Raw genomic sequence first — 135,060 nt, 5'->3', positions numbered from 1 at the left:
TGTTTAGTTGAAACATCTGACAAAATTATAAAATTCTCTTTAAACTAGAGGTCGTCCAGTGGTCGAAAACTCTACCAAAATAATGTAATCTACCACAACTTCTTTATTTTTACCCCACGCTTTAAATAAAACATTATACATCGATGAATAAAACATGTGACTGGAATTTGTTCAATTTGTTTTGATTTTCTTTATATCGTTTTAATTTCGTCACCAGCATGATGGCAACCAATAAGGCCCAAGTAATCTTTTTTTATTTAAAATTAATTTTTGTGCTTATTTTTTAGCCTATTTTAATTTATAAAGGGATTCTGCACATCTACAGGAAAATATCTTTCTAACAGGATGCGTAGATTTTACCTGCGATGCACACGAGCTGAGAAAAAAGTTTTTCAAGAAACATTGCCTATTAACTTATAGGATACTCAGGTCAACATGGGGAACTACAGAGCCACTGGGGCGGAGCCCGAAATGATTTTTGAGATAAGGATAGGCCAATCCGTCCAGTAGTAAATGCGCGATTGAACCCCAAACAAACATAAAAACTTTCACATTTATAATAAAAGTACGATTGTAAAAAAGTGGCATGTTTTACTAAAATTTAAACATCATATGAGTGTCAGATATGAAATCTGACCATTGACTTTGGAGTCTTACCATTGACTTAAGCCATTGACTTTGGATACCGTATAGATAGTACGGTATCCAAAGTCAATGTTTTAATTTAGGATACTAGTGAGCTAACTACGTTATTTCGCAAGGTCTACGCGTCATTCAGGTGTCATTTATCAAACTAGTCAAAGGTAGATCGCCATTGATTGCCTCTAACTCTCTTTGACCTCTGACAACTGATTGATTACAACTTTATCTGATAAAGCACAGCTCTCTCTAGTAAACAAGTGTTGGACTAACGACTATATGAATGTAGTGTATCTACATTCTACCATTGACGTGTATAGTCAATGATTCTACACTCAACAGTAGTGACCTTCAAAGGTTTAATAAAGTGAAAGTCAAAAGACACCATCCTACTGGGAATACTGTAGGCCCTACCCTAGGTAACCCCTCTGTGCTATACACGCTATACGTCCATTACGTATAGCGCTATACGTACAATGAATACAATGAATACAATGAATACAATGAATACAATGAATTTATTTGGCCAATCAACAACAACATTGTTACAGGCTATGTCAATGTACAAGCATAATGTACAAGCATAAATAAAATAAATATCATGAGTTAAAAATCAAACCAACCAAAAATCGATCAAAACCAACCATGTGAAAAAAATATGTTCAAGACCATGCACAAAAAGATACAAAGCAAAACAAATGCAGTTCATCAATATATACGTATATTGCTATACGTCCAATCTTCTTATTTGTTGACAATTTCAACTGTATTTTTTACCCGTAATCGAAATGTCCTTACGAGAAAAAAAACTATTAAACAACATAGTTCAGCTTTTGTTCCAAATCTGCAGATTAATTCGCTACAGAACTATTTACGTTTTCAGTTCTAGCTTTGTTTAACATGTATATTGGGTTAGTTGAAAATCGAACAACAGGTTTTGAAATATCAACTGACATTGGTTGTTATTTGATTTGTTGTTTGACTCGTTTATCTCAAACAAAAATTACAATTGAAACATAAATCACAAGAGTTCGTTCCATAATAAATACCACCAATGTAACTATAGCGTATCACGCCAAAGTGTTAATCAGCTATTAGGCCTACTGATGTTTTTTTATTCAAGGCTCCTGTTAAAATTATAAAACATTACTACAAATGAATATTTATAAATACCTAATGCCATATTTGTTCCATAAACAGTTAACATTTAATTTAGCCTAAACATAATAAAACGAATACAATACAATTTACTGAATATAGTTTTGTCTTTGACGAGTAGATTATTGAGAACACGACTACAATAGCACAAGTTTGTAATAGTTGTAATACTAACCTGTGAAAAGTAAACATTTAACAAATTTCTTGCACAGTAACCCACACCCACATAATGCCACGGTCGGGCATCCAAGCGGGGTTTTATAAAACTGCTGACGGCTCGAGCTAATTTATTGCACTCTTTTTGCCAAATCATACCATCCAAACCTTGGAGTTTTACCAAAATTAAGAAAAATTGGCTTTAAATTGCTACACTATCGCTGGTTGGACAATTGGATGTCGACCAGAATTTTATCAAATTTAAATTTTATTATTTGGATGAGATTGGAAATATCAATTAATGTAAAATCTTATTGAAAGAACAGGTTTATTGTTTTAAATGATTAATGGTAATTGTAAATCGTAAAGTATGATAAACTAATGATTATTTAATGCTTTGCGGTCTTATAGTGGGATTACTTTCATTACTGATGTATTATAGATACTTCGTCACCTTATAAATACTGAACAAGCAGGTTTATATATGTTTATCGTATTGCAATTTCCATATCAGTCCAGGAAATACATTAGATCCGCTCAAATAGCTTCGGTGTCACTTTCAACACAGAAACGTCGACATTGAACACGTGACACAAACGTAAAACTATGTGCACCTGATCACAATAAGTTTTTATGATAAACTTTTCTTAAATCGTATTATAAACTAATATGGTCGTAGAATGGTCGTGGTATTCCGCCAATAACGGGACTTAATTTTTCATAAAACAAAACGCAAAATTCATTACTTAATTATTCCTTATCGTTAATTATTTTTAATTAATTACTTAGTTATGCTACTTATAGTTGTAAGTATTTGTTAAGAATATCTACTTTTGTTAATAATGAATAGTCTTATACAGGGTGTTGAAAATGTCTGGAACCAACATTATATCTGGTGAGTGGTTAAAGAAAAACAACTGATATTTTGTGTACGGATATACTATGGTTTTACCTATCTTTTGGTGCCTTATGAAATTTTTTACCACTTATAGGGAACGTCCTGTGGAGGAAGCAGTAAAAAGTTATAATAGAAGCCTATGGTAAATGATACATCATTTTAAAGGCCATTTTTTCTGAGTAAAGAGCCACAAGTTTCATATCAAAAGGACCACCCTAGCAAAAATGGCGTCTGTTTTAAATTTAAAAACATTGCTATTTAAATGGTCCGTATTTGTTTCCTTTAAATGCTTAAACAAGCCAGTTACGAAGTACAGTAGTTTATCACGTGGTGAACTGAAAAATGACTGAAAAAAACATTTAACTAAATTGTTTGTGTTGCTTTACTAAACTTATTTTTAACAGAAATACCAATTAAGCTTTCAATTATTTTCAAAAACTTCAAACAGTCGCCATTTTCGCTAGGGTGGTTCTTTTGAGATGAAACTTGTGGCTCCTTACTCAGAAAAAAATAGCCTTTAAAATGATGTATCATTTACCATAGGCTTCCATTAAAACTTTTTACTGCATCCTCCACAGGACGTTCCCTATAAGTGGGTTTTTAAATTTCAAACAGTCGCCATTTTTGCTAGGGTGGTCCTTTTGAGATAAAACTTGTGGCCCCTTACTCAGAAAAAAATAGCCTTTAAAATGATGTATCATTTACCATAGGCTTCCATTAAAACTTTTTACTGCTTCCTCCACAGGACGTTCCCTATAAGAGGTAAGAAAATTTCATAAGGCACCAAAAGATAGGTAAAACCATAGTATATCCGTACACAAAATATCAGTTGTTTTTCTTTAACCACTCACCAGATATAATGTTGGTTCCAGACATTTTCAACACCCTGTATATAACGGGTGTCCGAAAAATAACTCCCTAGTTTTGATAAACGATTGTTTATTGTAGAGAATACATATTCTTATATCTAATACATGAAATTAAAGAGGGTTTACTCAAGTTTATTTTGACATTAGTACACCTCGATATGTGACCCATTTGTAGCGCTACAGATATCTAACCGGTAATCGATCTTTCTCCAAGTGTTAGTTAACATATCAGGTGTCACTGATTCTACTGCAGCTACGATTCTTTGACGAAGATGGTCAATGTCACGTATCTTTTCTGAATAAACCAAGTTCTTAACGTAACCCCACAGGAAAAAATCCAGTGGTGTTATGTCTGGGCTTCTTGGAGGCCCTTTCGGTTTCCCGGCAAGATGGATGGGAAGAGCTGGCCCGATAGCGTGGCCTCCAAGAAGCCCAGACATAACACCACTGGATTTTTTCCTGTGGGGTTACGTTAAGAACTTAGTTTATTCAGAAAAGATACGTGAAATTGACCATCTTCGTCAAAGAATCGTAGCTACAGTAGAATCAGTGACACCTGATATGCTAACTAACACTTGGAGAGAGATCGAATACCGGTTAGATATCTGCAGAGCTACAAATGGGTCACATATCGAGGTGTACTAATGTCAAAATAAACTTGAGTAAACCCTCTTTAATTTCATGTATTAGATATAAGAATATGTATTCTCTACAGTAAACAATCGTGCAAAGTATTTGATACACAATAACAATACACGATAACAATTCGAATTTCTTTTCAAGTATTTAGATGAAATAGTTTCCGAAGACATTAACGTATTGAAGTTGAAAATTAATCAAGTAATGAAATTATCGCAGCTTGAAATTGATCGAGTTTATGAAAAGCGTGGCATGAATCCAAAAACTATTTAAGAATTCATCTTAAGATTAATATAAGCTCAGGACAGTAATGAGGAGTAATATAATTTGTGCAAGCATTTTGTCGTGTGCTTTAAATTTATTTGATTTTTTACGTTGTCTCACGGACATTTTCACTTCCAACCGGCAAATATTGGAGCAATTCAAAAATAATGTTATATACATTTGAATAGTTATTTTACTTAGTTTTTGTTGTTGTTGTGGTTATTATTGAAGTAAATCTTTTTCAAGACGTCAATTATATGTTATTTAATAAAGATTTGTGATTATAATTGGCTTAATGTAATATAAAATATATTTTTAAAGAAAACCAGTTTTTCCCCTTAAAAGACCGCTAGGTACATATTTTTATTTTGTTTATCACAATTGTATTTACAATCTGTCCAGCTATTTGAACATTTAGCAAATATGAGAACAAATAATAAAACGTCAGTTAGTCTCTATCTATAAAAACATAAAAATAATGTAACTGTATCTAAACAAAGCGTGAGCTGAGGTATTAAAGCCATGTGATTAGGCTGATTTTAATCTTTTTTTTAGGTATTTTACACTAAATTTTGTTATTTCTCTTCTTCAATCATAGGAATTCCACTGTCCTAGTGAAAAAACTTAAAATAGCAAATTAAATATCAGATTTTTTCATAACGTCAAGACATAATTTTGTTACAGTATATTCCAACAGTTTTTTTTTATCCAAAACGACAGAAATATAAGGCTATATTAATAAAATTAAGAAATAATATCTCACACTAATAAGAAGTAATATAAAATACCCCCACCCTAGCAAACCTGCAGACTAAGTGCATTTGCATTTGCCTGAATTTGCGGAAATTTAGCTGAATCAAATATTTCCTATTTGGCATATTACTTTTACTTTTGCAAAGTGCAAGCCAATATGCTTCAAATTGAGGATAAGTAATGTATTTAGAATTTGTGATATCGATATTGACGAATCAGAAGGTGTTTAATTACTGAAAATCAAGCTTTGTTAAAGCATGTATATCATGTAACTTCGACTGTGTTTGGGATATAATTTAGCGTTTGCAGATTCCTTAACTTTAGTTAAATCTGTTCAAAGTAAAGAGAATATTAGATCAAAGGGTTTGGGTAAATTAACAAACTTGTTAAATTGTTCACGAACATAATTTAACCTCTCTGTCTTCCCGTATTGAGGATAGATATAGTAAGTTTTCTACACTATTCCAAGTAACGATGATTGTAGTTTATTATTAACGTCTTAACAGGTTTAACTAGTTGACAAGGCAAATTACTCGTTTGTATGTGATTGCTAAATTGATTACATTGAATATTAACTTTTTCAATAGAAGGATGGTCAAGTTGTGATTAGCAGTGATAAAGTTGTGGTCATTAATAATTCTTTTTAATTGGTTGATGTATCATTTAATCCATGTGCTATACATCAATATTATGTATATAGCACATTGATGAAAAATATATTCTACATACGTAGTACTAAAATACGTCCTTTAAGTCTGATTCTTGAAGTCAATTTCATGAACGTAAACTTTCTTTTGCTCTAAAATAAAGCTATTGAGTTATCAATGACTAGTATTTTTTTTAAATACCTGTAAAGGAATGGCAGTAAAAGACTTACGGAATGCTACCAGTAAATAGCAGAACTTAGTTAATCTATAATCTAGACCGATTCCAAAAGGTAAAGTTCAAATACAAATTATTAATTTAGAGGCATATATAAACATATATTTAGGCATATAATACTGTATTTACACACACTTTACATACTCCTGTAGTATAAAAAAATATTTACTGAACTATTTATGTACTTAAACAAATTTTCATAGACATGAGTATTAATTGACTGTGTTACTCACAATAACAGAATGGCTTGATCAAATTAAAACCACAGTAGCTGAACTGGCGTAATGAAAAAGCCTTTTCCCATTTTGCAATGCATATATATTACAGTTATTACCGATCCAATTTCTGTGTTTATACATTCAACATTTCCATTTATATTGCATCTATATAATATATTATAGTTGGCTGACTTTATTGTGGCTATTAAATAATGTAATCATATGATATTTTAGGATATCCAAATTAGAGTGTTGTTTTCAAACAAGGTATTATTTTCACTTATCTGGTCACGAAGTAAACGTGAGCCACGTAAGTTAGCCTTATCTCAGAGTCTCTAAACTTTACTTACATTGTTATCAAGGAGGGGAAAAGAACGGACCTAAAAATAGTATCCGTATGGGGTTTAAAAATAACTGGCGTCCCTGTTGCTTGAATTCGAGCAATTGCTAAGTATAACAGGTGTTATTTTAAAACTAATAACAGTCCTAATTTCAGATGACTTTAAAAGATTCGACTCAAAGATTATGGAAATACTCAATATGTACCTGACATATTGATATAATCAACATTTCTTATAAATATCTTATAATTTTTCAAAAGCTGGTCTTGTTTTTTAGTGTTTTCTACAAATAGCCTTACTCATAGCCGCATTAGGTTGTCCATAATAACGATTATAAATTCTAAAAAAACATGATTTATACTTCTTCTTCTTGGTGGAGTTTTATGACTTTCCTATGTTACCATAGTTTGCAAATTGACTCTTTCAATGATTACTAAGAAATACAGCACAGTGTTAATTGAGTTTTCGTTTTAGTATATCAATTTATCCAGGCCACAAATTCAAATAGTAAATATTTTATTTTATACTGATTCTTGTATTGTTTGTTAAAAAAAAATCCAGCAAATTTAGTTATAGTATGTAAGAAGCATAATTGATTTATTTTAATTGTTTGTAGTGGTAACATTGTTTCTTTTTTCATTTCCCTCACAAAGTTTGATTTCATTCATAATTCTGTATCTAATGGCAGGCAAATCTCGTAGACATTGTAAGTACAAAATATTATTATCCATTAAAACCTAGGAAAGTTAAATCTGAAATTAAAATTTGTATTAAAAATACTATTGAACATGGATATGGGAAAGTAATATTCACTGTTGGTTAACCTCAAATACTAAAATGTGATTAATTAGGTTATAAGTATGTTAACTTGCAAAAAGCACATTGTACGAAAGAAAATGGTAATTGAAATTTATATTTAGAATAGTTATATTAGTAATATTTATGCATTTGTATATTTTTTTTACAGACGAGTTCCTGTATTAAAATATAGCTCTACGGAAGGTCATCATAAAGTAAGATTGTTTCAATTAAATAATTATTTAGGACTGAGATACAGAGGTATAATTTAACTAAATGAAAAGTATATCCTTGTTATGATTTCATTAATTTTATTAATAAAATGTCAGTGGTGTATACGGGAAAAAATATATATATAAATTTATACTCGTAAGGTCCAATAAACAAGTATAAATATATATATGGTAGCAGAGCGTGGTTATATATTTATACTTGTTTATTGGACCTTACGAGTATAATTTCTACCAAGTCAGTAAATGTTTGTAGCGAACTGTTAAATTAGCAAACTAATTGACTTTTTACAATTAACATATGCTCTTCTTCTCACTTTTAATTTCTGACAACAGCTGGAGTTTAATAATAATCTTTGTTCCCATGTTAATCTTATGGAGAAATACGAAACTTTAAAGGGCCCTAGGGCCTCATTCTCTAATTATTTCCCTAAAAAGAAAGTTTCGTGCACAACTTTACGTTACACTCTTTCCAATAACACCAAAAACATGTCAATCGGTTCAGTAGTTTCGGAGCAATAATTGTCACAAAAAACCTGCTTGCGTATTAAATAAGTATAGATAAATATAAATGGATGGGAATTTTGAAACTGTATCTTTACTAGATAATCTAAACCCTAACAGTGAATAAACTTGTATTATAAAAGAAATATAAAGTCATTAAAATGATCATCAAAACTTGAATCATATATTATACCTAAAATGTCCTATACAAAATTGGCGATTTAGTTAGCCTTATTATTGTAAATATTGAATTTTGATAAATAAAAACAAACTATTATGAGGAAGACAATTGTTTTTGTTTTTCTGCTATTGAACGAGATTATTACACAAAATTATTCAGTTTACAAACTGTCTTTCCTATATATTATGGTTATACTGTTATTGTATCTAACAAATATTTGAACAAGTTTTAACAAGACAAATAAAAAAATCAAATACTGTAGTCACATTAGTGTCATACGTTACACATGAGGAAAACGTAATAATACAATCACTTATTAAATGATTTTCTCACAACTGAATTTGGTTCTATAATTTAAAATATAAATTATAAAAAATACATTATAGTGGGGTCGTATAGCTGCATATAGTGGCAGAATATTTCAGTTCTGGCAGACAGGCTGCAATTTTAGGTGGTTATAATATACAAGTTTCTGAACCTAAAACCGCCCAGACCCCAATTTTTAAGGACCTCGGTCGTCCGTAATGACGTCATCAAAATGGCGGCCGTAAGAGGATGCTGGGTCCCCATGAATTGGCTATAACGACCGAATGCCTGAACCGATTTTCATGAAATTTGGCACACAAGTGCTTGAATACATTATCTCGGCCTGGGTTGAAAATGGTCAAATTTCATCAAGTCATTTCAAAATGGTGGCTGATCAAAACTATAAAAAATTATGAGGAAAATAATTGTGAATTGTTTTATACTGGGAGAGTTTTAAAAGAGTCCCCCCCCTACTTTTTTATACATTTCTTAAGATATCAACTTTGAACCATGTCAGATCATTGTAGAGTAGCAAGAACTTCATTTTGACTGGGTTTACATTTTTGGCCGCCATCTTGGATCCGCCATTTTGGAAACAAAGTTATTTTTTCAAATGTAAAGATAGGGTTGTGACCCACCGTTTAAAACAAAACCTTTACGCTGAATACGATGCTGCAATCCATTTAAAAAAATGTTGATCCATGCTAAAGTTATGAGAACTTTTTATAACTTTATTTTTAGTCCATTATAACATTGTGCATTTACAAACTAAGGCCATAATCTCAAAATAGTGCTAGATAAAGATAAGTGGGCACCACCATTCATTGTTGACCTATTTTAACTCGGTTATGACGGATGTATTTTTTTCAGCCGCCATCTTGGATCCGCCATTTTGAAATGTGATCAATTATTTTAAATATGAAGATGGTGTTGTGACCCATAATTTTGAACTACTTTTTTATGTTGAATTCAATGCCGCAATCCGTTTTTCATTGTCATGTTTGGTTTTTGAAATATTGACATTTTAAATAAAAATAATTGTTATATTTTATCAAGAAAGCTTGATAACAAAAACGGATACAATAAAAAACTAGTCGAAATGAAGTAATCGCTACTCTACAATTATCTGACGTGGTTCGGAGTTGATATCTTAAGAAAAGTATAAAAAAGTAGGGGGGGAACTCACTCAAAACTCACCCTGTATAAAACAATTCACAATTATTTTCCTCATATTTTTTTTAGTTTTAAATGGCCGCCATTTTGAAATGACTTGATGAAACTTGACCATTTTCAACCCAGGCCGACATAATGTATTCAAGCACTTGTGTGCCAAATTTCATGAAAATCGGTTCAGGCATTCGGTCGTTATAGCCAATTCATGGGGACCCAGCATCCTCTTACGGCCGCCATTTTGATGACGTCATTACGGACGACCGAGGTCCTTAAAAATTGGGGTCTGGGCGGTTTTAGGTTCAGAAACTTGTATACTATAACCACCTAAAATTGCAGCCTGTCTGTCAGAACTGAAATATTTTCCTGCTACCCAACTTGACTATTAAGTTTCATTCTACAATTTACATTGTATCTTTTTTATCTACGTAGAAATACAGGAGATCAAAGTTGTAAGGAATTTGTCAAGGTTGTTAATTTTTCCTCACCCATTGATATAATATGCTCTTTACATTGTATGGCAAGTAAATACTGTAGAGAACACTGAAGAAGAATATGTGACACGATTTATATGTTTTGGCCAATTGAAATAGATAAAAATAAAAATTTTATTTAAGAGGTGCTAAAAATTATGGTATCAAAAAATAAACTAGTCTTATTTTATGAACTACCAACAAGCTAATCATTATTTATAAGCGTATCCTTACACCGCTGGAGTTTATATTTGAATTGTTTTTGTCCCTGATACTGAAAAGCACGTAAGGTATTTAATTTATTTACGACATAATTTCATAAACTGGAATGTTTATGCGAAACGAGTTTGCTTTAACATTTTAAAATTAAATGTTTAAGATAAATTTATTCTCGAACTTGGGAAATAATGAAGAAATCACATCTATACGTTTTTTTTTTATTTCATTGAATTTACATATCATCTTTGGATGATTGAATTTCATACCGATGTTTGTGGTTATAATTACTAATCACGTGCCACAATTTAAGTCAATAGTTTCCATGTCTACAATTCGGGTTTGGATAGTAGTCGTAAATTCTACTATTATTAATTATATTTAGTTATTTTTAATTAAACCTCAGGGTAAAAATTATCATATACACCTGAAAAATAATCAAGAAAATATCGAATTTAAAATGTCATAGATTCCGATAATGTTTAAAGTCTTTTGTAGGCTATATTACCGCAGAAGAGTTAGCTATGACTACTCTTTATTCTCTGATATTACTATCAATAAGATAAAATTAATAACAAATAAGAATGGAAGGTTTCAAATAAATTATTTTAAAATATGACAAAGTAATAGTAAGTTCTGACACATTCTGTGATATCTGAGGCAAGTCACGTGAGTCAGCCTTATCATCTAAACTCTGAACTTGGTTGGGTTTATCACAAAGAGAAGATACATTATGGAGCAGTAACTCTTTGGAACCCTTCTCGTGATGACTGGTGCTACAGAACCTTGGTGGGTTGTGAACAGTATGCAAACGTGATTGATGAAACTACTCACATCCTGTTTTTGACTCAATTTATCTTAGTGGAGGGATAAAATTAAAATATTTGATATATCAGTATTTTATCGCAACTTTTTTCCCCTATATCGAACAATCTTCAGTGTAATCTTTACTCAATAGTTACAACTGATATTTTCCCTTTATACTGTATTTTTTATTTGCAAGTATACTGTGGATGGCTTGTTATTAAGACAAGTCTTTATGTGACAAGTCTTTTGTTTACTTTTTTATTGTTATTTGGTTTAACCAACTTGGCAACCCATAAGGCCAATGTTAGGATTTTACATTTTCAAATGAGTTGTGTGGCAATATACAAATTTTCTTGAGGTAGTGGCTGTGACCAATCACGTTTTTAGAGCTATAAGTCCCTAGTTCAAAAATTTAGTCAAAATCCTTCCACTGAATTTTGAGATATATATTACAGACAGACTTACATATAGACAAACAGACATAGGTTGAATTAGAGTATAGGATTGCGTTTTTGTATTATTCTAACCATAAACCTAATCTACATTCCCTAATTGAACATTTTAACCTTCTAACTGTAATCCTATCAAATTTGGCAACGAATCAAAGCTCTGAATGAAGAGGTAGTAGTTCGTTTGGGACCACAAACAAATTGACCTTAATCGTTTTGCTTCCTTTGTTTTTAAGCTCTTACGCAAATTATGAAGCGGTTTCATTTAATTATATTTTAAACCTTCAGAGAAAAATGGTTCCTGTTGAAGGAAATTTAACATATACCCATTCAATGCAAAGGTAAAAACACACTGCCAATCTCGAACTAGTAAGTAATTTTTTAAACATATTTCATCCAGTGCTCGACGATACAGTATTATGTTATACCTTGTTAGGTTTTGTATCTGATCTCAGTTTCCCTGTATGCTATGACTTTATACAGTAGCTCCATTGACAATTAGTTAAATAACTACCTTATTCTGTACAAAAAAGACAATATTTCAGCTTATAGATGTTTGACAATAAAAACGATTATTTAACAAAATACCGTCTCCTTAACAGTATTTACTAAATCCCATTATACCCAAGTGATATATATTACTAAGGGTTTCTGTAAGTGATACACACTACACATTCATTACAGCTGTTGTCCGATAATACTACAGGACCCTAGAGGGAAGTTTTATCTAATAAAGCCTTTTCATTCTGGATTATGTCCAAATTGTCCAGCTTATACACTTGTTATATGGATTTTCTAACAATACTGCGTGTTTAACTGATGACACCTGTTTAGTGGAATTAAAAATATAAATAAAATACAAAGTGTACAATTTTGTTGTTTTTAAATCATAGATTTTTCTCGGCTTGATTTTTAAGTTTGAAATTATACTAATTGGAATTCACTTCATACTACTAGAAAGTCAAATATTAATAAACATTAATTTTACCTTCTGGAGTTCCAATTCGCAGTGGTTTACTATGCGTTTCGTCAACATAGTGGCATCATTAGGTCATCACTGTTGCTCAACTTGAATATTAAAATAAAACAGTCATACCACACAATAATTTACACACAAAATGATGAAACTGTGATAAGAACGCAAGAAGGTAACATTAATACTTATTTAGGATTTAGAACAATTCATCCTCTAAAGTTACATTAAAAACAGAACCATATAGTTACACAGCAAGTATATTATCAATGTTACGTATGTATTTTATTACATCCGAAAATAAAACATTACACTGCAAAATGCATATACGTTTTCATTTATAGACATATATATTTTATTAGTACTAAACGGTAAATTAAAATGCCAAAAGGGTAGTATTAGATAAAACTTGGTTTTGAACTTTGCTTTGACAATACCTTTCTGAAGATTAATAAAAAGTGTAATAGAGCTACTGGTTAAAGTATTTTTTTATAAACTTTATAGCCTGCAATTAAAATATATTACGACAGAAGACATTAAAGATCGTGTATGACTAATGAACACATTTACTAATTACTACTGGTTATCAAATACCCCATTCAATAAACAGAATTTGTTTGATTGATCAATTTAGTTACAGTAGAGCTAAATACCACTGGCCACATTAAATTTTGTTGTTCAAAGTGGTTAACAATGCCGATGCAAATGCAATGACTCCCAGCGTTAAAATATAAACAAACGACATTCGATTGCCACTACCGTGTGCTGCTCTACACATTTATCACACTCGCGGGGTCGAAATTTTGGATTTATTGGCGAGGGTTTGGCGCTAGTAAAACATACTGTAGGTCCTTTCATCGAAGGGTCATTCAAACAAAATATGACCGTGCGACTAACTTTTACATTAAACACTTGCAAAGACGAAACATGTTTGTGCTTCTATTGAAATTCAGATACAGAACACCGTTCGTAATCACACTGGATTACAGATTGAATGTTTTACACAACTTAGAGATTTTAAAGTTAAAACGTTTCGTTTTAGAATTCCGTTCTAGAGATCCCAATACAAATCCTACAAATCACCTACGAGACTTTTGACTGTATAATAATACCGTTAGCAACCTTAAGCTGTTGAGCCATCTATCTGAAAACAAAGATAGTATACGTTTCTCCTTCTATCCATTGAAAAACTCTCTTTTCAATTTAAGATACCTTTTTAAAATGTTTATTTCACAAGGCGGTGAAACATAAGGTACATTAAATATATTTTGTTGTTTTAGCCTATCTAATAGTTTGCCTGTGGTGGCTTTTAAATACTTATAATTTATTTTTCAAGGGAAACATTATGAAACGCAACGAGGAAAAGATTTTACTGTAAGATAACAATTTTAGGGTGAAATAGTGAAGAGTAGGATAAAAGGTATTTATTCATTTTGAAACCTTTTAAACGCCACTTTGAACTGGTAACGTTTGACTGTTTCCTTTTTTAAGTTTTTTCTTTTATATTGGGGGTGGGGCTCTGTAGAAAAAGAAGATCATAAGACGTTTGTAAGAACCAGCTTTGTCCGTCTCTTGAAGATTTGAATAACTATTATTTAAAAATTATAAAACTCTCCTGGAATATCATTTCTAATAATCCTGGTCATAAGTAAAGCCAAAATCAGAATAATATAATGTAGCCTGATTGTTACTTTCACCTGATCTCTGATACAGAGCTATTCCCGTTTGGTTGGCTCCGAAGGAACGAATCACAGCTTTACCTCACAGGTAAGAGACATGATTTGGAATGCATCTTGAACAGAATCGTAAACTTTATACACCAGACTAGCTGTGCTTATTAGAATATGACTGTATAAATACTACATTTGATAAGAATTGTTATAGCAAAATGTGTTTATTTTTCTAAAAAAAAATCATGAAAAGAAAACTGTTTTTTTGTTATGACAAAATAAATACTGAGGGAATAGAGGTAAAAATGCTTTACGAATACCAAGCATGGAGGTAATAAGCTTAACCTGCCGACTCCTCACTGAGCGTCTTGTTTATTATAATTCTATTTAACATCGCTTGGTTAGATTTTATGTGAATAGAATTACATTTAGTGAATCGTTTATCTAACAAAAACCAAAGAAAAATAGGTTTTAGCGAATTTCCCTATAGGCAAGTAGCTATCAACGTAGGTGGCACGGTAAGACCTAGGCCTGGGACTGATTTACTGTGTACAGGGTGTCCCTTAACTCTCTGGACACATGTATATAGCGTTATTGCTTAGGTCAAGACAAAAACATTTCACCGTTGGAACATGGATCTGTGGGGCTTTTCTGCCTGTCTGTATTTATGTGTAAAATTGTTTAAAATTATAGTGAATAATCATTAACCGTGTCAAAATGGCAGCTATTTAAAATATTTGATGCCAAATTTCACGAAAACTATTAACATTACAAAAGGATTGCAAGAGTCAAAAAAGTTATTAAATTGTATGTAGTTTTCAATGATACCTTATTTGTTCATAATGGTTAAAAATAACAGATAAATGTCTTCTTTCCAAATGCATGACCACTTTTCTCCATTTAATCAATGCTAATACTCTTTTAACATTGTCTAAATATCTTTACAATCATCTCAACAATCATGAATCAATTAGAGCTGCTGCAAATAAAATTAAATAATAAAACGTTTCTATATTCAGGCAGTATACTTTTACTGTAGTTACTCTTGTATTAAACTTAGAGTTAGTTAGGAATACTAACAGAAATTTGTAATATTTCGATTTTAACTTCAGATGACCATAAAACCAACAAAGGCAAGTGATCTTTCCTATAAAGTAAGTCACAAAGATACATTTACATGACTGTTATGAAAATTTGGCAAGTAAAAAAATCTAGTATCACAAATTTTAACATGGGCAAGATAATGAAACTAATTAAGGCCTGACAAAAGAGCCTGCGTATGAGTGTTTAGCAGCAAAAATATCTTTTCCTACAGTCACCCGACAAAGTTGGCTTCCTTGTACTGTTTATAGTACAGAAAGCTGCTAATTGCTGCATATTTATACTTTGCCGTACGGTTTATACTTTGTCGTACGGTTTATACTTTGCCGCACATCAGGATTCCAACGAAACAACACAAAACAGCGTGGTTCTATTATGCACGTAATCCGTGTACGCTTGGAAATAGGTTGGCAACACTTAAAGATAATAATACTATGAGCAGCTGATTGACTATTATAACTACGATTTAACCTGTCATTTCGTGTTTATAGTTTCGGTATTTCTGAACTTTCTGGACTTTTCTTTTAAACGTTTTTAAAACATTCCTACGATCTTAATAAACAAGAAAATACCTTTAAAGCATATTTTTTAGGCACGGAAACCACTTCAAATTACAAAAACATACGGAACTATATTCTCAAAACGCGGAGCACATTTCTTGCCGAGGAAAAATAGCGGAGTGATACGGACCGCGAGTACTACTTTCTCTAGGGCACCTATTTGTGTTGCCAGCTGAACCTAAAAGCGTGTTGTATAGTGTTTGAAAGACTAATTATTTATATGCTTTATAGTGACTGTAGGAAAAATATAATGTGTAACACGAGTGAAAAAGGCCTTTACTGCACTCGAGATCATTCCGCACTCACCTGCGGCTCGTGCGTAAACATCGCTCTCGTGTGCAGCAAAGTGCCACTTTCACCACTAGTTACACAAATAACTATTATCCGTGCAAGTGTTCATCGTAAAAGTTAGTCGCACGGTCATATTTTGTTAGAATGGCTATTCGATGAAAGGACCTACAGTATGTTTTACTAGCGCCAAACCCTCGCCAATAAATCCAAAATTTCGACCCCGCGAGTGTGATAAATGTGTAGAGCAGCACACGGTAGTGGCAATCGAATGTCGTTTGTTTATATTTTAACGCTGGGAGTCATTGCATTTGCATCGGCATTGTTAACCACTTTGCAAAACACAGCGTAACGGGGTGAGAGGTATTAAGCTCCACCTCAACTCAATTTATTAAACAACGTTTTTTATTCTAAATACTTCTAATTATTTTAGGCCCTTATATCTAGAAAAATATTGACTACTCCAAATTCGACCTAACTTACCAATAGCTGAATAGTGTTTACGATAAGTATTTTAGATATATGTAAAGTAAATTAAGCGATTTGAGACGGCGATTTAAGATTTAAAGATAAAAGTAGATAAACGCAAGTTTCCAGTTTCCATTAATAAAATCTTTAATGGTACCTATCATCAAAGGTAGATAAAAATTACTTTTGAAAGAGAGCTTTTATGGAAATCTTAAAACCCGAAATCTTCATCTTAAATCTTCAAATCTCCATCACAAACCATTTAATTTACTTTTAATATATCAAAAATACTTATCATAAATACTATGCGGCAGTTGGTAAATTCAGAGTGGGGTCAAATTTGGAGTAGTCAATATTTTCCTAAATATAAAGGACATAAAAATAAGGCCATTAGAATAAACAACTTTGTTTATTAAATTGAGTTTAGGTAGAACACTTTTTTTAAAGTAGCCCTTGTAAACACATTTCGATGAGAAACAAATTATTATATCACGTTTTTGGCTACTCCTATAATTTTAAAGTAATTTTAAATACGTCACTTCCTTTTGAGAGTCATTTATTGGTTTATGGTAAACTAAAAAGGGTAAATTATATGAGCAACCTAAATATCAAAGTTCAAGAACATTTATATAGCTATACAACGAAGAAATATTATAATCAATTTGTAAATGATAAATTCCTATCTTGTAATATAGATTGTGCTGATAATCAATATTAAGTTTACTAGTATCTTGACGAATTACAAGTGTTAACCATTCAGTAATATACGGTTTGTAAATGAGAATGTTAAGCTTAATAACACTGGAAAAGCCATGAAACGAATGTATAAGCTGGACAATTTGGACGTAATCCAGAATGAAAAGGTTCATTATATAAGACCGTCCTCTAGGGTCCTGTAGATTCATCGGACACCAGCTGTAATGGGTTTGTATCATGTACAAAACTAAGCAATAATAAACAGCTCGGGCTTAAAAATAAATAAATATAATAAAAAATATAAATATTTTTAAGAGTAAGTTTTTTAACGTCTTTTAAATTTCCCATGTTTTTAATGTTCTCATATTTTGAACAGAAGCTTGAAGTACTATAGTTCTGTATTCAAATTACATTTATAGCATGAATGTTGTTATAATATGTTAGAAATACGTATATAGCAATAAGGAGGCAATTGCAATGGAGCAGTTAACGAACAAACCGTATAAAGTACGATACAACTCTCTGGTACTGATATACTGAAGAAGCGATTTTATATTAGTTAAACATTTGTATCATAAACTGTTTTGCATAGAAGTTTAATAGGAAATAAAAACGCCATATTTTGTTCAAAAGATCATATTAGCTTTGTATTAATCAAAATAAGTGGTTGGCTGTGTTGTTATAGTGTTCACTTGGTAATTAAAAAGTTGCCAGATAGACCCGGAGAAAAGTCAGCATCACTTTGATAGTTCGAAACTGAACACAGCGGTCTTTGATAATTGGGCTTTCAATAGATTGTTGTGGCCAAGAAACATGTGATTTAAGATAGTGGAAAAGAACGTAGATGATCTAACTCCACTTTGAATTCACTCTTTATTCATATTGAGCTTAAAATACGCACAGTGAATGAAAAAAATCATTGATGAATCAAAAAATGAAGCAAAATTGAAAAATATGTAAAGCATTGATATTTAATATATGATTGAATTTAATATATGCAAAATTATAAAAATAAACATTCTGCTACACCCAAACTATTTACTTTCTAATAACTCAATTGCATTTCCTGTATTCAATTTCTGAGACGTTTTTCATTCCCTAGAGACAGTATCTTAATTACTTTTAGGCCTACCTTAGAACAAGAGTATTAGCATTTATATTGCCTCCACATGGATATATGTGGAACTCCGCGAACATTGATAGCAGGAAAACTTGTCTTGATTTTTGTCTTTGTTTTAATTTCAAAAGATACAAATCATACAATATTAAATGTTTTAATCAAAATGTAAGGTTAAGATCTTTTAGCTCACGTATTTGGTATGTTAAAACAACATTATCACTGCAAATTTAAAAGTATAATGGGCCTGAAAGTTATATGAAAAGCAGATAGGTAAAATCTTTGGCTCCGGCAAAAAAACATAACGGCTTTACATTTAAACATTATTGTGTTATTAGTGGTAAAATCATTGACCATCGGAAACCCAATATGGAAATGAGTGAAACTCTAGTTTTAGAATATCCTTGCAAAAGGCTAGAGGTTAAGTAATCCAATAGACCTTTTACTTTATGCAATTTGAAAATGATGGATTGATATGAAACACTACTAAAAAAAGGAAAAAAAAAGATTGTGTACTAGTATTGTGTCATATATTCCCTTCTATTGCTTATTAGAATAAGATTGATTTATAATTGTCTGGGTAGCCGAGTGGTTATAGTGCTCACCTTCAATTGTGAAGGTCGCTGGTTCGAATCCAAGCGAGATCTCTTCTAGACCCAGATGACATTTGTCATTGGGCTGTAAATTAATGATGCTATCTAACAATAAGGATGACGTTAGATAATAACAGGCCAGGGTTTGGACCGTTCCCTTTCAAAAACTTAAAACTGCCACTGGCGTAAAACACATAAAATAAAATAAAAAGTGTCACAATTTATCTTTAATTACTTTAATAGATAATGGCTATACAATTTATTAGACCGATTAACTTATTAGGATGTAAATTAACTTGTGCTAGCTAGTGAAACTACGTGTTCCATTTTTAATATGTTTAGCCATTACATGCTCACTTAATAATACACAATTGTGTCGATAAAATAAAATATTATTAGTGGGTACTGTAATATTGTTTTATTTTATCGTGACATCATTTGTTCATATGTTAACCCTAATAAATAAAAGACATTTTTTGGTTGGAAATTTTGATCAGCTCTAAAACCTTGCAATCTGCTTGTTCAATACAAGAAGACTCCATCAAATTAAGATAAGTACTTAGAAAAAGTAAAAATCCTTGTTGGTGATGTTCTAGTAGTTCGGTAAAAGAAATCTACAGAGTATGAGATTTACTTTGAGACCAGGAATGTTTATAAATAACATGTAAAAGGGTCAGAAAGCCAGTGTACAATTCAAAAGCTCATTTTTATTTAAAATGTTCTTTGAATTTGTATTGATACTAAAATGTATTAAATAAGTGTACGAGTGCTTTTATCAATTTTGTGTTTATTGAACTCATATTGAAGAAAATCATGTAAAATTAGTAATCAGCTTGAAGTGTTCCATAAGTAACTTGTTCCATAATGTATCTTCTCGTGTGATAAAACCAAAGGAAAGTTCGGAGGGAGGGCAATAACGCTAACTTACGTGCCAGGACTCTCACATCACAGATTGTGTAAGAATTATTCTTGTAGCTTTGTCATATTTTAAGATAATTGGAAATTATAATTAAATTGTAGTTTTATTTTGCATGAAAATATAAATATAAAGTGATTAATTGGTTACATTAGCTTAAAAACTTTTATCACATAATTGCCTGCATTTTACGATTAACTTATCTGTTTAAGTTATGACTTAAATTTGGGACCAAGTATGGCAATTAAAGAAACGTGTAGGCCTAAGGCATTTTTAATACTCTGTGAATAACTAGTAGATTTTTCCGACAGTTACCCGACAAAGTGGGTTTCCTTGCACTGATTATAGCACACAAAGTAGCTAATTGCTGCATTTACTTACTTTTGCCGCACTCCAGTATTCCAACCAAACAACACAAAACAGTGTACTTTTATAAGGCTCATAATACGCGTACGCTTGAAATAAATAGTTGATGGAATGAGAGTTAATTTAGTGCATAATGGGATTTAATTAATATTTATTTTTAAAACATGTAAAAGCATGTTTCTTAAGCATATAATATATCAGATTGTGCTGTATAGAACTGAAATAGCGTTTGCAATGATTTTATCCTTAGTTAAATCTATACAATATAAAGAGAATATTAGATCAAACGGATCAAGATTCTGATCAAACGTTGGCTAAATTAACATTTTCTTAAATTGTTCGTGAACACAATTCATCCTACTGTGTTTGCGCGTAGGAACTAGACTTGTTAAATCAATTGTAATTCTTGAATGAACCTGGCTGTAGTTTAATTATAGATATAGATTTGGGATTTGGGTCTTAAATTTAATCACTGTGCTGTTGGGAGTATTTTTGTTAATTTTTTGTTTTAGGTTTGCCACGATTACTGGATAATGTGGCAACGTAGTTCCAAGTGATTGTATTATTTTTGTATTTATTTGTTTTGAAGGAATAAACTCATTATTTAATTATTTCAGTAATATCATGTATTCACCAAGAATACTAAGATAGGCCTTTAATTTTCAATGAATCTTGATGAATATATTTCTGATAGTTATTTGATTAAAACTGTATTAGTAACATTACTTTAATAGTAAGAAAAAATGAGATCCAGTTATTTTGTGCAGTCAACAATCTCTCTCAATTATAGTAGTTTCAATAGTACATATATTATATATTTATGTATTATATATTCAATGTATTATATATTTTGTGTTAAGTGTAAATATTCTAGATCATTAAAACCAATATATCATTCCTTAAAACTCGTTCAAAAGAATCCCTAAATAACAAATCAATTTTTATGATTCTAAATACCATTTTTAAATCAATGAGACATTTGAAATAAAGTCAATACTGATTCAATGCGTAGTATCATTCCGAAATACAAATTTTAAAATTAAAATATAGTAATTAGTTAGAGGACACTCAGACATATAAATATTATATTTACTTGCAAAGAGGATGTTTTACTTTATGGTTTACTAAGGACTTATACGAGTATTTTAAATACATTAAATGGGAATAAAAATATGCCGGGACAATTTGATAATAATTATTTTGTTTGTAACCGCTAGGTTTGTTTGTAGATATTTTAACAGTTATAATGTTTATTTATATCTCTAAACAGCCACTTTTTTAAAAGAACCTGCCTCCTTCCCCCCTCTTGATAACAATGTAAGTAAAGTTTAGAGCCTCTGAGATAAGGCTAACTTACGTGGCTCGCGTTTACTTCGTGACCAGATAAGTATTAGTTCATCTTAAAAAAAAAAAAAAAAAAAAAAAAAACTATAAATATTACACATTAAATGAGTTACATTTGCTTAACTTTGTGTCAGTATTAATACGGGTTTTTATTAGTGTATACTATGATATGATTTAAGGTTGAATATTTATAATTTACTATTTCCTTGGTGAGTAAAATCATTAAAATACGTTTACTTTTGAAACGGCCTTATAAAGCCATATAGAGGATATCATTAGGCCAACTTTAATATTTAAGTTGTATTCTCATTACTATATCCTGAAGTGATTTTTTCGATACTAAGTTTAACGACAGATTAGAAGCTGAGGTTAGAAAACGATCGAGGGTCGAAACGACAATTAAGTCCATACCTATATTTTTCTACACACCGCACAACTCTTAACCTAGTTGACGATGTGTAAATATATGGAAATATGATAATAGACAGGCTGATTAGTAGAACTTTTGAACACTACGACCATACTTATCTTTTGTGTATGTCTTTGATTTTGACTACTTTTGTTTAAAAAACAAATTAATAAAAAAAAAATAAAAAATATTAAATATTTATTGTCTGTTTTAAAACTCAGCTCTTGTAGTATTAGACAATTTTCCCAGAGCCTAATTTCCCAGTAACAAAATATTAGAATGTCTCCGTCGCAATTTGAAGGTGAGTGCGCTAGGTTCTGACCACTGTTGTTTTATTCAAGTACACACTTAGCCCCAACAAAGTGGACACTTGGCCTGTATCCCTGAAAGTTACATGAGGGAGGTACCCCACACTTCTGGAACTGACTGTACCCAAACCTAAATTATATTACGCCTACTTCATTTGCCCAACAACTTTACTCTAGTTCATTGCTTTTGCGATCGTGTTTTTAAGTTAACTTATTTAGAAACTTAATGTAATGAAAGATTCTCAAAAGAGACATTTTATATAGTTACAATAACTTTCACAAGCTACAAGGATTTTTCACACTTACGTTAACTTAATCGACTTTAAGGTTTGATAATTTATAGTAATAATGTACAAACCTACCATGTTTGAAGTACATGTTTTTGACAAACCAGACACAAAAAAGATGTAAAAGAATGATCTTTCTCAGTGTTGGCAACAACCATAAACAACATGAAAATATGTTGGGTCATGAGAAAAAAAAAAAACATTTCAGTTGTGCCAATCACGGCTTTTGTTTACAGGTGATGCAACAGTAATATTACTGAAGTATAAAAAACTGTTTGATAGAGACGGACTTAATATTTTATAATTATGTATTATTAGTTCACGTAAATTAAAGAATTAAATAAAGGCAGAATTAGAAAACGGTCATATCTGTACAAAATGTGTTTATGCAATGTATAATGTTTCGTAGTTTTTCTTTTTTTAAGTGCTCGACGACTGTGTTTGGGTATTTTAGTGTAATTTTTTTACACAATTGGTCCTTTTTGTTTGGCACGTAGGTTGTACTGTAAAATAGTTAGATCTCGAGTTATATTTTCCAAAACCAGAATCGGTTTTCATTTACAACACAAAATTAATATTATTTACAGATTATATAATTTATATGTGTATAAATGGTCACAATAAAACTCCGGCAACGGCACTAAATATAAATGGGAATTTTAAATGCCCAAATATAGAAGTTAGTACAGTAAAAACTGTAATATATTCATTGTAGAATGGGATAAATCGCTCTTTCACCACGCCAACAGAGTTACAACGGTTAATTTAACTAAGCCTCCAAGTTTTTATCGGTAAACGGCAGCAATTAAAATCTACAAAATATGTAATATTTAACTACACAAACAGCTGAGCTAATATTTGTTCAGTGAGAATATTTAAATTGAATATGCTGTAAATGTATTAAATATTGCTTATATGATACCAAGTGGTAACTGTACTTTTATGGAACGGTAAAAATGACTTTTCTTTTGTTGTGTCTCTGTTAAAACAAATAGTCAGGTTGTTAGGAGAATTCTAAATCAATTGTTATATACACATAATGCAAACCATCAGATCACACCTAATAAATTGTATTTAATCGGGATTTTTAACTAGTTTATCCTTTTCACATGGTTAAAATTATAAACCACAAACAAAAATAATTGGATTTGTGTATTACCATCACTGAATCTGTCTCAAACACGCAAAGACTGGTAAGTTAAATTATGTTTGTTAACAGTTTAACAAGTTTGTTAATTTAACCAAACCCTTTGATCTAATAATAGCAATACATTGCAAATATTAGAGCTAAGTCAAGGAATCCTTAAACTTTAGATCTCAAATGAAGCCCATGTTACATACATGATTTCACAAAGTTAAATTTGCAGTAATGAAACATTTCTTATTCGTCAGTTGTATTGAGTTAACTGTTTCTACAAAAATTTTACACCTTAGATTTTTCATTTTGATTTTATTCTACAAACTGGATTTCGTTCTATACATTTTACTAAATAATAATAATACAAATATTAAATACAATAAATAAATATTATTTTAAATTAAATTTTTATAACAATGTGACATCACTTAATAACTTGATTACAAATTGATCTATTATTAGTTTTACGCAAATTTTCAAAGTCAACGCAATTGAAATGGTAATATATGCAATTAATAGCTGATAATTCAGATAAAATGTAATTAAGAAATTCTCGTAGTAATAAAAAGCTTAGAGATAAATAATTCTCGTACAACTAAGGTAATGTATAGAAGCATTTTAGTATAGTTTTTTATTATATATAATATGGATGGACACATTATAACAATAGCTATAAATTTAATGGACACGATAAAGTGTAGGAGGTATTAGTACTATCAAATAGTATTAGTAGCCTATTTCTCAAACAGTAATACGACATATTTAACGGGAAAAAATTATATTGCAATACTTGTTTAAAATGTTATTTATGAAAAATGAATGAATATTCGAAGAAAAATGCAATTGGTATTGGCCAAAGGTTTAACAAAAAGCCGTTCGTTGAACTGTAGACCGTTTAAAATATTCATCTTATGATAAATTTATCATCAGGATGGATCAGAAATGTTAACTGTATTTTAAATATTGAGGGGATTTATGAGATTTTCACGTTGAGACACAGATGTTTTACTTCAATATACAGTCCTTAGATATTATAAACAATAAAAAAGTATCTTATATATTAATGTAACAATATATTTCTTGCTTGTATTTAATCAAATTTTTTTAAAGAATTTGGATATTAAATGTCATTTGAACCATTCAAGAAAGTTGGTTTTGCTCAAATGTGTTCAATATTGCCTCGATATATTTGTCATTTCATTAGATTAGTATGAATTTGTCCTCTAAGTAAATGTCATTTATGAAAAACTTAAAAAATACCTTTTAAGACCGTACCAGTAATTATTTAACTTGGATATACCTACAATGAATTTTTATTAACAACAAACAACAAATTGGGTGTTTTTTTATTTTAATTTGAATTGGCATTTTTAAAAATTTAGGCCTAAACACTTAGAATGTTTATACTAAAATGATATACTGCAATTCATAATGAACTACTTAAATAAAATGTAATTCAAAGTAATATATTACTATTCTATCGTAAATACCACATAAGATTATAGACTAAACCATTATAACCATTTTCTTTACGTTATGTTGTACAGAATAACAAGTGATTCACTCGTTTTCTGTGATTATGTTTACATGTTGATAGCCCCTAATCTCCCTTAATACCTTTTCTGATTTCAAAGAGTTAAAAGTCGAATCACAAATAGATAAAAAAATAAATATAACTTACTTGCCATTGGTTAACATATGCATTACTCTAATGTTGGGCCATTTGTCTATACTGCAGTAAGGAATCTGATAATCTAACCCAACCTTCGGTTTACTTATCGTAGCATTTCATAAAACCGATGATAACCATGAACGAGCATGTACAGTCTGAACAAAGGTACTTTGAATGTAAAAGTCACTGGTCCAGTCAAAATATTAGATTATATTAAAACATGTAAAGGCTCGTCTAATAAGATTTCTTATGAGAATGATCGTGAATGACTATTACCGTTGAAAGTCAATGCTATAACTTTACCTGACGAAAAGATATGTTTTTCTAAAGTAATAGCGTTGACTATTAATACCTATAGTCAATGGTTATAGGTGTTTAGTCAGTAGATGCTTTTACAGTTAACCAACTTTTTTTAGGGATTTGCGATAAGCAAACTTTACATATTTGTATGTGTCTGCTAATTTAGACATGAGTGTATGTATTTTACTGATGAAAATGAAATGAAAATGCTTCTTTATTGAGACGAACTTAGGACCTCATGGTCCTTTCTTACAGTTAACCTCTAAAAAACTAATAATAACAACAAAATAATAACAAAAAATACAATAAAGTTTGTAACTGATGAAGGTGACCTGGTAAACATATTTTAAAGGCATGTTTGTAAAGGTCTACTTTAGGTTTAGGCTCTTCGTTAAATCTCTCCTTTGATAAAAACGTCGCATCAAAAGCCTTGGAGATAAGACTCTCATACGTGTCTCAACTTAATGTTTCGTTTGATAAACAGTTTTGAATATTTTTTTAGTCTTTTCTGTAACTATTTTCCTTTGCCGCAGTAGATTGGTTCTTCAATACGTACTTAACTATGTGTTATTGAATTAAAATATATAATTTTTTATTTCTTTAAATATTTCTTATAAAAATACTTACTAAAATACTTAATAAAACAGTGCAATACGGTTGCACTTTGTACCTAACTTAGTTTTATTCACCACATGTCTGTAAAGTGTAAATCTAAAGGTGTTTTTCAAATGAGACATTATGAATGAAAAGATGTACACTGTGCGTACTCTATTTGGTAGCAAAACTAATACGTTTTTTTATTATTTAATGTACACAACGATAATACAAGCAATTATAGATAAACTTATCGCTAATTGCTTGTATTAAAGCATTGACTATTAGATACTGAAGTATCTAAAGGTGAATAATTACAGTTGTATTAATAGTGAAAGATTATAGTCAACCTAGGAAACAACGGTCTAAAAAATAAGGTAAAATATGTTGTTTTTTTTATAGAAATTAATTAAAAAAAAAACTAAACTGAATATAAAATGAATGGAGTTTGGCGGATGAAATAAAAATTTTCCTAATATGGTCTTGGTAAACCATCTAACCTTTGCAAAACCTTGTACAGTTATTTCAAAATATAATATTCCCCCTATTGTTAAACTAGTAAAGCCACGATGATTTTAATTAAACTACTCCGTTATTACAGGCAGAGCTGTAATTGAAAATCTATGTTTGTGAAAACTGCATTTGACGATGTGAAAAGAATTACTTGGTGTAAAATTCCGGGGAGAAATTTCCACTTAATAAAAAACTATAGTGGAACAGGAGTTACAGTTGTGTTTTCATTAGATAAAAGCTCCACTACATCCAACTCCAGTTACTGAGAATGTAATCATGCAATGTTAGATCCTAATTATGCTCGTAGTAAATATACTCATAAAAACAAGTCACTCAGTAAGGAAGTCGGCAAGTAAAGCTTACTACCTCCGTGCTAAGTAATCGTTAAACACGTTTCCCTCTATTCCGCATGATGTGTTGGTTTTTACAACAGTGCATCTCTTGCCTTTTATTTTTGTTAGGAATCAACAATGCTGTCCCAATAACAGTTAAAACTTGTTTTCTTATTACTGTATATACCATTTGATTTTATATTTGTTTATTTGCTCCTCTTTATTGTTTATTTAACTGAGCCTCAAACTCCTGTGTGTGGAACGTATGAGGCAAAGGAAGCTTGTTAAATACCATCATGAACAGTACTAATATCGTGTGGCTACACAGGGTTGGTAGCCGAAGACGCAGCTTTTGTTTTACAGCCCCATGGCGTTTAAAATCTAATGGCATTATCATTAACAGTACAGTACCGGATTTAAATGCTAAGTTTAATCCAACTTAGTAGTTGTAAAAACGACACAGTAGATCAAAACCTCTGTCCTAGGGGACCGGTTTTCAAATCACACAACTAGTAGATTTTGGTTTTAACCGTGCAGTATACTTAACTGTCTAGGAGCAAGACAAAAGATGAGTTTGTCAGACATGGGAATCTTTCTATGTGTTGGATATCTCACAAAAATCCTATGATGAAAGTTGCACTTGTACACAGAATATAATACAAATTTAATGAGTATGAGTAGTAGTACGTTATTATATTCTCTTATAGTTTACAAAATGTAATCTCAAGTAGATATATTTCGAATACGATCTATTGTTGTAAATAATACTACCTAGTAATAGAAGAGTGTGAAAATGAGTAAGCATTCATCTTTAAACAGTTACAGCTAACATTTTAAAGTCTTTAATGAAATGTTGTTGTATCAGTCTGTCGTAGAAGAGGATACACTCTAGGGATTTAGGAAGATTGAATTACGTCTTCAAAGGACTAATCTGTCTTCCTGTCGCCTTAACAGAGAGCTAATGAAAGTATTGTTCAAAAGAAATTTAATTTTGAATAATAATCCAACGAGACGGGTTTCAATTACTTAAAATCAGCAGTGAGTTTTTCATTCGACATAAACAGCTAATTGTAATAACAAATTTTCGAGATAAGAAACCGCTTGAATGAGTAATGTTTCCGTATTTACAGGGAATTTTGAAATTAATCACCTTTATTATTTTGAGTGTTTTAATTTCGTGTGTGTTCTTACGCCATTGGCCTTTTAAGTTCTGTTTTACTAGAAGTTCATTGTTACTTTTTTGCAATGAACTTACTTCTTACAACTTACTTACTTCTTACAATGAATTACCTTCTTGCATAAGTTTTTTGAAAGGGAACGAAAACAAGGATTGTAACCGACTTATGTCAACCTTCTGTTTGAGAGCATCATTGGTTGATTGTATCATTAATATGCATCTTACATAAAAATTACAACCAACCCATACAATCGAGTAAGGAGTACTGCGTGATCTACTCCTTTAACCTAGCCCATGCCAGTGGTTAGAGCGCGGGACTTCGGTTCCAGAGGTCCCAGGTTCAAATCCCACCAAATCACCAATAGATTCTGTCCCTCATCCCCTATGTCTAGCCTGAAGTAATGTGAAAATCAATTTAGGGCTCGTGCCTAGTGTCCTAGGAAAAAAAGAGAAAAAACCCACGCCCATACATAGAATTCCACAGACCACCTACTAGAATTCCACTAGGGGATACTACAGCGAAAGACAGCAACAGCAAAGTGTTGAGTTTTCCAAGGTCTCGTGGTTCAACGGTTGTAGTGTTGTGATGTCTGACTCGAGGTGTGCGCAATGTCGAGGGTCTCCTAGCAACATGGTCATCACAAGACAACCGGGGACTCAGTGAGTTAGTGAGTTACACACCGCGAGTAGTGACCGAACATGTGGACCATCTGTGAGCCGGGCTAGCAAACGCTAGAGTATGGGAATCTGTCTAGACACAGGTAAGTCACCACTCACTCAGTACCTTAGATTGCCTTGAACATGATTTGAAGCTAGTAAATGAATTAGTAGGCAATTCGATGATGTAAAGCTATTCGAACTAAAGGAAAATCTATAGCATATTCCAAGTTATATTGTAAATACCTCGGCTTTATATAACCTTGAAAATTATTTGAAGCTAGTAAATACGTTTTTAGACGTTGTGATGCTGTATAGCTAAAGGAAAAACAATGGCATGATGAAGGCACATTGTTAATACCTTGGTTTTATTGCACCATCCTGCTAAGAACTAAATGTATCGTACTGCGTTAAAAATAATAATGAAACAGCATTTTGCCTTTGGAATGATGTAGACTTAGCTGTCGTTACTAAAAAAATTGACAGTCTATTCAAATCATTTTGTAAATACCTAGATCAAGAGTGTTTGTAAAGATAATTCTTTATGTTTTATGTAAAGATCATTATAAATTACAATATTAATCTAGACCCAAGAAGTATTGCGCCATAATGTTCAGTTGATCCGATTAATTTATAAATGATTAAACGCTAGTAAATGCAATGACTGCTGCAATGGTGACATATCCATCGGAACTGTAAAAAATCTACAGTATCTTCAAACTATTTCGTAAATATATTGAGCAAGAGGATTTTAAAGCTCATTTTATCTATTGGAAGATCATTATAAGTCACAGACTAACCTATTAATTAGTCTTGCATCATTGTGCTAGCATTCCATTTACTTAACCATACTAAACAATGATTAGAAGCTAATAAAACAGCTGCTGTTGCCATGAAGTAGGTATATCGATAGTACATTACCGTTATTCTGAATAACTTGACTAAGGATTTTTGAAAATGAATGTTCTGTATTTATCCGAATTCATTATTGTACGATTACATAATCCATTAGAAAATAAATAGACACTGCGTTTTTAATATAAGGAGAAATAATGGTAAACATTAAGGTATAAATTTTATAGTTTTCAAACGTTATTGGTTGGTACTGAATTATTATACAGTATAAGTAGATTGTTTAAGAATTATACTGTAAAGGTTCTTAACGGACTTCATAAGTAGGTATTGTTGGTGTTGACAGGTAACAAAACGTTATAACAAATAATTTTTCAAAATAAACTTATCGTCGGATCTCATAATAAAATTAATTTTACATAGTTTCCCTAGAAAAAGCTTTTTGTCAGTGGTTAGATTTTTAAAGGGATGGACGTTATTGATTCCAGGATACATTTGTTGCTTATCGACCCAGTAGTGGTTGTTTAACGCCCACTTATGTTATCGTGATTGAATGTTATATTCAACAGGAACACAGATTATAACAAAAACACTAACAAAAGATTTGAATTTATCATCAAAACCTTACTATCATTAACTATAATTCATTATATTAAAACTTGTAGAAACAATAAAAGCTGGAACTAACGAAACAGTAAAAATGCTTATGTGTATAACACCACACAAGCTTTGTGAGGTATAAAACCAAGTGACTTTGAAATCTTTATTCTATACATACCGTAATACAGTTTTAGAAACATAATGTGATATTTTATTGAATGCAATAACTAGCTTTTGAATTCCATAATACAATGTTCACACAATTGATTGATTGAGTTGTTGGAGATTAGAGTACAAGTAATTTATAGTTAAAAATATAGTGATATTGTATATTTGATTCCTAAATAAATTAATTGCAGTATATCTCATAACACTTCCTCTTAGGTAAGTTTTCAATATTTGTAATCCTACGAAAGATATGTTCTTGACGAATGTGGATTATTTATAAAGAAAATAGGACTAAAGCAAAAGCACCGTGGTATTTTTCAATACTACTGGTGTTTGAGTTAGGACAGGTTTTATACTGGAAGATAAAAATATAGATATATAATTTGGAATTCACCACGTAAGTATTTTAACATATACACACACATTATATTAATTATTAGTTCAAGGGCAACACCAAATGTATTAACCTTGTCCTATTATGATGTATTGATTAGGTTTTCTTACCTAGTACTCAGAGAACTAATGCATTATGTAAATGGAAAAAATATTTATCTGTGCAGTCAAATGTATAGCCCGTGGCCCTTACACGTAAACTGTCACGTAGAAAGTTTCGAAAATATTAATTGCTAATTGGTGGTTTAAAATGAGATTAGCCTATGTTTCTGGGCGAATTACGGAAGGTGACATTATTGTTGCGACATTTTTCATTGATTTTTGAGAGTAACTCTGCAATACTCGTTGTGAAATCCCACCTTCCATCTTTCACCTTATTAAATCACCTTTAGCCTTTGATATGTTACCGGGACATTATTACGCCTCCAAACCAAATAAGTATATAACGTAAGATTTTGAATTATAAATATTCATGGAAGCAAATTATAACGATATTGCTATTCTAGAAACCTCCTTATTTACGAGAGTTTACAATACAAAATATAATGTATTTGCCTATACGTGTTATTTCAGAATAAATTTGTTCTTGTAAATATTTTCAAGCCGTTGCATTTTTCCGCACTGGTCAGTTTGAACATTCACTGTTAAGTTGGTACCTCAATTACAAGTTGAGAACAAATATTCCAACAACGTTTACAAAAACCATTGTATTAAAAAAATACACTCTAAACTAAAGGGTTTTATAACCATTGAGTTGCCAAAAATTGAACCATTACCTTTCTTAATTTTTTTTACAATGATCTCAAAATTCATCAATAATAAGTTTCAGAATGGAGCTAATTATACACAACGTGATTTGGATTTTCCTCTTGCCTGTTAGCACTTGAAATTTAATTGGTCGGGTTGGTGCAACTGGTTGGGCGCGGACCTTCTATAATGCCATGAGGTTCACACCCCTCCAATGACCAATGACAGTCAGCTGTACGATAAGGCCATACACTTTTGCTACCAAGCCGATCTTATTCTAGAAGTGTAACAATAAAACATTCAGTTGCGGTGAACTTTATACACTTGAAGAGAGTTTACTAATTTGTACACATTCATAACTTTTTTCATTCAATCTGCACACCACTATAAGTTGTGTCAAGGACATCAATGGAATAAAAGGGAAATACATTTTATTTAACATAATAGCTATATAGCGGTCGAGTTTGAAAAAAAATTCGGCAGTAAACAAAAAATATTGTTTTCACTAAGTTTTGTCCAATCTCTTTATTAGGATGTACAAATATTTTATGATAAACATTCTATAATCCACTAAGGATAACTTTGAACTTTAGCTAGATCAGAAACTAAGGATTGAGATGCACTATACATATTGGTGGGATTTGCTAGTGATGCAATATCCGTCCCATTTCCTGCGTATCTATACTGACTTCCATGCGGAATGTTAAGTAAGATGATTATACAAACAACGCACTTAAAAATATTATAGGGTATTATTTAATATTGGATAAGATTTAACATGTTTTAATTGTAGTATGAATACGTACAATTGAACAACCTTATCCAAAAAGTGTATTAATTGCACATTTTTCCAAACAAAGAATATTACTGAAATATTAAAAAACTTAAAAGATATACAAGCAATTTCCGATATTAAACAGTATAAGATTTTTTTACTGCAAACTTAAAAATTGCTCAAAGAGTCATGTGCATCTACAAGTAAAATTTATTTACTTTCTTAACCCAAATATTTCAATTGTTCAGTTTTTTAAATTAGTAATTGATGCCAGTTGGTGATTTTCCTATCTCTTAAATGGATTGCAATACTAAATGTACAGCTTTTTATTATAACATCGTGTAATACATTAACCAAATTATAACAATTTATTGCAGTTGGCAATTCTTGTTTCCAACCTGTCTCCAGCTCATACCGTAACAATACTGTTAATCGTTTGAAAATAATCAGGCGTAAATATTTGAGCTTTCCTCTTAGTTTGAAATTAATCAGATAAAATAAAGTAATCAAGTCAACACTCTAAAACGTATTTATTAATTACTGTCAATTAGGTTTCGAGAATAGAAGGTAACAGGAATTCAACAAGCCTGAAACATATTGGAAATGTATGTTGTATAGTTTAATACACTTTTATTTCTACAATCAAAAACTGTTGTTTTTTTTTCAAACAAACTAAAACCAGAATATAGAATATTTTGTAACATAGCTAGTTTGTTTTTGCTTATCCGTGTTTGCAACTTCGTAACAAACGACCGTCTGGTTCAGACACAGTGATAGATGCGACATGCGGGGAACACAGTGCATGGATGGGGAATGCCATTGAATTGAGGAAAAACACGTCCTGGCTAATAGCAGAAATATTGCTATCATCCTACACGCCGAGTTATATTGCGAAGTGCGATACACATTCTCTGCCACTCAACCTAGGCATATTAGCTATTTCACAAGTCCTTTTGATTTACGTAGATTGTTCTCTAGAAAACTTTATTCTCCAAATAGGTTTGGAAACTCTCTAAATTGAAGTGGTGTCCAAAATTCAACTCTTTAAAATGATTTTTTAAAAGGAAAACCCATTGTGAAAATATAGTAGATTTTAACACATTGTTAATCTTTATCGTATTCCTAAATTATATTGCACTTTGCTAAATGCATTGAAGCTCAACATTTAACACACTTTTCAAATATAGTTTAAAAATAGGCTAACTAACCTTAGCTGACTGAGGTGTGCTTTGCTTGAACAAAGCCGCTTATCTAGTGTAATAAATCGTTAAGGTGTTTAAAACATTAGAAACGATATCTCCAAGTATTTAAAAATTGAAAATAACACTTTTTTGTTTTGTCATTGACTCTGTGGTCCAGTACTCATGCAGTTCTGTTTAGGCTGAATTATTTATTTTGTAAATCGTTAGCCATTTCAACAGAGAATACCATAAGTTCATAAAACTTCATCTTTAGCACAAAGTGCAATCTCCAGAAGTTAAAAATAACTCAATTCAGCTTATTCAAAATAAGCATCAAAGGTAAGATTGGACGGTAATAAAATTTGTTTAAAAGAGTGTTATTAAATATATTATGATGTACGTTCAGTATCACTATAGCTTTACTCACGTTAGTTGGTAAAATGTCAATGTTCAATGCACTGTATGAATATCGTTCCAAATATTTATGTGTCGCACCACCTGGGATTATTGAATCAATTTCCTAAGACATCCTCTTGAATCACATACGGGGAAATTGCTGGGTTCAAGCTCGGAAATGACTTAACACTCGTCCTGCTCTGTAGACGATATTTGCTTCCGTCGCTTTATTAAATCTCGAGTACATGTTTATATACAGGTTTCTTTTCATTCAAATATAATTAATATAATATGTTTGTACTCTGGCGTATTTACTTTAACATTTTACCACAATTAAATAACTTAAGTTTTATAAACTTGTCCTCTAACTGGGCTTGCATAATCTTTTTAGATTTTTTTGTAACTCATATTTTATAAAAGGTTATACAGAAATAAAGTAAGTGTTATAATTTATTGCCTGCCTTGGTCTTTCTGAATAATTGATACCTACAACATAATGTTCTTTATTTACGATTTTGTAAATATTGTTATTGTATATTTTGTAAAATATATATCAAGTCTGGTAATCAATAAGTGTGCCTTTTTATGTCTTGTCTGTCTTGATATTTTTAACAGTAAGTGTTTGATGTATCAGCTAAAACTTCCTTTATAAAAGATTGATTAAATTTTCCATAGTTGCAGCATAGATGAAGTAACTTCATCTATGGTTGCAGGACTGTATGAGCATAAAAAACCATTGTGAATGATTGCAAAATAATAACGAAGTGCTGAACAATGATGTATTTCAGTGGTGATGGGAATTGTTGTATACTATCAAATAATATTGATTTACAATATTTTATACAGGTCTGATAAATAGTGCAAAGAATATAGAATTTAGTGCTATCTCGATTAATCCTGTTTTAATTCAAACAATGACAGTATTTAAGCGTATCAGAATAAGGAATGTTTCAAGAAATATAGTTTACATTTTGGATAGGTTTTTGTTTGCTTGAAGCCAAGTAACCAAAAGGCAGCTGAACGCAAATGTTATTGTTCCAAATTATTATCAAAACCTTTCATTATTTGATTTGAATATAAAAGATAAATCTAAGTTTTGTGTGGAAGATAAGACCATTCTAGCAATTAGCAAGATGATTAAAATAAATACAAGGATATACTGTAAGGTCGTAATACCAAGTAAATTTTACTAAATTTGTTATTTATTTTATGAAACGAAAGACGAATTCGTAGTGAATGTAGTGCAGATTTGATATGACACATATTGCTGTAAAGTATTTCCCAATTTTACTGCTACACGAAGTCGCACTCTAAAACCCGTAACGTAATTCATACTAAAACGAATTTATGATGAAATCAATTAAACATTTTAAAAATTAGTTTATAAAAATTTTTCATTCAAATGAATAATAATATTGACTGGTCCTATTTCTAGAAAAAGTAATAAAACCACAAGCAAGAGTTGTAAGTGAAAAGAATTTATTTGATTTGTTGTGGATGAAAGGAAAGAAATAATTAAAATGTCACAACCCCACTCCCTCGAGCATTGTTCAATTTCCTGTGAATGTTTTTACTGGATATTGGAGTTTCCAATTTATTTCCCATGCCTATTGACGAATAGAGGAATTTCTAAGCAGAACTTTGGTCACTTTATTGTTATGAGGAGACTAAAGAATATGACGAATCATATTGCATAGGGAAAATGCTGATAAGGACTGTTAAAACCAAAGATATTAACAAATATAATTACTTATTAATCACAGAAGGCATAAAAATTTATAGCTAAATTGTTAAAAATTGTACTGGTTACTTTTGACACTCGGCAGTTTAAGGACACAAGAATAGTTGAGACATTTGCCTGTTAAACCAGTAATCACCAAAATTCAGTTCCAAAGGAACTACATAATGTAATTTGTCCAAGAAAAATTTGATTACAGATGAAATGATTGTAAGCCAGATTGGATTGCAGCAGATGTTTTCAAATTTGATTAACCAAGTTATTACATCTCCCTAGCACTTCGCAGCTTATTTCAGTAATGCAGATGTTCTTAAGCCAAAACACAGATATATTCACAGATTTATACTATTGCCACTGGTTAAAATGATTATAAACATAGCAATACTAGAGTTTAAACGATTTTTATAATAAAATAATTGAAAAACCGAAAGATTATTTCACACAAATAAGTTTTATTAAGTAATATACTTTGTACAAGTTAAAATACCAAAATATCATTCTAATACTTATATATTTTAATAGTGATTATTGTTTTTAAAAGTATAGGCTATTTAAAATTAGGCCCAAAGAATGTGTTATGCCTATTTTACAAATTGTCCTCTGCAAAAACCGTTTTTATTCAACTTTAAGTCTCTTCTTGAGGTAGCAACATTTTTTTTACTTTTCACAATGACATTCTTATTTGTTTAAATATTCTTGTTTTAATGAGAACATCCTAAAAGGAACAATCCTTTCCTTATCTTATATCCTAAAAAAAAACTCCTTATGCTGCTACGTGTATATACAGGGCACCTAAAGTAAATCAATAGCTAATTTTTTTGAGATATAGAGTTAACACTAAGTCGCTAAGTTACTCTTATGGGTCACCCCCATATTTATATATATTTTAAAAATATGTCCGCCATTTTTAATATGGCCTACAAGTTTGTTATTTCTTATAGAACACCCTGTATTTTATGATTGATTTAGAATGTGAATGTGATTTTAAAATGTTATTATTCTTGACATCGTTTCTCTAAAGCTACTGGTTTAGAAAGGATAGTACAGAAACAGTTTTTGATAGGGTCGATAAAAAGGCTCAATTACTTGTATAAATAAAACAACCTTATATATAATATATTAAAAAATAAAATAAAAAAAAACGAGATGTTAGTGCGTTACTACAAATGCACAGTTTTGTACTGTCGTATTGACCGATGCTAACGACCCAAGTGCGTATGAAAGTTCATTGAACCTAAACATTGCTGGCGTCACGATCTAGCCCATAGTTGCTATTTTAGTGTTGAAAATAATACAAAGGCTAGATTCGTAACAATGGAAATTAATGTGATGGTTATTCGAATTAAAGACCTTATACAAAAATAACTTAAGAAAATAGTTTGTCTGTCTAGCTTAGCTTTTCTCTCATTAAACTTAGGTAAATATAAAATTAACAGGTTTTACCGTGGTAGCTAAAACTAACTATTTTGGGAGCTAAAATACAGTTTAAACCACTGTTTTCTTTTAGTATTTGAATGTTAGCATTTATTTATTTACCTATCAAATAAACAAGGTTATTAGGACCTGAATGTTGTATATTTACTTAATCTTTTCTTGGAAATATTCGCTTGAAACCCCCCAAAACAAAATTTTTAATAATATCCGTATACCTGATTAAAGATTACTTGCCTGGAAATTCAAAGGTTGACGAAAGGATTGATCCAAAGAAAAGTAATAGATTGACAGTTCTCACTGTGCTCAGTGAAAATATAACGCTGTTTTAGAATCTATACAACATTTTGAAATGTGTTTAATAGTTTTAATCACACAATAGATAATTAATTATTTAATACGATCTCAAAGTCAAAAATGCAATATAAGTTATTTTGGTATGAAGAGCTGGTAAGAACACCCTTTTGGTCTTATGGGTGATACAATACTGAACATCAATGTCAATGTGGTATATTCAATTTATTGAATGTCTATAAAATATGTTCTAGTCCAATTTTTCACTTAATAAACTTGGCCACCGCATTTACTTTACATAAATGGCATATAAAGGGACAGATGCGATTCAAAACTGTTTTGACCTTAAATAGTAACCACTACTTCTAATTTACTGATGAAATTTGCAAGTAGCCAGCAAACATTTAATCGGGTTTCAAGGCATTTATGTTACTTATGGCTATGCTTAATACGTTGCTTGAGATTAATATAGGGAAACCAAACCCCTCCATCCGAGTTTTAGGGAATTAATATATTGGGTCATCGGTTTGTGTGTAAAACAGCCATATTTGACTAGTAAACAATGGTTTGCTCAAGATGTATTGCTATGCATGTATTGCACTATATAACATTTTGAAGTTCAAAATGAATATTACTGAAATAGGTAAATCTACATGTATGTTACTTAATGCTTACCACGTACGACAAGTTTTAAAATATATGTAGGACAATTTATACGTGTGAATAAAACGATAGAATTGAAACCGTCAGCACACTGGCACAATGTTAAAAATAATGTTTAGATAATCTGTGTACTAAGCTAAAATTACTAATAAGTTACTAACAATAAATAAAATAATAACAAAAACAGATCACTGTTTTGATATTCATAAAATATTTTATGCTGATCCATGCCATATGCCTCAAATCAGATTTTTAAATAATAATTTACAGTTTTACTAACGAAAATTTGTATATTTATTTAGCATAGTCATACACATCGAAAAAAAATTAAGAAGGATACAGAAAACACCTCAAAGATCATTAAAGGTTTAAAAAAATGAATGTTAAAAATTTGAAAACAAATTTAGATCAAGGAGAAACTCCCAAACTAATATAAAATTCAGGTAATATAATATGTGAAGATTTATATACGTTGAAAACAGCAGAATACTGAAATAATATATGAATTGTAAAATAATAGAAATTTGAAATTCTTCCTACAACATGAGATAGTAACTATAATCGTTAAAAACATAAACGCTTTATACACTTAGATCTCAATATAATTTTATCGCACTTCCTTTCAATAATCATGGTTTTACCATCGCAAAGCCAGTAAAATAAACTTTACTGAGCGAGCAGATGACAATACACAGACTATCAAATTCTCTGCGGTCTATTAATTTTTACCGACGTTTATAAAACTCACTCTTCCAGTTTTTCCACTCAACCAAGCTCTTGAGCTGGCATCAGATTTATTGCAGATAAAAACGAACTCACGAGGGAGGAAAAATAAAAATAGTTACGACCATGATTGTTATAAAATAGTAGACAGTGTCAACTAAAGAATGATTCAGAGGGCTTTGTGAAAAGAGTATTTGCTAGTTTGCTTGAAAAAATATTAGTTTAAGTCTATTTGTGAAAATATTGTATGTAAACAATAGTGAAAAATCCCATAGAGAAAAGTAACGTTACGGTAGAACCCATATAATAAACCTAAGACTTTCTTGAGGATTATTAAATAAGACTTGTTATCAATGTTGACTTACTACCGTGGTTGTGATGTGATTATAGGTAAAATATAGTCAAGGATATTTTAAAATGATACTTATTATCAAGGACAACTTGTTATTGATGTTCCACAGTAATAAAAAAATGCCCGGCTAATTCATATACAGGTGAAGGGCTTAACAGTGGCGGAATCCCGTACTGACGTCCTGGGTTCGATTTTCACCAATGCCGCAATCATTTCTATCATTCACAAATCAATCCCCGTAGAACGCAAGTCAATCTTTTTAGAAATAACCAAACAAAAAAGAATCCCTTTGAAGTTAGAACTCTGTTTGGGTCGGGGACCTTTCTCCACTAAAGTCACAAACTGTTTAGTACGAGTATTGTAAAAGATGGTTTTTTATTTTTCACCTGTATAAAGTATAAATTATTGAGTAAAATACATCAATCATCCATAGGCAGATAAGCTTGTGACATGTGATGGTACAAGTTGATATGTGAGAGTAACTTCTATATCTATGAGAGTGATGAATGTTGTTCAATGTGTGACTCATGATCAGACATGTATGAAATACGCTATGGATTGAATCATCTTTGTTGAGTTGGACAACTTATCTAGTGTCAAGCAATATTTATGTTTTAGAATATTTTTAAGTCTGAATTGTCTATGTAAAGGTGAAGTCGATAGACAGCTAGAAATAGCATAAATATAGCGCAAAAATGACACAAATTAAAATCTTCATATTCCAGTTATTATTTCCTCTTACAAAGTACTTTCCAATTGCTTATCGTGTGCGCTTACGATCGTTTTGTTTCAAAAAATCTTTTCTCGGTGTTAAACTAAGCCCGGTTTGTTTTCAAATTAGCTATTAATCAAATAAAACGCATTTTTATTTTGAAAGTAGAGTTTAAGAAATTTAAGTGTTTTACTTTGGTTAAATAATTCACAGAGGATACGCGTCCGGTAACCAGACGTGTATGACAGTAACTGCCGGACGCCTAATCCACGTCCGGTTACCGGACGCGTATCCTCTGCGTAAATAATTTTCTTATAGCATTAACTCGTCGGTATACGGATGCATTAAAATATTAATGTAAATCAATGATATCGATTTTGACCCGTCCCACCGATTATGATCTGGGCAAAGGCGTCACTATTGGAATCAGAAAACTACGGATACAACACCTGATAGATTTTGACGCAAGGTTTTGAATATGTACTAACGTGCGACCATTATCATACCTATAACTCTTTTCTTCTAAAAAGAACCTTTCAAATACCTTTAAGTATATCTACTGTATATCACATTTATTTCATCTTACAATACATAAATTTAGTATGAAGGTTAAATTTAATCTACAATGTGGTGAAATAACCAATTGTATTTAATTTGTTTGAAATATTTTACAATCCATAGAAATCAAACACGCACAAACATAGCATACTTCAAATATAGGACATGACAGGTGCAGAGACATAAAAAATGTATGCGGAATGTCCGAGTATGTGAACTGAGATGTACCGTATTCAGTGCAGTTTTTTTATAGGAAAAAGTATAAAGTGACACTATTTACACCCTACAATAACACAAAACAATCCAAACAGAGGTTTTAGTTGTCTGAAAAGCTGCAGACGAAATCTGCAAGCAAAGTATTACAATGCTTTTTGAGGCTCAAGCAGTATATTTCTACTTCTACCTTTATCCAAACATCTGCTGTTTCAAAGGGACCTTCGCAATTTGAATGTCCTTGAGGAGATTGTGTTTATGTAATTTGTTGCAGCTATTTCAAGAATTAGTTTACACCTTCAAAAGAACATAGTCGGGACATAATTGCTAACTAAAACCATTTTATCATCAGAAGTAGAATAAAAAGAAGGTTATCTTTAGCTTCCGATTCTGTCAGATTGTTTTAATATCAGTTTACCACTAAATCAGATTCTTAATAATATCAGTAAAGACTACTTGATTGATCTTCTGTTTTTGGAAAAAATGAATAACAATGTAAATTACAATTTTTTTCAAATTCTGAAATAAAATTTGTATTTAATACAACATAATGTTTTGAGTAAGAAAAAGTAACACTAGCCTTAAGATCTCTGAAATAGTGTTAAATTATACACATTTTAAAAGATGAAAAAAACTTAATTACCTCATATATTAATAAACCTGCAACAAAAACAATTGGTAAGCCATATTATTTATCGTATAATATAAGATAAAACTTAACCTTGGGCGGATCTTTACACCATCTGCCTATCGCATGTCTTTTGAGATCCATATAAATATGAATCATAATTTATATGGATATAAATCACTAAATTAATTAATAAATTCCATTTTAATTCCACATAATTAGTAATTTATATGGAATACAGAGACATCAATTTCGCCTTTAACTTATCAAACTTTAAGAACCTTTCACCCAAAGAAAATATCTTAAAGACTAAGGCATTGCAAACTTTTCGTTACACGAAACGAATCAATTCTGTTCCCATGCCATCTTGGAAACGTTTTTTTTTTAGGAATACCGTAAACTTCCAAACCAACAACAGCATGCAGTTTCCTCAATGAATAAGGCGTAGGTCTAACGAACAGGATTTGCTCTAATGTGTAATTTGTGTAAATTTAATAAAATACAGGTTTCAGAGCAGTCGTGTATACAGGTGGGACTGAAACTCAATGAGTTTTATCGAATGACTGTTCTTTACAAGCTTCATCTAGTGGATTTACTTGTGTTATATGAATCATCTTGAATTTGGGAAAGAGAGCTGGTTTTTGTTTTATGAAGGTACCAAGGTTTCTCTTACTATTTCAATTCATTTTTATTTTAATCAGTTAAACATACACATACACATTGAGCAAGAATATATTTCAAAATTACTCACGTAATATACCATAAACCAAATACCACCGTAAGATGGAAAATTACTTGTTTTAAAAATAATGGTGTAAAAAGTACACAAACTTAGAAAAACTCATAAAAACAAATCCTGTTACGAGAATAATGTTCATAATAAATATTGAATGTTGGGGGTAAATACAGGTCCTCTAAGCTCCACAAACCTCTAGTGCAAAAATACAGTAATTTCCAAGAAGGGAAATGTTCAGTTTCAATTACATTGTGTAGTACAATATTAGCTCAGTAAACTCTGTAAATATTGAAACACTCGAGTTTTTAAATTACTAGATGCTTTGAAATAGGAAATACAATATGTCTAATCTTCTCATCTTGTATCAGTCCCAATAATTATAACTTTATCCATTTACTTGAATCAAGTGTGAAAATTCGAGGTCAAATTTATTATACATTTAAATCGACTAAAATAAACAAAGAATAGCTTGAAAACTATATGAGTTATAATACCTATTATGAATAAAAAAATCGGTATACTTTACATAGTTTATATACAATCAAGAACATATCAAATGCGCGTGGTTCGAATAGTACATTTGATATAATACCTAGTTGCTCAGTTTAAGAATAAGTATTTTTCGAAATTCAACACTGTTATATGAAAATAGAGTGTCCGGTGAAGCTTTATTTGATAAACAAAAATATAAGAGTGAAACATAAATAAAATTTCAAGAGTCTTAGATCAAACTGTTAGTTATTACCATTTTTACATCTGATTGTACCCCTCTACAAATAGCTGAGAGCATTGTAGCAATCGCAAATACACGAAACCGCAATATTTCGTTCAACAACCTCGATGATTTTACGACTGAATTCTTCGGCGAAAGCACTAAAAGACATTAACTTAATTCACTGCACTCATTGAAAGTGAATTTTTATTCTCTTACAACTTTAGAGATTGCAAAACGTCTTGTGTTCCTTCTATCTGATTTCAGGTTTATATTGTTTTGATTTTTCACTAACGGAGAACAATATGATTACTAAGTTTCCTTGTCAGAAGAAAATCTTTGAAAATCGTTTTGCACGCAACAATGAACTCTCTATTAAGTATCATATTTGTTTATAAAAGTAAAAAAAAATCGACATAAAATTAAAATTTTTTTGGCCAAGTAGATAAGAGCTGTTTTAAAGCAGCCATGAGGTGAAAATATAAAAAAAAAACTTATCGCTATCCTTGCTGGAACGTATTTGGAGTTCGAAGTAACTATTTTTAATAAAAAAATAATGTATACCGTATATAATATTTGATAACATTGCTTTAAAACCTTTTAGATCATATTTGAACTAAAATAACTAACTACGTTTATAGTTAAAAAAAATTAATACTTATTTGAAGTCCTAACATTGACTTATTTTAGACGTGCTTTAAACATTTTATCTTTAAGTAAAATACTATACACACTTTTAGTAACGATAAAACATAATGGCCCACACGTTTATTAAATTACGGATAGTTCCTATAGAAGAAAATTACAATACTTGATCTATTGAAAACGCTATACATATAGGATCAAACTAGCTAAAGAAAAACCTGCATAAAGCTGGTTTTAGGAGGGATTAGCTCAGGTTTCCCACGAAACGGTGTGAAAAAATTTGTATGGTTATAATATAGAATTTGGTTGATTCTTAAACAGATTGCGATTTTCAATGTCTGTTGTCTATCATTTTCAAAGAGTCCCAAAAAATTTCAAAATATAGTAGTATGAAATGGCACTTTAAAGAGCGATTAAATCAAACTAGAGATTTGGAATAATGTTATCTGGTAATTTTTAGTTCATGACGTGTTCAAAACGTATTTGACGAATTATATACTTTCAAAAGATAACGGGTTTTCTAACTAACCTAAATAGTATAAATCAGAGGTTGAAATAAAACGAAATTTAATGAAAGTGATTTAAACAGGCAAAGAGGTTATGTTGTATGAGTAAAGTTACAGGTAGTAGCATTGACTATAGGATCAATAATCTAAGGTAGTACACTAAATTGTTACAGACACCTTCTCAATTGATACCACCTACTGTTTTTTGATTTGTAAATAAATAATCTCTAAATAATCTCTTCTGACAAAACATTACGAAGGGTTGTAGCTATACTGTATATTAAACGTACAGCAATAAAGGTTTTAGATAACTAACCCAAATGAAATGTTAGATTGGTAATATATAACATAAAAATGGTAAAATCTATACCTAATTTCAATAATAAATAGTACATTGCTAAGCCGATAGTACTTGTTGTCAAATTAAGGTCCATTGACCTTGTGTTATTCTTGTAAATCAATACCACAAAATCATTGAGAATATCGAAAGTGTCACCAACGTAAACGCAAGCTCAGTAGATAGCATGCATTATAAATAACGTAGAATCAATACATAAATTAATTCTATGTGGAATTGTACAATATTGCTTTAAAATTTAACAGGAAAATGGCTATATGCTTTCTTAAAAACTTACAAGAGTTGCATCAAAGCATTGCATAGTGGACATAATATCGATTTAATTTATATGTTTTGTTCAAAGTATCAATCAGTTGTAAAATATCAATCATTGAGATAGGGACGCCACCCATGTGTAAATAAAATATAGAGAATAAAAAGTAAATAAAAATTATTGCTATCCTAATTTCAGAGTATTTGTTGTAAATAATATATGTAATGTTTCTATTTCTGAATAAATTGAATTGCTATCTATTAAATCAATTTAAGTTGCCTGAAAAATATTGTATAGGGTGTCCCACGAAGGGGTTTAAACGTTTGATTTTATATTACGCGCCCATTCATGCACCGAACTTTTTTAAACTTTACACAGTTTACAAAGTAGGTTCTAAAAATATTCTGGAAAAATTTCAACTCCCTAACCTTAGTAGAAACAAAATGGCGGCATATTGAAAAACAATACTTTAAAAACATTAAAAAGGTATTTTTGGTTTTATAAAATATTTTTATTGTTACTTTCCAGGGCAATATGACTTTTAAATAAAAAAAAAATAGAACATAGCCTAATGGAAAACTATAAATAAATCAAATATCTAATAAATAATAATAATAAATAAATAACTAATAATAATTATGAAAGTAGTTTTTATAGAAAGCACATAGGTAAGTTTGTCAATATGCCACCATTTTGTTTCTACTAAGGTTAGGGAGTTGAAATTTTTCCAGAATATTTTTCGAACCTACTTTGTAAACTGTGTAAAGTTTGAAAAAGTTCGGTGCATGAATGGGCGCGTAATATAAAATCAAACGTTTAAACCCCTTCGTGGGACACCCGGTATAAGGAATGTTATACTAAGAATAAAATTCAGTATAATTATCGGTGTTGACTCAGAAATGTCTTAGGGCCATTGATAGCACAACATCTATCAACCGATCTTTAATAAAACACCTACGGTAAAGAAGAAACTTAACTAATTTTCACTAAATATGATAAAAAGTTATAATATTCTGCATAAAAGTATAGTCAAAAATATGCCTTAATTGTTTGTACTTTTGCAAATGTATAAATAGTAAAACTGAATGTTTTGAAATATAAATTAAAAATCAAAACTTTGAGTCTAAAAACCTAAAAGGAAATTGCTTCCAAAAATCAGTTTGGGCGTGTTCAAACCTATAGAATTTATGTTGTTTTACTTTTGTAATGTACCGACTCATAAATAGTTCAGTAGTCCTAAACCATGAAAACTAATAGTAGTCGCTACTTGATATGGAGGAATTTACACACATGAGTCATGTATTTAATTTGAGCAATAAATCTTTACCATCTTTCCAATTTATATTTTTAGTTCATTTGTACTCGAATGTCATAACCAATAATAGGTCAATTTCCACTTTAAATAGTTGTAGAAGTATTAGAAAGGAAAGCTAATATAGGTTATGTTTGTGTATTGTGCGACAAATTGTTTATTAAGTATTCCTTTCCAATAAAACTCAGCTTATCGAAGGACCACCTGATCAATACTCAATACATTTCACATTAAGGTTCAGGGCCACTCGTACCGTTAGTTATCACTTTGTTTACTGCTTTGTCCTCAAAACTAACCTCACTTCATTTGTAAACCTTCTAAAAACCTGTCACTTTTCTACAAATCTCTGAACAGTTTTTTGATGGTAACTATTTAATGGATTAAAGGACAATGCAATGTTATTGCAATTTTATTTGGATTTTCACGAGTTATTTCGCGAGTTTTTTCTAATTACAGTAGTTTTAGGTTCACTTTTAATCCATATAATTAAATAAAATATTCAGAGTCAAATACTTGATTGAAACTCTTCTCTAGGGGTCTATCTTGAATGAGGTATCAGTGATGATATTAGTATTACTATTTGATGCGCTAGATATCTCTGCGTCCTAATGCTCAAAATTATTGGTTTTAACATGACAACTTTGTCATCTTGATGCAGGTACTCTTTGATTAAAAACATGACTTAAAAAATAAAAAAAAATTGTTTGACAAATTTTATTAGAAAACACATTTTAAGAAAAAACACTAAAAAATAAAGACAAATACAATTTAATTTGACAAAGTAGATATATACCTACCTGTTGAAAAGAATTAGTTTGAAATCTAATTTATGGTTGAAAAAAATTGATAGTTTTACGAGGTTAGCTATTTAACGGATTTGTTTTACCATGTTGTTTTGAGTTGAGCTGCTGTGTTTTCAAAATATCAAATATTAAAATTTTTTTGCAGGTGGTACATATGCACCTGATATTTTAATAGCATAACCCTTGAACACACGTGTATGTTTCACGCACCGAACGTGCTTTGAATTAATGATACTGGAAATAGGCATAAGATAAAAATACCGGGGTATAAATATATTAACTGGGGCACCTGAGAGTACTTTACGTTGAGTTTATCTTGTGCTATTCCTGACAGTAAAAATTGGAAATGTTAATTTAAAAAAAATGACATACATAATTTTAACTACTAGCTAACGAATATTATTCTAACTACTAATAAACCAAATTAGAATGTCGTATACGATGATGGTAAATATTCGTATGTATAATGACATTATTACAACTCAATAGGAATCAAATAATAAAAAAAAAAACGTAGTTAAATAAAAGAAGATTATTAATAAAATAATACTTATGTAAAAGGTACTTATGTTATTTTATATATAAGTAATTTATACAGACGGATATATATAATATATGATATATGGTTATCATATAAAAGTTTTCTTTATAACCTGAAATGTAATATATGAAATCTTTATGACTGCAAAAAAGGTAAACTTTGCACGCTGCCTATAAAACCTGAGCCAGGATCGAATGCAGTAAAGATCTTTATCAGTAGAAAGAATCAAGGTAGACCACTAGAAAAGAGTTTCAATCAAGTATTTGACTAGAATATTTAATGTAAACAATACAATCTTTTGATTAATAAGCATTTTATGTTAAGTTTACACTATATTAAATTTTTATTGTTAAAAGTTTAGAACGACGAAGGGTAGTTCAGATGTAAAGAATATTCTATAATAAATGATAACATATACCAGCTACTTGAACTAGATTATTTAATTTGATATTCCCGGGATAGCCAATATAAATTGTCTTTAAACACTAACTAATAATAATACTGAAAAAAAAACAGAGTTCGAAGTTTTCCCAATCATTATTACTAACAATAATTGTATTTTAGTTATAACTACAGGAAATAAACATTTATTTAACCGTCTAATCCAATCAAAACTGAACGTACTATAGACAAATGATGAAAATATATCCAGCATACTCCAAAAAGTCAGTAAACGGTGCATTATATTTATCTTTTACACATTTTTTACAACATATACATTGTTTAGCAAAGTCTTTACTTCAGATTCTATATAGTGCACTCAGCAGAAAATGTTAAGTGAAGTGTCTGTTGGAAAGTTTAATATTTTAGATCAACGATAACCAACGAAGTTCTCTTTTATCGTCACAGCCACTGACAGCTATCGGATGCAGGTTATACTTAGGCCAACGTCATCACTTCAATATCAACTACTTTCACTAAACTGCACTTATATACTTTACTCAATAAATGCTTCTAAGATAGATCGTTTGTTATGTCTCATTTACTTAATTTAGGATAACAAGTTCAGCTAAATGCTTCTGAAGCTCGTTTAAAATAATTAAGTCTTTTTCAAGTAGTAGATTTTGTCTCACTTACATAAAATGTTCGAATGTTATTAAATATATTTATAGTTTTAATGTTTAAAATAATGAATAGACCTACCTTCAAAATTGCAAAAATAATAAAGAATCGCTATGTTTATTAATGAATGGGAAATTTTTTTCAAACTATTTAAGAAAAATAAGGAATAACACACAATAATGACATTTAATTGAAATAATGAAGTATGCACAAATTGGTCATAATTAACATAGTGTAGTAAAACCCCGCCGCAGCAATCCTGCAGTCCTAGTGAATTAAATTCTATTATTTTGAGCTAAAAAAATAATCTTGTTAGTTACAGATTAATATTCTAAGTTAGCTGATCGGAATTATACATCCAATTCTCTACAATTATACACTATAGTCCTATGTAGTAGTGTCAAGAATATCATCTTCGGTCCCAAATCTCTTTTATGAAATTGAAAAAAAAAATTACAAAAGATTGGTAGATTATAATATTTATAGTGCAATGCATATGAAAAGCCAAAGGCGAATGACTATCAGACAATTCTATTGATAAGGGTCCATTGATATAAACCCATTACCCCAGGCCAAGACCGACTGCCATTGGATATCTTAGATCTTATGAGAGAGTTAAGCTCACTTTACGCTCCAGTCGCCTTCAAACAAGACTTTGACAGTCTTTGACTTTGACATCCGACCCTGGAATGTAGCAAATCATCTGTGCTGATGAAGTCTCAGCCTTGTTGAGAGTTCCGTTTGAAATGTTCTTACTTTAACTGATTTAGACGTTTTTGTGCCATCAGTCATAGCTGGCTTGGTTTTGATACTAGTGATTTTCAATAGTGTCAAGGGTAGATTAAATTAATTTCTAAATTGTTTGTAAAACGGATACAAATGGAACATTTTAAATAATTTAGTTTTATGAATAGTGTACACTACAATATGTACTACCGTAAGTCCCTTCTACCTTAATAGTGTAATGTTAGGTTTACGCAAGCATTGCATGTCCATCGTGATCATTTAATATTTTTTTTTACTCTTGATTATTTAAAATCCTTTTCAACTTTCATAACGTAATTAAAAATTATATTTACTAAAGTACAAAAAACAGGTGTGGTGAAACTAAATCCAGTAAACTTGCTGGACAGTGAAAGCTAAATATTTCATATCTAATTATTTTGAATATACTGTTCAAAACATCTCAATACAAGGATCTTCATCACATGTTGTTTTCACTCTCTAAAACATTTAATGGATTGTGGACCCATTAGAGAAAGTGTTTTGTACCGCTTAAACAACATTAGACCCAACAAACATGCAGGCCACGTCCAAAGTCTGAACACATTGTGGCAATCATTTAAAAGTATCTCTAAGAAATTAGGTATTCTAAAGCTGTTTTTATTTTCGCTCTCATACATACGAAGGCCCATAGTAAATATACAGATAATGTTTTTTGCTCTCTAAAAAATACTGAAATGTATAATTATGTCCATCCTTTATAAGAAAAACACCCCATGAACAGCAAACCTGCAGAATTTATGGATTTCTATTTACCAAATTGGATTTCCCTCAAATATATTTTTGGAAATGCCATATTTTTACCAATTAAAGATAATTATTTTAAAGAGTGCTTAGGTTTGATGTTGTAAGAAATGATATAACATGGTTTTTTATAATTTTTTTGTGAAGTCAATAGTTTGGTATGAAATAAATACATTTTTCTAATTTGATCAAAATATGTTCATAAACAGTTTACTTATTCTCATTGAAAATAACGTGGGGATTTTAAGTTTACACTTTTTAAATTTCTCCTTAACCTTTAAGCGCAAAACAACGCTTCAATAAACTAAATATTTATTCTAAGCCCTAAAAAATAGTATGAAAAAAATCGAAAAAATACATGTTTTTAGGGGCAAAATGGGGAAAACAATTTTCAACCCAAACAAGATTCTCGTTTCCATTGACCGATCAGCATGACCAGCATGGTTTGCGAACTCTTTCTAATAAATGTAGTACATTTTCACTTTTATACCTAATTTCTTAAAAATCTGATCACTTTTGCTCTTGTTATCCATAAGCAGATATTTTATATATCTAAAAATATAAGTCAAACACACATAATCAATTTGAAAAGACAGTGTTTTTTGCCTCTGGGGACATCAAAACGTAAAAGAAAATAAGCCCGGATCCAGATCTTACCATGAGACCTACAGTAATAGCTTATTCCCTTTTTAAGAGAGTTTTTCAGAGTTTTTATTCGTCATGTATAAAGTGGCAACGAAGTACAATTGCTAAATTGTAGCCTAAAAAACAAATGTTAGAAACTGGTTGGCTGTAATTGAAGTGTTCTTGATGTTTAGGAATACTGTAATAAACATACTGAAAAATCGTTACTAGCCACAAAGAAAGAAATCTTAACTTTATTGAAAACACAATTGAATTTCAGAAGAAAGAGATTCAGCTGTGTGTAATTTTCTTTGAGGCTTTACGAACAGATTTACAAATTGTTTCGCCTCTGATTTGTTTTTCTCTATTTTCCATTACAGACATCGATTTATTTCGCACACGAAGTGGTGAAGGAAGCATTCGACATTCTGAATACCTGATTAAAATATACAGAGCTATATTTTAGTATGTAAGCGTCCTACGAATAGCTTGCTAATTATGAATTACTTATATTTAATTTTGATTCATCAGAATAACAGTGGGGTCGCTAAATTAGAACTAAATTAGCAAAAAGGTTGGCTAACCTAGTTTTAAAATGCCTTGCTATTAATAGACATTAGTTTCAATAAAGCGTTATAAAAGTAGTTTATTATACAGCCCTTCCTCTTTAATAGCTTTTATTTTATTTACTTAAGCAGCATTATTGTAAAATATTAAGAATTAATTAAATGGGTTTTCTAAAACTATAATACAACGTAAACGTGCTTACCATTATTTTGATGTTCCCCTATTTCGTTTTAAATGGTTTAGGTCAAGTGGGACAAGGGGATGGTTTTTACACTTTTGTTAGTTGCATTTATGGATTTTTACGTTTCTAGCGTGTTCTGGGGCGTCTCTCTGTGTGTGTGTGTGCGTCACATTAATTAAAAAGGAAAACATTTTCGGGGATCACCCTATATATAAAATATCGTTTTCTATATGTATCCACAACTAATTAAATAATTAGCTATATTTCATGTAAACTAAACATTTTAACACGAATAGATATGTTCAAAAATCTGTATTCAATGTTAAGTGATCACGGAGTTGATTTTCTTAAGATTATACACGTGTATACGCAAATAACACATGTATATGTATATTATGGTATGTATATAACATAACTAATATATTCAATCTCACAATCAACAATACTGGGTACTAGATAAATATATTTCTACTTAAGAATGCAACATTCTTCGGTAATTACTTTGAAGTACAGTATTGCCTTTAAACATGATGAACGTGTGCGAGGATACATATGAACAACAGGAAAAATGTACGAGTGGGAGGCAGACAACATTATCGTCAGGTGCACATGTTTTTCTGTCAGTCACCATTCATCAGTATATCGTGTGTGTCAGGTGTTTATTTAGAAGTTCAAATAAATCAGCATGAGAACAAATAACGAAATACTTGTTTGGAGCCCGTATGCAGGTCTTTATTTTGTAACTTGTAAATAATGAGTACATAAAACTTATGCCTCAACTTGCTAAAGAATAATATTATAGGTATTGAAAATATATCAAATCCATTTTTGTGTGTACTGTAGTTATTAAAATTTATATAGTGTAAGAAAAAATTAAGTATTGTAAAAGTGTCATAGCTACTCGGTATTTGTTAAATCTCAAGCACACAACCTTTCATAATAAACATTACATGGTCTGTTATGAACAACACGCACTGGTAATTTTTTTAAATAAAAGTACCAAGAGAACTAATATAACTTATATACTGTACTTACTGTACTTACTGTGCTACTGTACTACCATCACGAGATGAAGACACTATATAATCAATAAGTCTACATTTCCAGGTCACTCTATTGACACCATATGCAACAAATATACATACGGACGTTACTACTGTACTAATCCTGGTAAAATTAAATAAACAATAAGCACCATAGTTTTCAATTTTAAACAGAACATTATTCCTTAACAAGACAATTATAGTAATTCATCTTTAAATAAGAATTATTATTCCTTTTACATTTTTAATAGTTTTTAATAGTAACTCTTTTTACAGTATTCAAGTAAGTCGAATTGCTAGATAGAAAACAGTTTCCATATTTTAAGGTTTCTTAATTGTAAGACAACCTTACAGATCAAGTGTACATCCTACTTTATATCCGTTGCTTTTAGTATCTAGGATGAAATTAAATTTTAAGTTTTATAAAAAAAAACATCAATTGTACTTCGATACTAAAGAAGAAGAACAAGAAGTAAAGATGTCTCTACTCTCGACATTTTTTATTAAGTCTTGAAATGTCTGACTGACGTAATTATTAAACGATACAATACAATAGTAATTTATTGTCCTTTTTGTTATTACTTAAATAATAATAATATTATTCGGTACTGATAAACTAAATTATAAGTTAACAATTAAAGAATGAGTTTGCTATTAACTATAATAAGTGAATATTATTTTAAAACAAATATACGTAAATTTCAATCAAAATATGGACGGTAAGTTGGTGTTTTTGTTTTGAAAGCCACTGACACGTCCTGTAGTTGATGCTTTCCCAATACTTCTCCCTCAACTTTTACTTGCCGCAAGCCATTCATCTACTTAATCTCTCTGATTAAATTTCAACATATAAACTCATTATCGATGTAAGTAATTAACTATATTTCATTATTAGTAACTATTCGGAAAAGTGGCGTATATCTAGGTGTTAAGTTTATAGATGCAGTAGTAATAATTTTTTTTCAAACATGTTTTATATTATGAAGTTATAAGCTGTGGATAAATTAATTTACGCGATTGATATCTTAAATAATTGTCAGTTTTAATATTTCAGTACTTAATATCAGCCTTGAAAATATAGTTTAAAACCTTAACCTATGCTCTTTGTATAAAATATCAATAAGGCACCTAAATGTAGTTGGTGTACAGTAAACTACTTTCATACAAGTGTAAAAGAATTATTGTGTAAAAATACAAAATGAAAAATATATTGAAATTAACTTATCACCCTTTACTTTATTTTTCTATTCCATACGTCCTAATAAAATATTATATATCCTAATAAACATCTTTTGTCCTAAAATCTTTCAATTTGATAAACTCTTACTATTTAACTTTTCCCTTAAAAGTTAGTTTTTAGGCTACCATCACATAAGCCTGGCACAAAAAGTTTACTGTAACAAATAAGCTTAATGGTAATAAGTTCTAATAAGGTACTTAGCTAGTTCATACTAATAACTGGTAAAGTACACTAGATTTTCACTATCCCATGTAGTATTCACTGAGGAAAAGCAGTACAGCAAATACATGGTTTGTAACACGCATGAGGTTGGTAATTCTATAAGCTGAACTGATGCATGATTGAGCTACATACACGTGACCAAACAACAAGCCTAACAACCGATCACCACAGTAATGAATTGATTAGTGGTAGTAACTCAGTGAGTTACACGCATTCATTAAACAAAATTTAAATATGCTAACGTATGGTTTCAATCTAACAAAGTCTAAATATGCTAACGTATGGTTTCAATCTAAATATTACATTAGAAATTGGTTGTTTGAAGAATTACTTAAAGACCAATCCACCATTATGGTCGGTGGGTTGAAATTATACAATAAAAACAAACATACAATATATAAAACCTACGTTTGGTGGCAGTTGTCAAATATAAGGTTTGTTATTACTGTAAATGGTACCAAAACGCAAGTTATATTAAAGTGTTTGCAAATTACAAGAATTTTGCAAGACGTATTACAGCAACTTACCTCATTTTGGCTGATGTCTACCTCAATCCTAATATGAACTAAATGAACAAAAACATCTTGTTTTGAAATATAAATTCAAATGGTAAATTCATTTATTCATAGTCTAATAGAATCTTGGCCTTGTCATGACAATTATAGGCTAGTTATCATTTTTATTTTCTTATAAAAAAGTGTTGTATACAATAATTAGTTCTTAGGCAGTTTCAGGCAGGAACTTGCCAAAAATATAGAACTTCAATTAAAATCGTATTGATTGCTTTTTTATGACTACATATATTAAACCAAACTTTTTTTTGTAGCTTTAACCGATGTGTTAAAGGAATAAATTATACATTCGGCTCCTCTATTATTTATTGAGAATTAAATTAAATGTGCAAAAAGAAACTGCAAAATACTTTCATGGCACTATTCCTTTAATGTATGCTCTTTCTCACTTAAACTTGTAAAATTTCGTTTGAATATTTCATATAATACAATACTAGTTTAATACATAATTACTCAAACTAGCAACAGGGTATTGTAAGGTATGCTGTCAGTATACCGGAGTAGCCTAGTGCTAGTGTTTAGTTATAGACAACGTCAATAGAACACTCTATGTGTTGACCTACAGCTATACCAGTGTCTGAGATAATATTAGTCTAACATGTACAATAACAGGAATACACAATACCATTACACATAATACCATTACTAGTCTAAGTACAACGTATTAACGTCTATTTCCAAATACAAGCCCGTGTGCAGAGTTGTATACATACAGTATTTGTGTGTCCATTATTGTTTCAAATTTTACTTATAAGCTTCTGATTGCGCAGGATTTCTGTAGTTGCATGAAATTAATATTTAATCTGGGACTCCAGGCTTTTAAGTGGAAAAATCCCAGAAAAGGTTTTAGAGGCTTCTAAGCTATTAGCTTGTGCAAAGATATATTTATAGTTTCTTTGCTTATCAACACTCGACACATTTTACTTCACAAAAACTTTTATTTTTACCATTTATGAGCTCTTAATGAGTATATGGTTAAATAAATAGTCTACATGCCATGTTTAATAAATGGAAAGGCTTGATAATGTTATCTCAATGAAGCAGTTATATGTGGGTTTTGGAGTATTGTAATAGGATATATTTCAAAATTAAATTTTTACCAAAGACATTGGTGATGACTTTTTACTTAACGTTCGCCCTCCACATGGGTCTCTGGCCTGCACTTATAAATCCTTAAGCAAAGCGAGGGGTATGTTGACACGAATGAACTTCACTAACGAACATTCTTTTTGCAATACAATATATTTATTTATACACCATCTTACCTAATATAAGTATAAGTAAACAAATTGGCCATCTAAAAACAAATTATAAGCTTATAAAACATAACCGTGTGAATTCCTTAGTATCTTGTTATAATACGTAGCTGTTACTTTCACGTTTTGTAGTCATAATCCATTTGTAACCCACTTATCTAGTAAACAGTTGTAGAGACAGTAGTAAATAGACAGTGTAATGGGTCGACATCCGTGTAAACATGTTGTCATAAACTAAGTTATGTCGTTAATAAACTTGTTGTTACACCGTAATTATGGTTGTCACTGTGTCTACAGTGATATGTCGTTCTTATTTGTTCAGCTTAAATAGCCTACCAAAATATAAATTTTACTTAAGAAAATATAATTGGACTCCCCTTTTATTTGCCAAAACTCTGCAAAATGAACTCAATTAAATATAAAAACCGGCGATCGTTCAAACCCATTCAAATCTAGTGCAATTTACTTTATTCGATAAATCAACAGTTTTCTATTGATATTCCTGGAACATTCAGGCAATTCTGTTATGTGCAAACATAAATATTAGTATTTTTAAAACTAATTCTCTTATTTTAAATTTTAGGAAGGTTTATTGCTTTCAGCAAACAAATGAATCCTAAAAAAACTATAGCAATAATATTATAACGATTATATATAAAAAAATAAAAATATTTGTAATAAAACATAACAATTAGTATACGCTTTATAATTACAATATCGAGTAGCATTACAATCCTGATAGAGAATTTGTCATTTTAAAATTATTCACTGTTTCGTTTAACATAATTTGATCGTTGTGTTTTCAAATGATAGTACAGTATTCAACTTTTTTTTAAAGCCTCTAAAAATATTGATTGCCCCTTTTTTTTATAAAAACAACGTTTTTTTGTCGAGGCAACATAATGTTGATTTAATATTCTGAAGGTAAGAGCTACAAAGGGACGGCAAAGGTCGAGTTTAGTCAAACCTTTGGTCCACAGTCGCCCGCAGCACCTACTGACCCGTGTAGCTGCTAATTAATTAGGAATACAATATTAGGAAAGTGAATAACAATAAAAATGCAGCATTAAACAAGGCAAGATGATAGACTAATGAGTTATTACCACCAAAGCTTTGGGGTATCGAAGAACAATAATCATTTCAAATGATAAAGATTAATATTTAAATATTCTTTTTATTTGCCCAATAACTAAACTTTTACCAGTTTATAAAGAATGAATTTAGTTATTGTATGAATTATAACTTAACTTTTTGATATAACAATAAAAATAAAACAACACTTTATTTGGAAATTGTTAAAAGGTAGCAGTACATAAATCATAATTATTATAAGATATATGATACATATTATCATTATTAATTTATTTGTAATAAAAACAAAATTCATAACATTTTTAATTTCCTTTGAAAAATTATTACTCATAAGATGGAATACGTAAAACCCATTTGAAGTCTTGCAATTGCTGTATTTCTTGCACCCAAAAAAAAACAAACCACCATTAAACTACCCATGCTATGACTAGAGATAGTTATAATTTTTTATTGTCATTAATGCATGCATAGGTAATATATGTGTTAATTGTTTACTTTTAGGCTAGAAAAATTAAGTGCACTTCTTAGTACAGTATTAGTTGTGTTATGTTAACAGATTAATTGAAATGAATGACAATGTTTTAAACTGACGCCTAAGCTACTTTTATAAACAAGCTCAAACATTTAAACTTTAGTTACTTTATAAAGTTTTAATGGTTAGAAGTAACAGGGAAAACTTGTAAAGAAAAGAAAACTGTTGTCTCGCATAGCAATATTTCGTATTGCTCCCTGCAGCCGTTTAGTCAAAATGAAATTGCATTCTTATCTGTCAAATAAGCTGCTACTGAGAGAAACTTGACATCTTGAATCAAATTTTTACAAAGTGTTGCGGAAAGTCTCGGAGTTTTAATCTAACTATCTTGTTGCCTTTTTAATGCAGGTGACATTTATTAAATGATTTATAAGCATATGCAGATCTTATTAAATGAGATGTGATAAAATACGGAAAAGATAACAAGTAAACTTTTAAATTGAAGCAAAACTTTATAATAACTTTGAAGTTCACAGAATACTTAAGCATATTGCAACAAATGACCATTAAAATTCCTTTATATAACTATACGTTAAAAACTGACTTGTATTTGGTATATTTACTATTTACTTGATAGGTTTCATGTATAAAACAATTATTCGTATGGTTCATGTATAAATACCCCCGCCACAGCACACCTGCTGACTAAGCAAATTTCCATTTGCCAGATTGGATTTACACTATAATATCTCCTTAAAAATGTCACATTTATTCCTTATTTAAATAGCATTTGTTTAGAAAGTACATAGGTTTTCTGCAACGGGGGAAGTGTTTTTTTTATGTTAATAGTTTAGTATTAAATAAATGCATTTTCCAAATTTAATCAAAATATATTCATAAACAAGCAAACTACAGCAGTTTACTTATTCTCCATAAGAATAACATAGGAATTTTATATTAAAAATAATTTGTAATTTTTTCGTAACTAACGCTTATAACAACGCTTCAGTACACTTAATTATTTGTTTTTTTAGCTCTACAAAATAGTTTGGAAAGAAATAAAAATTTTTTTGTTTTAGGGTCAAAATTGGGAAAACCCAATTTTTACCCCATTAAACCTTCATAAACCACCATTCCCATAGTCCAATCATGCTGGTTCGCGAACTCGTTCGAATCAATGTAGGTTTACACGTTTGTATCAAATTTCATCAAAATCGGATCATTTTTGCTTGTGTTATCGTGCTAATGGGCTTTACATTTAAGTATGTATTTCCTCCACTTAATAGCAATATTCCACAATTATAAAAGCAAATAAACCAACAAAGATACTGATAAGTACTAACAAGTCATTTTAGACCGGACTGTGACTATGGATATGCTGACGACATAGAGTAAAAGTTACGGTATTTTTTCGACCAATCGTAGAAGTAAGACATTTAATTCAACCCTAGTATTACTGTTCTTGTCGAAAATCTAATTTTCCATTGTTGATGTGGTAATATTTGTTTCAGAAAGAGAACAAAATGGATCACAAGAGTTTGAGATGCAGGGGAGGGAGGGGTGGCTCAGCGATGGTGAAGGGAGGTTTCGTCTCACCAACACACCTCCAGAGGGACAGTTTCCTCTCCAAAACGGTTCACATATTAAATTCGAGGCGCCCAGGGTGCCAGTTATATTCGTACTTGGTGAGTATTTGTTTTATCTCTTGACTGTTTGCTTTACTCGGCCTAGTTTAAGTCTTATTGGTGAAGTACATATTAAGATTTAAAGCATGTTACCCTCCTCTATTGACAGTCGTTCTCATTCGTTACAGTCTTAAGTCGAAATAAAACGAATGTTCAAGATACTTTTTTGTCCTAGGACGCTAGGCACGAGCCCGGGATTGTTTTTCACATTACTTCAGGCTTGACCTAAGGGTAGTGGCATTATCAGTTCGATGAAATCCATTGGCGATTTGGCGGGATTTGAACCCGTGACCTCAGGGACCGAAGTTCCGCGCTCCAACCACTTCACCAGCTCGCAGTGTCCAAGATATTAGCAACACATTTATTTACCTTAAAGAGATTTTTACCTTGGGATGCCAGTGAAAATTCCCAACTCCACCATATTTTCTAATAGGCCTACATATTATGTAAATTCACAAAAATATATATTAATTCCAAAATATATATTGAAACGTACCTCTTGCTTCCCAAACACAAGAATCAAATGGTTGTAAATATTTTTTTCTAAAACTATCCACAGCTAGGATGAACGTGTGGATTTTAGCGTCTAAGCCAGAGCAGTGGCCACTTGAGGCCACTTAGGATTCAACAGAGTGCCTCATTACCACCGGAAACGAAGTGGTTATTGGCGGGAAATGGCTGCTCGGCATGGCTTTTGGCGGGAGATTCCTTTATACTGATATAGCAATATCACTTCTTATTGTTGCTAGTGACATTATTGGCGAGGGGAATTTGTTTTGACACTGCGTAATGAGCATATAAATATAAGTTTGCTTTAAAAAAAATTTTTACGACAAGTAAAAATTAACGTTTATTTACAATAGAAGAAGGAATTTTGAACGTATAAAATAATCGATTAGTTGTAATTTAAGCAAAGCGTTAGTATGATTTTGACTGCATTTCAAATATTTTTTATTATTAAATCAGTACTATGTGTTATATGTAACATTTGATTTTCCTTCTGCTTGACCAAAACAACTCATTAAATAGATTTACATTACAATTTGTTATTTCATAATTTTTGTTAGAAGAAGTATTGCAAAAAATGTGAAATCAAAGTGAGTCATTAATGCATTTGGCTAAGGTAGTAATAGTTATTTAAATATGAGTTTTAACTATGCTTCGGCAAAACCTACAAAAACTAATTATTAAACCTCATTTTTAAGTTGTTTTTTGTTAGGGGACGACCCAAGTACTGGTATTTTTACTATCTAACGTCAACCAATTTGAAATAGAAAAATCAATTAATGGCCTAGTGGTAAACTGTATCTATGTCCAGAATCAATCTTGCTTGTAATTAACCCAGGGCCTTTTACTATTTGGCTACCTGGACAAGTAATAGACATACATAAGGCCATCCAAATGTTAACAATATATTTGGCATTATTATGTATTGCGTTTAAGGACCATTATAATTTCTTTTATAACTTTGTAAGAAAAAGTCCATAAAATTAATATAAGGTTTACTGAACCAACGTTTTTCCCAGATCAGACAAGTTTGTTCTAAAGGAAGATCCATTATCTGGAATAAATTGAATCAAAATCCCAGAGGATTTAATTATTGTAAATGATTGGAGTGTAATCGAATCCTTGGACCAATTACCAAGAACTTGACTTGCAAGAATCGTATCTCCAGTTGAGTAAAAAAAGTCAGAGCTCGATAAACAATAAGAATATAATTCTTTCGAAGAGTTGGATTTTTTGTAAAATCCATCCAAAAAACGTAGCTTTATTTTGCACGGTAGAACACTCATATAACACATTCTAAAACTGGTTTAAATAATTAATTACAGATAAAATAGAATTTTTATTATTTTATTTGATGAATATTTACAACTTACTTTAAAAACAACTGAAATAGTTTCGTCTTAGAGTATCTTATTTAAAGAGATACTCTTTAAGTATGATAGGACTTTGGAGGTCCTAAATTTTCCCTAAAGTAATATAATTTAGTTTGGACATGTAGATATGTGGCTACTGTAATTAACTTTGAAATCAAAATTGTTTTATATAACTTAACCGTTATTCTTGTTTAAGTATGTCTCTCATCCTTAGTATATTATAGGTCGTGCCATGGCTAGTAGTGTAACAGTTATTTTGTAAACAATTTAATGTTAAAAAAATGGGAAAATAAATATCTTATTTCTTATTTCTTAAGATGTGTACCAAATATCTTAGAAACAAAAAGTTTAATCAATGCGTTGTAGGTTTCGGTTTGATTAATCAGTTAGAAATAATTGTTGTAGATATTTTTTATTGTACAAATCAAAGTATAAAAACTTTGTTACAGATTTAAAAAAAATATAAATTAAAATGTATCATGGTCACACAGTTATGAAGAAATGATGGATTCCTTAAATAAATCATTCCTGTAATTACTAATAAATTTATTTCACTGAATGAGGTTATTTATTTCCGAAGAAGGTACCGTGGATTTATTACATATTTATGACATTTTAATCTGCTCAGTAATCATTCAACAAGTTATACCAATGTTGAACTACATAATGATCTTTGAGAAAAATAAAAATAAATTACAAGGTCGTTTTACGGGTTTCTTGTTGAATGAAGACTTAATCCATGAAGCAATTAAGAAACAAATTAGTGCCAGACTCCCAATTTATAGACTAAAGAATGGGTCAAATCTATCCAAGACTTGGGTATCGTCCACAGTAATTTCTGACATTAAGAAATCTGACACATTACTAAGTACTATTGTGTAGATTTTAGTTGAAACATAGTCTTATTTAATTGTTATTCCCTTTCATTAGTAAATCCAGTATCCATAGACTCCATAGTGTATCGATATCAATCGATAAAAGCAATCAACCAAATAATGTCCCTTGACATACAAGCAACCTAAGTAGTTTACATTAATTGTATTCAATTTACAATGTATGAACTGGTTATTTAACATTGTAAGACTTCGTTAATATTTAGTATGAACTGTTATGGCAGGTTTAGCTAGGGTAAAGATGCTTAAATTCACCATAAACTATTTTTTTTTATGTATGCATGGTGAAAATACTGACAAAGTGATAGTGGTTTACATTTTAATAAGTATCAAAATAATTAGTAAGAATTCCAATCCCTTTTTAAGGGAATTATTTACTCTGAAATCTGTTAAATAAAGGTACTCTGACCCTTTTCACCCTCTAGAAACCTTTAAAAAGCTAAACAAAGGCTTACTGTCTAGAAAGGCAATTCATTAACAAAAATACAAAAGAGCAAAACGACCAAAAAATGTTTCAAAGAGTAAGTAGACAAAAGGTAATAATATCTCGGCTACTCAAACACAATATTGTTTGTGCCTGGCTCATTATCGAAGATAGGGTACTCAGTCGGCCCTTTGTTGTTATTACCAAAGTATTACCATTAGCCAGATTACAAATGATTTTCGTTGTTAGTTTTTACAATTTACTCGTTTTGTTATAAAAACTCTGGATAGTTAATTCATTCATTGTTTCTACCTTGGTATTTCTTGTTATGAGAAGCTAATCACTTCTCATATGTAATTAGGCACTTAAAAAAGTGTCATGAATGATTTAAATAGAAATGTGTGCTCTTCATACACTTTTCGTTTAAGCCAACCAGTTAACTTAAAACAGCCCACCACAGCAAACCTGCAGATAACAAATTTCCATTTACGTACTAGATTTCTACTAAAATATTCCCATTGCCAGATTTATTTCTTATTGAAACAACATTAATTTTAATAAGTACTAAGGTTTGCTGCTACACGGAAGGTATTGGGGTGTGTCATTGGAATGTTGATAGCTTAATATGATATACACAAAATTGCCACATTTTCTTAAAATATATCCTTAAACAAGCAAACTATAACATTAAATTTATTCTCCATACAAAAATGGAATTTTAAATTTACATTTTTTATGTATCTCCGTAACCATTGGGAATAAAATAACGTTTCAATATACAAAATTATTTATTTTTAATGCTCAAAAAAAAATTTTTGGGATAGATATTCTAAAAGGATAAAAAAAAAATGGGGAGAATCCATTTTCACCCAATATAAACCCTGTTCCCATAGTCCGATTATGCTGGTTCGCGAACTCTATGATGGTTTACACGTTTGTACCAAATTCCATCATAATCTAATCATCTGTTACTCGAGTTATCGCGTTAACGGACACACACATATATGTATATATATATGAATTTGAAGGGGATTTGTTTTTGTGCTCTGGAGAAATCCAAACGAAAAATTAAAAAGGTCCCGGGTCTAGGTCTTATCATGAGACCTACGATAGCTTATTTCCTATATGGGAAATTCTCTAAAAGATTACACTTATTACATTGTCAGTAAGCAATGAATAAAATATTAATTATAATGTTAAAATCTTCTGCATTTTATAAGAATGCAAAATATTGTATATGAAGCTTATATAAGAATGCATCTACTATATAAGCTAATAACAGCTAAATTGATTGTCCCCGAAATGTTCAATCTGATTAACAATGTACGTTAACATTTGATTAAGAACATCAGAGTTTTTTGTTGGGGAATTCATAAAAAAGTTTGTCACCTAATGAAAAAAAAAAAAACAGACAAACACAAGTTAAAAATACCCCCGCCGCAGCTAACCTGCTGTCTAAGCGAATTTCCATTTGGCTGAATTGCTTTTCAATTGATCAATTTAAATAAAATTAGGTTTAACGAGTACCTAGGTTTACTGCTACAAGGAAACTAATAAAGTGTGTGTTTTAAGTAAAATTATTATTGCTTAGTATAAAATGAATATATTTGTCAAGTTTGATCAAAAGATATCCATAAACAAGCAAGCTGCAATATTTTACAATATTCTCCATAAGAATAACATGGGGATTTTAAATTTAAAATTTTTTTAGTTTTCTCCGTAACCAACAACCGTACAAAAACACTTTGATATACTGAATTGTTTTTTTTAAGCTCTTCAAGAAGGTTTAGAGAAAAATTGGGAAATTTTGTGTTTTGAGGGTCAAAAGTGAGAAAAACCAATTTTTACCCCATAAAACCCTGTTCCCATGGTCCGATCATGCTGGATCGCGAACTCATTCAAGCCCCCGCCTTACACCTTCAAACCAAATTTCATCAAAATCGGATAAAAATTACTCAAGTTATCGTGTTCACGGACACACATATATATATATATATAAATCTATACATATATATATATCTATATACATATATAAAAATTTGAACGAATGGTGTTTTTGGCCTCTGGGGACATCGAAATGAAAAAGTAAATCGGTCCCGGGCCTAAGTCTTACAATGAGACCTACGGTAATAGCTACTTCCCTATAGGGAAATTCGCTAAAAGGCGAGAATGTTTTCGGCTTTGTACTCAAAGACGGATTATGACGTTAAGACTGTTTGATCCACCCGAGAAGCAACTAGTCGTCGCGTGATGATCAACATTCAAACATTACACTTCACTGGAGACCGGAAGTTACGTGTTGGTCACCGGAAGCAGGGTGATTTGTAGCAAGTCATGAATATCCACTGTGTGCAAGTCACGAGCCTTGACGATCACACAGGGTGTTTTGTTACTCTCCACCAACCTTTTACGGTATTGCTTCAGGTTTTATAACATATTCAAATATCACATTTTAATAGTCTGTAAGTCAATACAGTGGTAACTCAAAAGGCCACCATTTTGTAGTAAAAAAAAAATTTTTCTCAATAACTGTGTCCGTATTTTTCACGGATCTTACAACCAGTGTCTCTCTCTCTAACTCATGAAAGAAAAAAAAATTCCAATGTAAAAATTCAGAATGACAGCTTTTAGAATTTTTTGAACAATAATAACTAGAAAACAGTTGATCTTATAAAAAAACACAAGAATATTATTTTATTGCAAAGACAAACGCAATGACACGTCAACATTGAAAATCCAATAAAAGAAACGAGCGATATGTTTTTCGTGCGCGCCTTATAGTGCGTAAATGAAACAAAGTAGAGAAGGTATTTCTTTGATTTTACTTTAGGTTTAGTTGGTCGAATGTAATGTTATTCAAGTAATTAACTAAAAAAAACGTCATTAATAATAAAATTATATCCAAATTTAACAAAGTATCTACGATAGGCGTAGGATATGGACCATTGATGACGACACAGTGGGAGTTACAGGTTCACATGTTGGCGGGTCAGTGTAGCCTTCGGTTATCGATGTGGCTACAGACAGACAGACAGACAGCCGTGTTAACGCTGATTATCCTTGGCTCTCAATGCCACTAGAGTCCTCCTCCCCCCTCCCTCTTACCTCCCACCACTGTGTCCTCAGCCGTCACCGTGTCAAGGACGAGCGCTGTACTTGGACTTTATCGTACGTTAGAACTGTATTTTTAGACTTTTACCCTCTCCGTTATAAATAATGCCCTTTGGTTGATAGACTTAGGTGCTGTACAACTGGGTTAAAGTGGTTAAGCTTTGCCAAATAAACCCTTTGTAAATGAACTGCTACTTTAAACTGGGGATTTAAGCTTCCACTCGACCTCAGTGTAAAAATAGTCAAACTGCTGGTTTAAGAGCGTAATTTTATGGCACATGTTTAATTTTAGGGGTTAAATTGGTAAATGACGTTTCCTTTCACAATTGTTATTAATTTATTTTTCCAAAATGATTTTACTGGTTTAAATATCTATCGTAGCTGGGCCACAATTTTTTTTACATACCTTTATGCTTATTATTTTGAATTTTCATTGTTACATTCTTTATTTCCACTTTTAATTTTTACGAAATACAATTTTTGTTTAGGTATATTTGTGGATATAATAATGTCTGGGGAGCTAAAATGCTCATTTATAACATTATTATGTACATTTTAATGACTTAGAATATTTTGAAACAAGGAATATTTAAAAACAAAATCCAAAATCTAACTTTGATATAGGCTATATGTTGTGGTGCTTGTAAACGACCATAATCCAAATCATCTAGGTAACAAGACTACAAGATCGCGCCACTCATACTACACTCATCTCCATTCATACATGGCTTAAAATTCCTACTATGTATGGTCACCATTTCATTAAAAAGTATAAAGTATTAAAGTATGAATCCAGCTACAATATAAAATTTTTTAACAATAAAGGGGTTGTAAATTGTGTTTAATTGATTAAACTGCCCTTTAAAATATAAACCGTAAAGTATGAGGCCGGAAATAATCTAAATCATATGCATAGGAAGAAAATGTACTTTCTTAATACCTCTAATAGCCTAACTATTAATTTGTAATCTTGTAATTGTAAGAATTACATTTTTTACTCTAGGAAATTTTAGTTTACTTTATTCACACTTAACTATATTGTTTGTGACTTTATACAGATAATATTGAAACTTGAAAAATTAGACAAATGACATTATTTGTATACCATTTGTGAATAATATAATATGTTTTATTGTTTGATGCTCTTGAATGATTACGGGGTGTTTTTTAAATTTAAAATTGAACTTGAGTATTATTTAAAATACTGTAGTTCAATATGTTTACCCATAGCCTACTATTGCATCGCTTTAGAATATTTATCCCCTTTTGCAAACTTGCCTACCACCCATTTGAACCATTTGACAGTAGTTTGGTCCAATTTAGTCTTTAACATTTCGAGACTTAACCGTACTAAAAAATCACATGCTTGTTATGTTCTTCGTGGCAATAAAATATGAAGTGTAGAGTCTAAATATGGCGAATTATTATAGTTCATTGTATGTAAAGTTCGTCAAATCTGACCTAAAATCTCATATACTAGATGCTTAACCCTCTTAAGCAACTGTAGTAGCTTTAGAGAGGTTAAATTGCATTATTGCTTACTAAAATAACAGTGTTCTTGTAGACTAACAGCTTAAATGTGTTTATGCATACTTAGATAAGGGAAACATACTTAGTCGTACACTTCGTAACAAAGTATTGTTCAATAATTAAACCCACAACGAAAAATCAACCATAGAAAGGAAAAATCCATAGTTGCTTTCCCACTATCCAGTCAACAATCACCAACTATTTGTCAAGCCGTGTTTGTCAGAATTCAAGGTAATCAGAATACCGTTTATAATGGCATCGAGGAGGTCAGTATTCAAAGGTAATGATATCAAAGGTTGCTATCGGTATCGACTACTGCACTTGCGTGAGTCGAACAGAACAGGTGTCCAGCACACACGTGAGCGACCGATCGATACTGATTACTATCGATTATAATCAAATATTTAACTCGCCGTTATGACTAATCGTTCATCAGAAACTGTTGATGTGTTGGTTTATGGGGAGTTTTCATGCATTCTAAATGCGCTTCGGAATATCTATCGGCACTTATTACAATTTTGGCAGGGCTTTGTCCAGGTGATTTGTATAATCATACGTTATATCGAACTAAACAATTTTCCCTTCGCCGTAATTTTCATGATTATTCCATGTTAATCTTTTATAGAGCATGGTAATTTTTATTGGTTTTGCACAAACAGTCAGTGGGTAACCACCCAAAAAGTACTACGTATGGACAATTATGTTTTCAGTTTGTAGAAAATTTAGCAATAGCCATTTAAACATCATGTGTTATATGTTATTGTAAAAAAACCAAACACTAAATATTGTGTTTTTTCATTGTCATATCAGCAGACAAGAGGAGGTCAATAAACTGACTACTGACTCTTTAGGTCTATCTTCTTTCATGAATGACCAGTGGTTAGTATAATGACATTTACTTACGATACAATATTAAATCAGTAAATCAGCCAAAGTTAAGTTTAGTCATAACAAATATACATAAAAGTACAGTAAAAAACACAAGGAATCCAATAAATACATAATAAACTTCAATACCCCAATTTGAATACATTTAGGTTAGAATCATACATTCCAACTACTATACCAACTAACTATCCCCAAGACGCATACCAAGTCTACTCATGGATACCACACATCCCTAAAAATTGCACCATCATAGTACTGAAAAAATAACCTTTTAATATCGAAAAAATATCCATTGAAATTCTGCAGCACTGCGCACAATTATTTCCTTTCAGTGCGTTTCATAACTACTTGTATGATAAACTAGCAATACCATTTTGTACTACAATACAAAACGGTGTTACTTATTTATTTCCTTTTACAATGAAATGTTTTCAGGTGGCCCAGGCAGCGGTAAGGTGACCCATTGTGACACTCTAATGCAAGAGAAACGTGGAGTTGTCCATATCAACATGACCGACCTGCTGCAGCAGTATACTGTCGGCAACGGTGAGTATTGGTATCAACTAACTCGTCATACCTAACAGTTAGGTGCAACGATACTATAAAGGGTCACAGAAAAGTAATAACTACACGGGAATATAACGAGCAAATTGTGTTCGTTTATAATAAGCAGGTTTATGTTTGCAATTCTTGTGACATGTTTCTCTTCCTTGCTTTTCCTCTTCTTATCTCCTTTTCTACACACTTTGTATTTTTTATGTACCCGTATTTGCTACATACTCTTATAAACTACCAGTGTTAATATTACCCTCAAACAGAAAAGTTTCTTAGTACGAAATAATTTAATCTTGCTCCATGTATGCAACTACTGTAATAGTTACAAATTTTTGGAAACAAACAAACCAAAACCATCTGGAGTAGTTAAAAAGTAGCATTAATCTGCCACTGAACAACACTGAAAGTTGAATTTTAAGTTGAAGTTAACTAAACACACAATTCAACGCATACAGCTTTATTAAAATAATAATGAATAAAAAACAAAAATGAAAACAATAAACAAAACATAATAATCAAAATAATTTAACCAAACCTTAATAGAATCTAACTAGAATCTAACTAAAATCTATCTAGAATTTAACTATAGAAAATCTGTTTTGCAGCTAAGTGTCAAGTGCTTAACGTATGTGATCAATACAAAATACCTTTTAAAAAGAACATTTACTAACTTCATTAAATTGTGTTTTAATTTATAATTGTAACTGAACTGAAGAACTCTGTTCTTAAATAATATACACACTACTCACTACCCTTAGTTTAAAATTACCTCTACATTAAAATTATATATAATTTAGTAAAAATAAAAAAAACTGTAACAATTCTGTTGATAAAATTTATATTAAATTAAGCTCAAGCGATGTAGAAATAAGTCATCAAAGGCGTTCGTCACGTTTTAATTAACAAAGACAAGAACGATTAGTGGCCAAGTTCTCGCCGTTATAATCGCTAACGATGAAGAATTCCTCCCGAGGCCACCGGGAAGCTTTTGAAGTTCAAACGGTTTAATTGTAACAAAGCTCAGTAATTTTCCTGCAAAAGAATAAACACATTATTGTTCTTTATAGACATTGTGCATTTATAACAGGTTTTGTTAATTTTGCCTCTGTGAATAATTTATTCTCCATAACGTTAACAACTTGTAGGGTATTTTGTAGATTTAATCTTTGCTGCTGATAGAAATAAAAAAAAATTAAAATTTTTTTTTTCAAAATTGTCATGCTCATTATATAGATGCCTTGTTGTAGGTTTCTAGATTACAGCCTAATAAAGGTGCACTCTAAAGGCAAATACTAAAATACTCCTATAGCATTTGTCATGTTGCTTTGCTTCACTCTTAAGAGGGCAAGTCCATTTTTGATTTTGTCAACAGTGCTCAAGCATCCACTCTACTTCTATGGCTAAAACTGTAGCACCTTTGGAGGGAGGTTGTTATCTTTTTGTTGTAGTGTAATATAATAAATTTCCTATTTTTAAACTTTCATGGATATAGCATCACCAGATTTACTAAATGGTTTGTTGGAAGTTTAACGTTTCTATCCAAGCCTAGAAAATGAATAAGGAATAATAAGTAAGAATCTCTTATTACATATTATAATTATCATTAAAAACTTGAAGTAGCTATACTTTTTATACGCTCACAACTAAAATTAACACAGAAGTATTCAAACTTATAATATGCTATATCTTCGTTTATTTCCATATTGATTACTATGTGGTCGATAAGTAAAATAGTAATTACATTTAACATATCATTGAGTTTTAGGACTGTTAAGAATTTTTATTGGCAATATATTCATTGATTAATTTGTATTATTTTATTGGTATAATCAAAATCATAAAGGTTGCATGAATAAAGTAGTAAACTCAGTGTCTTAATTTAAGCAATCCTTTACAGTTTTAGATTAAACCAATTGTAAAATTAATTAGTTTTATTTCACAAAGCGTTTTATCCCCAATCCACGGGCATTTGAAAAGATAGCAGTTTGAAAGGGAAATTCGTAATGAAAGACTGTAAGATGTTCTATTTAAATATTCCTTGTTACCCAAACCATTAATTGCTTCCTTTTGGATTCATTGTCAATGGAAATTTTATTCATTAGTCGTTCCTTTTGCTTGTTTAATTATTGAGGAAAGGGTAACTGTAGTGTGTTAATTAGTTAATGCATGAAAAACTATTTTCATAAGGATTGGAAATGAAAATTATACGGTTTAAAATGCAGTCTGGTAGAAAAGTCCCGGAACGGTATAATATAATTCTTACCAATTTATATGAAATTAATGAAACTTGTTATATCAATGATAGCCATAAATGTCTTCAAGGGGGACGGCCCACGAGGAGTCAAACAACAATCTTAAAAAGCAGCATAGTTCCAGTTTTGGCATTTAATTAGGGTCTTCGTCTTCCAAATTCTCGCGGTCCCTTTAAAGAGGTAGCGTATAATAGCAATACAAAATCAATGAATCTTTGACCAGCTGTCATTTTTGACTCAGTTGTCCTGTTGAGTTCGGGTTTGTGGCAATGTCTTCTACTAAGGAAGACCTTTTAATGTTATATCAATCTCGATGTTAATGTTATATCTATGCTACTATTTAAGAATTATGTCTGACTCCTCTTGGGCTCCCTTAAGGGACAAACAAGTGATAATAGGTTAAAAGAGTAGACACAATAACTTTGGCTATTATTGATATACCAAGTCTCATTACTTTATCTATATCTATATTGGTATTAAATATATTAAAAAGTTCCAGGATTTTTCAACCACACTGTATAGCAACATTTGAACAGAATGTACAAATATAAATCCATACAGTATATTGTTTTAGTGGCTTTTGTAGCTTCATTTCAAAACTACTTAAATGTATTAGGATATAAAGAATCATGCAAGAATAAAAAAATATAGTAAAACGAGGCAGTACATCCATCTAAAAAAATGTTACTTTAGGGTACTAATTTTACGAAATAATAAGAACAATTTAAACTTTTTCACTGATATTGTAACATGGAAAATACACCATGAAAATAGTTGTACTATATATTAGATTGATACGTGGTTGTTGTCATTTTGATTGAACTAATCTTTCCTTACACCTAAGTAAACATGCCTCACTTTTCAAGTCTTGCCATTTCATTTGCAAAATTTATATGTTACCCAGGAATTTCCTTTTTGAAGAAATCGTTGAACGTTTTATTGTGTGTAGTTAACAATACTGCAAAAATAAATTATGTAAAACGCATTTTTTTTCGGCACGACTTAACTCAAAAATTAATCATTTATGAAGATTGTTTTACGGAATTATTCGTGTCAAGTAGTAGTGTTAATCGAGTTATGTAGGTCGGGTTCCTCAGCTCAATCAAGACATATCACATCAGTCGCTGCTACTCATCCACGTGAGGTGTCACAGGGATGTTGTATTAGTGAGAAGAGACGGGTTTATTTTAGACAAACTAGAACACACCTTGTGAACTGCTTCTCAGGAACTATATGATGATCTACATGTTCCAGCAGTATTCTGAAAATATACGTTAATATAAGTAAATACATATTATGTATCTAGATTAATATACAATCTAAATATGTATGGTGAATAATGAATGTTTTATACAATTTGAATTAGGATGTTCGTATTCAAACACTTTTATGATAAGGCTTTGGTTAAATTTTGTTTAATATTTCAATTTATTAAGTTTTAGTTTAATAGTCCTTCAAATAAATTATATGGAAGAAATCATTTCTTTTCGAAAAAAAAAATTACTTCAAACTATAATGTAATAATCATTAGAGGGAATTGAAAAAACTTTATATATTAATTGTATGCAGAAGTATATTAACTAAATGAACTTATAGAGGTTAGAAGAGGAGTTTTATTGGATTCGTTTGAACTATAAGCAGTGGTAAAACAGTACCAATCCTTTATAACATTTTGATATTACGAGGTATAAAGAACTATGATTTCATGTAGAGCCTAAATAGAACAAATATTATTCCCCCACTTACAATAATATCTCCGGAATGTAGGATGTATTTCCTTATAAAATGTATATAGCATGATATGAAAGAGAGTCCTCAATGCAGCAGGACTCAAGACAGCTCATAAGTAACATTATATCAACTTACAGTTATTTTTGTTGTCATGTTCTAGATTTAATTTAAAATAAGGATTATGATATTTAAATACATCTGTATTTTGTACAAATATTCTGTGTAAAATAATGAATCATTAAATATGGTTTATTTCGTTGTACAATCAACATAACTAATTCACATGACATGGTTTGGTTATTCTAAACGAATTTAAAATATATGAATACTCGATAATTTTTCGTACTCATTGTGGATTTTAAACATGATTTTTTCTCTTGTTTTGTAATGTTGTTTTTAAATAGTGTAACAATATGTTGTTTTGGTTAAAGTAGTTTTCAGAAATATAATAATATTGTAATATTATTATTTCGTTTAAGGAAACATTTGACAAAGGATCCGTAGAAACAAATTATTCATTCATATTGCCAAACAATGAACAATTGCCAGCGAATCAAATGGTATTTAACTTGTAAAGTGATTGTTAAAAACTCGTGTTTTGTTTTGAATACACGAGTCAAGTACGAGTGGCTAAGCATTGTTGAAACAATTAATTGTCAACATCTACTAATCCAATTGTTTGTCATAATAATTATTACAGTATTTAAATACTTACGCCTTTTTAAAAGGTTACAGAGTGGAACAGTTTTGCATTTTGAAAATAGCTTTTGTCGAATAAAAATGTTTCTCATGCGTATCTTAATGTTTTATTAATGCAGCTACATAAGTTATTAATTTGTATCGTTGTTTTGCTTTATCGTTGTCCAGGACCAATTAAATCTCGGTCATATGCTTACGTAAAGGAATCGAGAAAGATATTTTTTTATGGACCGCGCAAAGAAAATGGCAAGCAAAAAGTCTTGGGGGAGGAGCTTTGTTACCCTAATGTCCTGCAGGGCGATTAACTTGAAGTATAGCCTGTTCCTTGTCTACTTTAGGATTGCGGCTTTGTATTTATTTCATTTAATAGAGAAAAGAGTTCATAATGACCATGACCTCTCTTAGTACATAATATACTGTTACTTTTTTTACAGAAACGATTTTGTACACAGTCATGAAGTAGACACGACAGATTGGATACGTACTAATGGTGTGTGATTAGGTATAGGTATAATGAAACACACATGACTTATTGAACTAGCTGAAATCAGCAACACTTAGTATTTTACCAAATAATTTGTTAATACAGGTCATTACCCTTTTCTGTTATAAAATGCTCTCAGATTTGTGTTAGACATCTTACAATTTTAGTTTTATCTCTCAGGTACTTTATTTTAGCATTCAAATAGATCTTGAATAATTTTAAGTTTAAATAGCTAACGAATCGTCAATAGAACTGGAATGATAATTTAAAATCTACTCAATATTTAAATTACTTATTAAAAAATAATTATATCTCATCTGTATTTGAGTTACTATGGTACTTAAAATTAACTTGGTTTTATAAATAATCATCTTTTAGTCTGGTTGCAGGTAAAAAAACCTGGAAGTAAGGTCCACCCGATATTTTTTAGTGGTTTCTGTTTCTTCAAGACCTACATAATTAAAATAGGCAGGGTGCCACTTTGTCACCCTTGAGCAAATTGAGATATTCAAGATGGCGGCCAAGATGACTTAAAAACTATACAGGGTTAGTAAAAAGTGTGGAGACCGGCTGTTATTTTTTTAACGGCCCATACTAGAAAAAATAAACTCGGCACACCATTATGGCATGTTATGAAGTACTTTTTGGGCATAACCGCCACTTGGTGTTCATCCCCAAAATGGGGATTTTGGGAGAAACTCAAAAATTTAAAACACAAAGACCCATCGAATGACCCCTCATTTTAAAAGTCCTGGTAAAAGAAAACCAACAACGCAAATTAGAGGTCTCTATCTCAGTTCAGTAAAAAATGGCAGCCAATTGAAATTCTCATCAGTTCCCAATCCCAAAATGGGGGATTTTGGGGGAAACTAAAAAAATTTAAATGATAAGCCCCATCGAGTGACCCCTCATTTTGAAGGTCATAATAAAAGAAAATTAACAACGAAAACTATAGGTATCTATCTTAGCACAGTAAAATATGGCAGCCAATTGAATATAAAATTGCAAGTTATTTCCGATTTCTAAAGATTTCAATCAGCTTCCATGTTTTACTGGATTGAGATAGAAACCTCTAGTTTGCATTGTTAGTTTTCTTTTACCAGGACCTTCAAATGAGGGGTCACATGATGGGTCTTTGTATTTGAAATTTTTTAGTTTCCCCAAAAATCCCCCATTTTGGGGATTTACACCAAGTGACGGTTATGCCCAAAAAGTACTTCATAACATGTCATAAAGGTGTGCCGAGTTTAGTTTTTCTAGTATGGGCCATTAAAAAAATAACAGGGGGTCTCCACACGTTTTACTAACCCTGTATATCTGCTTTCCCTATAGAAGAGACAGGATAATCATTTTGTGCCTAGTTTGATGTTTTAATTGGAAAATAACCCAAAATAATAAATCAATATAAGTTTTTAATAATTTCCACATTAATTTGTTGCCAAGTTACCTTATCAACAATGTTTTCAAGTATTTACTTGACTTAAAACAATATAAATCTATGGTTTCTGAGGATAAGTGCAACATTCAAACAGAACACAGTCATCAAATCAGTTAACTTACAAGCAGTTCTCCTAATTGATGCTTGTGCTGTACTGTGGACAGTGCATTATCCTTCTTCAGAAACTGTGCATGACTTTATCAACTGCTTTTTAAATTATAGTTTTCTTGAATTAAGAAAAAAACACTGTTCTTTAGGCTAGTCAAAATACGGTCCAACATCAAACTTAAGGTAAAAGAAATAAAATATATTTCTTCCCCATATTCTTCCCCATATATTCCAAAATATATGGGATTTTGTCAACAAACGTGTCAAGAATATTATACGAAAAATCAAGAAAAATCCAAGTGGCGGAAAGCCGCCATTTTTGAAAAAACTTCCGCCATATTGGATTTATGTAAGCTTTTAGTAAAACATCAATAATTTGACAACTAATCATCTTAACAATCTGCGGTTTGTCTTAATAGCTTCCTCATCAAGTTTACTTTAAGATAATAATAACTTTATACCATTTCAATATTGATTTATTTAAAAGAGACAGCTTTAAATAGAAACAATACCAAATTTCGAAGATTTTTTTGTAAAACCTTTAAATGTTTGCAAATACAAACTCAGGTGATAAGAACATTCATATTTTGTGGCTCTTAAAAGAATATGCTTAAAATTTTGAACAATTATCAACCTCATATCAGTTTGTATATTGCTTTGAAGATATATTATGGGATATATTGTTATTAGCCTTCAACTTGGAACGCTAGCCGTGCTGCACCACGACATCTAGTCCGATTGAAATACACTTTGAGGTGGGAAATATTGCTTTGAGAACATTTAAGACATATTTTGGAATCATACATTCATACATATAGGGCAATGTATAAAAAAAATCTGACAAAATCCGAGCATGAGAACACTGAAAAAGTAGGGGTTTTGAAACATACCAAAATTCAATTTTTCATGATAGACAATTACATATATGTGTCCGTGAACACGATAACTTGAGTAATTTATATACAATTTTGATGAAATTTGGTTTGAAGGTGTAAGGCGGGATAGACTTGAATGAGTTCGCGAACCAGCATGATCGGACCATGGCAACGGGGTTTTACGGGGGGTTTTATAAAGTAAAAATTGGTTTTTCTAATTTTTGACCCTCTAAACGCAAAATTTTCCAATTTCTCTTCAAATTTTCTTAAAGAGCTTAAAAAACAAATAATTTAGTATATCAAAGTGTTCTTGTACCATTATTAGTTACGGAGAAAATTCAAATAATTGTTATTTTGAAATTCACATGTTATTCTTATGGGGAATATTGTAAAATGTTGTAGTCTGCTTGTTTATGGATATATTTTGATAAAACTTGGTAAATTTATTTATTTTATACTAAGTTATTAACATTTCACTAAAAAACACACTTTTTTACCCTCCCTGTAGCAGCAAGCCTATGTACTCATAAAAATTAATATTAATTAAATACATTTAATTGAAAAACAATTCAGGCAACTGGAAATTCGCTTAGTCGGCAGGTTTGCTGCGGCGGGGGTATTTTATTACTAAGATAATCAATTATTGGTATTCTCTGACCCTTAAAACATAAAATTAGACACAAAAAATATTATCCTGTCTCTTCTATAGGGAAAGATACGGCAAATATACAGTTTTTAAGCCATCTTGGCCGCCATTTTGCATATTTCAATTTGCTCAAGGGTGACAAAGTGGCACCCTGCAGATTTTAATTATGTAGGTCTTAAAGAAACAGAAAACACTAAAAAACATCGGGTGGACCTTACTTTCAGGTTTGGGTGAAAAATGCCTTTTGGCAACTAGACTATTATACATGAAAATCATAGGACCCACCCGAATGGGTGTAATAAATACTATTGATTGTAAAAAGGCTAAACTACTTAAATCATAAAAAATTTTTATAAATAAAACTTTAAGAATTCATTTTATTGCACCTGCTTATTGATTTGTGTTACTTGTAAAAAATATTAAGGCCTTTGATACGTAATCGATCTTTTGCTACCACCACTTATAGAATTTGTATAAGCTTAAGGACAGGTAACTTCAGAAGACAACTTAAAATAACATGCTGCAGTTTGTTTATTAGTCTAATTTGTACAAACAACAGTAAAACCTAGGAAACCTAAATCTAACTTAGCATCTCTTCTGAACTTCCGTGACATGCGTCAGCTATAGCTAACATCTGCTTCAGACACTATTTAATGGAGGTTGAAACTTTCGAAGGACGTCTTGAATTATAATAGTCTCTTTAATCATTTCCTACTAAAATACCACTTAAATGAGATCTCATGGTTCGTAGAATCTTTAATTTTACTTCTTACGGGGTATTCCAATACGATACAACGTGAATTTATCCGCAAAGTAAAAGTGGCATGTGTAGTAGTATGGAAAAGAAAATGTTAAAATAAAAAAAGTATGATATAAGTAGGTAAAAAATAATTTACAAACAAGATTGCAGAGTATTGCAAAGTAAATGATCACTGTTTCACAGGTTTTGTCCGTGGTCTGCGTGTACTGTTAACCAAGTGACAGCCGGTCTATGTGTAAGATTAACTTAATTGTATACCTCGGTCCGTGGCAATGATCGCTGCGTCGCATACAATTTTTTAGCCGCCATTTTTCCAATATGGCCGCCAACTTTGATTTTTCTTATGGAACACTCTGTATTTTATGATGTATTCCGGTAGAAAATGTAATTTGAAGACGATTTTATTATAGTGATTTTTTTCATAAACCTAGCCGTTTCAAAGATAATAATGGTTTAAGTTGTGAAATTTCTAATAGTTTTCGAATAAAACAGCTGGCATGCTTGCTTAGGCCTTATCGAAACTCTTTATCATACCGAAATTTCAAAAATTTAACCATTATTATCTTTGAAATGGTTAGTCTTATGAAAAAAATAACATGATTAAAATCGTCTTAAAATTGCATTTTCTACCGGAATACATCATAAAATACAGGGTGTTCCTTAAGAAATTTCAAAGTTGGCGGCCATATTGGAAAAATGGCGGCAAAAAATTTTTTTCGACTTGACTACAATCTTTAAAATAAAAAATCCAAGGCACTTACTGTTTAACTTTTTTTTATATCTCTTATAGTTTTCGAATAAAATGGCTGGCACACTTATATAAATCACCCTGTATACAGTATGCGACACTCGGTAGCGAACGTGTTAAGGAAATGCATGCTGTCTAGCGCATACGTTTTATATCAGCTATATTTCTGTCACACTTTGTCTCAAATTGAATACAATGAGTATTAAATATATTTTTTTGTGTAGCAGATATGAAAGACTTCAACCAGCTGTCCAGCAAGACCGTCACCGAGGTTTTGATGCTGGAGATCAAGATGGCTCCGGCAGCTAAGGCCTACCTAGTGTCCGGCTACCCTAGGAACATGCGGGACGTAGTGGAATACACCAACAAGGTAGACTTATTGACACTTCATAAGATATCATATTGAATACATAGTTCTAAGATTCAATGTAACAACCCTTTTGAACAATAATATTGCAAAATATTTATCCCGAATATAAACTACATAACGTTAACGGAGGAACATATCAAGTAAAGTGATAGTGTTTTGGTTACTATAAGTGTCAAAGGAGCTGATGAGTAGGTTAGTATTGTACCTAAAATTAGAAGGCCTAAACTATCCGACATACCCTATCCACCCTCACAACCCTGACCTTTTCTACCTACATAATATACTAACCTTACCTAGCTTGTCAACCCCATAATATTTACCTGTTCTTCCTTCCTACCACCATGCTTACCTAAAAACACCACCTACCTTACCTACCCCATCTACTCTGCCTTCACAACCCACAAGTTACCTACATACCTATTAACCTTAACTAGGTATATACCTAAAACCTCTCTCCCATACCTACTCTTATTACACTTTATTTTCCTTATACCCAAAAGTCCAATTTACCTTGCTAACTCAACCTACTGTTATCAAAACCCCTACTGACTTACTAAAAGTTAAACCGCAACGTTAAAAAAATATAAAATATATTCCAACTAAATATTCCACTATCAGCCGCTGTTTCAGGTGGTGAAAATGTAGTGTAACAGAGATAAAGCAATAGTTTATAGCAGCTAACTTCAGCTCTGTGTGGTTTATTTAAATTGCACCCTCTCTGATCCCTAACTACCACAAAGGTAGAAATAATTGATTAAATGGCAATGGAACATGTCTCATAGAAGAGCAAAGGAAATACAGGAACAGGAATGCGTTTGTGTATTGCTAGAAATTAAGGTTCTATTTCAATAACTTGAGTCTTTTAAGCTTTTAAATAAAGGTATAAAAACTATCTATGACAGTTTTAAACTTACTTAAAACTGAATTTGGCTTTTAATTCTTACAAAAACTTTAAAAAAAGGTTAAACAATTTTTTTACAAGCTTTACTGACTTTAATTATTGATCGGTTGGCTGTTTTGTGATATTGGATTTACGCACCAACAGACAACACTCGATACAACCTAATTAGGTTAAATTTGCTGGGACAACATACCTACAAACTCTACCGCAAACGTTACCTAAACCAATTAAGGTCTTGTGTAAATGAAACTGACTCTGGTTAAACGTAGACTAACCTCGTGCTTTCAATTAAGCTGGGCCATCTAGTATACATTATTTCAAGTAACTATTTAATACAATGTACATAAGGTAGTAAATATTTTTTGTTCAGATTAATAGGTTTTCTCTAAAGTTGTCAATATATGTAGTCAAATAAGTATAATAAATAACAACATCTTAAAAAAAATCTATTCCAAACATTGCATATTAAAAATTAAAAAAATAAAAAAAATGATATCTATAATCCACAAAACATTATTATTGATTATTGAGATATTGGATTGGGTATTAACATACTGTATAATATATATGGACAATTTAGAATTTACATAATGTTTGATTTATTGTTAACTATGTTATTTATTGTTACGAATGTTAATTCTCCTGGAATTTCATAACATACACATCTCAGTCAAGCCATATGGCAATCCTAATAGTTTTTGTCACATTAGCATCTATATTGGCATCTATAGTTGAATATATGACCGATGAATTCCTACACATTTCCATATACATGTAAATGAAGGCGCTCCTAAATGGTTTGATTACATGACTAATAATCCAAAATCCAGCACTGGGTATTTAATAATACACGGTACAGAAAAAACGTGTTATCAACATTTACCTAATAATGCTGTTTGGGAGCATAAGCTGTTTCAAGCTAATTATTAAAAAAAAAACAGAATTACGTCATTTGCTTAGGTAGTATACAATGTACACATATTTGATAATTTGGAGAAATAACCGCTGTTTATTAGAGGAACATTTCTAAAACCTTGTTTACAACAAAGGTTACGTTTCAAAGTTGAATTCAACCTCTTAATGCGTGTATATTTCGAGTTTGGGAATGGGGGGAAACCCCATTTATAACGATGATGACGATTAACACATTTTTCCATTACCGTTTTTTAGTTGAGCAACATTTTTCTCGGCCTAAAATCTGTATATCCTGCATTTATAGCAACAAATATGCATGTAGGCCTACTGTTATGCAAAAACAGCTTATGCTATGCTAACTGTACTACAGTAATTTACTACAAACGTTACAGTATACAGTAAATATGACGTGGTTCAATGGTTTTTGGTGTTGTATTTAGTAACGATTAATGTGACAAATCTATAATCTAATATTGACTTTTCAAAAGACTCTTCGTAACTTGGTTGATAAGCAATTAGTCAATGAAGGAGTGAACATTCTAATTCCTTAACAGTGAGGTTGTTTTCTAATTATTCGTCAAGCTCCTTAATCGCCCATCCATAATTGGGTTTTCATAACTTTTACAACCCCGTCAACAAAGGATATCGGATTCTTACATGAATGACAGAAAACCGTTTGTAATTTCCAATAGAACATACCCAATAATTAATCATCTACATTGTCTTGTTAACATGAATTTAAATGTTACTTTATAAGGGTGTTAATAATAGTGATATAGAATACATTGTTACGTAGCTGAGTGTTGACGTTTACATTGCTAAACAACCAGAATCACTGGACTGATCCTGAGAAAAGTCCGTAACCTTTTAGGCTTATAAGTTTGACCCAGCTAATTTTGGTCCTGGCAAAAACAGCTGATCTTATAGTTTCTAACACAGCTATATACTCAATTCATGTTAGAGTTAAAATGAGCCTTAGTCGTGTCTCCATTTAAGTGTTATTCTTATTTTTAATCTCCATTCCAGATCCAGATAGTGAGTGGTGTGATCCTCGTAGCCTGGAGAGAGAAGGTCCTGGAGAGGCAGATAGACTACGGAGCCAAACTAGGTCACGTGGTACTTAGCCTGGCTCGTATGGAACTCTCCAACTTCTACAAGAACGTCATTCCAGTAGCAGACTACTACGACCAGCGGGGAATGCTGATAGCTGTGAGTATTAGTTTTTTCTAAATCTCTTTGAGAATCCTTTTTTGTCCTTAGGCACGAGCTCGGGATTGTTTTTCTCATTATTTCAGACTAGACCTGGGGGTTGTAGCTTTATCACTTTGATAAAATGTTAATTCCAATGGATCGTTTCTAATTCAAAGAAAAAAAAACTGGTAATTTGGTGGGATTTGAACCAAGGACCTCATGAACGGAAGTCCTGTGCTCCAACCACTATACTAGGTCGCTCCCTCTATGACAATCTTAGGCTATGTATGAGTAAATTGCAATCGAGTAAAATTTCTCCCAGGGCAAAGCATTGTGTCCTGCATCTATAAAACAAGTATGTATGCATCGTCAGACCCAACAAGTTGTGGTATGAAAACACCATAACTAACTATTCAAAAGACCTTAAAATGTTTTGAAAATATTATATTTTCAGCCACACTTATGGAAAAAATATGAGAAAAATTTAGAATTGAAATAAGTTTGTATATATACAGGGTGTTCATTTGAAAACTTTCCATATCTGTTGTTTGTAAAGGTAAGGCTTTTAACACTTGTTTGTTCTCATTTCCCACTAATTTGGACATGCCAAATCCAATAAAATTATTTTCAATTTTGAAAAATGTCCCAAAAGGGCCCAATTTGGGGGGTAGGGGTGCTTTTTGAGAAATTTTCAAATGTAAACATGGGTTGTGTGATACATCAATTTAAAGGTCTAATCACCCCAATCATTTTGGTGCAAAAAAAGTTTAATTATCCTTAACCGTATTTACAGGGTGGGTCAAAACGTTTTAAAAAAGGACTTTGAAGTTAAGTACTGTATTACCCTAACTACTGAACGGAACAGCGCCAAATTTCTTTCCAAGCTTATTCTTGAGCTACTCTTTAAGATAACTTGTAGTAAAGGCATTTTCCAAGTTATTTTCTAATTTTTAAAAAATCTCAAATTTTAAGAATAAAAGAAAGCTGAAAACTCAAAATTCTTAAATAGCAAGGTATAACAAATTTCATACTACGTGAAAGGTCCTTTTTTAACAAACATTTTACGTATTTAAGTTTTCTTTCTATCTCTTACCGTTTAAAAATTGCAGTAGAAAAACATAATTTTCTATGGTAAAATTATAACTAGTTTTCTAATAAAACACATTGCACTTTGTTCAACGATGTAGTAGGATTCATTACAAATTGATCGACTACTTTTACGTGTGTCAGAATTCATCTTGGACCCTTCATCCTGTTCTTTTCTCATTGGTAACTGAGCTAGTTTCAGAAAACTGCCTAACTAAATCATTTCCAGTCATATGACTCAAGGTTATACCTGGATATCTATTGTTAAACACTTTTCAGTTATCCTGGAACACTTTTGTTATGACCAATAAGTAAAAATAAAGTCTATTTTATTAAGTTTACACCATATTTGATTAGGTACTACAGGAAATGGTACTTTTGAAATTAGTACTACCATTGACTAGTCAATGGTACTACAGAAAGCGGCCCACGCTTGGGTTTTTCTCATCAGCTATAAAACTTGTTTTTCACAAAGTAAAACGTAATGACTTGTTTGCCTATCTGCCTAAAAATAATTATGAATTGTTTCCTTCAGTCATTGCACCATTTAATGTGTCTAGAGACGAATTTTGGCTGTTTTATTAGAAAACTAGTTACAATTTTACCATAGAAAATTATGTTTTTCTACTGCAATTTTTAAACGGTAAGAGATAGAAAGAAAACTTAAATACGTAAAATGTTTGTTAAAAAAGGACCTTTCACGTAGTATGAAATTTGTTATACCTTGCTATTTAAGAATTTTGAGTTTTCAGCTTTCTTTTATTCTTAAAATTTGAGATTTTTTTTAAATTTGAAAATAACATGGAAAATGCCCTTACTACAAGTTATCTTAAAGAGTAGCTCAAGAATAAGCTTGGAAAGAAATTTGGCGCTGTTCCGTTCAGTAGTTAGGGTAGTAAGGTACTTAACTTCAAAGTCCTTTTTTAAAACGTTTTGACCCACCCTGTAAATACGGTTAAAGATAATTAAACTTTCTTTGCACCAAAATGATCGGGGTGATTAGACCTTTAAATTGATGTATCACACATCCCATGTTTACATTTGAAAATTTCTCAAAAAGCACCCCTACCCCCCAAAATGGGCCCTTTTGGGACATTTTTCAAAATTGAAAATAATTTTATTGGATTTGGCATGTCCAAATTAGGGGGAAATGAGAACAAACAAGTGTTAAAAGCCTTACCTTTGCACACAACAGATATGGAAAGTTTTCAAATGAACACCCTGTATATATAAATTGTATAGGTAAGGAGGGACCTTGGGTACTTGGGGAACTTAAGCACCGTTAAAATTACCTTAACAATACTCCTTAATAAAAAATATATCTTTATCACAAAAACGTAACGGTATTTTTTTTACAAAATTGAAATGTAGTTTATGCGTAGTTTTCACATTAATACACTCAAATTTTCATCTACATAATCTAAATGATTAGTTTATAGATCACTGGTTTAAGTATTTTATTTTAAACTATAGAGTCACACTTCAGTTGTCAATTTAGTTAAAGTTTAATGAATATGCTTATAAACATTTACATAATATTTTTAAAAACAATAGACAAACACGAGTCAATGAATACAGAGAGTGATTGTTACGCTCCGCTGAACATTATCTAAATCAGCGGTTTCGACGCAGAAATGGAATCACGAGGCGATGTTTGTATTGAAGATGGAGTGAGATTAGTTGGACCACTGAGTGTGTAGATGTAAAGCTTTCTATGCATAGATATTTGTATGTCAATACTGCATTCGATAATAAGTCAATCGTAATAAATGTCAATTCTGTTTCAGACGTTCTATGTATATTTATTATGGATAAAAAATCTATAACTACCGTATCGCGTGTTTATTAATTAGGCGTCTAAAATAAATATTCTAAACCGTATTGACTAAAATAAAACAATTGACATGAATGGGAAACGTCGTATTTAAATAGAACTACATTAATTATTTGGGAGAACAAATTATTGCGAAATGAAATATAAAAAAACATTGATATTGGTTTAAGTATTATTTAAACAATTACTGTTTAAAATGCAGTTATAATTATTCTGGATTTACACGTGGATTGAGATGGTATCTTCGTTTGTATAAAAAAGGACGTGTTTGTTTTCACAGTTACAAAAATTTCCTGAATATATTTTTGGGTTACGTAACGTTTTTTGTGACGACCAATACAAAGCATTATAGCAATAGTATTTATTACAAAACAGTAATTAAACTCATAAATCCAACTTATGAATTGAGAGTCAACAAAGCGTCCTAGCAGAGCTGCAACCATTAATCAGCTGATCGGCATATGACGACGTCAGCACACATCAAACACGTCAGGTCCAAAATACGTCGTTGTTTAAGTCAAAGATAGCGCAAACAATGACCTCGACGTATGCATTCTTTTCGCTACACTATTGTGAAATGACCGGTTTTCGTTATATGTTTATCACCTGCGAAAATTATTCATTACATTGTTTACTACACAAAATAATGTTTACTATGCGAAAGTAATGTTTACTATCTTTTTAGATTTTAAAAACGACGTAAACCAACCAAGATTTGTTATTGTTTTGTCAACTGTTTCAATTTGCAACAAACAAAACTGTACGATCAATATAAATATTAACTTGAAATTGAAGGCATAACCTAAAAATTCTATGAATTTTGTAATGCACCTAACTGTAATAACGAAATAACCAATGTTTGTTATATTTAAGGAAAAAAAAAACTAGAGGACCCATGCTAGCGTTAAAATAAATATTGTATCCGAAAAATAATAAAATTTATGATTTTGATTGAGTTATATGTTCAATATTGAACTTATCTGATTCAAACTATCAATATCTCAAATTAAAGCCCATAATTTACTGATTATTTTGAGTCTAAAACATATATAAAAACATAACAATACTGGAGCTATTGATTTTTAATCATAGAAAAACTTTATACAAAATGTTGTTTATGTTTGTTCTTCACCTTGCGTTAGCTTGAAACTCGTCCGATTTGAATAACAAATTTTTTCTGGTTTTCCTTATTGATTTTTATTTGACTTCATAAATAAAATCTTACGAACGCTGTAGTGATTTTGATACTATTCAAATAATGTTCACTAAAGAGGAAATAGTAGCGCTATATTAGGATTTCCTACCAATACATTATTTATCATCACTTTTTTCGTTGTTAACTGTATTTCTATTGATATATCTGATCTCTCCATTATTTATTTGTATAAATGTGACATTAAATAAATTGTCATGTTACAGGGTTAGCCCTTTAATGGTCACCAACGCAACATTAATTAATGCTATCTTGAAATTTATATGATAAAGATAAACTCAATTAATTTTTTTTAACTAATATATTTGAACAATATTATGACGTTAATAATTTCATCTTAAGTGCGCAATTTCTCTCTATATGTTTTTTCCCAATAAGAACTTATTCTTAAATTTGTATAAACTGTCGCATAGTATTTTATTACCTGTAATAAATTAAAAGTGCTATGTTACTGAAAAAGGAAATACAGGTTAAAAAAATGAAATGATTTTGAAAAATATTCAGATAACTTAGTTTGCCATCCATAGTAGTTTGGAATTTGACATGAGGAGTAACATGCGTTCTATAACAACGTTACAATACCAATTTTAAATAACTTTTATCATTTTGGATCTTGATATGCATTCAAAGAGGATTGTACTTCCTCGTCAAAAGAAAACTTTTGGTTTTGCAGTTTTCAAGATTATATTCTATAAAATGCACAGCTAACACTGAAAAGCTCATATCTATATATATAAAAGGCAAAGCCCTCACTGACTGACTCACTCACTCACTCACTCATCACTAATTCTCTTACTTCCCATTTACCTAGGAGGCTGAAATTTGGTACACTGATTCTTTAGGCATTAAATAGGAAAACTAAGCTTTTATTCTGATCGGTCTCTCGGGCTCCGCCCCAGTGGCTCTTGACTTTCCCATTATAACCTTATGAGTACTCATATTTAAATGGAATTAATGAACCTTAACAGCTGTTTCAATTAAACAAGTTGGTTCTGTTCTATGATGTTCAATAGCATTAAAGTTACAAGGATTGCCAATAGGGTGCAGCACTATTATTTCTTTTACATTTATGAACAGCTAATTTGCAACCAAAAGGTGAGTGAGCGTAGCGAACGAATTCAACCTGGAGGCGAGTTAGCGTAGCGAACGAGCTAACCTGAAGGCAAGTGAGCGCAGCGAACGAGCTCCAACCTAAAAGTGAGTGAGCGTAGCGAACAAACTTCAACCAGGACGTGATTGAGCCATGCGAACGAGCTCACTTATGAAGTTAAACGGGGCAAAGCCCGCGGGTACAGCTAGTATATCTAATATACTTGTTCAGTAAAATGTTATATGACTTGAAGCGCCAAAGTTGATTCAATACAGCAAGTTGTATAGAAGTTGAAGCTGTGAGCAGATAAGATAACGTCTATACCAGATGGTTCTTGTGGCTTTAACTACGGAACCCTCAAAGCTGTATGTTCAACAGTTTACAGCATTAGCTAAACATTTCAACCACACTACTAACCTCAGGCTGGTTAACATGAAATGTAATGGATTATAACTTTGGTAAAATGTTTTAAAATACTGTTGTAACTTAACGATTATGTAGTTAAAAAGATCCCAGCAGAATTTGGGTTTGTTTTAATAAGTGAAAGAGGAGAAATAAGAACACCTAGGGGTTTTTACCAGTTACTTATGTTTTTATATAACACTCCGTATTTTACTTTCATCTAACAGAATATTTAGGATTTGTTATCAACAGACCTTTTAACTAAAAAAATGCAAAAAATTATAGGAAATTTGATTGTTAAATAAATTTTTTACATTTAAGAGTTTGTTTTGTTTTCTAAGAACAATGCCATATCTACATAAAAAATACTTAAAAAAAAATTTGATATGGATGAAATTTGCAAACCTTGTTATACTAGTAATGTTTGTTAAAGCATGCATGTTTGTAGGGTTGGGATATCAACTAATCAAACTTTTCTTAAAAATTATTTGTCAGTGACCAAAATGATAAGTCAAAGTCTTACCAACCTGATAATTTCAACATAGCGTTTTATTGAAATACTCCACGTTTTATATTTTAATCCTTTAACCAATTGCAGTCATCTTAATTAAAAAGACATTAGGTTTACCAAACCAAGTAATATTGTGTATTCCACTTAGCAACGTATAACCGATTACCGTATTATCGTATATTATTTTTGAAAACGTTACTTTTATAGTAATGAAACACGTTTTTGTGGGAAAACACTGTTTTTACAGGTCTCACTGATATGTTTAGCTTTAACCATCGATGCTAAGTACTTGAATTATCATACAAACATTATAGGACGTATTCTATCTGGTAGAGGTACTTGACAATTATTGTGTTATAAACAGTTGGACTAATATGACAAATAATTGTGTGAAATCAAATAATGATTGTTTGTGTTAAGCAGGACAGCAACTGGCCATAATTAGGCCAATGTTACCTACAAATAGAGGATTAATGAACGTAATGGCTTCATTATGATCAAACTAGATGAACAAGACATAGTTATGCGGTTAATTAACTATTCCTAGGAACCGAGCTACAGAATTATTTGAATTTGAATATCCACTGTAATTGAAATAAATATATCGTATTTGAAATTCAACCATGTTTAGTAGTTATAATCAGAAAAGTGGTTACCAATTAATGAGTTAAGTCAAATCCATCAATTCAGTTGAATTGTTAACACAGTTCTGAAACTTCAAATTAATTTCTGATAGTTTATATGCTCCAGCTGTAACAAAGGCAATCAAATCGGAATTCCAAACAAACTATGATTTCTGTCAAAACCGGAGATATATTGACCACAGTTTATTTTGTTCTGTTAGTAGAATGAAATTCAATAACTCAAGTCGTCAAATCACGCCATATAAATTCTCGGTGGACTTAAATCCGACAATTCATTTGTTCTAATCCCCTTTACACCTTAACACATTGTTGAGCATTGTTTTCTCTCTTATAGTTCTCTTAACCATATAGTTATAGTTCTCTTATAGTTATAGTTCTCTTATAGTTTCTCTCTTTTAGTTTACAATTTAAAAATTATTCCCTAGAGATAAAATAAAACTAATTTTAAAAAAATTAACGAGATAAAATTGTATTTATATTATATTATAAATTAAGATGGCGGTACTACAAAGGTGCGTTTTTTTAGTAAGTGTTGGATGGGTGTAGAATAATGTGAAATTCCCCAGTTCTTATAGTTTCTCTCTTTTAGTTTACAATTTAAAAATTATTCCCTAGAGATAAAATAAAACTAATTTTAAAAAAATTATCGAGATAAAATTGTATTTATATTATATTATAAATTAAGATGGCGGTACTACAAAGGTGCGTTTTTTTAGTAAGTGTTGGATGGGTGTAGAATAATGTGAAATTCCTTTCGTATTTTTTTACTATGTCAATAATAGTTTTACTTTATTTTTTTCAATCGTATGAAAATCTTGATGATCAAAGTAGCTGGGTCCTGTTTTAGCCCTCAAAAAGCCACTAACTTGCCTGAAGAGCGAACCGGATATCTTTTGATGACCAGGCGACCATGATAACCACTCATATACCCGACCAATCTAATGTTCTTTGAATGGTTCAATACAGCTTACCCTTTAACCTAAACGATTTTTACTAATCATTGTGTAGTCATACGTTTCACAACGTAAAACGAATAGTTATTCACAATAAATCCCTTAACTGTAAATTAATTTGCTAACAAAATCAACAAATTTGTGCCAATTTCAACTCCAACCTAATCAAAGTGTGTTGTGTTTTGTTAATTGAGTTATATTGACACTGCCATCCTCATTGCCGTGATACCTTATGATGAATGAGGCAATGAAGAGCTCTTTGTCATCATTGACGCATCGCTCTGTCTGTGATTGATGCATCATCAAAGTCATTATTATTGGTTTCGACAACAATAACTGCTCAATGATGGATGAATATTGAGGAAAACTTAGACAGGATGGTTACTAAAAATTATAAAATATCTCGTGGTTTATAGAATTTAAGGTATAACACTTTTATAAAGCCATATAACGAGCAAAATGTAGTTTGGTTGTCATTTGAACTCTATTCAGTAAGGTAGTAAGGGTCTTATGGAATGTTAAAGATTGTTGTCCTTAATATTTGATATTATTATATATTTATACGTTTTGATTATACGGTGTGTTAGTTCCAAAAATAACATCTAAACGTATACATTTATGAGGTGTTCCAGATAACATAACAATTAATTACTAATGCAGAGGTTAAATACCTTGTTGCCAACGTAATCCTAGGTAGTCTTAATGGCTACCACATTCGACACACTTGGTGTCGTCTAGGTTTGACAATGATACTCCAAGTTTGTCGAAACCGGTAGCCATTAAGACCGCCAAGGGTTACGTTGGTAAGAAGGTATTACCACTAGACTTAAAAAGAATATTTAGATAGATGAGATTGAAGAATACTCTCCAAGTACATTGATGATTTTCCCCTAGCAAAGCTTGGTCCCCAGGAACTACTACTAAAATAAATATTGTACCTAAGCTGTTACACACGATCGAATTATTTGTGTGTTAGTTTAAACAAAGTCATGATAATGATCCATTTTTTGGGTCCCATTAAGCCTTCTATAACAGCTTTTGAGTAACTCAGTTACCAACTTTGCGTTGAGTGATGAAAGTTAAATCAGCTACGAGAAAGTTGAATTAACTTGCGGCTTTGAAACTAATTACATTTCCGATAATTAGTGACACTTAGATCTTGAATTTTGTAAAGTGGTGGCGGTTAAAGTAGTATTTAGCTTCTAACGTATCTGATTTGGGAAATGTGGTTAGTGTTAATCTTTCTTTGAGCCATTAAATTTACTCTGACATTAATACTACGAACTTAATATGATAACATCTTTAATCTACTTCCTACTGTCTTGTGAATCTAAAATTAATTTAGGCGTTAGGCGTACAACAATATAGGTTTTCACAACCAATCAAAAAAAGGTAAATGCAAGTGTTATTTTTTAAATTAGTGATACCAATCGTAATATACAGACCAAAATCATATCGGAAGGTATATAGTTTGGGTTGTTATATTTAAATTGTTGCTAATCCTTGAAAATATATTTTGTATAGCGTTGAAATAACCAAGTAATTATTGTAAATCCAAACTAATATTTGAACGTTATTTGATTTTTTTAACGGTACAATTGGAGGTGCATGTGTTTAAGTATTCTAACCAGAAGGCAAACCTTGTTTAAGTTACCTTGTTTAAGGCTTGCTTAGTTATTCAAGCAAGATACAATTTTGTTCGTTTAAATGTATAGTCTTCGTTTAAAGACATTTTCTTTAATCCTACTTCTAAAGGTTTCTACCACATACTTAGGTTTGACTTATTTCCAATTCTATTCTAATACATTTTCTTAAGTGTTTTCTTTTTAGTATCCAGTACTTCTTACCTACCGTAATATGGATTTGAATACTTTTTGAAAGTTGAAATTCTATTATGCGAGTATTTCTACGACATTTAGCTTGTACTTAAATATTGAAAGTTGAACGGAAAGTTATTTATTCTTTTACGTATAATGTAAATTTCGCAATCCATACTCATAGTAAAGATGTTTTAAAAAGCTACAATTGGGAGCCATATTTACTACTTTAAACCAGATATGTAGCAATTTACAGTTAAAATAATATACATTAATTGCATGAAAGTATTTATAAATCTTGGGGGTTACAAAAAAATAAAAATGAATACATTTAATTTAAAACTATACCGAGCATCAAATTAGTTGAACTAGGGTGACAAAAACAAATATTTGAAAATAGCCGTAAAAAATACTAACTTACTATCATCCAAAGTAAAGTTGATTTTTTAAGGTAAACATGTAACGAGCTATTTTCCCTAGGGGGGTATATTTTTGCTTTTTGGCCGCACACCGATTGTTGAGGTGAGCTAGCGGCGGCGGCGAAGCTAGCGAGCGCCCTTTGACCCGGCTTATCAGTGCCGATAAGCCTGGGATATCCTAGATGTTCAGGATAGCCTAGGACGGACATTCTAGTGGTGGATCCCGTACAGTGAAGAAGGCAGTGTTGGTGTCCAGTGGAGACGGCCGGCGTACGTGGGTGGTACAGAGAAGTGTACGGTGTCGTGTGATATTGGTGCTCAAGGAGTGAGTGTCGGCATTCAAGTTGGGTAGTGAGTCAGTAACCCACTTGTGGTGAGTGGACGACGTTTTTATTATATTTTGGTTTAAGAGAGTTAGAGAGTTAGAGTTGTAACCGTGTTAGTCAAAGCCTGACGATAGTTAGGATTTATTTATTAGTCAGGAATAATATTAAAGTATATTCCTGACGGTTCTGGGCAGGTGCTAGAGCGCAAATAATATAATTTAATTGACTGTAGTAGATATTATTTTGCGTTGTACCTAGAGTTAGTTATATTATTAATATAACTCTGAGGCCCGACAAACCTAAGCTGCACGATTTAGCGTGCGTAGTTGGAAACACGTGGCCAGTAGGCTAGTAGCTAATATTATTAGCCGATTAACAGAAGCCCAGCTAAGTAACATAAAGTTGGTAGTAGCAGTAGCAGTAGTAGGGTTGTTATTGTTTATTCATTTGATTATTTTAATTTAACCTGAACAGCTTGTTTGGTAGTCCAACACGTTATCTTGGTAGCTTGGATAGCGGAGTACCGGCTATCAGATAATATATTTATCTATAGTGTTTGGAGTATTTAATATTTATTTATCTGCTACTAAGTAGCTCAATATTTTAATAGTGCCATTGCCATTTAGTTTTGCTTGTTTGGCTTGGTATTTATTGAGACCAGCTACTGGTGTTGTAGTCACTCTACCTATAGTGCACTTGTATTGTTATCTGGTATTTTTATTGAGTGAACTGTTTGATTCTTAGCTTGGGCATTAGAGTTGTGTATTGGATTATAGTGGCCTAGTAGACCCCGCCTGGTGATAACACGCGTTGTGGTTTTTATTGGCAAGTCGTCGTGTAACTCACTGTGTTTTAGGCACTCTGGGCTTGACTATTGGATAGTTAGGACGAAGCCCGAGTTGCGTAGTCAGCAACGACCCCCTAGGAGTGTGGAGAATCGGCGTAGGCCTGGTAGTGATTATTGCACGTTTGTTGTGGTGACTTGTTTTTGACTTGTTCACAGTGCCCGTGTATGAGCCAGTCCTATACCGGTTAGACCCGGCTTTTGGCCTAGTGGTTTCCCTGACCTTATCGCAGACCCTGGAACTTTACCCAGCCATTGTAGGCTGAGCTATCCCCGGCAAACGGTTGCGACTGCACGCACTTTTAATATTTATATTTCCCAGTGCAGAAAGTATTCGTCGCAAGATGGCGCCTGCGAACAGGGACTGAGGTTGGCAGTGGTGCTGAGTTGCTGACGTATTAACGGCGCCCGAACAAAATAATTTTATTTGTGCAGATTTGCTGCGGACTTGTGCAGATTGGCTGCGGACCTGAGCTGTTGAGCAGAGTTTTAGGCAGACCTGCTGTGATTTTATAGTCGGTTGGGTAGGCCTAACCTGTTTTCTGTTACAGCGTGGTGTGTTGTGAACCCTAATTTATTTAGTGGTTGTATACATAGATATTAGTTAGTAATTTTAATTTTGCTAATTAATTGAGCCTTATCATTGAATATTATTTGAGTGAGAACCCTTATTGTGTATTTGTGGTTTGACTTTCACACCTATAATTGGTTTGACTTATTATAACGGTGTTAAATATATTTTAATTGGTTTCACTCTTATTTTTGCGGATTAGTCGTGGTATTTGGATTTTAAATATGGTTGTGACGACGAGTACGACGTCTGTGCTAGGCAGTACGCCTATCACGTCTGCTATTGTTACAACTAGTTCTGGGGTTAGCTCCGAACTGTCGGTGATGACGACGTCGTCATTGTGGCCTGCGTCTTCGCCTGTTTGGCCGACTATTTCATCGGTCGTGGGTACGACGGTGACAACGTCTCTGACTTATTCCGCGTCAGCGACTATGTCCTTGGGGTCGCAGCCCCGGGACGGTCGCGTGGGTTGGATATATGACCTCTCGAAAGGGGAGCTCATGAGGACGATGGACCAGTATGGTTTGGTGACCACTGGGACTTCTGCGGAATTACGGCAGAGATTCTCGTCGTTTTGGAAGCAGCGGAATGCCCGTCGGTACAGCGATGACAGGCTGTGTGCGGCTGGGGCTGCTGCACCGACATATGTACCACCGGCTATTACCACTATGAGACTTCCTGACCCCCCGAGAACCGTACCTCAGGTACTGGGTAATACGAAATCGGACCAAACAGAGATATTCGAACTTAGCAGGGAGTTAGAGGCGGTCAAAGAGATTCTTGGGTTGTCTTTGGAGACTGATACCCGGACTCTACGAGAACATCTAGCATCGGTGGTGCGACAGGCGAGGGGCTCGCCGAGTAATGAGGTCGGCTATGGGTTCGGGAGACCCGCCAACCCTACGTCCCCTGTTGTGGCTGCTCCTACGCCTACCTTTGGGTTACCAAGTAGACCCGAGGGTTGGCAGCGACCTAACGATCATTCGGAGAGACCAGTCCGTCCTTCTAGCTTGGAGCTGCCACGAGGCTCGGGTATACTCTCGAATGGGGCCAGCAGGGTGGAGCCAAAGGATTGCTCCAAAGTATGTGACATGGTCCGAAAGTGGGGTTTGAAGTTTGATGGACGTAGAGACCCTGTGTCATTCCTGGAGCGTCTTGAAGAGCTGATGGTCTCGTACGCTATATCGTCGGAGGACCTGCTCAGAGCGCTGCCGGAGCTGTTGCAAGGCTCAGCACTTCTTTGGTACAGGAACTGCAAGGAGCTCCTGTATTCTTTTGAAGCTTTTCGGCATCAATTTGAGATCCAGTTCCTTCCACCTGGTTATCAGAGGAATTTGGATGAGGAGATCCGGAAAAGGACGCAGGGTGAGACCGAACACTTCCGGGATTACGTTGTTGCCATAAGTACCTTGCTTAGGCGTAGCGGTACGTTGTCGGAGCATGGTAGATTGGACTTAATCTACAGCAACATGCGTCCGGAATACAAAATCATGGTACGCCGGCGTGACTTCAGCAACCTGGCCGAGATGGTGGAGTTGGCTGAAGACTATGAGGCCTATCTGCGAGAGAAGGCCGCCTTCCGACCTCCTCCTTCACCAAACGTAGCGCTGGTTTTGGAAACCGCCTATGTTCCCAAGAAGAAGGCTGAGAAGTGTTTTGAAGTGGCCGTGGTCGAAAGACATAATTTTCAGAGACCATCCCTTGAGACCAAGTCGATTGGGCAGCGAGTAGATTTTGACTCTAACCGGGTCCGTGAACAAAGGCCCGTAATGACTAGGGGAGTGGCAGATGGTGCGAAGGATGTACGGTGTTTTAGGTGCCAGGAGATTGGTCACTTTGCCAGAGGCTGTGGCAAACTAAGGACCGTCTCCTGTTTTGGGTGTGGGAAACCCGGTCTTACTGTGAACCAGTGTGGATGTCGTGCGGGAAACGGCAGGCCAGCTCAGGCATCAGGAGGTCAACTGGGCAAGGCCACCCAAAACGAACGACCTCAGAAGAGTGGTCCGAGTGGCTCGGAAAACTAAACAGCCTGGTTGGTGGAGTAGACGAGGACCGGCTAACTTTGGACTCTAGGCCCTTCATTGAAGTTGTGCTGATGGGCAGCGTTTTTGTGGCGTTACTGGACACTGGGTCCGTCGTCAACTTGGTTGGGCGAGGAGTCGCCGAACATCTTCAACGCCTGGGGATAGAGCCTTGTAAGAAAACCACTCCTCTAAGGATGGCAGATGGGTCACGGTCTAGGGCCGAGTATTCATTCCGATTGGCAGGAGAAGCTGCGGGAAGACGGTGGGTTGGAGACGCCTTGTACGTTCCCACTCTTCCCACGGATTTGATTTTGGGTATGGATGCCATACGAGATCTCGGACTTGTGACGGTCGTGACGGAGGTGATAACAATGGGCGTGGGTGATGACTGTTCTGGCCAAGGGGGCCGCATGGGCAGTGTCAAAATTGGTGACGAAGACCCCGAAGGCCCTTGCAATGGAAATCCCCGTGTGGTTCCTGATGCTAAATCATTCTGCACCTTGTTGGCTGGTAGTGGAAGAGTAAGCTAGTAGAAGAGTTTTTTTTTTTGTTTTGAGTTTGAGACCTGTGGTGTAGGGTTCACCATTGGGTTAGGGGTTGGAGTATTTTGTTTTGGCCGGAGTTCAAAGATTTTTTTTTCTTTTGGCCGTTTTCTTTTTTTTCATCCCGATGTAAGTGGGGGGTGTAACGAGCTATTTTCCCTAGGGGGGTATATTTTTGCTTTTTGGCCGCACACCGATTGTTGAGGTGAGCTAGCGGCGGCGGCGAAGCTAGCGAGCGCCCTTTGACCCGGCTTATCAGTGCCGATAAGCCTGGGATATCCTAGATGTTCAGGATAGCCTAGGACGGACATTCTAGTGGTGGATCCCGTACAGTGAAGAAGGCAGTGTTGGTGTCCAGTGGAGACGGCCGGCGTACGTGGGTGGTACAGAGAAGTGTACGGTGTCGTGTGATATTGGTGCTCAAGGAGTGAGTGTCGGCATTCAAGTTGGGTAGTGAGTCAGTAACCCACTTGTGGTGAGTGGACGACGTTTTTATTATATTTTGGTTTAAGAGAGTTAGAGAGTTAGAGTTGTAACCGTGTTAGTCAAAGCCTGACGATAGTTAGGATTTATTTATTAGTCAGGAATAATATTAAAGTATATTCCTGACGGTTCTGGGCAGGTGCTAGAGCGCAAATAATATAATTTAATTGACTGTAGTAGATATTATTTTGCGTTGTACCTAGAGTTAGTTATATTATTAATATAACTCTGAGGCCCGACAAACCTAAGCTGCACGATTTAGCGTGCGTAGTTGGAAACACGTGGCCAGTAGGCTAGTAGCTAATATTATTAGCCGATTAACAGAAGCCCAGCTAAGTAACATAAAGTTGGTAGTAGCAGTAGCAGTAGTAGGGTTGTTATTGTTTATTCATTTGATTATTTTAATTTAACCTGAACAGCTTGTTTGGTAGTCCAACACGTTATCTTGGTAGCTTGGATAGCGGAGTACCGGCTATCAGATAATATATTTATCTATAGTGTTTGGAGTATTTAATATTTATTTATCTGCTACTAAGTAGCTCAATATTTTAATAGTGCCATTGCCATTTAGTTTTGCTTGTTTGGCTTGGTATTTATTGAGACCAGCTACTGGTGTTGTAGTCACTCTACCTATAGTGCACTTGTATTGTTATCTGGTATTTTTATTGAGTGAACTGTTTGATTCTTAGCTTGGGCATTAGAGTTGTGTATTGGATTATAGTGGCCTAGTAGACCCCGCCTGGTGATAACACGCGTTGTGGTTTTTATTGGCAAGTCGTCGTGTAACTCACTGTGTTTTAGGCACTCTGGGCTTGACTATTGGATAGTTAGGACGAAGCCCGAGTTGCGTAGTCAGCAACGACCCCCTAGGAGTGTGGAGAATCGGCGTAGGCCTGGTAGTGATTATTGCACGTTTGTTGTGGTGACTTGTTTTTGACTTGTTCACAGTGCCCGTGTATGAGCCAGTCCTATACCGGTTAGACCCGGCTTTTGGCCTAGTGGTTTCCCTGACCTTATCGCAGACCCTGGAACTTTACCCAGCCATTGTAGGCTGAGCTATCCCCGGCAAACGGTTGCGACTGCACGCACTTTTAATATTTATATTTCCCAGTGCAGAAAATCTCGTCGCAAACATTTCTTAAGCATCCTAAACAAGTTGTTTTTAATATTTATTGCTAATCATAAGTTACCTTTTTATATAAAATAGGCTATGATTTTAATTATTACTTACCTGCATACTTGAATTTTAATTTATAGTAACAATAAAAAGTTTATTTAACAATTTTGATCATAAGACTTAGGTCGAGACTTGTAAACTAAGTGAACAGTTTGTCGAGTGGGTTGAAGGTCTATAAACAAAAGGCAAGGCTTGGGGCTGACAATCGATCATAAAGTAATATTGCTTGACCCAATTGCTTATTATATTGTTAAGGCAGTAATCAATTTAACATTAAACTCCATTACTACCTTTGTCTAGTCAAGTCGTTCACGTAATGGTTTACAACAGGTAATGGACGCATCAACAACTGCCAAACTTTGGTGTTGGACATTTGTAGCTTCTATAGTTGTTACTTTCTAACGTTGCTGGCTTAGTACAAAATTCTTCACGCTAAAACGGATATATTATATATACAGGGTGTTTGGTAGTTAGAGCCTAAGATTTTAAGGGATTATTATGCGGACAAATTAAGATTAAAATACACAATTGGAGAGCTATATCTCACTTTTCCTTCCAGAAACTGTCAATTTGAGATTTTCCAAAATTTCTTGTCATTGCCATTTAAAACATCATTTGTTCATCTTATATTTAACATAATGTCATTCGTAATGGATTTTTTATTTGCATTAACTATTCGAAAAAATGTAGTTTGTTATAGTAGAATCCATATAAAAACCTTGTAAAATTCGACTTGAATATCATTTTTTATCTATAAATAAGTGCCAAAGAGCTACGAGAAATTTAGAAAACACCCAGACACAAGGGTTGTTTTCAAAATTAAAATGCTCGGGTGGACAGGCTATGCATGGTGGGAGGAAGATACATTAACTTCTAAAAGTCTATTCCAAGGCCCCAAAAAAGTATTCCAAGTGGGTTCCACAAGGTAACAAGGTTCCACGTAAAGAATGAAGTCCCCAAACTGGGGTCTACTATAGAAGAGACAGGTGATGATGAAAATTGAGGTGTGTCGTTAGTTGGCAAAGCCAAAAACCCCTTAAGGTTTGAATGGCCACAGAGGTAAGATAAGGTTAGTATAAAATGGAAGGTGGTATCTAGCTACTTATAACCAATGTACAAATTAGTCCCCAGTTTCGCTTCAAAGCATTTCACATGGAAAACGTTGCTGTTTCACTGTAAAATCTTTGGATTTAAAATGCATAACAGGTAAAGAAATAGGTGGCCGCGTAACTTTTGTTTACAAGGAAGGGTTTCACATAAAAACTGTGAGAATATATTTTTCGCAGGTTATGTTTTTATCCGCAGGTCTTAAAAACCTAATTTATTATTATGTGCCTTTTAACAATAAGGTTATCAAATTCCGCAGGTCTGAAAAAACCTTATTTATTATTATGTGCCTTTTAACAATAAGGTTATCAAATTCTCTACCGTAGAGAAAGAATATTTCACATATTTCATAATTAATTGGCACCAAGAATTGTGTACATCTATGAAAAAAAAAAAAAAAAAAAAAACTGATGCCATAACCACTAATATACATTAATTTGTACCTGGACAAAGCCGAGTTTCACTACTAGTTTAATTTAAAATATTACTCAAATATTTTAAATTTACGTGTTGCGAAATAGAGCTGCTTATATATTAAAGTAGTAAATAAAACACAACTGAGCACCATTTTTTTTACTTACCTTATAAATTTAAATTGATTCAGGGATTTTAAACATGTAAATATACAACATAACCAATCCAACGACTTATCTTAAACCATCATCTACATATACATAATGATCACTTCACTTATCATAAACCAGTGAAAATGATAGTTCACCTGATCTTTCCCAAGATTATAGACAGTCATCAACATTTCATTAATTTTTCAAGATGACCGTCATTGGGGAATCTGGTAACAGCTGATCAATACGGCTGTGTCACGCCAGTATCAAGTATGCAGTAGCTTCCACTCCCCTCCACAACCCTGTATAATTACCTTGACCCTTGTAACCACTTATATCTTTTACCATGTCATTTTCCTCGCCACTTTTCTATTTAAAGTGTAGAGTAATTGCTTTTAAGGTTAGTAGGTTAGTGAAAGTCCCGTGGTTTTAAATGGCATAGTTAGATACATTTACCTGTATGAACTCACTCTGGATACGTTTGGAAGAAAATTAAAAGTAATCATTACATGATAACGATAAAATAATAACATGATGTACAAATGAAATGGTTCGAAACCTAGCTGATTTTTTTGGGGGTCAAATAATTACGAAAAATAACCAAGAAAATAATCATATGACAGTTATTGAGTAAAAAGTAGTTCATATAAAATAACTCAGTACCTTACATTTATAATTTTGGTTTTTGTAGTTACGAGATCTTGCTGTGTAGCTGAGTAACTTATAGGGCTCACCTGAAAGTCATAAGATCCCCAGTTCGATCCTGGAAAACGTTAGTGATGTTTTGAAACTTTGCCTAGTGGTCTTTATTCAATGGGGTTTCAACAATCTGGCTTGGCTAGATAAACAATTGGTTGCAGTCAGTGACAAACCCCTATGGTTCATCTTACTCTATGCGATAGTCATCTTACATTCATATCATATACGCAAATAAGACTGCATCGCTCTCAAAGCTCCAATAAAAATGCTACATACAAATGATAAAAATAAAATGTGATTTATTCTTTGCAGATAAATGGGGAGAGACATCCGACTGAAGTTTACACAGACTTTCGAGTAGCAGTGCTCAGGTTCCTAGGGTCGCAAGACAAGACAGTGGTGGCGGGGGTGCCCAACGGGGTGGCGCACATGCCGGACGTGGCGCCCCTAAGTATGGTGGCGCCCCACACCACCACAGCATCTGTGTACCAACCTCCGACCAAGGGGTACCCACCTGTTGTATGGGTCATAGGTACGTAGAACATATATTGGTTAGAAATCCAATGCTTTTTGATGGTTAATGAGCACTAAAGGCGGGATAGTATATAATATTCGATATAGGTATTTCAAGAAGTTAAAAAAATGGATTCAAACTGTAATGCAGCTCATTTGTTTAGGTTATACACATTTTAATGGTCAGAATGTAATAATAACATAGATCAAACCTATAATCTATGATTACATCTATAATATTCTATGACTTATGCGTGTTTTTACTGTGTAAAGTTGTATTACGTCAAAGGTTTTCGCGTCCAAATGCCAAAAAAGTGTTTATTGTAAATGTTATTAATTGCAATTTAGATTGACGTTAAGAAAGCTATATCTCTAAATCGCAACAAAAGATAATAGTGACACCTACTTTCTATTAAGGTATAATATAACCCATAAGTTGAAAATATAAGGTATCATGTATATTGTATTGGGTATACTCTTGTAATGGTATAAAAGTTTCCCGCGATTTCTGTCCTCAGCACCAGGAAGGGAATAATGCTACTGAATAACTTATAACTTGCTTTGGAGTTATTTACAAGGTCCGGAATAGCCTGAGATTCCAGTTTCTTTTAATTAATAAAAATGCCAAAGTCCTTCTTCTTGTATTATGTTTAAAAAGTCATATATTTAAAGACAAATGAACTTTGAAATTATTAAGACTCCTACAGGTCAGGGTAACTACATTTACTTTATGGTTTCAAATTATAAGTCAAAGGAAGGAATGTAGTTTTTGGTAAAATGAGGCACGTATTTTTCTTTTCTTAGTATATATTGATAAAGCAATGAAGTCTAAAACATTTAAACAGTCTAAAAGCTGCCTCGATTTTAGGTTTTAATGGAATTTGTTACAAAATATAGAGATTATGTTAACTTTAACCGTCATCAAACCTTATAGTTTTTCCAACGGTTCAAGGCTTCGTTAGCATTGTCTAGGTTGTCTTATTGTGGAATTCTTTTGTCCTCTATGTCAAACACGACTATTTATTTTAAATAAAGAATAATCTTTGTGAATAGAGGTTTGTAACAAAAAATCCTGTATTTTTCTGTAAAAATGGTGTATACGTAAATAAATAAATTGAAAAATACTTCCATTGGGAAATGTTGATGATGGGACAACGTACTCTTTTAAAAGTAGTCATCGGTATAAGGATTGACACCGGCAAATAACTTTTGGATATCAATTTTTAAACAAGGAGGCAAATAATATACACGGAATTTGATGCTACTATTTAACACTTAGCATGCTGCAATGTTTAGGAGGGCCAGGCAGCAACAAGTCTACCCTGTGCAGCAAGGCGGTGAGACAGGCGCAGGGATGGGTGTCGCTGAGTGTAGGAAGGATGCTGAGGGCAGCTGCTGACGTACAGGAGGGTCCTGTGGCATCGGACACACAGGAGATCCGCAAGGCTATTGTCGCTGGCGACTTAGTAACCCAGGTAAACTAATTGACTGCGGTGAAAAATGAGACTGTTGGTGGTGTCGGAATGAATATAAAATACCCCCGCCACAGCAAACCTGCAGACTAAGCTAATTCCCATCTACCTGGCTGGAATTGCACTAAATAATTCCCTTAAATTGGCAGATTTATTTCCTTTTTAAATATCATTAATTTTAATCAGTACCATTTCAGTACTTAGGTTTGCTACTACAGGGAAGAATATAAGTTGTGTTTTTGAAATATCGATAGCTTAGTATGAAGTAAACTAACTTTCAAAATTTCACTAAAACATAACAACGCTTTAATATACTAAATCAATTGGTTTTTTAGATGTACAAAATGGTTTGGAAACCAATCGCAAGATTTTATGTTTTTTTAGGGTGACTAAAACCTATTTTTACCCCATAACCCCCCCCCCCCCCTCTTAAACCCCTGTTTCCACAGTCCGATCGTGCTGATTCACGAACTCGTTAAAATAAATGTGGATATACGCTTTTATAAAAAAAAATCATCAGAATAGTATCATTTTCGCTGACAGACACATGTATAAATATATTTATATGAATCTAAACAGATGGTGTTTTTGGCCTCTGAGGACCTCAAAACGAAAAAGGAAATCGGTCCCGGGTCTAGGTCTCACCATGTGACCTACGGCAATAGCTTGTTCTCTATATGGGAAATTCGCTAAATCCTACATAATTTGATTCAGAACATTTACAAACTCTTTTCTATTAAGTTTGGTGTTTCGTAACGTTGGCTTTTGATTTATTAATCAAGTCTATTCAACAATACAGGAAACATCTAAAATATACTTTATATAACAAAACATTTTTCTTCAAAAGTATTCTTTAAGACTAGTAATATGATCTCCTAATTGTAGCTATTGTTCAATTATTCAACAATTAGATACACATCAGAATAACACTCACAGTAATTATAGGTATTTTTTATATACAGCATATTAAAGTAAAAGAAGGATTGTACACTGAACTAAATAAATAATTTTTTTTCACTAACCAAATATTCCTAATGTTATAGCTCATATTGCTCCCAAAAGGTTTGCACATTTTTAGATTAGAGATAAAATTTATTCTTACATAATAAATAACAAACAATATATAATAAAATACATCGGTGGAGACCAAGAGTTATTTGATGAAAACCAACCAGTGGCAAAAGCATGGCAATCATTGTCATCGTTACCGTTTGGAAACCCTTCTTCGTTAGTCTTTTGTAAAATAACGACGCTGTTGTCAAAATAGCAACCTTATGCAGTACTGTACTCATTTTGTACATTTTGTACATATATGGTTACAAATATTAACGGTTCAATATTGCACTAATAATCCTTCTTTTAACCTTCATTTAAACACAAATGTTTGTATTTACTCTTTTGATATAAAAATGACTTTTAATGAGTTCAAACTACTAACGAATGAGTGGGTTATAAAGCTAAATTATAAAACAAAATTGAGATGTAAAATAAATAATAATACGTTCTTACTAATTTATAGAGTTGACGTGGTTCCAACAATACTCGTGTACTAGTTGTCAGAAAATAGAAAAATAAAAAACTTTGACTCGGTTTTTAAATATAATCAACTCTATATTTCTGATTAAATAAACCAATTAGAGATCAATAGAGTTGAAATATTACAAGAACAATCAATTTATCTAATTACGATTTACGAAAAGGTCAATCAGTATTGAAAGCATTACAATTAGTACAACTAATTTCCATTGCATTTCCAATTGACCTATAATGTAGGTTAATTCGTAACTATATTAATCGTATTTTGTGGATCATGAACTTAGATCTGCTGTTTGTAGATTTTTTGCACAAAAAGGTATCACCTAATTAGCTATATATTGTGACTATCCTTATAAATGATACAATAAATAAATACGATAAATGATACTAGATAAAGCATGCATTAGCATGTTTATTGATTCGGTTTTTAATTATTGTACTGAAACTGATTTTATATTTTCTGATTTTGTAATATTTTTAGAGTTATTACTACTGACAAGATTTAAATTACGGTTCTTGGAATTTCTATTACCAGCTTAGCTAATTATATAATAACAGAATTGTGGTTATCAAAGAGCTACATGATTTAAAATCCATAAATTGAAATAGTGAACATTGAAATTTCTTTCATATTAGTTGAAGCTACAAATACCTCAATTGATCACTTATACTCCATTATAAATCCGTAATGCTTAACAGATGGATTTAGGATTAAGGTATGTTTTCTTCCGGTTATTTAGTTGATGTTTCTTGCTTACTATGTATTTTATAATGTTTCTGCAGCTTTAAACATTTTACAAAAATAATAAGTCACATTCATCACACCAACGTTAGTAAAATCATCTGGTATTTTAACCACTATGTAAAAATGTGAAATTAAAAATTTAAGATAGTCAAGTAAAACATAAGTGTACCAAAACTTTGCTTTTATAATTTAATTTAATATCCTGGTTCTAGGACCCTGTACTGCAGCTTGTAGAGACTCACCTCAATACCAACATGAACGCCCAAGGCATCCTCATCGACGGCTTCCCAAGAGACATAGATCAAGTCAGATACTTTGAAGATAAGGTAAGTGGTTGGTTAAACGTATCTAGGGAAATTACAACCTGTAAAAGATTCTTTGAGATGTAACCTACGCAATGCTGCCCAAATGTACTTGTGTAGCACATTCCATGATTTATACATCAGAGAAATTGAGCTCCATGTTGACAAACTTATGAAAGAAAAATATTGCAGTTAAAATTATGCGAGTTGACTTTAACCTTTGACTACCAATAGAACTAGACATTCCATCCCCATGTTAAATTTGTAGCCAGTTTTTTTTTTTATCAAAATCGTTGTAGTTGATGTGAGCCACCAACAGATTGCGCTGATCTAAATTACTAAATTCTGCCGAATACACAATCTTTTTAACCAAGTCAAAGTTAGGGAATGACTTATGATGAGTTATTTTCTATATAGTAGGCTATCCTTATAAATTCTGTCATCCCTTAAAATTGGTTGACAATTGATTAAGTAACATGACATTGAAACAGTCGTACACGGCTAGTTCTTAAGCTGGATTTTATGTGAGGTCCATGATTTTGTTGCTGTTTCTAGTTCAAGCAGCAGCCCAACCTCATCCTCCTGGACTGCTCCAAGCTGCAGCTAGGCAGAGGCAGGCTGGATGATAGCATCGCCGCCTTCAGGAGAAGACTGGAACTGTTCAGGGAGAAGACTCTACCAATGCTCAAAACAATGGATAATGAGAACCGACTTAGCATTGTGAGTTTTCAATATTAAAGTATATCTTTAACATACAACTGCAAATGATTATTTCTTATAGGATTTACAATTTATCATAATAAGTAAAAGTAGTAAAGTCTCCTACATAATAATAAAGACCACCTGCCATATGTTATATGGTTATTTAATGTATGTAATGTTACCTTTCAGTGTAGTTGGATATGATTAGACTGTTGCGTAATTATTGTCGTATGACAAGGCTAAAGCTGAGAAGTAATCCCTTAACTTTCATATTTCATTTTAATGGGTAAGTGTAATTCATTTTTATTCAGATACGCATCGACTATTATTTTATGTTAGCATATACGGTCCTACAGCATAGCCAAAAACAGACATTACACACTTTGTCATTTTAAGTACACAGACAATTTTTAAACACACGTCTATAAAATGTACCTTTTTAGGTAAGGCATAAGTGGGATTTATGGAGATTCAAAGCTTATACCTGTACATTTAAGATGTTGTGACGCACTCTATTTTCGGACGGTGCATGGTAGGTAATTTTTCTACAGATTAAACTCAGTACTGTATTTAGGTAGTAGGGATACAACTTAAAGTGAAGCTTATATTGTTATTCTGCAATTTATTAGAAACATTCCCCCTTTATTCTATTCTGAAACGTTTTTACAGGTTGATGGTGACACAGATTCTCCCCAAGTGCAAGAGGACTTTATCAAACTGGTCCTACAGGAGATCGAACGTCTAAAAAAGTCCGAGGGTATGATTGTTCCGGAACCCCCAACCCAGGTCCCTAACGGACACCTCTCCAACCATCATGCAGACCACACAGTGATCCATGACCTGGAGGACGTTGACGATGGTCCAGCCCCAGTACATATGAACGGCTACGGCCCTGCAGGCCCTCCGAAGGCTATCAGTGATGTAGCCTCTACAATCAACAACTATCACCAGACAAACATGCAGAATGGTGGCCTCTTCGGAGGCCCTACACTGGGCCAGAACGGGAACCCGCCCCCTAGAAGACCACCGTCCAGAGAAGCCATACGGGGAATGTACGCGAATGTAGATCGTTACCCCATGGATTCCCACATATGAACATTCTTCAGGGAGCCAGATGGGAGAGATGTGTTGGTTATCACCCCTGCGTAGGGTGTGCTCAATCAGGGGTTGGTTATAGGAGAGATTTAGCTAGAATAGCGATTATAGGGTTAAATAGCGATACACAGCTTTGTATTTAGAGAAATGTAAAGATTGGCGCAAAACAATATGAAAATGGAAGGGGTTTTAGCAGGAGATATACCTCGGCATTGCTGATAGGTCAAAGAAAAACCAAACACTACAGCTTCAATGTTTGAGGGAAACACGAAGGTAGTTAAATTGTAAAGGTTGAATGGTAAGATGTAATGACTGTTAGTACTATACTAATTAGGAATGTTGTCTAAGTATGATATGGAATAAAATATTAATATTACAAGAGTAACTCATGCCCGGTTCCCATGGATCATGTTCGGTACATCTAAAGTTCAAACTCTCGTCTCCTCTTATTAGGACAGTTTTATATTTCGGGCTTAACATAATATTTTACTAAAGTAGCGAGTTGGCTATTCATCCGAAAATATTGGTTATATTTATCCTAGAATAATTTACTGCCTACGGTAAATTATTTTCTGTAATAATAACTAAACCATATTTAGATTATATAAAAATCATAGCTATTAAAGTCATCTGAGAGTGGTAGCATAAATGAAGCAAATATTAATCTCCACTCAATCCCCATCGCAACAACGAGTTCTCTGTAAAATTCTGCCACATAACAATATCTTTAGCTTTATCTATTGGCATGCATGTTAAATGTTTTCTGGAATAGGTAAACACAATTATTTCACTTGGATCGAGTTTACTCTAATAAATACGTTTGTTTGTGTAGTTTATTGAAATCTGATTTAGTGTAGAATTTGACAGAAACATGGAACGAGTTTTTACTTATATCTTTGGTTTGGACAAATAGGGCCAGCTCTCCCATCTGGATATCCCATTGAAGAAGATACTGTGTATTTGAAATATACTAATATATCCTTAAAGACTATAAAAACCATAAAGTGCCTTGTAATTATAGTATTGTAGTACCGTGTAAATAGTACTGTCGTATGACGTGATGCCACATATCAAAATATCTATCACTAAAGTGCAAATAGTTAATAGTGAATATATTAATGGTGATTATTTTAATGATGTACAACGTTTCATTTAAACCTATTTTATTTATAATTGTTATGTTGGTTAAAAAAAATATTTGGAATTTTGTTAAACACCATGTATACGATGTTGGACCCATACACAAAAATCGTTTAGTTACTAGTTTTAGTAAAAATGTTTATACTTAATCTTACAAAATCTCTTGTGGGGGATGTTTTAAAAAAATATTACAGTGTTGTTTTATCGTATTTTCTTTATTGTTATGTAAGAAAATTAAGTTGTCATTAGCATGTTTGGTTAAGTCTTAATTTAATTAATTGTTTGAATGCCAAAAGTGCCTTTCTAGAATTTAAATCTAAATATTTTTGTAAATTCATACTTATGATTGTTAAATGTTTGGATGTTGAATGTACAAAGGATCACATTTTTTGCACATTATTGTGTAATGCACTTTATATTTGTTATATGTAAACACAATTTAACAGAAGGTGTAAGATATAAAAGGTATCCCAAATAACCTGTACTTTTAATATGCAAAATAGCTCAATTTTGTGGAACGAGTTTTTATCAAGAAAGTATACGTACCAAAGTATTATTATTAAATTATTAAAAGAAAGTTGGTTTTTAGAAATATAAATACAAAAATAAGCATCATATAGATTCAAATATAACAAATTGGTTACTACTCAAATTTTCTGTTTTAATATTAAGTGTATTTTAATAATATGGCTGGTCCATATTTGTGATTGTTTATTACAAATACACAAATATAGATATATAAGGCAAAATGGTTTTGTACTGTGTAAATAGATTTTGTCATTAAACATTTAAAAACAATTGTTATTTATAAGTACATGTTTTGGTTTATTATGATTTGAATCGATACAGCTCGTCGTATTTCATTAATGGTCAAAATATTGTTGTTATAACATTAACTATGATAACGAAAGTGCAAGTTACCGGCTAAGTATGGTTTTATAGAATGCCCAGTTGGTGAATACATTGCTTAAAACAAGCTAGGCATTCTATATAGTGCCTGTTATTATTCTAGGTAAAACGTAAAATACGACGCTGTATGAGGTTTTTACTGGTTTCATTCTATTTGTTTTTTGCATTACCTAATCCTACCCAACTTAAAGTCTGACAATACACAACACATAATTAAATAAATTAAACAGTTTTAGTTACTTTGTAGAGTATAAGAAAACTAAAAACCAAACAATAATAATAGATTTAATTTATCTTTAAATATATTTTTATACTGTAAAATTTAGGCCTAGTCCTACTTGGGTGCACACTATCTACACGAATTTTGTACCAGAGATTAAGGTTAGTATATCATAATAAGTTAAAAATGGCTAACACCTCTAGTGGTTATCATAAAATCACGTTTAATACCTAACAACCATGTTAAGGAAAAGAGGAGTTTGTCGTTGGTATGTGGTAGGAGTAAACAAACCATTTCATTAAACATCCCACCTGAATATGAATGACTCACTTTATCTTGGAGGGACTAGAGCAAACATACTCTATATTTGCCTATGGCATATTAAAAATCCCAAAGTTTTCCTTATTTTAGATATTTTGAAGGAAAATAACGTAGAAAGGCATCTTACATTTTTAAAGAGTTTATTCATTGCCATTTCACTATCTGTACACTACAACAATCCACACAGAGTTGTTTAAAACTAGCTTATCCACAAATCGTTATGTTTATCCAAAATATTTTTATATTTTGTATAAATTTTCACAGTAAAATGTGGCGAGCACATTGGATTGTTCGCTGATGATTCCCAATCATGTAACAGGATTGGCTCTAAGCTCAGGATGTGATATGAGTCCTGCAAAGTCTGATAATCTCACACAACGGGTGATTGATACCAATCATACCCACCACGTCACGTCATCCCTTAACGACCAATTGCGCAATGGTGGGATTTAGAACCGCTTTAATTCTGAATACAAAATAAAAACATCCATATTTAGAGTTAGATGCTGATATTTTTTCGGATGGTTGTCATAAAAAAGTGGCTAACCATAAGGAGTGTTTGTGATAAAAAAGAAATTAAAATATAAAGTTTTATAACTTAAGTTCTTGAGTAGTTTTTAAATAGTACATGGTACACCATTGATGTTAGGTCAATCCAATGAAGGTGATGAATTCAGGTCAGAGTTTTCCACCATAAAACCAAATTTTAAATCAAAATAATTGTAAATAAACAATTTCAAAATAAGGGTGGGGAATATGGAATTCTTCAAACAGAATACAACTGAAGAATATTTATGAGATTTTTGAATGGTGAAATACTCCTTAAGAAAGAACCTTATTTTCAAGTTCAGCGTTTTGCAAAAATTAGGTTTGGCTTATCTGAACCAAGTAAAGAAAAAAAAAACATTGTTGGTTACATTGTTCTTATTTCTGAAGCAAAATGGAGATTTCCTCCTATCTTCACTCTATTAAAATAATAATTATTTTTTTATTGGTAACAGAGAAACAACAGCTATGTCGGTATTTGAGAAGTAAAAACTGGGGTGAATGGATTGTTAGGCAATGGTTTTGATACTTAAACGGCTAGAACCATGTTTCTTATAGGACTATTGCAAGTTTATCTCAATGATTAGAATAATCCATGTTTTAGGCCTACTATTGACATAGCCTACAACAATGAACTTTAAGTAAAGCCAGACTTGCAAAAAACAACATTCAATGAAAAGTTTTTGTTTTGTTAGCCTATATAAAAAAATTAAATTTTACAACAAAATTACATTTTTTCAACTACCCAAATGTTATCAGATATTTGGCATCGACATGATGATTTATACTAAATAATTAGAAATATTTTGGATTAAAGATTTATGTCTCTAAGACATGGTGATGGATATGTTTTTTTCGTGGCTTTATTAGTGGAAAAACATAATTTATTTTGTCTTGTAATTGTAAATATTTTTTACAATTTTACTGTTAATTATCAAACAAATCTTTCCTTGGAAGATGAAATAATTGAATCAAAAAAAAATATGCTAGAACATAATTATAGGCATAAACTCTCTAAATGTTTTAATGCAATTGTGTGAATATGTTGGTGAAAGAGCTTTTGAATATTTAATTGCTTTAACAAAGATATAGATATTGATTTCCACATAATAATAAAACATTAAATTAGCATAAATTAATTAAAAAACATCAAATGAATAATTGACCATTGTAGGAGGCAAAGATGTGTCGACGCATACTATTAGAGGTTTAAAATATGAAAGAATCGAGTAAAGATTGTGCTTACAAGAGATATAACAACACGTTTTGCTACAAAAATGCAAATGCAAATGCTACCTTGGACTTTTGTTGTTGTTATCATAGCATGTAAACATGCAGAAAACGCTACCAAGCAAATACACGCTCGGGGGCCGCGCTACGTCTGCCTTTGTTTCTGGTAAGGTAGTTTTCCACTCTGCTAAACAACAATACGAAAAGAAAATTACATCTTTATTAAAGAAGCGAAGCATTACTCGACAACCTTCAAGTAGATTCAACAATCAAATATGAAAGCTTATGTTTCGTTTTATCAAAATATAAGTAATTCTGTATTGTGTATGTTTATTATAAAAACTGAAAACATAATCTTTTGACGATACTTTTTGAATGTGTAAGTGTAATACAGTTGACACGTCGACTGGAAACCTTAATTTTTTAACATAAATGTGATGTATGGGTCCCTTAAATTCCATCAAAATGGCTTAATTGTTTCAGATGTAGGGTATTTGGACATTTACCATGGAACTCTCTTATTGTACAAATATAAATATTTTGGATACATATATATAATGCTTTTCATTTTTTTTTTACAAAAAAGCTCGGCTTATTTCTTGACTCTTGTTCTAATGGTGTGTTAATACATGCATGGGATGTGAACTGGTGAATTTCAGAATACTGGTAGGTAAATTTCTCTGAACGTATATTATTATAAAATTCTAAAAGTTGAAATTATAAGAAAATAGGTTTATAGCTTTAAAATGTATAATAATTCGGTATGTTTCCTAAGATATATATTCCTAAATTAATAACACGTCGAAATTCGTTAAGTTTATTCACAAATTACTGTGCGTCAAAAAAGAAAAATAGTTATAAGAAGCTATTTTGAGTTGATTTAATTTGTCACTGGAGTAGAATTTGAAATTATGGATGCTTTTTGAAACTCGGTCGGAATTTTTTAATTAAGTCCTGTTTGCAACGGAGCTAATTACTTGAACATAGAAGAGCGAACATAAAGCTGTTGACATGGCAAGTGCAACATGCCAGAATGTTTGTAATGTTTTCGTTATCATAAAATATCTCTACTTCAAACAAGTTTAATGTCTGCACAAAAACCAACATTCTTAAAAAAAAAAAAAAACTGAAAAAATATTAAAACTACACAATAGTTGAAATATCATATGCAATCCATGCCTTATAAATTCATTTTTAACACGTCTTACCATTTAATTTATGTGTTGACATGATTAGTATCAATGATAAAGCTTATTTTTTCTTCACCAATTTGTGCTCGTAGGCAAAATTACTGATTAACATATGTAAATTTAATTATTCTTCAAAGAAAAATCCGCTAAAAAATTCTCCATCGCCCATCAAAGAGTGTAAAAAAATATTTTATCAATTGTTACCTATTATGCAGGGTAGGGTAGGAAAACAATATTTTCATATAACATACATGCAAACTTCGTAGTATAATGACCAATCATTTTCTTAGAAGAGGACATGAGTACCATTATTTAACTTTCGATTTCAAATTCCGCGTATGAGATAAAAATTATCTTGCCATAGTCATATTTACACACCCAACTTTTAAATTTTATCCGACCAAAATTACTAGTAAAATAAATTGTAAAAAATGTATTACTGGATATGATCTGTTTGAGGCAGTGAGATACAGAATATGCTAGTAGGCACTACTGGATGTCGTGATGACAAATTAACACTATTTTGTAGAAGTTAACATTATTTACTTTCTGTAATAATAGCTTAGGAAAAATGCTAGACACAAAATGTGTATGGTTTTGGTAATCCGTCAAGCGCTGGTTAGTGACTTAACGTTTCAGCAAACCGTTGTAACAATTATACATATTATAAACATTACTTATTTAACTCAACGTGAGAATCTAAAGTCACATCACACTAAACAATGATAGGTGTTCGACGATTGATTCGATAGAGGAAGTCTAGTCAATTGTGTTCCAAGTACAATAGTGTCCCGTGGAGCTGGAGCTACCAGTGAACAGTATGTGAAGTAGTATAGCTGTGTAGCTGAGTAGAGGAGTGAACATGGGATGTTCCGAGTCTAAACTTCATCCTAGAAATGTAAGTAAGTCAATGCAAAATGTTCTAAAATAATGTGGAGTAGTCAATTATAGTTCGTATTGGCCAGTGACAAAATATTCATATAAACTAGGAACTTTATGAAAAGACATTATTAAGTTTGTCTTCAATAGATTAGGTGTATTGTTATTGAGGCTTTAATCGATTAATATCATAATTAAGTGAAGTTAAAAGATCTATCTAAAATTCTAGGAGAAATTTATATCAGTAAATGCAATTTTTGACGATTTTTAAAAAACATAATATCTATAGAATACTATATTCTGTACGATATGAGCTGTCGTTAAAACATAGTAATTATTGTATTATGACGAGACTAATTTCCTATGTAAGATACTCAATGTGAATGTAGTTACAAAGCATTTACTCAATAACATTGAAAAAACCTAAAACCATTTTATGATATTGCTGTTCTTATTAGGTACTCCCAAAGTGGAATACAGAGATAACAAATAAATTGAGGAGAATTGTAATCCTTAAAAGTAGGGTATTTACTTACAAAGATTTTGTTTATTTTCTTTTGAACTGTTTATAAAATGTTAGATAAGCAACATTGAAATCTACATAAAAAAAGAGAATGAAGCAGACACGTTTTATAAACTAAAGCGTGTTCATTTAGCATCATGCTTTTGAAACTAGCTTTGCAGACTCTGGGAGACGGACTCGGTGAAATATCTTTATAATTTAGATACGATTATACGACTTCCATTTTAACTGATGTAGCCGAGCATCCTTGATGCAAAGTGAATTTGCATACAAATTACTATTTGATTTTACTAAAAGAATTGACTATTTCCTATACATGAGTACACATCCTTCAAAAAAAAAAAAACAAAAAAAAAACAAAGTATTAAGTTCAAGAAAATCTGGTATCGGGCTCAACAGTTAATACAAACATGAGTCTAAAATTCGTTTTGTGACCAAAACCGTTTTTTTATTCAAGGACTGTAGGCACATCATTTAACAAACATATTTTATCGATTAAAACTATTACAATCATTAAAGATGTTTTCAACGCAACCCAAATAATTACAACTACCGACAGACACGTTGAACAACAACAAAAGCTCATGTGATGGTAGGCCTATCCTTGTTTTCTTTATTTTATTACCAATTACCTTAGATGCATCGTTCAAGTTATATATGAGTTTTAGTTATTGATCATTGATTTAAAATAAGACGTAATATGTTTTTTTGCATGCATGAATAGGGCTTGTGAAAACACCATACTGAGACTTATTCACAATACATTCATAATAACACTAACGCTCTTAGATAACTATGCAACAATTAATATCAGCTGATTGGCAATGAAATAAAAACTTCTGAAATGTGTTCTTTTTTATCGTTTCACAGTGTCTTATAGTACCTGTAATTTGAATTGCGTTAAAAATACACTGTATAATAACTCCGTAGGTTCTTGGTAACTATATTCACTATAATTTCCCTCCTGGGGGGTAAACTTCGATATGGTGCGGACTGTATAAAAAATGAGGGATGTGAGATATATTATGTTAAGATCAGCTTTAGAGACACACTGTGAGCACAAAATAATAAACTTTTAAATAGGAAGAAATGTGATTTGGTACCTTCCTTTTTACTGAAGTGATGTCTAGTAGACCGTTGACGCACTTGATGTTTGCTGGCCAGCTTTCGCGTACGCGACCGGTAGTTGCACCAAGAACAGTTTGAATACAGTTTTTAACTATTCAGTTCACTTTTTTGTTAGGTGTGTCACAAATAAATACATAAGATAAACATACGATAATATAAGTTCAATTTATATGCCACAAATAGAGTAGGGGAATATTATAATACAAAACTAGGGAAAATGGCGAGAACATGATGCCGGGTTGAAGAGTACATGAGGAATGGGGGGAATTGCCAGACATCACGTGACAGGGCAAGGGTCAGAACAAAATATGAATGAAGTCTGGATTCACCTAGGTTGCGTAGATGCTTGAATACGGAACATGCCGCCCGCCTTGAACCATACATGGTTCAACAGATTCATAAATTGATTCATTGACTCATAAATGGGCACAAGTAATACAATGTAGATATATATACACAATAGATAATGATGACACACCTAATTATAAGATATGATATATATGATAATTATAAATATAAATAAACATGAAATAGGACATTGAATAGAAATATTTTGTGATTAGGGGAGCGGGTACACCTTGGTAGCAGGGCGACAGAAGATTCCTCTCGAAGTCTTGATGGAGACAACTCGAACGATGCCATCTGCTCCAGGTGATGTCTTCACAATGCGACCAAGAGGCCAGAGAAGTGGTGGTGTTTTTGGGTCATGGATAATGACTAAATCGCCTACTTCAAGATTCTTGTTTGGCTTTATCCACTTTTTCCTTTGTTGAAGCTGGTGCAAATACTCTTGGTGCCACCTTCTCCAGAAGCGTTGATGTAGAGCCTGAACTGTTTGCCAATGCTTTAGTCGATTGTCAGGAATATCGGATACATTTACTTCAGGTACTGCAACAAGAGATGTCCCGATGAGAAAATGACCTGGGGTGAGTGCTGTGATGTCAGATGGATCTGCTGATAGAGCTGTTAGTGGACGAGAGTTCAATACTGCTTCCACCTGCGTGACAAGAGTTATCAGCTCCATTAGTGTTAGAATTTGATCTCCAATTACTCTCTTGAGATGGTACTTTGAGCTCTTTATGGCACTCTCCCAAAGGCCTCCTTGGTGAGGCGCGGCTGGTGGTTGGAAATGAAAATTAATTGAATGATCGAGGGCGAAGTTAGTGAGAGCATCTTGAGTATTCCTTTCATCAATGAAATTCTGGAAGGTCTTATTCAGTTGCTTGGAGGCACCGACATAGTTCGTTCCACAATCAGAGTATAGGTGAGCACAAAGTCCACGACGAGAAACAAATCTTTTAAGAGCAGCAATGAATGAGTCCACTGAGAGATCAGTTACAACTTCCAAGTGCACCGCTTTTGTGGTAAAGCAAACAAATAGGCAGAGGTATGACTTAAGCTTTTGAGAATTCCTAGTGGTGTGTACTTTCACTTCAAAGTGACCGCTATAATCCATGCCAGTATGATAGAATGGTCTTACAGGCCGTAGTCGAGTTTCGGGTAAGTCTCCCATAAGTGGAGGTTGATTTGTAGGTTTCAACTTAAAACATCTTTGACATTTAAAGATTACAGATCTGATTACACTACGAGCAGATAATATCCATACTTCTTGAGTGAGGATCGATTGCAGCAACTGAGGGCCTGCGTGTAAATATTTGAGATGATAGTGCATGACCAACAGTTTTACAACATTATGAGATTTAGGTAACAGGATTGGGTATTTGGCATCTTGAGTAAGGTTTGAATGTTTCAACCTACCGCCTACTCTTACCAAACCGTTATCGTCAATGTAAGGTGATAACCGAGCCAGTCTTAAGCTGCACTGAGTGCCCTTTTTCAGAGCTGTGATGTCATCCTTGAAAGATGAAATTTGAATGAGTTTGAAGAGATTCATTTTAGCAGAAGAGATCTCTTTATAACTAAGTTGTCCAGCTAGTCGGGCGTTCCCACAAATATTATGGATGAATCGTAGAACATAAGCAGTGACATTTACAAGTTTTCTAAAGCATGAGAATTTTTCAAGTAAATCAAATCTGTAATTTTCTAACTTTTCAACGTTAACTAGGACATTCAAGGGATTTGGTTTGACTTCAAGAGTGTCTTGATCAGTGATTAAACTGAATTCGGGCTTTGGCCAAAGATCTGATGACAAGTATAACCATTCAGGTCCCTTCCACCACAATTGGTGGCTTAAGAGTTGAGATGGGGAGAGTCCTCGGGTTGCACAATCTGCTGGGTTGTCTAGGGACTTGACGTAATGCCATGATTCAGGAGAAATTAATTCTTGTAGTTCTGAGACACGGTTGGCCACATAAACTTTTAAGCGATAGGGGTGAGTGCGTATCCATGTAAGAACAATGGTAGAGTCACACCATGCATACATCGAGTCAATCTTAATGTGGGACGAAAGAAGATTTGAACAGTATTGCAGGAGCTTTCCAAGTAGGTGAGCACCGCACAGTTCGAGACGAGGCAGAGATACTCTTTTTAGTGGGGCGACTTTAGATTTGGCCATTATCAGATTAATTTTAACATCATTCGATAAGTTGATCACACGGAGGTAGACTACTGCAGCATATCCTTTCTCCGAAGCATCGCTGAAACCATGAAGTTCTGCAAGCTTATGAGTTGAGGTAAAGATGTAACGTGGGATCCTTAGGTTTTGGATCACGGGTAGTTCTTCTAAAAAGGAAATCCATTTTGTTCTTATCTCATCTTGAATTGGATCATCCCATTTTAGACCTGTGGTCCAAAGATATTGAATGAGTGTTTTAGCCCAAAATATTACAGGTGTGAGAAATCCTGGGAGATCATAGAGTTTAGCGATTGTTGAGAGAATCATTCTCTTGGTTAGCAAGTGGCCTACTTCAACATTCTTTACTTTGTATGAGAGCATGTCTGTCTCTGGGGTCCATCTTAAACCCAATACACTGTAGAAGGCCTCACTACCATCAGTCAACTCCACTGGTGATTCTTTGTGTTCGACTGGAATCTGATCCAAGAGTTGGGGTGCATTACTGATCCACTTACGGAGTTCAAAACCGCCTTTAGACAGCAATGTTTTCAGTTCATTTTGAGCTGACATAGCTTTATCGAGATCTTCAGCTCCAGCTATAATATCATCATAGAAGATAGACTTGGTCAAGATATCAGAAGCTTGTGGGTATGGTTGACCTTCGTCCAAAACTAGCTGGTGCAAGGTTTTGATTGCAATAAAAGGGGAACAATTAAGCCCATATGTAACTGTATTGAGTTTGTACGTTTGGAGTGGATCATCTGGACTAGCACGCCAGTATATCATTTGATAACTTTTGTCCTTATCAGAAACCAAGATCTGACGATACATTTGACGTATGTCACAGGTGAATACAATTTTATGACATCTAAAATACAATAAAACATCACTGATATCATTTTGAAGTTTGGGACCAGGCATGAGAATGTCGTTCAATGATATGCCATTAGTAGTTTTAGCGCTGCCGTCAAAAACAACACGTATTTTTGAATTCGGGGGATTCTCCTTGAAGACACCGTGGTGAGGCAAATAATAGTATTCAGAGGTGGGAGGTTCTTTACAAATAGTCATATGACCTGATTCAATGTAGTCATCCATAAATTCAGAATAGAGCCTTTGTAACTCGGGTTGATTAGAGAATTTCCTTTCCATCGAGCTAAGTCTCAATTGTGCTTTGGTACAAGATTCACCAAGAGGGGAATGATTTGGTTTCTTGGGCAGCTCGATTATGTAACGACCTGAGTCATCACGTCTATGGGTGTTTTCAAAATGTTGTAAACAGAGGGTATCTTCCTCAGTCTGAGCCTTGATCCGTATTGGGGGTTCTTCTAGCGTCCAGAATTTTTGAAGTGAATTATGAAGGTCCAAATCATGAGTTGTCAAGAGTGAGATGGGAAATGTGTTTGATGAGTTTCCTGCTACAGAGGCTACAGGAGCGAGGCCCATCACAACAAAACCAAAAATGGTTCCAAGAGCTTGAGGTAAATTTTGTCCTAATCTATGCTGTTCGCCTGTGAGGGTTAGGGCAAATAAGTCTGCACCGATAAGTAAATCTATCTCTCCAGGCTGATCGAAACAGGGATCGGCTAGGATAAAATGTTTCAAAGATTCCTTAACCTGGTGTGAAACTGGTATCTGAGGCAGGGGTGATGTGATACTACTCAAAACCATACAAGGATGGTTTTTAGCCAAAGGATTTCCATTGATCGCAGACATGTTGACATGTACGATACCTCTAGAATTAATAACTGCACCAGAGATTCCTTTTATTTCATCATGGAGTCGAGTACGTGGGGCGTTGATGAGTTGAATAGCTTTCTCTGATATAAGGGTAAGTTGGGCAGCGGAGTCGAGCACAGCACGGAGTACAGTATGTTGACCATGTTGTGAAGAGACATGAACTAAACATGTACCAAGAAGGATTGTGGTTTTAGTTGGATTGAGTTGACTAGACAATCCTACAAAAGCGTTAACGTTTGTAGAAGCAGTAGGATTAATAGTTGTTGTATTCTTTGAAGATGAATTAGGTGTGTAGGTCTTATTTTGAGGAGACAGCTTAGTTTGATAGCTTGACTGTGCCTGAAGTGAACTACGTGTGGGCTCATGCAATAGAGTATGGTGATGTTTGGAACAAATCTGACACACTTTACTTGAGGGGCAGTTGAGTGTGTTATGAAGATAACCGAGGCAGTTTGTACAAATCCTATTCTTGCGAATAAACTCAGATCTTTCACTCACACTTCTAGCTAGGAAAGCTTGACACTTGTATATGTTGTGATCTGCAGCTTGACAAAATCTACAAGAGTTGGTTGTGGCGACAAGAGCAGTTTTTGTATGGTTGGTGAAATGTGGCTTACTTTCACGCGTAAACTTATTAGGCCTAGTTATGTTTGTAGGACACTTTAGGCCAGTGGAATACTTTGAGGTAGATGGTGAACTGAGACAAATACTAGCACCTTCTAAACGTTTGAATTCCATTTCAAGAAAGGTCATTAAATCATTAACAAGAGGGATCTCATTGTTTAAGGCGCGAGAGTCTTCAAAAGATTTTCTAATATCAGCTGGGATCTTCTTTAAAAGTGTTAAGACTAACAGGGTGTTTTCAGTTGTAATGTCATGATTTAAGTTTTTCAAGGCTTGAGTATTTTCCTTATATACAGTGAGAAATGATTGTAAGCTCTTAAGCGAACCACTAGTAATGGGCGACAAATCCAGAATTTTTGTAACAAGCTGAGTGACAATACGTCTCTTGTTTTCATAGCGATCCTTGAGAAGTCGAAGGGCTACCACATAGTTTTCAGGAGTAATATTAAGACTCTTAACCAAGTCTAAGGGCTCACCACTCAGGGCACTAAGCAAATACTGAAACTTATTCACTGGGGAGACAGAATTATTCGCATTGACAGAGGCTTCAAAAATATTATAGAAACTAACCCACTCTTCATAGTTACCACTAAATTTAGGCAACTCAAATTTAGGCAGGCGCAGAGAAGCTGGAGGTGGAGTAGGTGTTACAACAGGTTCAACTGGCAAAAGAACTTTAATGTCACTTATAAGGGCTACATACAAGTCAGAAAGTTCATCATGCATTGAAAATGATTCCTCCTCATCACAATCAGAAGCAGGGTCATCAGTCACAACTCTATTAAATAAAGTTTTAAAGTCAGTAAATAGATCTCTGACCTCCTCATTATAATTGTGTAAACGCTGTATATTAGCAGGAGTCAATTCTTGACCTTCAGTTCGAGGAAGTTGGTTTGACAAATATTTATTTATTTTCTGAAACCTGTTTTTAACAAGTTTTGCTTTTCTTTGTAGGGTAGTGAATCTCATCATGAACAAACAAATTAAATAACACACAACAAGAATAGATGAGTTTTCATAAAATAGCCCAATATCTTAAATTAATAATGATCTCATAAATCTAGGCCTACTGAAGTGAATAAATCAATTTGCAATTCAACTTCAATAGTAAAGTGAAGTAAATTATCAATTTGTTATTATCACCAATAATCTCTGTTGACAATAATATTTACAATAATGAATAAAGAGAGTATAGCAATAACAATAATTACCAGTTTTCTCCAGTTCAGGACCCTTATCAATTAGTATTTGATTAAATAAATAATGTCTTCATTTTTCAACAACATAAACAAACTTGCAGGTTATGTTGATATGTTTCAATTCAATATCGGGTTATATTTAAACAAACAGCTGATGTAGATGAACAGAGTTTTGATGAGTTGAGTTTTCAGTTTAATAGCAGACAGGTGATTGGTTCGTCCTCAGTTCCACCGTTTCACTAATCTTGCAGGTTATTGGTTGCCATGTAGCGCAGAGCGATCTGTTGGCGAAGTTGAGAACTACCAACTACCAAGGTGTATCGCAAAGGACAGAACGTTGTTGCAAAATGGCGGACAATGGGATAGAATATTTCAGGGAAATAACTACTAACTAACTTTGCAGTTTTATTTATAAACCCAAATAATAAGACTGAATTGATTGTGAGACCTTATTATTTAAAAGGATTTTATGGATGAGATGTGAATAAATATTCAATCCTACAAATTTTCTACGCTTGATTTATTTCAAGACAAACTAGGTAGGCCTAACTTGACGTGATTTAGGTGGCAGTGACAAAATTGAACATGAAAATAATTGTCTGGTATGAAACAGGAATGGACATTAAAATTGTTCGTAATAATGTTTCACAAGACAAAATATTACCAGTTAGGGATGTGACACTGATCATAAACATTCATTTGAGAAATAAATTATTGTACTGTAGCAATTATATTTTAATTGGCAAATGTAGTCCGGGTCGACAGGACCAGCGAATGGGGGGTAAACTTCGATATGGTGCGGACTGTATAAAAAATGAGGGATGTGAGATATATTATGTTAAGATCAGCTTTAGAGACACACTGTGAGCACAAAATAATAAACTTTTAAATAGGAAGAAATGTGATTTGGTACCTTCCTTTTTACTGAAGTGATGTCTAGTAGACCGTTGACGCACTTGATGTTTGCTGGCCAGCTTTCGCGTACGCGACCGGTAGTTGCACCAAGAACAGTTTGAATACAGTTTTTAACTATTCAGTTCACTTTTTTGTTAGGTGTGTCACAAATAAATACATAAGATAAACATACGATAATATAAGTTCAATTTATATGCCACAAATAGAGTAGGGGAATATTATAATACAAAACTAGGGAAAATGGCGAGAACATGATGCCGGGTTGAAGAGTACATGAGGAATGGGGGGAATTGCCAGACATCACGTGACAGGGCAAGGGTCAGAACAAAATATGAATGAAGTCTGGATTCACCTAGGTTGCGTAGATGCTTGAATACGGAACACCTCCGTTAATACAATCATAATTATATGATGTAATATTGAACTTTAATAAATACACATATAATTGTATTTTTAATAAGCATTTAAAACGTTTTATAGCAGCTAGTTTTAACACTGAAACCTCCATTTCAAACCTCCATATCAAACTCGACCCACTTTTATCTAAATTTTTGTGAAAATACGCGTGACTGTGTTACAATCTTAAATTGTTAATAGTGAGAGTGTAAAGTAGTAATATATATACATATATTATTGTTTAATTCTGAAGAAAATCTTTTGTTATAATTTATAATAAACACATATCACACATCATAATTGCTTGGTAAGGCAAGTGATCATAGAGTTGACCTTAAAATCTGAAGGTTGCTAGTTCGAATCCAAGCAATATCATTACAAGACACAGGTGCCAACTGTGCTGTTCCCTCACAAACACAAGTAAAAAAAAAAAAAAATGTAACGGAGTAGACAGATAAACACATAAAACCATCAAAATATACATTAGCAATTTATTTTCCCCTCAACGGGGCTAGATAATGAAAAAGAACTAAAACATTTTCGGCTTTGTTCGATATACAAAAGTTTTGAAGTTTTAAAAATAAATATTGTTTAGAATTATAAACTCCTAACAAGTCTGAACACTTTACGGTGAGATATGCAGCTTAAATAATTAGTAGTCATTTCCAAAGTTTTGTTTAAAACAAATCTTAATTTTATTATGTTTATGAACATTCTTTTTGATTTTGGAACAGTGAAAAATGCATGCATTTATTTAGGTTGCAAAAAAAGGTGATTTGAAGCCAGGTTTAGTACTTATTCATTATACTTGGTTTGGAAACTATAAGCATCATATTTATTTTTTATAAATTTCAAATCGATATTAATCATCATAGTTGGTTTCTTTCTGCAGGCTGAACTTGTAAAATTCAAGAAAAAATACGACACGTCTCACATCAAAAACTCTGAACCAGTTCATATATGGGTTATAGGTAAGAATCTGTATAAAACACAATCTAAATTCACAAATACATCATACATCATAGCCTGAGATAACATTATGAACACCTACAATCACAATTTGATTTGTATGAGCACTTCTTTATCATTTAAGCTACACAACTAGACAAAATTACTTGTGATAATAAAATAGAATTGAGGCTGCAAGGCCATTTTAACACTAACGGACCAAAGAGAATACTGTATAACAAATGTTCCAAGTGGTAATATATATGCGCTTTATAAGTGTGTAGGCCTAACTATAAAAATTAACAAGTTTAGTATAAATTTTAGGATACGTGGAAAAACACAACCGTGTATTTCGGTGAACTTGGTTATAAATTTGGTTTATACATTTTCTAAGGTCCAGTGATTGATGCTGCTCTAGACCTGGGCGATCTGATAGCCAACAAACATGGCTACCAGGCTATCAGTGAGAAGTCTCTGTTAGAGGCCGAGGCCGCCACAGACAGCGACAGAGGCCGAGTGGTTAAAGCCATCTTGGAAGATAACGGCCTTGTGTCCATGGTATGGCTTAACATCCTTATTATTATTTTACCTAGCCAAGTTGATAATATTCTCATAGATATATAGGGAACGCATTAAAATCAGCTGATCAATAATTACATCTGACTATTTAAATATCGACGAAATTAGATTAGAAATCCCAAAAAGTTTGATATGATATCGTTCTCAAGCACTCACGGATCGAGGGTTAAAAATTGTTTCTTTGATGAAATACTTCCTCCAATGTGTTTTATGAATACTTTCTGATGCAGCTAATGTTTCTGCGAAGACTAAAAAAAGTCCGAAAATTGTCCAGCGAATAAGTAACACAAGCCCTAAACCGATGCATCTAAATAAAACTAAATGTGTATGAAAATTGTTAAATTTTTCTTACTTAACCCCTTTGTCTATTTTACGACCGGTTACCTCTTAGCCATATTTTCTACCTTACTGTTTATGATGTTTCATAGTTTTTTTCCATTCCAGAACATGCAAAGTATACAATATTTGAAAATAGGCTTATATAAGTACACTCAAAGAAAATTTGAATATTATTAATTATATAAGGATGAAAATAAAAAATTTTTGCATATCTTTATTTGACCTTCCTACATTACTTTGAAATGTAATGTAATCCTTTGGCCATACCGTGGGAACCAGTGTTAAGGCCAAATGGGTGTGACGTATAAGCGGATGTTACTAGTACGGCCGTCACGGTTTTTTTTTTTTAGTGTGTGCGTGCGAGTGTGTTCAGCCCGAACAGCTACCCGACAACTATAAACACCATAGAGACTCTAAAGCTAGAATATTAAACGAAAGTTCACAACAATGCAACTCTGAGATACGCGGTGGCAAATACCCTAATAGGATTACAACTGTATGAGAGCAGACAAGTTTATGTTTAAAAGAAGAGTACAGTATTATATTATTTTTTAAATACATTTTAAATATGCAGTTTTTGAGATTGGGGTTTGCAATACGTTAAAAACTAATTACTGTAAATTATTTGCGGAAATGTAATTTCATAAAACAAATAATGAAAAAGTTGAGATTATCTAGGCTTTTATAAACCTGGTATTTTATTTCAGATTTTAGATTCATGCGTTTTAAAAAAAAAAAAAAACATTTTGCAGAACGTAAATGTATTAAATAATTCTTAAAAACATTCCTAATTGACTATTTAGAAGTTATTTAAACCCATTGTTCGTCTTAATGCAGCAAAAACAGCCGTTGTTGTACATACCTTGCGGGTCTATTTCTCTAGTGGGGCCTTGGTCTAAAGTAGCGTATTTACTCTCTAGAGAGTAAAAATATGCTGTTGTAAACAGTTAAAAAAATTTCGATTGTGGTAATCAAATCGGTCAAAATTATTTGTCGATTGATTTATTAGGTAAAGTTTTAGCCTATTGCTGTCGATCGCTCGACATATCGATGGTATATAGTAATATACGATATGATTGATTCACTTACTAAACAGCTGCTTATTTGCATTAGCAGAAGTGATAACAAGCTGGAAGTGGTTATGAGACGTTATCTTTACATAAAAATGATTTCGTTTTCTAGCTTAGTTTGTTAATTAATGATGCAAAATGAAGAAAAATATAGTTACCACACGGGCAAAAATTGTCCTTTTAACCACCACTCATTTTCTGACATCGGCTTCGCCTCGATCGTAAAACTTGACCTCGGGTCAAAAAGAGTCATTTTAGGCCCTAGTGATGACATCTACTATTCATTCCAACAAGCATTTGACCATTTTACATCTCTTAATGTGTCCACTTCTCATAAAAGAATTAACCAATCTTTATTATAACACTTCTTAGCTATTATGTATCATCGTTGTAACTATATTCTAGATAGTACTCGTAGAATGAGCCTTAAGCTTTAAACCCTTTCTGAAACCAAATGTAAATCTTTTTATAAATACAAATACATAACATGATTAATTTTTCATTCTAAAACTAGCTTTAGAAGGTATAACCATAGACTAACCAACACAGTTGTGTTTATCAATATTATAGCAAGCTCAGATAAGAACACATATTTAATTTGATACTTGATATGCAGAACAAGAATCGACACATTGAGCCTGCTCGTTTTACAGCACATTTGTTTTCCAGAGTATATTGGAGGACCTGATCATAGAGTCACTACTGGCTCGCTCTCCGGGACTCAAAGGGGTTGTATTCTCCGACATTCCCCGCTGCAAGTGCCAGGCTAAGATGCTCAAGAGAATCGTAACCAAACTTTGTATTCATTTAGAGACTTAAATGATTATAAAGAATTATTTTAGCATGACTTGAAATTAGTTAGATATCATAACTTAAAATAATAGTTTTGGTTTCTGTTCTCTGGTAAGTATTAGCATACCCAGGATATCCTTAAAACGCAGAAAAGACTTACTTTGGGGTTGGTTTCAGGATTTAAGTATGAAATTTATCCACCATTTCTATGCAACATGAGTTGAAACTTTACCAATGCAAGAGATATATGATAGTCTAAAGAATAATACAATAGATTAAAGAAAGGTTCAGAAATTGTATGATTATATTTGTTCAGTGATTAATGCACAAAATACATTTAAGAAAACATGAGACGTAAAATTGCTATTTACTATTTTATTATGTCTTTTGATGCCTCCAAACATTCAACACACTAATACCCAGCAAATTTTCAAATAGACCCAAAATTTAGTGTTATACCTTTGCATTTTGAGATACCAACATCGTGTAACAATACGTTTTTTTGGATAACATGTTTCCAATTCATTTGAATAAGAATATACGAAGACACCGAACAGTTAACAGATTATTAGAATAACCTAAACAAAAAATGATGCCACATGCACCCTTGTTAAATTAAAAATATATAAAAAATTATAATACTAATAGATTTGCAATTTTTTTTAAAGAAAATTAGGTGAGCATGTTGCCACATGTAAAAAGAATAAATATCACTGTTAGCCCCACAATAATATTGAAACCTTTTTTACCGCGGCAGATTTTTCTGAAGTAGAGATCCTATGAAATGTCCAACAAAATGTCAGTTTTCTCTGGCCACAACATGTACAAGCTTGTTAGAGGGATTAGTAATCCAAAGCGTCAGCTCGATTGACAGCTGATTCGCAGAAGCTGTTTGTTTTTTGTGACAGTCAAGTGTCTACAACAGTAATTGCTTACCACTGGCTGCAGCTTTCGAGATACATTTTTGAATAAATCTAGAGACACAATGTTTATTTTTTTGATTAAACAGACCATAATAGAATTAGTAATAAATTTGGTATGAATTTTTATACTAAGAATAATTCTTTTATATAGATTAGTTTTTTATAGATTGGACGTAAAAAAATCTTTGCTGTTATACCAACCAAAACTTGATTTTTGCCTTGTGATAACATGTGCTAAACTATAACTACATTTAGTTCAACGTAACCTAACCCAACTTAACAAATAACTGACACCTAAAACCTTAACACAGTACTGTACTTTCAGGTGGGGTCAGTTTCTCTGGTCATATACATGAGATGGTCGGAGGACGGCCTCAAATCAGCCTTGAAGTTACAGAATGACGAGAAGGCTTTCGCCAAAAGTATGGAGGATTTTAACAAACACACACTTCCACTCGCCACTCAAAAACGGTCATTTACTGTAAGTTCGTGAAGTGACTTTTAAATTTTGAAAATGTATAGGGGTGGTTATCACTTATGTCAATATTGTGATCGTTACAATTTACTTCCTCAATTGATTTAAGTAATTGAGACTAGACATTCTTTACAAATTTTCAATACTGTTCAAATTGAGAATTAACACTAGTTCTACCTCTACACACTAAAAATATAAATTTGGAAAGCAAGAAAAATATCTAAAATCAATTATGTTCTCTGAACCAGACCACAAACCACTGAAGTAATAACTCAGCCACGTGGAGACATATGTTGTGACTTTAGTTGAGAATCGTGCCAGGAATGTCAACTAAGGTGTTGGCTCTGATAGAAATAGGAAATCATTATTAATTCAGGGAAAAATATAAAGCTTACATTACCTATGTACGTTTCAATGATCGTTGTTAGCAGCCTTGACAACATTGGAGATTTTGTTTTGTACCCGAAACAAAATTAGTGATTTGTCTTAAAAGGTATAAAATTATAATATTAAAATCTCGTGATATTTTACAGTACTGACAATGATTTTACAACGATCAGTTGAGATTAAAATATCTGTATACCTCATAGGCCTACCTATGTATTACCATATACCCTACTGATCCCATGGCCATTGTGAAAAACTCCCAAGACAGTTAATTTCTTAGAAATCAGCTGGTATAGCGAAAAAAGAGTTTTTAAATATATGCAGTGTTTTAAAGCTCATTAAACATTTTCATAAGAGAAAATACACTAACGGTCGTGTCAGTATTTCTAAATTCCCACTAAGCTGCATGGCATTCAAATAGATTTTATGTTAATATAATATGTATCTGTTCAGGTTGAAGGTGATGCGGGCCCTGCTGCGTGTTTGGCTGCATGTTCTGACATGCTATGCAGAGTCTCGTTAGTCGGCTGTTAACAAGATGATATCTCTGAAATAATATTAACCATTTAGGCTCAATGATTGCTGACAGATACCTTCTTACAAGTTTTACCTTACGAATGTTTCGATTGTTTTTATTTATTTGCTGTAATAAATGTGATTACTAAAAATTTTTATGTTTTTATATTTAACACATTTCTCATAGGAATTAATCACAAAGGAATGGATTTAATGACAACGTGTATGCTCTTACTAGCCTAGAAAACTCAGAGTTAAATAACGATATTTTTTTAAAATTTGATTGCATAGTTAGACAGCATATTTGCCAACTGTGGAAGAAAAAACAAATTTAATAGCATTGTAAATACTGTACACGGTCCATGCGTTAAACTCATTTAACAACTGAATTAATGAAACATGGTATTTTTATTTCATATAATAACCGTATATTGTTTTTTAAAATATTATATTTAATTGTAATGAACGCTCCATGTTTCCTAAAATAACATATTTGCACTGCAATAACTGATACATACTTTCGGGTATGGCGGGTGTGTATTAATTTAAATTGAAATAATATGACACCACACATAAATGAACGAAATCAAATTTCTTTTAGGTAGAGTGACAACAAATTCCAACAAAGTCAATCAATAAATATTTGAAATTTTAATGGTTAAAATTTACACTAATCTGTTTAGGACGCGTAATCAAAAGAAATGAAAGCATATAATTGTTTTAGTCTATTTATTTATTCCTCCCTCAGAATTATTTTTAAATTGTATCCTCTCTCCAAACGATTCGTATGCAAATAACCATAACAGATTATCTTCCAGGCCTTTGTAGTATCCGGACGTTTTAGTACCCATTAGGCAAGTGAGTGTCCCTAAAATGTTCTCTGTTCATAACTGTTGGGATACATTCACATTAGTTATATACATTGTTTATAGTAAAGTAGCTGACATTCCATGATTGATTAAGACCCGCTTAATCTATCAGTTAACACGTTTCCATAACGGAATTCCTTAGGTACCTCTTGTATATTATGAAACCATTTGTGAATTTTATACTGTTACACCTTAACGCAATCGTACGTTTTACCATGGCTATTAAAATCATATCGTAAAAGTGGTATGTAGGGTTTTGAGATTGTGAAGGAATATGTTTTTCATTTACTGTATCTAACACACCTCAAAACTGATTCTCAGTTCAATGAAATCATGTATACGAATTAAACTTTTACTACATTATGTATTTTTACTGTAAAGTTCAATGATTATTCCGTTGCTGTTTCCTGTTTTATATTGGCCATTAAAATACTTACTTTAGTTATGATTGGGTAATGATTGTTGTCTTATAGAATGAGTACATTTTGTGATACTAAAAAAACAAATGGAATACTACAATGGTGATACATAAACATAATTCTAAGCCCACCTAAACATATTTTAGCCAACTTAAATAAGTAATTTTGTTTCATAATACATTGATTTTGTCCTTGAAACTCTCCTTACTAAAATCAAAATGTTGGAAACGACCTCCCAATTCTAACGTTGCTAGTTCTTTGGCACAGACTGTGATGATAACCATCTACTTGGCTGAGCAAGTGCATAAGGTTGTTGTATTGGACGACTCTGACAACGCATCTACATTGAAACTGCTTGCGTTCAGATAAACTGCTGATGGCAGACAACTTTCATAAAAATAAACCAACCACTGCCACAGAAAAAATTTTAAGTCACACAAATCGTATATTTAACAGATTTTATAGAAACAACAATAGAACAAATTTTGTTATTCTACTAAAAAGGGGTAACACACAGTAGCTCCATAAAACCCCAGTTAATTTTCGATGGTGAAAATTCCGCAGTAATTAAAGTTTAAATTAAATTATAACATAGCTGTTGTTTTCGTAATATGTGAATGATAGTTTACTTTTAGATAATGGTAATATGGAAAAGAGTTTGCATTTGCTAAACAAATAGCGAGGAATTCATTAAATTATGTTAATCTCTAGGCAAAATTATGTTATGTTATGTTAATCTTAACAAGTTAAGAGTTATTAAGTAAGTAATTAAGTTAACAATATCATTAGTAACATCTATCATTCAGTACCTTCTAAATATATATCTTATTCGCAGTCCTTGTTTCAGAGATTTTTGTGGAATTTAGATAAAAGTTATACATTATTACTAGAGGTTAAAATACCTTATAATCCGTCAGTGTGATCAAAAAGTCACCGATGAAAGGCGACCGGTTTCAACCCATCAAAGGGGTCATCATCAGGCGTTGAATGGACACATAATTACTCCGAAGAGGTCGTCATAAAGTCAATAAATACAAAAGTTATACAATCGTCATAAATATAAAGTATTATTAGAAATTAAGTATTGGAGGATGTGTGCACGTTATCATTGAAAGCCAAGCTTACGTTTGAAAGAATCGGTTAACTATTTTAAAATATGCTATTATATTTCAGTTGTGTATTATTCATACTAGGGCAGATAGTAATACAGTTCAGTACCCTACAACTAACTTAGTTATCCAAACCCTAATAGGTAACCTGCATCTGACATTATCTCTTCTAATTAATTGTCTCTAGGAAAGGGACTCAAGCATGATACAGTTGACTCATACAGTACAATTTACATTTTTGGAGTGATGCAGTAAAACAATTATGCACATCTGGATAGATGTAACGGTTTTTATGGTTATGCTAAACTATAAGAGCTCGCTTAAATGCCAAAACAAAACCAATTGAACCCTTCAACCAACTTCAAGAAGGTTGTTTTAGAATTTTCAGATCACAAAAAAAGTCTCAAAACACTACCACACACTTACAATTAAATGATTTAATATAGTAAAATTCGGGGATAACAGTTTACTGTTTTTTTTATGTTGTCATATGATTCTATTTCATTATTCTTTAGTAAAGAGTATAGAAATAATTTTCTTTAAATTAATATACTGAGTGGTTTAAAATAAGAAAAACTTGGGAAGTATTCCATAACTTTCATACTAAACTCATTTTCATTAGTCTTTTAACTCGGATATATTACGAGAATATTTCTAGTTGATTAAATTTAATCAGCAGTAAAATTTTCCATCATATATTGGGAAAATAGAGTCTTCAAATTAGATAGTAGTTTAATAAGAACCACATAATTAAATTTATACATTAACTCTGTATGACTTCAGAAAGTGATTTAAATTATAAACGTAATCATACAACGTTGCTCTAAGTAATACCCTTAATATACATCGGTTTACACAATTTTATTTAATTATTATTACATCATTATTACATCATCATTACATCATTATTACATTATATGTTATCGTGTTCCCTAATGTGATAGTCCACTAAGATTTTTATTGTTCATTGTGACTAAAAACTTATTTAAGTATACTAACTAACTAATAACAATGTGAATCATTAATGGGCAGTGGCTATGGATTTTCTATTAAATAATATTTTAGTTTAACTTAACCTTTGTTCTTACTTGCTATTGATCTTACATTTAGTGGTAGTGTATTTAACAAAGTTGTATTAATAACAATAACATAATAATAATAAACTAATAATAATAAAATAATTAATAATAATAACATCATAATAGTAATAAAATGTCTTTATTTTAAGCGGCCATCAGTCAAAACTAGTTTTCAAGACAACTCAAGTCACAAACAATACATTTTACACAATAATTACGAACAGTACAAACAATAGGTGAAACTAAACTGGCATTAATTTTTTTTGGGAGGGTATTGTATACAATATATTGTAAACAAACTATAACAAAAATGAACATAAAGAAATTGAACTCGTATATCTTGACTGCTATTTGTATTCATTTCACCAACTTGTAAATAATATATTGTTATATTGGCAGTGCCGTTTATAATTATATAAATAATTACCTTATACATTAATGATGCGATTTTCATTATTAATTTTTTTTTCAAATAGCTTTGTTTCCAATCACACTTGCCTATTGTAAAAGAAACATGGGAGTTAATATGGTAATTTTTTTTGTAGACTCTTTTGATGTAATTAGGTTTTATGATTTACAATTTTGTAGGAGGACGTTATTTATTATTCAGGCAAAGTTGTCAATGCTTTATGTCCACTAAACCCAAATTCATAACCGTTATTCTCTACCTCACACTGCCTTTAATGAATAAAGCCAAACAGAGTTATGGTTGACCATAATTATTGGCATCTCCGAATCTGAAATTACAATACGCCAACGTCAGTCAGGTGTCTATCCATCAATTTCACAATCAAATGCTGATTGACCGTAATAATAACGTGAAGTCCAACGAAAAGAAGGAAATCACAGTCTCTTTTATTATCCATATCCTTTTTAAATATTGTTAAATGCCTTATTTTTTAATTATAGTCGTAACGGCCCAATTTATTTAATAACAATCAAAATAAAACGTGCAGATACGCTCGTTAACTTATGAAAGCTTGGAACTATTTTTAACAGCGGCACAGTAAATTTGTTTGATGAAACAATGCTCTTGAACCAAGCGGCTTACGTATAGGCACTGTCAATGACTGACCGAGCCAGAGAAGTCTTACATGTAATTAAAACTCTGCTTATAGCATTGTAAAGATGAGAAAGTGTGTTTTGTTTAATCTATGTACAAAGTAAACTCAACACCTGGGCACTTTTACTTATTTTGGCTCTTGAAAGAATCTTTATTAAGTCCCACTAGTAAGGGTATCAAAGCATTAAACAAATTTTAAACGATTCCTATATTTTGTGTAAAAACTTAAACATAAACAAGTGTGCTTTTGCTAGTAGGCTTTAATATAAATCGTTTACAGTTTTTCGTATGCTTTTTATGCATCTTATTGTAAAATATGTCTTAAAAATGTAATAGTAATTGATTAATTGATTGATTGATTACGTTGTGAGATAATTAATAAGTGGACTGTATTTAGGTAATAGTAAAAGAAATAATAGATTGAACAATAGTTAAACCGTATTTTAAGAAAGAAACATTTTTAACGCTGAAATATAAACAGTATCAATCAATAATTTAACATCAGCTGGTAAACTGAATGAACATATTAAATCAAAGAGTTTTACAATAAATAATGTTGGGCTGATTATAAGTATTAATAAGTACTGAACAGTTATATATATGTGTGTGTGTGCTTAATGTATATAATTCATGGTCTTGGATTGACAAATATAACACTGAATGCAATAGCATATACGCTTTCATTGTAAACTATTAATTTACCTCTGATCACTGGGATAAAAAGTAAAATCCTATCAAACCTTGCCTATTAAAATGATAACTTAACGCTCACCAATGCTAGAATATCTCCAAACACCTTGATAAGACGAATAAAAAAAAAAAAAAAAAAAAAAAAAAAAAACTCATCTTAGGTAGACCTATACCCTCTTACATCACCCTCATCTCACTCTTTCTCGCTCTAGCATTACCCTCTTGAGCATTGCTAAAACCGAATCGAGTAAATAAAAAAATGGAAGCAAATATTTGACATTTCGTAGATAAAATGTTCATAAAAGTCTTTAAAAGCCGAAACAACCGCATATTTGCTCCAAAGTTCGGTAGGGCGTGGTTGCTAAAACCGCATCAGTAACGAACCAAACCACTGACTCATTACTCTTTACCCAAACCTATGTAAATTAATGGATTGACGGTTAATGAAACATCCAAGGTTTTTACTAATGTTAGTTTTAATTTAGTTCACATTATGCACATCGATTCTTTTGGAAAAGGACGAGTGTATCATATAGGGCATAAACATTATTCATATCAACAAACAACTTGCTGAATATTATTGGTATTGCTTTGACTAATAAGTTGATAAATTACCAAAAACTCATTGAATCTAAATACATATTCACTTAGGATGTATTAACATGATAGAGCTTCCACACAATTACCATTGATATCTTTTAAATATATTTTTGAGATGTTGTTGGCTTCTATTAACGTTGCATTGCCTGTCTACATAGAATACGGATCTGTGCGTGGAACGTATCCAGCAAAGCAAGGGATGAGACAGTATAGGTGTAGAAGTGTACTGATAAAAGGTACTGGCAGATACTAGGATATACTGTATTCGGATATACACGACATCGCTGTCTTAGGCTCTAAGTCATTGGCGCTATCGCCTAAGCCACCGACTCACCTAAACGTCATTTAGGACAAACATGTTTGATAGTTCCATAAGGTTATACGCATTGCGTAAAGGTGTGTGAAAAAAATAATATGCAAATTACAGTGAATGCCTGAGTATCTTTGAAGCTAAATGGTTCATGTAACCCTTCTTCGTCAAAAGATACTTTGCAGTATCACTATACAAACAAAAACATGACAAAACATCAAGTTATCTAACCGATTTTGTTAGATCCGTCGTTACCATAGTAGAATACGCACACAAACAAATAAGAAAACAAATCTTTGTATCTTTGTAATGTTTATTTTCATATACTTATAAATACAAAACTGCTAAGCTATTGATTTTTTTATAAATCGTGTTAAAATAATTTCAGAAAATTAATTAAGTGTCTATTTAAAGGTAAGTCACTTGTTTTTAAAGCTACACTTTTCTTATTCCTTCGGTGTCACATTATAACAGACATTTGTGTTTCTGGAAATGTATCTAGGGTCTCACATGGATGAATAATGATTTCCAATTTCTTTTGGTGCCAAAGACAGAATTCTGATTCCTGGCACGATTCTCCACCAGTCTCAACACATGGCCCGACCTGTCTGAGTTATTACTACATTGGTGTGTGGTTTGATTCAGAGAAAATCATTGACTGCCGATTTATTATCTTGATATAAGTCTAACATACCACTTTAAAATAAGCGTTAATTTTTTAAACGTTTAGTGCATGATAAATAAAATACCACAACATTTTCACGTTTTCATCTTAATTGATAATAAAAATATTGTTAACCATAACCAATGAAGTACATCTTAAAACAAACCTATATAACACACCAAGTTATCATTTACAACTTAAATAACGAATAACAAATATTAAATAATCAAGCTACTAGAACTAATTAACGGGTTTTAGTACTGAATGTTTACACGTAAAAATGTTAAGGAAAATTGATTTGCGGGTGTTTTGTACGTTATGTGATTGCAGTGAAAATAGCTCGCCATGGGAACACTATTAAAAAGTGTGTATTTGAAAGATTTACCAAACCATGTTTTAGGTAGCTTAATCTATTATT

At 32.2% G+C, this 135,060-nt stretch overlaps 3 protein-coding genes across 3 annotated transcripts; 2 read left to right on the top strand and 1 right to left on the bottom strand.

Annotated features, from left to right (window-relative positions):
* Nucleotides 1–53,436: 53,436 nt before the first annotated feature.
* LOC129000537 (uncharacterized) lies at nucleotides 53,437–106,335 on the top strand. The gene is made up of 10 exons (XM_054427499.1): nucleotides 53,437–53,443; nucleotides 59,090–59,263; nucleotides 68,425–68,535; nucleotides 78,513–78,655; nucleotides 81,498–81,680; nucleotides 100,283–100,502; nucleotides 101,780–101,958; nucleotides 104,449–104,562; nucleotides 105,094–105,258; nucleotides 105,910–106,335. The coding sequence occupies exons 1-10, from the start codon at nucleotides 53,437–53,439 to the stop codon at nucleotides 106,333–106,335; spliced, it is 1,722 nt and encodes a 573-aa protein (XP_054283474.1).
* Nucleotides 106,336–114,980: 8,645 nt separating this feature from the next.
* On the bottom strand, nucleotides 114,981–115,877 carry LOC129000536 (uncharacterized). The gene has a single exon (XM_054427498.1). The coding sequence runs from the start codon at nucleotides 115,875–115,877 to the stop codon at nucleotides 114,981–114,983; it is 897 nt and encodes a 298-aa protein (XP_054283473.1).
* A 14-nt stretch (nucleotides 115,878–115,891) lies between these two features.
* On the top strand, nucleotides 115,892–125,565 carry LOC129000535 (uncharacterized). Its single transcript, XM_054427497.1, has 4 exons — nucleotides 115,892–115,921; nucleotides 122,703–122,781; nucleotides 123,153–123,316; nucleotides 125,416–125,565. Exons 1-4 carry the CDS (start codon nucleotides 115,892–115,894, stop codon nucleotides 125,563–125,565), a joined length of 423 nt encoding a protein of 140 aa, XP_054283472.1.
* Nucleotides 125,566–135,060: the final 9,495 nt, after the last annotated feature.

The sequence above is a fragment of the Macrosteles quadrilineatus genome, unplaced genomic scaffold (genome assembly GCF_028750875.1).
Source record: "Macrosteles quadrilineatus isolate MER2022 unplaced genomic scaffold, UCM_ALF_1.0 Scaffold_8__2_contigs__length_117827958, whole genome shotgun sequence".
NCBI classification, from domain to species: Eukaryota; Metazoa; Arthropoda; class Insecta; order Hemiptera; family Cicadellidae; genus Macrosteles; species Macrosteles quadrilineatus.
Note: the sequence above shows the minus strand (reverse complement) of the source record. Positions and strands in the feature narration are given on the sequence as shown.

Coding starts and splice junctions, on each gene's coding strand:
- LOC129000537 (XM_054427499.1), top strand. Junction 81,681..100,282: donor AGCGGGGAATGCTGATAGCT/GTGAGTATTAGT, acceptor TATTCTTTGCAG/ATAAATGGGGAGAGACATCC. Junction 101,959..104,448: donor CTGGCGACTTAGTAACCCAG/GTAAACTAATTG, acceptor TCCTGGTTCTAG/GACCCTGTACTGCAGCTTGT.
- LOC129000536 (XM_054427498.1), bottom strand. CDS start 115,877: ATGGATTATAGCGGTCACTTTGAAGTGAAAGTACACACCACTAGGAAT.
- LOC129000535 (XM_054427497.1), top strand. CDS start 115,892: ATGGTCTTACAGGCCGTAGTCGAGTTTCGG. Junction 115,922..122,702: donor AGGCCGTAGTCGAGTTTCGG/GTAAGTCTCCCA, acceptor TTCTTTCTGCAG/GCTGAACTTGTAAAATTCAA. Junction 122,782..123,152: donor AGTTCATATATGGGTTATAG/GTAAGAATCTGT, acceptor ACATTTTCTAAG/GTCCAGTGATTGATGCTGCT.